Consider the following 144,179-nt stretch of genomic DNA (forward strand, 5'->3'; position numbering starts at 1 on the left):
GAACAATGAGAACGTGTCACATAAGCAAGACATCCTTATCTCTGGGTTATGCTTGGTGTTTCCTCCTGCCTCATCCAGCCAGCTCCACGGCTGATCCATGCCCGATTTAGGTGGTTGCACATCCAAAATGTGTGATTTCAGTAGAAGACCTTAAACAAGTCACCATTCTCATTCACCTAGAATTAAATAGCCTCCAATGTGCTCCCCGAATTTGATAATATCTGTACCCCATCTCTTCTCTATGGAGAAGCCAAGAGGATCCAGTCACTACCCTGCTTCAGGCCCTTCAGGGGTTTCCCAATGTTGCCGCAGAGGCTTTTCAGCTTCAGCCTCTCTCCCAGCAGACTCTCCCTCTCTCATTAAGTTCCTGCCATCCTGCACTGCTTTCTGGATTTTGAAGGCAGATTTATATTCTCCTCTGTCTGCAACCCTTTCACCTTCACTCTAATGTTCAAATGGTAGTGAATTTTCCCTTTAGGCACCGGCACCTCCACAAATAGGACACCCCCTGGCACATCCTTGCTGACCTCCCTGTTAGATTGCTGGTATATTCTTTGTGAGCACTTTGTGCTTTTTTGTTGGTAGCATTTCTAACTTTAAAAAGAAATGTATTCATTTGAATACTTGTCTAATACTTGGCTCCTTCATTATCCTGTAAACTTCATGATGGTGTCTGTTTGGTCCATCACTTCCTGACTGGGGCCTAGCATTGTCTTGTACAAGAAGAGACTCAAACATGTTTGATCAATGAATGAGGAAAAATAGGTAAACATGAAACATAAAGGAAATGTTAGCAATTTACCAATAACATTAACTATTTCTCATTGATAAATTATATACTTAGTGACAATGCTAGATATTGTGTTAAAATGTTAGTCCCAAGTCTATCAATATCTTCTTCATATTTTTTCTTCACAGAAAAAAAAGCAGGAGCGTACAGGGGGTGGGAAGTAGTTTAGCAAAAGGAAACAATTGTAGTTTAGTGAAAGGATTTAATGACAAGTAGTGGGCCGAGTTAAGACGGGATCAGTTCTTAGACATAATTAAAGCTCCTTGAAATATTTAATTGTTCATATAAATGTTTATCTGTGGTTGGAAGGTACAAACATTATTTTTATTCCTTTATACTTGATGGTGAAATAGATATAAAAACATAATTTTTTTTCTAAAATTCATATAGCACGTAGGAAGATAAGTACATTTCTTAACTTTTAGTCCTAAGTTTTGTCTTAACTGCAAAACTGGTGACAAAGCAGGTTCCCACACCCTCCACCCTCACCCTGTTCACCTCACCCTGACTCTCCTGACACCTGTCTTCCTCGTGCAGTTTCTGAAGAATCTATGGGGCTTTGCCTAACGGCACATGAGACCTGTGAAGGCAGCTGCTCTCAGAGAACCATCCAGTGACCCATGTTTCATTTCCTGTGCTTTTACTTTTCCCCTCCTGGAGATTCTTGCCTCTCATCCTGTAAGCAGTGGTTTGGAGACTCCTTGAAGGTGTTGTGTTGGTAAGGTTTGGGACCAAAAATGCAAATTTCTGGGTCTTACCTCAGCAATTTGGATTTGGTCATTCTGAACCAGGGCCTGAACATCTGAATTCTTAAAAAAGCACAACAAGCCCTGCTTATGCTGATGGTGGTCTACAGGAAACACACTGAAAAGTCGTCAGCTACTTTCATTGCTTTTCCTCTGGTCACCTATTGTCTGAAGTTGGCACAAGCATTTTCTGGCCTAAGGTCACTTACTTTTGTCATTGAAGTAGTTGCCTCTGTATAGGGTCAGTCTTATTTAAAAGAAACGACGTTTTCCACAAAGTTACATTCATTAATTTAGTATTACTTCTGGAGAACTTTAACTTCTGGGGAACTATTAACTTCTGGTTAAAATGTTTCCAAAGAATGAAAAGAAAACATGACTTAATAAACTTTACATGAATTTGGCAAGGATTCATTTAAAATCATTAGTCCATGTCCATTAATTTGTTCTTTAAAATTGTTTTAACAGCTCAAGTATACAGATAAAAATTGGTGTTATGTTATAGTTTCATGACCATATTGTGCTGAATTCCCTCCAAGAATCTCCTTTTCAGTCAAAAATGATAATAGAAATGTGGTTTTACATCAGACACTTGACTAAAATATATTTACTCATCAGACTTGTAAGAGTCAAACTGCAGGTGGTCCAAAATTTACTTTAGATGTCTGCTACTTTTCTCCATTTGAAATCTCTTTTAGGCAAAACAACTTAAGGGAATGTCAGGAAGCAATTTGTTGGAGATTATGTCTTTATTTTAATCAACATAATGAATTAACTCAATGACTGTAATACATCATCTAGATTCAGCTACATTCTGTGTGTTTTCTTCTTAGATGGAAGACTGAAATTTTCTCCAGTTCATTAAGTATGGTACAGTTTCTTCTCTTTTTAATTAAATCTGAATCAGAATCAATTATTTTTCACATTAAGTACTATTCTTTACTCCAACTAGAGACATACAGTCTTATGTTCTATCTCATAATCGTTCACTGTCTGGTACAATTTTTAATACTTCTAAAGAAACTTATAAATTCTACTACCTTTATGCTTTATGAAAACAAAATTAAAGCCATCTTTCTTTAATTTAATTATCTATGTCAAAACTGAAGTGATATATATTTATTTACCTCCTTTTAAGATGAGGAAATCAGTATACTTTTGGTGTCACCTTCTAATTTTTAATTGTATAATCTGCATGTTTGAAACAAGTTACTGTAACTTTTAAACATTGTTTATCTTTTCTTTCAGAACATTTAATGTTATTTTCCTTGTTTTATACCAAACTGGAATTATTTTTGCCATTATATGTTTAAATATTTAATGATCACAGACACAGTTGGCCTAATTCTTATTCATTTAAAATAAAATGTTTTTTCTTGATTTTAATAGAAAGAAAATTTCATTGTTTAAAAAAGCAAAAAATTCAACAACAAAATGAAAATCTTCTGTAATCCAAAGAAAAATCTTTGTGTTTGTCTTTTCAGACTTTATATATATATATATATAAATTTTTCTGCAGGTACCTATGGCATTTCACTCTCTTTGTTGTTACATAGCCTGCTTTTCACTTAGTGATGGATCATAGATATCTTTCCATATCATTATATATGAATGTCTTTATGTGTATATACAATATATATAACATTTCACGCTAAAACCTAATATGCAACTATTTAAATGTACCTTTCTATTTACAAGCAATAATTTTATGGACATTTAAATTTCTTGATGATTTTTGCTATTATAAATAATACCTTGATAAATATTCTTGTCTTTACATATTGGTCCAATTAATTCCTGTAGATCTAATTCTGGAAAAAAAAATTGGATCAGGAGTATTCATTTTAAATTTTAGTATATGGTTCTAGAATGTTTGCAAATGGTTGAACAAAAAATGTATAAGAGTGCTTTATCTGCACTATGGGATCATATGATACAAATTTTTTAATCTTTTTCAATCTGAGAACAATTTTAAAATTCAGGGTTTGATATGTATTTTATGGACTATATATGAAGATTCATCAGGACTGGCTACATAATGTGCAGGACCTAGGGCAACATGAAAGTCCAGGGCCTTTGTTCAAGAAATATTAAGAATTTCAAGACTTTGACACAGACTGTTACTAAACATGGGGTCTTTATAAGCTTGGGTCTCTGTATGACTCTAAAAGTTTCACACTCATAAATCTGACCCCAGGCTTAGCTTTTTAAATGCATATTAGCCTTTTTAATTTAATTTCTGGCTACTGTTTATGTGGTTTTCACCCAGTTTTAAAAATTTTAGTTAATCTTTTTTATTAATTTGTAAGCACTTTTTAGATAGACTCATACCCAAATTATTGAAGCGTTGTCTAATTTTTCTTGTATATCTGTGATTTTTAAATTTATGCTTAAATTACATTTAAATATTTAATCTTCTTATACTGTTGTTTACTTCGGTTCAGATCTTTATTTTCTTTTCATCAAACTGGTTGTTCAATTGCGATGTCATTTATCTTGCCATTGATATTTTCCCCAGTAATTAGGCCACATTTTTCATGTGCCAACAGGAATGTAGAAACAAATTTCTAGATTTTCTCTTTGGTTTCATTGCTCTGACTGCTCTTTCCACCAAACCACACTATTTTAATTACTGTAACTCTATGATTCTTTTCATTCTTCTTCCTTCAAAAATTTTCTGTTATTTTCTTACTAGTTAATTTTCTAACCTGTTTTTTTTTTTTAATTGTTTTATCAAGTTGGGAGATGGAACCCTTGGGGTTTTGATGGCAAAACAATGAATATGGTGATCCAACTGAAGAAATCATTGTGTTTTAACATTCATGAAGACAAGATATGACCCTGCATTTATCCAAGACTTTATTCATGTACCTCAGTAAAATAATCTCTCTCTTCTTATAGGCCCTGCACATTTTTAAGTTTATTCTGCATTTAGATTTAATCTTTTTAAAGGAAAACAAAAAGCTGATTATCTGGTATAATAATTTTGTTAGTGGCCACCATGGTGTTTGCTCCTGGAGGTCTGTTTTTCACCTTTCCCCCACACTGTGCTGAAGGGGAAAGTCCACTGTGGACTGAATCAATCAGGTTCCCTTGTATTCAGCCGAGTTTGTAAGGAAAGGATAGCTTTAAGAACTTTGTCAGCCCAGAGAGAATGTCATTTACATTTGCAGCTAAGTGGCTTCTCTGCTACAAGAATTTGGTTGAATTCTCCTTAAGTCTTATTCTATTTAGTGGGCCCTGTTTGATCATTGACTTAGAACTTAAGTTTAAGGAATTGGTGGAGTGCAAGGTTTTATTACCTGTTCAATCATTTAACTGCCTGAAGAGAGGGGAGTGAGAATTACCCTTTCAGATCACCAGTGCCTAGGAATTTTATTTTAAAAATTATTTCACCTGTACTGTATCCACCACCTATCGCAGAAACGTGTAATACAGGTTGCTCTTCCGTTATGTTGTGAACTTGCCACATTGGTAAGAATTTTGGAAAGATTTTTTTTAAAAAAGCAGCCTCTGTGCTGGCTTTGCATAGATGCGTGTTTTCTCTGCACTGGAACCTTTTTAACCAATAGGCGTCCAGTTACGGACTCTGGTCTAAGCACTTGGGTGTACTCTTGCACCCAGGCTTTACAAGCCCTCTTCTAATGACGCGCCTTGCTACTGGCCAACTGCCAGGTCAGAGAAGCATGACAAAGTGTCCCTCTGGGTACTTGCCTGTGTAGCTCCTCTTAACTGTCTACAGTCAGTGCTCTCTTACTGTTGACCTGTGGCAGGGGGTGAGGCCTCAGTTCTCATACACGTCTGCGTTGCAAATGATTGAAACTAAGAGATAGCAAATAAAGGATTACAGGATTGGAAGTTAGTAGACTATCATTTTGTTTTATATTTTTCTGCTTCAGGAGTCCATCTGAGTTGTTTTGACAGCATAAGACAGACACTTTATTATTTTTTTAATCTCATTTGACCAATTAGTTGGGCATACTATTTTAATTAATTCTCTAATATCAAACTATTATTCCACTGTGAAGATGAGTCTAAATGTGTTGTGGTATATTATTTTTTAATGTATCACTGGGTTCTAGTCATGAATGTATTTATATTTATTTATCTGTTTATGTAGCTATTTATTTTACTGAGGTAAAGTGACGTATTATATCAGTTCCAGCTGCATAACATCATGATTTGCTGCTTGTATATATTGCAAAGTGATCACCACAGTCAGTCCAGTTAACATCTGTCACCAGCTAAAAATATCAAACAGAATTTCTTCTTCTTGTGGTGAGAACGTCCAAGATCCTCTCTCCTCGCTACTTTCAAATATGCAATACAGTATTATTAACTATAGTCACCATGTTGTGTATTACATCCCCTTCATTCATTCATTTTATAACTGGAAGTTTGTACCGTTTGACCTCCTTCCTTACTTTTGCCCACCTCATCCTCTTCCTCAGGCAACCACCAGTCTATGTCTCAAGAGCTCAGGGGGTTTTCTGGGTTTTTTTGTGTGTGTTTTTGCGTTCCACATATAAGCCAGATCCTATGGTATTTATCTTTTTCTGAGAGAGACACTTTTAAGACAATTTTTGTTTCTCAGGGAAGCTTTCTTTCAAGAACAACCTTTAGAGAGTTGTGTTCTATTCCTTTTATTAGAGCAAACTATTCCTTGTTTTAGTCTTTGCTTTGTTTCCTCATTCTTGAATGTGGAAAGGTCATGTATGACCTGGTATTTGTCCAAGAAGCACATGGGAGGGTACATTTTTGATGTCTTAATTATACACCTGAATGTATTTTTTGTAATATTTCTTTAATGATTTAAACTAAAAAGTCAGTTAGCATAAATTTAGTAATTCAGCATTCAAAAAAGTAGAAGGAGACTAAGGTAGGGGCAGGCCTGGTGGGATGATTTAATCTGTGCATAATTTCTTCTCTAATTTAGGAGGCTTCTATTCCAGCTCTGTGTGTCTCATTTTCCATTTGGTCATCTTCAGTCGATAGGTACCATGCATGCTGCCTCTCCTGTGTTACTGTCCAAACCACTGAGAAAAATTTTAGCGGATCAGGGAGAAAACATGACCTGCTGGCATCCTCCTTGAGCAGCTTACGTTCTTATATGTCTCCCAGGGCTGATAGTTCAGAATGCTGCTGATCAGAGCAAGGAGAGGAAAAAGGAATTCAAGAGAGGTGCCTCCGGCTTATCCCATGCCATGACACTGCCTGTATCTCTCTCTCTGCTGAAAATTTTGAAGTGCCAGAATCTCCTAGATTTCTTTTCTGTAATGTCACGCTACAATCTCAGTAAGAAGCAATGAGTCTTTCCTTGATTTGTTCCCAAGTAAATTAACTCAGTTTGAAATATACTGATTAGTAATGATACCTAATACTATGTAGGCTTTCACCATTTTGTGTTCTTTGGGCATTTTGTTATTAATTACTAGCTGATTGAGAATGTTGGGTTGGCACAGGAGCTAGGTATACCAGTACTTGAGTCATTTACTTATTGGAAGTTATCATCAATAGCTTCTCATTCACAAACATAAACTCTCATCAATTTTTATATGTCTGAAGTCCTTAATGGAGTTTTTACTCACCTGATTTCAGGTGCACCATGCTTCCCCCTAAAAGAGATACAGGTATTCCCTACTGTTGTATTTTCCATTCTCCTCTCTTTTTCTTTATATTTTCTACATACAATTTCATCCAGTTTTCTGGCTTCAATCATCTCTACTTTGTGGATAACTCCCAGAACTTACTACCTCCTTTTGCATTTCCCATAGACTCTGGTTCAAGCATTCAGATGAGTGTTTGCTCCTGCCTTGGATATTTTGAGGATGCCTTTAATTCAGAGCAACATGTCCCACACTGAAGCTCATAATCTTCTGCCTTCCCAGATCTATTTCTCTACTCATTTATCCATCTGTTTATTTATATATTCATTTATCATTGTATTTATTGAATACTTTATACCAGGTCTTGTTGCTGGGTGTATATTAGTGAAAATAGTGGACAAGGTCACTCCTTTGAAAGGGTTTGCACAGAATTTGAGAAATGCATATACACAAGTTAGCAGGCAAGTGTGTGATGGCATAATAAGTGCCAAGTAGTGATGAGTTTGGATGAAAGAACAAAGAGGGCATGGAATCCTGACTTGGGTGAAGGAAAAACTTCTTAAAGGAAGTAACCTCTAAGTTGTGTGTGAAGACTTGTGTAGTAGTTTTTCCATGTAAAGGGGAGAAGGAGAGCTTGTTCCAGGCAGACAGTAAACAAGGACGTAAGAAAGATCATGGCACACCAGCAAATCTAGGAACAGAAAATAGTTCATTGTAGCTAGAGAGAAGGAGGTGTGAAGTAGTGAGCTTTCACACTGGAGAGGTAGTTAACAGCCAAACCCTTAAGAGCTTTTTAAGTTGTTTTAAAGAATCTGTACTTTATCCCGAGGGACAGAAAATATTGGAGGATTATAAGGAATGGAATGACATGTTCAAATTTGAATTCAGACATATCATTTCAACTGTAGGATGAAAGTTATATTGAGAGGCCAAAGGCAGGGGGAAGAACAATTGGAATCAAATGAGAGGTGATGAAATCTTTGATTGAAGTATGACATTAGAGACGGAGAAAAGCTAAGAATCTTAAAATTTATTTTGAAAGACTTGGTAACTTCTTTGAGGCCTTAGCAAATAAAAAACAAAGACTTCTGGCTCGAGTAATGTGATGTATAGGGATATCTTGATGTGTGTCTTTCTTTTAACACCAACCAACTCTGACACCACTGAATGTCCTACAATTCAGCTAAGTTCTGACTCTAACTAGCCTCAAGTTAACATCAGACTCCACCGGTTTAATGGCTCAGTCCACAAGACTGCCCTCACTTCAGATGCCAGTTGTAAGAACTGAGTCACCAGGTTATCTGCAATTCTGTCCCACTAAGCTAGAATATTGGGAGTTCCCACAACACTCCCCTCCCCCCATTTTCCAGGCTCAATAATTGGCTAGAATGACTCATATGGATGAGAAAACACTTTACATACTATGACTGCTTTATTTTTTTAATTTTTTATTGATTTATAATCATTTTACAATGTTGTGTCAAATTCCAGTGTTAAGCACAATTTTTCAGTCATACATGAACATATATATATTCATTGTCACATTTTTTTCTCTGTGAGCTACCATAAGATCTTGTGTATATTTCCCTGTGCTATGCAGTATAATCTTGCTTATCTATTCTACAATTTTGAAATCCCGTCTATCCCTTCCCACCCTCCACCCCCTTGGCAACCACAAGTTTGTATTCTATGTCTATGAGTCTATTTCTGTTTTGTATTTACGCTTTGTTGTTTTTTTGTTTTGGGGGTTTTGCTTTTGTTTTTGTTTTTTAGATTCCACATATGAGCGATCTCATACGGTATTTTTCTTTCTCTTTCTGGCTTACTTCACTTAGAATGACATTCTCCAGGAGCATCCATGTTGCTGCAAATGGCATTACGTTGTCAGTTTTTATGGCTGAATAGTATTCCATTGTATAAATATACCATGTCATCTTTATCCAGTCATCTGTTGATGGACATTTAGGCTGTCTCTATGTCTTGGCTATTGTAAATAATGCTGCTATGAACATTGGGGTGCAGGTGTCATCAAATTAGTGATGTTGAGCATTTTTTCATGTGCCTATTGATCATTTGTATGTCTTCCTTGGAGAATTGCTTGTTTAGGTATCTTGCCCATTTTTGGATTGGGTTGTTTGGTTGTTTCTTATTAAGTTGTATGAGCTGCTTATATATTCTGGAGATCAAGCCTTTGTTGGTTTCATTTGCAAAAATTTTCTCCCATTCCGTAGGTTGTCTTTTTGTTTTACTTATGGTTTCCTTTGCTGTGCAGAAGCTTGTAAGTTTCATTAGGTCCCATTTGTTGATTCTTGCTTTTATTTGTATTGCTTAAGTGGACTGTTCTAGGAGAACATTTTTGAGATGTATGTCAGATAATGTTTTGCCTGTATTTTCTTCTAGGAGGTTTATTTTGTCTTATGTTTAAATCTTTTATCCATTTTGAGTTTATTTTTGTATATGGTGTAAGGGAGTGTTCTAGCTTCATTGTTTTACATGCTGCTGTCCAGTTTTCCCAGCACCATTTGCTGAAGAGACTGTCTTTATTCCATTGTATTTTCTTGCCTCCTTTGTCGAAGATTAGTTGACCAAAAGTTTGTGAGTTCATTTCTGGGCTCTCTATTCTGTTCCATTGATCCATATGTCTGTTTTTTTTTACCAATACCATGCTGTCTTGATGACTGTAGCTCTATAGTATTGTCTGAAGTCTGGGAGAGTTATTCCTCCAGCCTCTTTCTCTTCAGTAATGCTTTGGCAATTCTAGGTCTTTGATGGTTCCATATAAATTTTATTATGATTTTATGACTGCTTTATTATAAAGGATACAACTCAGGAACAGCCAATGGAAGAAATGCAAAAGGCAAGGAATAGGGAGAGGGACACAGAACTTCCATGCCACCCTCCAGCACCTCAACATGTTCACCATCCCAGTAGCTCTCCAAATCCTGTTGTTGAGGGGTTTTATGGAGGTTTCATCAGCATCACTTCATTAGAATAAAAATGCTCATATAACTCTTATCCTTCAAGAAATTTCAAGGATTTTAGGGGCTGTATGTCACAAATGGGGAACAAAGACCAAACATTTATTTTTAGTTATACTACAGCCTTCTACTGAGAAATGGAATAGAAGAAGAGGAGTAGGTTAGGGAGAAAACTTGGAGTTCAATCTTGGACATGTTGCATTTGAGTTGCCTAAAGTATTTATAAGCATAAATAATAAGTAGAAAGTTATGGGTCTGGAGTTTAAGAGAAAAATCTGAACTGGAAATTTTACCTTATTGATCCTTAAAACACTAATGGTTATTGAAACCATAATGCCGAATGGAGTCTGCCAACAGTGAGCACATTGCACGAGAGGTGAGAGGACCCAGATGTCTATTTAAGGGTCCAACCAAGAAAGAGAAGACTACAAAGGAGTTATCAGAAAAGTAATTGGAAGAATCACAGCACTAAGCTAATATATTGTGGGCATGTGTGTGTACTGAGCATTGAGTGTAGTATGCACTTTGAGTGGATTGGTTTATGTAAAACCAAAGAGTGTGGAATCAAAAAAGTTGAAGGACAAAAGTGTTCAAGACAGATGGAACCAACTATAGAGCTGAATGCAGCCAAGATGTTAAATATGGTAGAGACTGAAATGTGTTTATTGTATTTAGTGTAAGGAAGCCACTGGAAAACTTGAGAAAAGCAATTTCTGAGGGGTATGGGAAATGATAGCCATCCTACAGTAGGTCTAGGAAGTAATGGAAGGCAGGGAAATGTTTCTCGTGACTTTTGCTAGGCATTCCACTATTCCATGTATCCAGAAGTGAAAACTTGGAGTCGTCTTTGATTTGTTTCTTTCATTTGTCTTCTGATGTTAATTCTGATTGCAAAATGACTCTTTCTTCTCTCTGGCTTCTTCTTATCATTGCCTCGAAGGGGCCACTCTTGTTTGATCCTGGGATCATACTTCCATACTTCTACTCCAGTTCCTAGTTAGGGAAAACCATGATATACCTGTTACTTAATGCCCAGTTCCAGTGTGGCTTATTTTATAAAGTCTCTCAATAATTTCATACTCAAGCAATCTACTTTTCTCTAAACTCTTATAACACTTTATTGGTACCCTTTTTATACTCTTTATAATTATAACTTTCTGCCTTGAGTATGACCACCCATATTCAAGTCTCATCTCCCTTTCTACACTGTTAACTTCATTAGAGCAGAACTCATATTTGTTTTTATATTGTAAATAGTTCCTAAAACAGAACATGGGAGTATTTATTTTGTTGCTGTATGATTTTGAACTCTTAGACCTTGGGCAACTCCTATCTAGTTATTCTAAATGTTACTCCTTCCAAAAAGTGATGATAATATTATCTGTTCTGCCTACTTAATATTATAGAATGGTTTTCTGAATTTTAAAAAAGGAGTGTTTTTGAAATGCTTTGAAAATGGTAGCATATACTAAGATAGAAAACAATTTATTATTTACACTGTTATTACCATCACAGTGTAATAATGTTATTCATGTTATTATTATAGTAGTGATACTAATGTGATTATTCGATGCTAAAAATTGCTAGTCTGTTTAGATATGCAGCAATTCAGTCAGTTATTAGTTTAAAGGTTAATTTCTTCAATTCAGAGTGTATAACACCTGTGATTAAATGTCTGCCAATTTATTTTGATGAATAATTCAAGAAACATATATTTCACTCAGAGATCATTTCTTTCCTTAGGTGTTTATATTGAGACCTAACCGGTGATTTAGATCAAGTATCTTGAGCCTCATTCATCAATTTATTGTTCTTTTACTTTCTTAAGTGCAAAATTAATGTGTGCTTATTGTACAAATACAAACCATTCTTAACTATATATGTAAAAACTGAAACCCCAATTCCTAGAAATAACCACTGTTTAAAGTGTTTGGAATGTTTATTTCTAAACATTTGTTCTCATGCACACATATTTGTTTTGTATTATTGTCAATGCTTTTCTCCATCTCTCTCTTTCCTCACCCCTGTGGTTGTGTCTATATGTCTATATGTGCATATATATACACACTACATATGTGTATGTATATGTATGTATGTACATTAAATGTACATATATTTATTGTGGTTGGTAGAATAGTGCGTCCCCAGTGATGTCCACACCATATTTTCCAGAACCTGTGACTATGATACCTTACATGACATAAGGAACTTTGCACATGCAATTAAGTTGAAGGATCTTGAGATGGGAGATTATCCTCAATTATTTCCTTGGGCCTAATACAATCTCATGAGTCTTTAAAAGTGGAAGAGGAAAGCAGAAAAGTGGGCCTTGTAGAATCTAAAAAATAATAAAAAGTGAATTTATTTACAAAACAGAAACAGACTCACAGATGTAGAAAACAAACTTTTGGTTACCAAAGGGGAAAGAAGGGAGGGATAAATTAGAAGTATGGGAATAGCAGATACACACACTACTATATATAAAATAGATGAACAACAAGGACTTATCATATAGCACAGGGAACTATATTAAATATCTTGTAATAAACTATATGGAAAAAATCTCAAAAAATGTAACTGAATCACTTTGCTGAACATCTGAAACTAACACCATATTATAAATCAACTATACTTCAATTTTTTTAGAAAGTGGGTTAGATAAATGTGACATGAGAAGGACTTGACATGTCATACTGGCTTCAGCAACAAAGGAGGGGGCCATGAGTCAATGATGCCATGGGCTCTAGAAATTGGAGCCTGCGCTCAGGTTACATCCAGCAGGAAAATGCAGATCTCAGTCATGCAATTGTGAGGCCCTGAATTCTGCCAACAAACTGAGTAAGCAGGGAAACGGAATACCTCCCCACCCAACCCAGAGCCTCCCGTAAGGAAGGCAGCTCTGCTGACACCTTAACTCTAATCTATGGAGACCCGAGAATGCCTCCTACAGAACTGTCAGATAATAGATTTGTGTTGCTTAAGACAATAGATTTGTGATAATTTGACAGGATAATTTAATAGAGGACATACAGATATAAGTATATTTTTATAGTTATCTACATGGTTTTGCTACTTAATTTTTCCTTTTTAAAGCACTTTTATTATGGTATGGTGCCTGTACAATGAACTACACATATTTCAGATGTACACTTTAGTGAGTTTAGATAGATGTATATACACCAGTGAAACCACTACCACAATCAAGATAGCTAACATTTACATCATTCCTCAAGAGGTGCAATTTTCAAATTCCCAATTTATCTCTTCCCACTCCCTTTAACCCCTGGTAACCAAAAGTTTGTTCTCTGTGCCTGTTATTCTGTTTCTGTTTTGCAGATAAGTTTGTGTCCTTTTTTTAAGATTCCAATATAAGCGATATCATATGGCATTTTTTTTCTCTTTCTGGCTAACTTCACTTAGAATGATGATCTCCAGGTCCATCCATGTTGCTTCAAATGGCATCATTTGGCATTATTTTATTCTTGTTAATGGCTGAGTAGCATTCCATTATGTGCATGTGTGGATATATATATATACCACATCTTCTTTATCCAGTCATTTGTATGTATGTATGTGTGTGTGTATGTGTGTGTGTATGTATGTGTATATACACATACATACACACATGTATATACCACGTCTTCTTTATCCAGTCATCTGTTAAAGACATTTGAGTTGTTTTCATGTCTTGGCTATTGTAAACTGTGCTGCTGTGAACATTGGGATATGTGTGTCTTTTTTTTTTCTCTTTATATTTCCAAATATAATATATGTATTAAAAATAATATATATACATTAAAATATAAATGGACACCTTTTCATGTCATTTACAAAGAGGGCTCATCTATGTGCACAGCTTTGCACATTATGGGTGTAATTCTGCAGAAGAAATTGCTAAACATAGAGTAGTTCACACAAAGCATAGGTATATCACTTTATCAGATGTAGCCAATTTGCCCTTCAGAAAGCTTCTTTCAACTAGTATTTCCACAAATAATACATGAGAGTGTCCATAATCCACATCCTAGCCCAAACTGGATGTGCTCAGTCATTTGAATGCCATGGCATTTACCTCTTCCAGGAATCAAAATTGCTTTTATGACTACACAGTGCCATTGTTCCTTCTTTGTTGGAATCTCACATGTCTAGTGTGACACATTAGAGGGCTACACGTGATTTTATGAGAATATCCTCTTCACCTAGTAGATTTTCTTAGTGTCTGTGATGAATTAGCAGGATAACATTAGTTATTAACTCAGAAAATATTGAAGGATAATTTTGAATAAAAGGTCCATATTCTGAGTCCCACAGCTTTGTGCTTGGACTCAACTGATGGGACAGCTGACTGTCCACACTCTGTTGGCTACGTCGTGTACCACAGTTGATGATGTCATCTACACTTACCCTGATTCCTCTGCCACTCTCCAGTCTCTTCCTACTATAGCTACCCATCCCACCCCAAGTTCCAAAAGAATTAGTTCTTAAGTAACCTAAATAAAAACATAAGAGTGGTCTTGGGGTATTTTATGAACACATAACAGCTAATATTGCAGTGAATTAAGGGGAGTCCTCAATCAGTAGGGGACTCATACAAAAACAGAATAGTTTACACAAAGAAGAGATAAACTATCAAAGAAGACTTTATTTAAAATTATACTTGCTTACCAAGTGTCCCCAAATTTCTCCTAGATTCTTAGTTTTTTTAAACCAGGAAATATTTTGAAATCTACTTTAAATTTTACTTTTGAAATATTCTTGAAAAATAGGAAATACATATACCCACAGTCCACTTAAAATGTAGTCAAATGTGCTGGAGAATTTTTTTCTTGTTTATGTGAATATTTTTTAGTACCGCTTCTAAAACTGCCTGCACTTAACAGGTTGTTACTATTATTATTTATATTGTTGCCTTTGTGGTTTAGCTTTAAATTATCTGGTTTTGACACTTAAAAGTTCTTTCTTTCTTCCAACTCTGCACATATTAAAACCAAACTGTCTGCAAGTACATTTTATTCAGCATTTTTAGGTGGGTGGGAAGAGGGGCTATCCACATCAGTTAGTTCACCCCGTGTTGCATTCACTAGAAGTTTTCACTTGAAATTTAAAGTAAGGCTGATGTGAAGAACTGGTGCTTTTCCTTTCCTCCTGATACTGGCATGTCAGGCTGCATTGACAGAAGAACGCTTTCCAAAACAGAGTGTATTCTGCACTGGCAACTCAGTCCTTTATTCTGGCTGCAAAGTCACACAGAGACTTTTTAAATAGGTCAAAATACTCCTTTCTAAACACTTGGAAAGAAAATTAGAAACGTATTCCTTTACTTTTAGGGCTTTCTTGCAGGAGAGGGATTATAGTGCTTTCTGTAGCTCCACGAACTGCTGGGACCAGTGTGTGGAGGGGGTAGAGAAACTCATCTGGTGCCGCTTGAGGAAAATCTTGCAGCAGTTTGTCCTGACGTGTCAGCTCCATTTGCCTGCTCTTGGATGTTTCAGAGGGAAGTATGGCAACAACCTGTTTGGAAGAAGTGTTGTTCTGCTAAGAAAAATGACCAGCTGAACACCTTAAATCCTGTGAGTGGCCATAACTCCCACAAAGCCCCAGCAGATGCAAGCCTGATGCAATCAAGGGGGAGTTAATGCGCCTAAGCCAGGTACCTCCAGTCAGGTGCGTGTAGGTAGGAGCTATCACTGAGCTGACGACAGTAAGAGCTGGAGGGAAAAGAAATCTCAGGTCTGGGGGAGACGATAACCACAGAGAGAGCTATGAAGACAAAAATTGTGTGGGGCCTTTGAATATATGTAAGCAGAAATCAAAATCAAAAGGAACTTTGTAGAAAAGTTTGGGAGAAGCCAAAATCTTCTATTCCTTGGCAAACTCAATCTAAAGTTTCCTCGTCTTGCTTTTTTAATGGAATAATATCATTGGTACTCACCTGAAAAATAATTTTGAAGTCATTGTTTTCTTATTTGGATGTCATATTTTTCTAGTGATTTATAAAATATTGAAAGAGTGATTTACAGAATATATATGTATTTCTTTTCTCTGCTGTGAAATCAGAAATGGTAATTTGGTAAGTTCTGCCTTTACTATTGTACTTTCTTTATTTGAAAAGACGATTAAAATCATACTGAGAGAATTTATTCTGAAAGAAGCAGTAATAGAAGTATGTTACCACAAAGGCATCACACACATGAATAAACACACACACAGACACACACAGTGTTTTGTTTCTTATTCAGTCAATAAAGTATGAATTTTTGGCCAATAGATATATTTAATTAATTAAACATATTTGAGGACTTGGTACATGAAATGTATTAAGCTAGTTGATATAAAAGTACACAAGTGAGTGGGAAAAAAAGCCTGCCTTTATAGGAGCACAAACTCTTGAAGATATAGACCATAAAATACTATTGAAGTAACCCAGTGGTAGGTAGATAATTAACATAATCATTTACAGTGTATATCTCTGTATCCCTTGGTAGATGGCAAGCTCCTAGAAGGCAGAGATTTCTTACTGAACTGAAGTATTTTGACAGTAGGCAACCTTGCCTTCAAATTGTAAATAAATGCATAATCAAATAAAACCAATTATCATAAAACTAACATACTGAACAATCTCAACAAACCAAAACCAACTAAAACAACCAGAACAAGATTTGGTAAATAAATGAGGGGAGGATATAGCTCAGTGGTAGAGTGCATCCTTCACATGTATGGGGTCCTGGGTTCAATCCCCAGTACCTCCATTAAAATTATAATAAATCAAATTACCCGCTCCAAATAAAAATAAAAATAAATTTAAAAAAGGTTGAATAAATAAAAACCCCAGGTTAAGTCAATGTAATTAGTTTTAACACCATGGATATATTGGAAGGATGGTGTTTCTCTCACACCCCAAGAAACTTTTCAGGTCTATTAAAAAAGAAAACCATACAGTACATCTACTGTCTCTTCACATGCAATTTTTAGACAAACCTGGCATCTTGTAATTAATGTTGCCATTACTGAACCCCTACTGTTCATTGCTTCATTCAGCTAACACATTTATTAAACATTACATTAGTTTCCTATGGCTGCTGGAACAAATTACAAACGTGGTAGCTTAAAAAACATACCTTTATTTTCTTGCAGGTCTGGAACTTAGAAGTCTGAAGTCAATTTCACTGGGCTGAAATCAAGGTGCTGGCATGGTCACTGCCTTCGGAGGCTTAGGGGAGAATCTGTTTTCTTGCCTTTTCCAGTGTCCAGAGCAGCATTCCTTGCATTTCTTTAATTGTGGCCCCTTCCCCAATCTTCAAAGTCATCAGTATAGCATTTTGATTCAGTGATCAGACTGCCTTTTGCTCTATCAAATTTCTCTCTGTCTGCCTTTTGTAAGGACAGTTGTGATGACAGGACTCACCCGGCTAATCCTTCATCACATCTGCAAAGTCTCCTTTGCCTTGTAAAGCAACATTTCACAGGTTCAGAGGATTAGGACTTAGATATCTTTGGGGGCCATTATCGAGCCTACCACAAGCACCTACTATGTGCTGGATATAGGAGATGCAGCTGCGAATCAGACTTCTCTGTATCTGTGCTCATGGAGCTTAAAATTATGGAAGGTAGAAAAGATGTACAAGGCACAGACCTCCTTTTTGATTGGGTTCTCTAACAGAAGAAATGTTGTCTCAAAGAATAAATGCATGTTTTCCTTTTTCTCTTTTAGTGAGAAATTACCAGTTACTTTTTAGAACAAGCCAGCACAGAAAATCACTTTGTAGCCAATACTGTTGAGAAGAATTACTTGTATATAAATAGAGAATGAGTGGGCTCACCTAGCTTAGGAAGTAGCAAGCCTTTTTTTCTTTTAGTGACTTTGCAAACTATTCCTTTTTTATGTCAGGAGAAGGTGGTTTATGGCAGAAGAAAGATTAGGTCAATTTGGTAAAGGAACCTAAGGCATCCTGGAAAGGAAGAAACCCAGACCCTAATGCCTTTGGAAATGATTCTGTCAAACCTGAACTTTAAGTGAGGTAACATTTGGGGCACGGCTGATTAGGGTATGAAACTAATGTACTGTCACAATACATGAAAATTCCTTCCCTCAAATCACCAAGAGGCTCTGAATCAACCTGTGGAGTAGTTTCCTCACTCAGGAAGTGTTGCATCTCCTTGTTGGTCCAGCTTTCAACTAAAGGCATGCGTCTGTCTCAGCTACCACCATGCCTGTGAACAGAACAGGGTCTCCCTCAGGAGAGATGGCCCACACTCAGTCATTGGCGCATTCACATCTCACAGCACTAACCAACCAGAGGTGAACTTCCTGCCACCTCTGTAAGGGAAGCTAGTGACGCTGAAACTCTCTCCCATCTCCATCACTCAAGAGTGCTATGACCTGGGCAAGTTTTTGAATCAGAGAATGAAAGAGCTTTTGTCAAGGGATTTGGCCCCTTTAGTTGGTATCTTAATTTGTTCAGGGGTGCTATAACCATATAGCATAGGCTAGATGGCTTATAAATTTCATTTATTTCTCAGTTCTGGAGGCTGAAAGTCCAAGATTAGAGTTCCAGTATGGTCTGGTGTGAGCCCTTTTCTGGGTCATAGACCTTGTTTCATCCTCACATAGCAGAAAGGGAAACAAGGGATCTATCAGAACCCTCTTTTATAAGGGCATTAATTCCATTCATAAGGGCTCTGGTCGCATTACCTAATAACTTCCCAAAGGCCCACCTTCTAATGCTAACACCTAGAGTGGTGGGTGGAGGGGTTATTTCTTCATATGACTTTTAGAAGGATACAAACGTTGAGAGCATAGCAATTGAGAATTACCAACACTGAGTTTAATTCTGGGCTGTGAGTTAATCCGGAAGAGCCTCTACTAGTGGTTAAAGAATGCACTCTAGTCCCTGAGCCACTGCAAGGCCAGGGAATTTACACAGCTTGGTTTGATACGTGATCTGCCAAGGCCAGCTTCTTCTTTGACCTGTGTCACAATTCATGAGTTTATGTTAGATTGGATTCTTTGCTGTCACAACGCTGGTAGGTATTCGGGGTCTCTGGGTACTTAAATGGTGAAAGGATTAGAACATTAGGGAAACAGGTAAGAGTTTGTATCTCAATTGTCTGCCAGCAGCTGGTGGAAGCTTTGGTGTTCTACGCAGGGCACTTGGAGTTACATTCTCTGCATCTCAAAAATGTGTCAAGAGGTATACCAGTTAAACTCCTTAAAGCCAGATACAATATTGTGAATGGAATGACAATTTACTTAATGAAGAAATTATTGCTGCATTTTATATTACTGCCTATAAATGTACTAGGGATCCAAAGACTGGAGCAATCAGGATGTAATACAATAGCCATAAAGAATGTAGACTTGACATGGGACATTCAAGCATAGTGTAGTGGGTAATTGAACTTTTGTTCCTGAATTTATTTTATTTGTTTGTTTCTTTTAGCTATTTAGAATCTGAAAACCCTTCTGGTTTTGGAGGAACACCATAGTGAGTGTCTTGTGCCCCACTTCCCATTAAGAAAGCCAAAGGGACTGATTTCCACTTCAAGGAAGCTAAGAAGATAGAAACATATAACCTAGGCATAGCTAAGCAGATTACTTCAGCCCAAAATTTGAATCTTGAAGAAATGAGGCAAACAATGCAAACAGAATTGAGAAATTCTGGTGGTATCAACAACTTTGAGAGTTCAGTACATCCCGGAAAGGAACAGTACCCTAATCTGGAATGTTGTATGAGGCTATGTTCCCAATGCCCAGCCCTTCTGGGTTCCTGTCCATTGTCATTTCCTAAAGGACTAGCCTTCACCTTTGTGCTTTTCTCTATACCTTTTCACAGAAAGTCTATCTGTGTTTTAGTTTGCCATATTCAGTTTCTATTTCTGTAAAAAAAAAAAAATAACTGACTAGTGGGAGTGAAGAGGATGTGGACAGGAACTGAGAAGAGACCTCAGGTGAGTGGAGATACAATGGCATGATTTATCTAGAAGACTCTAATAAAATGTCCAGGACTGCAGGGGGAAAAAAAGACTTGAAATACAGCTTGTCCTCTGTATCTGCAGGTTCCACATGGGCAAATTCAACCAACCTCGGTGGAAAATATTTTTTAAAAACAATTAAAATTCTAGAAAGTTCTAGAAAGCAAAACTTGAATTTGCCACACTCTGGCAACTATTTTCATAGCACTTACATTGTATTTACAACTATTTATACAACATTTACATTGAATTAAGTATAAGTAATCCAGACATGATTTAAAGTGTAAGGGATGGTGTTCGTGAGTTATTTGCAAATGATACTATGGCATTTTATATAAAGGACTTGATCATCCATGGATTTTGGTGAGGGGTGGGGGGCTGGAACCAATCTCCTGCAGATACCCAGGGACAAATGTATTCAGGAGACAGACAGTAAGGACAGTTCTAGGACTAGAACAAACTACGTTTCAGGAAGTAGGGTTAAATAACAATGACTAAGTAACCTCCTAGTTTTTTATTGTTTTATCATTCCCAACAATTGCTTGACTCAGCTACCCCTAGGCAAGTATCAACTTGTAGTCTCAGAAAACCCTTCTTCCTGGAATACACAGGCCTGGGTTAAAATTCTGTCTCTCATGACCAAAAGGACAGTGATGTCTCCACCTTTTTCCAAATCTCCCATTACTGCAAGAGAAGAAAAGAACTAGAAAGACATGCACTAGGCTATAAAACAAAATTACAAGACGCAGAGCTGGGTGAGAACACCAGTGCATGGAAGACTCACAAGGGCTTATTTATATAGACCACTGATGAGATTGTCCAAACCTAGTCCTCAACTCATAGGTGGATGTCACAGATGTGCAGTTTCCCAATCTATCCACAAGCCATAGTGGCATATGCTGTGGTCTTCAATCACCTCCCAGGATAACTGCTGGAAACCCAGTTTCCTGAAGACCCTTTATATAATAGTGTGTTGTGGTGAAGTGAAATCAATTAGCTAGGGAAGAGCTTTTCATCCAGGGTGCCACTAATGTGCTACAGGTATGCCAAGCTATCAGTCTCCTTAATCCTAGGATTTACCATGTAGGGTCTGGGATATTCAGAGGCACAGATCCATCATGTTCACTGCAAGTAGGATGTTTGCTTCAATGTTTTATGAAAATATTATTGTTTGACAAAATGTGAACAAGGATGGGAAGCACTGGGCAGAACCAACCCTCACTAGCCCCTCTAAACTAAGAACTCTGGGAGAATCTGGTGACACATTCCAGTCAGTATCTACATAGGCCTCAGCAGACCTCTGTCAATTCCATTCCAATTAAATCCAAATAGGTTTTTTTTTTTTTAATGGATCTTAGCTGGCTCATCTTAAAGTTTACATGAAAAAGCAAAGAGCCAAGAATAGCTAAGGCAATTTTAGAGAAGAATCATCATGAAAAAGGGCTTGCACAATGTTTGGATACATAGAGTTGAGTGCATGGGTGTTCATTATGTTATTATGTTATTATCTGTACTTTTCTGCATCTAAAACACGTCAAAATTAAACTTTAAAACTTTTAGAAGAAAATAAAAGAGAATAGCTTATAGTCTCTGGTTGGGAAGACTTATAAATAAGAAAGAAAAAAGCACAAATTTATAATCTAAAAAATATATTAAATTCAACTAATGGTACTTTAAAATATATAGCTTTTGGTCATCAAAAGACAGTATAAAATGTAAAAAGACAACTGACAAACTAAGAGAAGTCATTTATAACCCATATGAATGACAAGAGAAAAGTATTTGAACTCTAAAAATATATAAAGATTTAAAAAATAAAATTCTAAAAAACATAAAAAAATAAAATTCTAAATATATATATAGACAAGATTATCTACAAATTAATTTTCAGGAATGATCAAGCCAATAAAAAATAAGCCAAAACTAAGAACAGACATCCCACAGAAACCTTAATAGCCACTAAGCATATAAATATGCATAACTCTATTAGCGAGGTAGGGAGGGGATGCAAACTGAAACAGCAATCAGATGCTACCACCAAGCAAACATTTAAAAATCTAACGAGTGTTATAATGATGTGCCAGCCTAATCCATATGAAATAGATTTGTGTATAGAGGAATCTCAAAATGTGAATGTGTAGTGAAAAAAGAAGTTAAGAGGAAAAAATTCAGTATAACTCATTATATAAAATACAATAACAGGATAACTATGTTTTAGAGAATTATACATATATATAACTATTTTCAAAAAAGCAAGGAAATGAGTAATATAAAATTTAGCATTATGATTATTTGTGACTGCGAGGGAAACATTTTAAAAGAGGTCTTCTTAGAAGGCTTCAATAATGCTATTTTTCGGTGTCTTCAGCTTTGTAGTGGGTACTTGGTATTCTTTTTACCATTATCCTTTAAAATGTGCACATCTGGGATACATTCATATATGTATATTTTACAATTAAAATTTGTTTAAGAAACCCAGTGAGATTTTTAAGGAGAGCCCATCACTCTTGTTCACAAAAGCAACTTCTAGGCTGTGAGTCAGGATTTCCTTGTTACTATGTAACCAAACAAAATACAGAATTCTCTTGGCCCTGAGGCTGATGTAAGGTGAAAGTCTTCAGCTGTAACCTCTATCTCAAAAGTTCTTGTTCTTCACAGCTGCCTCATTGTTCTCAATTATTTCTATAAGTACTTCAACAGGAATGTGATTTTATAAATTTGCAAATTTAAAATGTCATCTTTGTCTACTTTTAGCTTCCAAGTTGCATTTTTTTTAAAAATAGGCAAACAGTTCCTTAATTTTAAAAGTTTGAAAACTGCCAGTGTACTCGAGTTAAAAGCAACTTTTGAACGCTTCACATCAAAAACAGCTGTCCTCTATGAGTGAAAGCTTCCCATCCCAGCGGATCTTAAAGACCAGTTTCTAAGAGAGGAAGGGTCCTCCCCAGTTGGGGAAAGAGGATGGGAATCCAGCGCAATTCTACTTCGCCCCTTTGCTCCTCTCTTAACTGGACGCCCAGAAAAAAGAAAAAAAGCTGCCCCGTCTTTCACCCACACCCCTCCCGTCCCTCACCGGCAAGGAGGAGGCTGCCACTGGGAGGCCATAGCCCCGCCCACTCGCGACCTTCGCTCCGCCCAGGCCCCGCCCCCGGGGCTCCCGAGACGCTTTGCGCGCGCCCTTTGGGAGGCGGGGCTGTTTGAGCTCGAAGTGTTGCAGCCGTGGGCGCACTCTCCTCACGGCGTCAACATCTCCGGCGGCCGAGTCTGTGCTGTTGGTGGCCGGATTCCCAGACTCTGGTGAGTAGCTGGAGGATTCAGGGCCCTCCAGACGCGGTTGCGGCCGGCTCGGGGCGCATCCTCAGCGCCTGCGCGCTCACCCGCCAGTCAATCTGCTCGCCTGCCGGAGGGCCTTTGGCCCTGCGCCCCGGCGGCCGGTGGCGTCGAGCTGCTAGCCTTGGGGCCTCGGGACGCCCCACGCTGACACTCTTTCCCCTTATTTTGCCCTGGTTAGCTTTGCTGCGCTCTGTCCTGCTGTATCCCCTCCCTGCTGGCCTTGTCTCCGCCGCTTCTTTGGAGCAGAACTCCCGGTCGCGTCAGTTTTCCTTTCCCCAGCAAGTTGGGAATTTCGGGGAGTGACGGAAGCCTTTCAGCGCCCTGCACTTTTGTCCTCAAACTCGGCCTTGAGCCTTCGGGGCGAGTGGGAAGGTGGTGGCCTTCCGGGCTGGGGCTGCAGCAGGAAGGTAGCGGTCGCCGGTCTGCGGACTCTCGGGCGTCGGGAGAGGAGAGCGAGGATGGCGAGGCCTCGCAGAGAAATTACTTTCACCTGTTTTCACGTTCACCTGTTAACACTTTTGGCTCCATCATTCTGGACTGTTAGCCTTTGCTAAGTCTCAGGATGCAACCAGGCTGCAATAGTATCTTTCCCCATTACCAAAGGAGCAAAGTGAAATTTAGGCAGTTAGGATAGTTTGTTTTCATTTCATTATTGCAAGACCCTATGGGTAAGAGTTAAGGGAAAACGTGGAAGTGCTTAAAAAGGTAAAACAAGGGAGGATCCTGTTAATTATATGACTTTAAAAAAAAAAAGGTAAATAGTACTGGAATGGGTTGTTTATGGTACAGTATTTAGACAACCGTTTGAAGAAAAATATAAACAAATAAAATCTAGGTATTGGTAATATTAAGTTATTCTTTGCACAGCTTTTCATAACAGTGTTACTTCATTCAATATTGAGCTGTATGTAAACCTTGAAAAAATAGTTATTCAGTGAATCTTGTGGATTTTCAGACTCTGCGTGAAACATCACCAGAGTTGTTGCTGTTACTCATGAGTAGTAAGCGTATGGTAAGAAAGTAAGTTTCTTAAGATTAAATTTGGACTACAGTTTATGGGTAGGTAGTAGATAGTCATTGTTTCTAAATTCTTAGTCTTTAAATGAAAACATGACCATATGTCAGCAATTTTCATGTGTCACAAAATTTGTGATCTTCTGTTCTGTGAACTTGGTTTGTCTTAAAATGTTGCGAAAGGTGGAGTAACGTGAGGGCAAGCGCTTGACCTCTGCTCTGCTCCTGGCTCGTTGCTTAACCTCAGACAGGTTACTTAGCCATTTATTAGCCCAGAGACTTGGAAAAAGTTACCAACTGCTCTGTGCCTTAGTTCCATCATCTGTAAAATGATGTTAAAGAGAATTTCTACTTCATAGGTTGATGCAAAGATTGAAAATGGAATGATGAGAATTAATTGAATTTCTGTTAATGAAAGGGTACAGGTGTTTACATTAATGCTGACTTGGGCAAGGAACCCTTGGAACAGAAACTGATTTTGAAAGTTCCAGGTGTGTCTTCTAGTATTAGTTATGTTTATCTTCAGTGGCTTCTTAGAAAATACTGGGAAAAGAGCTAGAAGAAGAAAAAAGCACCAGAAATCTATAGAATATAATAATAAATAATTAAAAAGGGAGATCTTTCTGGCTTTTCTGAGTAACAGGATCTCAGCAAATACTTTCTGAAATAATAATTGATATCGTACTGATCTAGAGCTCTTGTACCTCACTAGATCTTCATGTCAAAAACAAACATTTCAAAGATTAGAAGACCTTCAAGTCATAAAACACAAAACTAGTTTCAAAAGAACCTACTGTGTATTACTTCTGTGTATTATTATCCCATTCAAACTGCACTTTAAAGATACCAGATTGTTTTTTTGGAATTTTTTTCTCTCAGGTGACTTCTGAAACTTCATTTTGTTGAAACTGAATAAGTATACTCTACTCCTTTCCTGAACATCATTAGACCTGTTAGGATTCTCAAGTTTCATTGTTTTGCTAAGTTGGACACGATAAATTTTATTTAAATAGATTTTTTAAATTATTGAATTATCTATTTATGATTCTTCGTATATAATGTGTTCAGTATAAACTACAGACATGGCAAATGTATGTATAGTGAGTAGAATCTATACACATACTGCCCAATCAGATACCAATGTCAAAAAAAGGGCCTGAAATTAAAATTTTTTAAGCTGAACATTTAATGTTCCTTGACTAAATATAAGATTTGTTGGGTTCTACTGGAATATAAAGGTAAGGACTCCATTTCTGGACCTTATGAGCAATCTAGTAGAGGATATAATACATGTAAATAAATAGCATGATGTAATGCATAAAGAAATGTCAGTTTAAAAAAGTAGGTAATGCTATAACAATGGACTGTATGGGAAAGTGAGCACTTTGCACTCTGGAATCATTCATTAGAGGTGTGACGAAAGGGAGCATTTCAGCTTTGTCCTGAAAGATGAGAGTAGTATTTCAAAAGTTAGCTGTATGGGGAATAGATATGTAGAGAGAGAACACTGTGTGTTGGTTATTGATTGCTTGCCAGACATCCATCTTTACTAATAATCATCATCAGAATAAGTAATTGTTCACATTTATTCAGTGTTACACTAAGTCCAAAATGATTCTGTGAGTTTTATAATATTAACTTATTTCATTCTCACAAAAATCCTGTGAGTGAGGTAATAATAACTCATTGTAAATATGAGAAAAAGAAGTAGGGAAAGATCATGTCACCTGCGTAGGTGAACTAGCTAAAAAATGTCCCAGCTAGAATTTGATCTCAAGCATTTGAGCTGCAGAACCCATACTTCTAATCACAATGGTCTACTGCCTTTATTTAGGTTGAGATGACTTATTGTTCATTGAGATCAGGAGGTTGGGATAGAGCCAGTGGATCACCTATAATTAGGTGATAAACATTTTAAGTGAATGAATTGAGTAAGTAATGTAAAAGGAAAAGAGAGACCAACTTAAGAAAGTAGATTTACAGGCAAGAGGGCGAACAAAGGGCAGCTTTCATAAATACTGTGTATTTTGTGTTCATCTATAGCTCTGAGGAATGAATTTAACAAATATAAAAAGTCTCCACTCTTTGCTTCATGTATTTCTTCATTTTTCTTTTTTTAAAATCCAATTAGTATTTACATTTGATTAAAACATTGCTTTTACATTTTATTTCGTATACGTATCTTGCATGATTTACAGATCAACTTTGTCCAAAAATAGAAGTTAATTTTTTTAAGGTGATGTTAAAACTCAGTGTCACACAAGTAGGTCAGAATAGCTGGTTTGAACTTAGATCTTCCAATTCCAAGATCAGTATTGTTGCTATTATATATATCGACTCCTCCATGCATTTCACGCCATTCAGCTGATCAACATTTCAAAAATCAGTGTCTTACAAATTTCTAAATCCAGTAGTTGTTTCTTCCATTCTTTGTGATTTGTCAATATTCAGTACCATTGATTATAAAATACCTACCCCAAACAAACTTTTCTTCCTTGTGAAATACTCTGTTCTAATTTTAGAAGGCAGCATAAGAATATATCACTAAGTAAATGATTGCCCAGAGGAAATCATTATACATGTTTCAGTACTCTTCCTTCTTCTGTATATATCTTTAATATAGTTGAGATTATATTACGTCCATAGGTTTTTTTTTTTTCCCCTACTTCATGGCTTGTCAAAATTCTCACTTTCTTTAGGGAAAGGGAAGGATTTATTTTTATCTTGACAACTTGAAAATTTTGGGACAATAAATCATAGAGGCAGGCTGAAATGGTTATATCATCCCTTTACTCCTGTGCACAGGACTGTCATATTCCATACACAGGAATATCAGTCCCTGGAGCCCTGCAGTGCAGAGTTTAAAGACTGTATGAGTTGGCTCTTCCTGGCAATAAACTTCTCAGAAGACAGTTCATATCTTCCAGTTTGCTGGTGATAGTCTTTTTTTAATTTTTTCTTTCAATTTTCAAATAATTTTAGACTTAAAAGTTTCAAAAATAATACAGACAACTTAACAACTCCCTGTATATTTTTCCTACAGATTCACGAAATGGTAATATTTTGCCACATTTGCTTTATCATTACACACACACACACACTGTCTTATATGTAACACTGTGTATGATTTTACATACATGTTGTAATATGTGTATATATGTACGTATATATGTATCTTAATATATTGTCTGATGTTTCCTCATGATTAGATCCAGATTAATTTTGACAGAAATGCCATAGCAGTGATTCTGTTTTCTTCTTAGGGCATCCTCTCTGTAGACACATGATATCTACTTACTCAAAATTAACTGACAAAGTAATTTTGGTTACCTGTTAAAGGTGATGTCTGTTAGGTTCTGCACTGTTACTTGTCTCCCTTTGTAGTTAATTAGTTATCTTTTGGCAAGATACTTTGTCAATATGTAGATATCCTGTTTCTCATAAACTTTTAATCCCTAATTTAATATCCATTAATGATTCTTGCTTGACATAGTTACTATGATGGTAACAAAATTGTGATCATCTAATTCCATCATTCCATCTACACTTATTAGTTGGCATTCTGAGTTATCTTTATTCCATTTATTTTTACATTAAAAAAATCAATATAGATTTATGAATTTTTATTTTAATGTCTGTCATTTATTCTTATTTGTTATTTTGATGACAAAATTATCCCAGATTTAGTCAGTTGTTGCCCCCTCAAGCTGGCTCCTGTGTCTTATGAACATGTCTACATTTTTTGAGTCCTTCCTGATTTCAGGCAAGATGTCCCAGGCTTATCTTGTACTTTCCCAGACACATTTTTGGAATCAGCATTTCTCCAAGGAATCTGGTAGAGAAGGGTGCATAAAAATAAAAATCTTTGCATCAGATGTGTTTCTTTGGTTCTAGAATCTCAGTGGATAGAGCTAGGAAATAATTGGAATATATTTATATATACATATACCCACTCCCCCAACACACCTGTTTATTGATCTTTTAAAAGCCATACATCCATACTGATTCTGCCAATTATAACCTGACAACCCAAGTTTCATTTTAGCTTCCCACTTTCTACATTTGTAACTCGCTCTTTTTTGGGTCAGTGAAAAACCTGGGCCTTATTTCCCAGCATATATTGCTTGTTTTTACAGTATACATTTAATTTTAAAAATTGCTAACCTGTATCATTGCAAAAAATAATTACTTATTAACTGAAATTTAGCTATTTTTTAACTATGTGAAATATAACATGGCTCCAAAAGACAAAACTACATAAGAAGGTATACTCAGTTGCTTCCCTATCCTTCTATCCCATTTTCATCTCCCCATGTTTTCCACCCAATTTCTCTTTACCCCCGTAGATAATGAACCCTATTAGATTCTTGTTTTCTGTGTTTCTTTTACTCACTTGAGAAAATGTATTTTTTCTTATTTGTATTTTGCTTTTTTCACTTAGCAGAGTATGTAAAAAATCACTTTGTCATCTCAAAGAGCTCTTCCTTATTTTTCAACAGGATACTCAACATTTTACAATTATAAACAATGCTATATGTAAATTTATGTACTTACTATTGGTTGTGTATTTTCAAGGTAAATTTCATGAAGTAGGATTTCTGAGTCAAAAGGTAAATGGATGTATAATTTTGTTAGATACTGCCAAATTCTCAAAAAAGTTGTACAGATTTGCATTCACTAGTGTATGGTAGTGCTTGTTTTTTCACTGTCTTGCCAACAGGATGTATTTTCATACTTTTTATTTTTGCCTGTCTCATAGGTAAGAAATGATATCTTTGTGTGGTTTTAATTTACATTTTTCTAATTTTGAGTGACAGAAAATCCTCCAAGTATTTTCATTCAGTTTTTCAGTTGTCCTTTTACTTTATCGTATAGTGTTTTGTGATATATATATTTTTCTAAATTAGTCTTTATTTACTGCTTCTGAATTTTGAGTCATAGGTATTAGAAAGCCTTTTGCTACATTAAGAGTATAAGGCAATTCAGGTGGGATTATATAAGTATTGGAATGATTCTGAGCCCTACAATTAACATTATTCTATAAGAGATTAGGGTAGGTAATAGGGGAGTTATTTAAAACCCCTGACTCAAAAGTAGCAGCAGAGAAGCCGAGAATGTAAGTAGAAAGTAGTAGGGAAGAAAATAAACAGCTTTTTGTAGTTTCATGGCTCCATGTGGACCAAAATTCAGGGCCCTTCCAAGGCCTATCCTAGAGGAGGGAACTTGATAAATAACTGTAGCTTTGATTTTAGAACTCATGGGTAAAAAGGAGTAAAGATGAATCAGAAATAGGCCAAGTATTCACAAGGACTTAAACCCATTTTTAAAGATTTCAATCTGTGATTATATTAAGGTAGTCTTCATAAAGCAAAAATAAGCCTTCTCTGAAAGAAAATAGTATATAGAGCCTCACATTGTCTCTGCAAATTTTCATACACGATTTCTGGCACTCAGTAAAAGAACAGAAAAACTAATGTACGAAAAAAATAGTGATTGTCCAGATATTAAAAGGCAAAAACCAAACAGGCAATAGAAACAGAATTCCTAAGATCCAAATTCAGGTTATTAGAGGTGGACTTTAAACAAATGGGAATAAAAAATACAGGTAATTAGAAGATGGAAAATTTTATCAGATAACTGATATCTTTGAGAAGAATCAAATGGACATTCTAAGACTGAAATTATAACTGAAATTAATAAGTCACAGCTGAAGAGAATTAGAAATTTGAAAGATAGTTCAGAAGTCTGTCTTCAGATAAGCATGGAGAGACAAAAGGAAGGAAATTTTTTAAATGTTTAAGCAACACATGGGACACAAAATTATGACATGTGTAATGTATTCTGTGATGAGAGAGCAGTAATTGAGCAGAAGCGATATTTGAAGAGATAATCAAGAATTTTTAATAAAGCTAAGGAAAGATACCAACCCACAGATTGAAGAGGCACTTTGAACCTAAAGCAGGATAAATATTAAGAGAACCATACTCCTATATATTTCATAGGAAAACATCTGAAAACCAAAGAAGCGAAAAATATTAAAAGTAGCCAGAGAAAAAGTACATTATTTTTAGAATCATTAAGGAATCAAGTAAAAAAAAATAGTTGAATTTTCATCATAAATAATCAAAGGCAGAAGATAATGGGTGATATGCTGAAAGAAAATAATTACCAATATAGAAGTATATACATATAAGTCAAAGTGAAGGCAAAATAAATGTATTTTCAAACAAACGAATATGAGAAGAGTATTGTCAGCAGACCAGCACTAAAGGCCCTATCAAATGCAATTATTTCTTCGCCCTAAGGGAGATTATTTTGAAAGAAAATAACGGAGATGGAGGAAGAAGTGAAGGGCAAAGGAAAGTGTAAATATAATGAACATTGACTGTACAAAACAATATAGTGTCTGGAGGGGTTTAAGATAATAAAAAATAAAATATACCAAACCAGAAGCTCAAAAGTTGGGGTAGGGTTAAAGGAATCAAAGTATTCTAAGTGTACTTTCACTATTTAATAAATGGTAAAGTTCTAGTTCATACTAGATTTTGACAAGTGCATCCTGTAATCACTAAGATAACTAACTAAATTAATAGCAAAGAGCATGTATGATTAATAATGAAATCGGGAAGAATGAAACAAAAAGAGAGAAAATGGAGCCTGTAAGAAGGAAACCTAAAGGAAAGCAAGTAGAAGGATAAGGGTAGATTTAACAGTAAGAGTAAGAAGTAGATTTAAAGCTATAATACCTGTGTTTGTAGAATTGTAAATGTGCACAATACCATAATTATTGGACAAAGACTATCAGCTTAGATTAAAACCAATAATAACAATAAAGCAATGTCATATTTCAAAAAAAACTAGCCATTTAGGGTGACAATGAAGTGATAAAAATTATGTCCTATGTCAACATGAACCAAACAAAATCTGTTACAGCTTTATTAATATTAATTAGAGTGGAGTTTAAGTCAAAGCCCATTAGTAGAGAAGGAAAGGAACATTTCATTATAAGGAAAGGAACATTTCATTATAAAACAAGATTCAATACTTAGGAAAATACAACATTCCTAAATCTGTCTCCACATACTAACTCAGTGAAAATTATGTAATATAAGCAGTTATAGACATGCCATAATGATAGGGATTTTTAACACAAGTAGAAGAAAGATAAGTGAGGATATTTTAAGATATAGCCAACTTGCTAAACATATTTGGTTTGATAGGCATATGTAGAACTCAGTAATGACAAACTGCATATATTCAGTTCAAGTGCATATGGGATACTTAACAGAATTGTTTGTAGGCTGAGCCTTAAAGCAAGTCTCAACATATTTCAAAGGATTGAAATCACACAGGGGATATTTTCAGTTGATTTACACTGGAAATCAATAACAAAAAGATAACGAGAAAATCTCCCAATTTATGAGAGATTTCCCCATATTTTCCCATTTATTTTTATAAATTTAATTATAAAATAATTCATTGAAGGAGAAATCATAATGAAAATTAGAACATTTTGAACTAACTGGTCATGAAAATACAGAAGTGAAAACTCATGGGATACTGCTAAAGATGTATTTAGAGGTAAAGTTATAATATTAACTACATTTTTAGGAAGGCATAAAGAAATTCAGGGATCACAACAGCATTAGTATAGTGTTTAAATCTTCCTGAAATCACAAAAAGAAATCATTTAAAGAATAAAACCAAAACAAAGATATGCAAGAAAACTGAAGTGACATTTATCCCCACAGACCCCAAAAGACAAGTTGATGGGACAGCTCACTAATAAGATCAAGACTATAAGTATGACACTTGATTGGTGAAGTGGGGTGGAAGAACAGAAAGAAGTGAGGCAGTCAAAGAATGAGTTTGTTGAAAATCATTTAATGACTAGGCTTTTAATATACTCAAGTATTTCCTTATTAAACATGAAGGTTTAATTTTATATTTAGAAAATTTTAGTCTCCGTGTATGGAATATTCTCTTTCTGTATTCAGTATATGCAAAATGTCCAAATTATGAAAAGTATATTCGTTTTCTTAAAGAAAATTCCTAAAATCTTTATCTGACAAAATGTAGTTGTGATATTTCCAAAAAAATACTGATGTTCAATCTAGCCATATGTAGATTCTTTTGTAGATATTTGTATTTGGTTATATAATAAATATATAGAATGTACTTTTAAATTTTTCAATGTAACAAACTGGATTTTACTTTTCATTTTGAATACACTGGAAAATATTGTTAATGCCACTTACTAATTACTATTTTTCAATAAATTGCAGCTAAACATTTACCATTTTGGAGTTTAAAGTATGACATCATGGCAAAGTTTCGAAGAAGGACTTGCATCATTTTGTCACTTTTTATTCTATTTATTTTCTCTCTGATGATGGGTTTAAAAATGCTGAGACCAAATAAAGCTACTTTTAGAGTTCCTTTTGGACTTGACCTTCTCCCAGAAATTCGTCAAGAAACTCCTCATTTGGTGAAAACTTTTGATTCCCAAAAGAGTGACACAATCAACAGTGAAACAAACTTCAAGAATTTAAAAAGTGATGAAATCACTGTGAAACCTTCCAAAGCCTCTGAACCTAACACGGAAGAAAAGCCACCTCTGAATTATTTTTTACATGTATTTTATTATAGTTGGTATGGAAATCCACAATTTGATGGTAAATACATACATTGGAACCATCCAATCCTGAAGCACTGGGACCTTAGATTAACCAAGAATTACTCCCAAGGGAAACACAACCCCCCAGATGACATTGGCTCTAGCTTTTACCCTGAATTGGGAAGTTACAGCTCTCGGGATCCTTCTGTCATTGAAACTCACATGAAACAAATGTACTCAGCTTCAATTGGTAACTATTTTATATGTGTGTTTAGATATGTGTGTGCATGTATGCGAGTGTGTATGTATATGTGTGTGAGTAGATGTATAAATAATTTTTTGTAGAACATTAGTTACTATTTAGTCTTCATTGTTTTAATTATAATTTTAAACTTGTTAAGCATCTTTTAACACTAATGTTAATTTTTTCTTTTATTATTTGTGCTTTTGGTGTCATATGCAAAATACTATTTCCAAGACCAGTGTCAAAGATCTGCCTTCCTATGTATACTTCAGGGAGTTTTTATGCCAAGTCTTACGTTTAAGTCTTTGATCCCTCTCAAGATTTCAAGGTGATTTTTGTGAGTAGGGTAGGATAGGTCCAACTGTCTTTTTCCACATACGGTTATTCAGTTTTCCCAGCGCCATTTGTTGAAGAGACTGTCCTTTCCCCGTAGGTGGTTCTTGGTTCCCTTGTCATGTATCAGTTGACTGTATATGGGGGTGGGGGTTATTTCTGGGCCCTCTATTCTGTTCCATTGATCTAAGTGCCTGTTTTTATGACATTCCCACTCCGTTTTAATTACTGTGGCTTCATAATAAGGCTTGAAATCAGGCAGTACGCTGCCTCCAGTTTTTTCTTTCCCATCATTGCATTGGCTGTTACGGGTCTTTTGTGCTTCCATACAGATTTGAGGATTGATTTTCTATTAATGTGAAGATGTATTGGAATTCTGATAGGGGTTGCATTGAATCTATAGATGGTTATGGGTAATATGGACATATTAACAATATTAACTCTTCTAATCCATATCATGGGATGTCATTGCATTTGTGTCTTTTCATTTCTTTCAGCAAAGTTTTGTAGTTTTCATTTTAAAGATCATTTCAGTTTCGTGGTTAAATTTATTCCTACGTATTTTATCATTTTTGATGCTCTTATGAATGAATAGGTTTTCTAAAATTTCTTTTCAGATGTTTCATTGTTATTGTATAGAAATGCAACTGATTTCTATGTATTGATTTTATATCCTGCAGCTTTACTGAACTCATTGATTAAACCCAACTGTTTTAGTTGAGTCTTTGTGATTTTCAACATATAAGGTTATATTATCTACGAATAGTGATGGTTTTACTTCTTCCATTTCTACTTGGTTGCCTTTTTTTGGTATTGATTGTTCTAGCTAGGACTTCCAGTATTATGTTGATTAAATAAGAGTGGTGACAGCACTCTTGTTCCTTGTCTTAAAGGAAAAACATTCCATTTTTCTCCATTGAGTATGATTTTGGCTATGGGTTTGTCATATATTGCCTTTATTATGTTGAGGTATGTTCTCTCTGTGAACAGTCCATTGAGAAATTTTATCATCAAAGAATGTTGTATTTTTTCAAATGCTTTTTCTGCATCTATGGAGATGAACATGTGGTTTTTATCTTTCATTCTGTTAATGTAATGTGTCACACTTACTGATTTGCCATTAATGTTGAACCATCCTTGAATCCCAGGGATAAATCTCACTTAGTCATGGTCTATAATCCCTTTAATGAGTTATTGAATTTAGTTTGCTAATATTTTGTTGAGAATTTTTACATCCGTATTCATGCTCTATAGTGTTCTATTCTTGTGGGGTCCTTATCTGGTTTTGATATCACGGTAATACCTCAAAGAATGAAGTAGGAAGTGTTCCCTCCTGTCCAACTTTCTGGAAAATTTTGAGAAAGATTGGCATTAATTCTTCTTTAAATGTATAGTAAAATTCAGCAGTGAAGCCATCTGATCCTGAGGTTTTCTGGATTGGGAGGTTTTTGTTTACTAGTTCATTGTCTTGGCTTGTTATTGATCTGTTCAGACTTTCTATTTCTTCCTGGTTCATTCTTACAAGGTTATATGATTCTAGGAAAGTATCTCTTCTAGGATATCTATTTTGTTGGCATTAATTTGTTTATAGTAGTCTCATGATTCTCTTTATTTCTATGTAATTTCTTTCATTTCTTATTTATTGAGTCATCTCTTGTTTTCTTAGTAGTCTTGTTAAAGATTTGTCAGTTTTATTTATCTTTCTGAAAACGAGCTCTTAGTTTTGTTGATTTTTCTGTTGCTTTTCTGGCCTCTATTTTACTTATTTCTGCTCTAACCTTTATTCCTTCCTTCCTTTCACTAACTTTGGGTTAAGTTTGTTGTTGTTCTAGTTCCTTGGGGAATAAAGTTAGGTTATTTGCAGTTTTTTCCCATTTTCTAATATACACATTTATCACTATAAACTTCCTTCTCAAAACTGCTTTTGCAGCATTCCAAAGGTTTTGGTGTGATTTGTTTTTATTTTCATTTGTTTAAAGATAATCTTTGATTCCCATTTTGATGTCTTCTTTGACCCGTTGTTCAGGAGTTTGTTTAGTTTCGATGTATTTGTAGATATCCCAGGTATTTTGATTGTTTTAAGCATAGCTATTCCAGCTTCCTTTTGGTTTCCACTTGCATGGAATATCCTTTAATCCCTTCACTTTGAGTGGATATACATCCTTAAAGCTTTCTTGTTGGCACCATACTGTTGGGTCTTACTTTTTTGTCCATCCAACCATTTATATGCCTTTTGATTGGTGAATTCAATCCATTTATATTTAGAGTTTTTGTTACTATGCAAGGATTTAAAGACTTACTAATGCCAACTTATTAATTGTATTCTGATTTTGTATTTCCATTATTTCCTCTTCTCTTTCCTTCTGCCTACATTTATAAATTATTTTCCATGGTGGTATGTTCTATTTCCCCCTTTTTGTCTTTTGTGGATCTGCTCCAGATTTTTGTTTTGTGGTTACCGAGGGGAGTTACATAAAACATCTTACAAATAAAATAGTCCAATTTAGGTTGATAGCAACTTATTTTTAACTTCCTCAAGTGTCTACCATTTTGTTCCTCCCGTTGTATTACTGATGTAACAATTTACCTCTAGTTGTATATTCATTAACAACTTAACAGTAGCTAGAATTATTTTTCCTACTTTCATTTAACCTTTGTACTATAATTGAATAGTTAACACATCCTACTACAGAGTTATAGTTTTCTAAGTCTGACTGTAAACTTCTTATCTTTATCAGCATATTTTGTATTTTTGTATATTTTCATGCAGCTGATTAGCCTGTTTTCATTGCAGCTTGAAGTCCTTTCAGCATTTCTTGCAAGGCAGGTATAATGGTGGTGAACTCCCTCAAATTTTGTCTGTCTGGGAAAGCCTTTACTGCTCCTTCATATCTATAGTATAATTTTGCTAGATAAAGTATTCTTGGCTGGCCATTTTTTATCTTTCAGCTCTTCAAATATGTCTTTCTACTGTCTCCTGGCCTGAAAAGTTTTTACAAAAAAATCTACTGATAGCCTAATAAGTGGTCCCTTGTAGCTTCCATTTTTTTTTTAAAACCCCGTGCCTACCTATAATGTCTTTTTGCATTGAGATAATAGGATGTTCTATTAACTTTGTAGACTTGTATTCCCTCTTTTCTTCTATTATTTCAAAATTCCTATCCTCCAAGTTACTTTTTTTTTTTCTTCCACATTGTCTACCCTGCTACATGGTCTCTATTGCATATTTCTGGTCATTCATTGAATTTTCAGCTCCAGTTTTTGTTTAGTTCTTTTAAAAATAATTTCCTTCTCTTTACTAAAGAATGATTTTGCTCATATATTTTATTCCTGATTTCATTGAATTGCTTTTTTGAGTTTTCTTGTAACTTGTTGAGTTCCTTCAGAACAGCTAGTCTGAATTCTTTATTAGTTACATTGTATATTCTGTACCTTCTAACTTGATTGTTGAAAAGTACTATTTTCTTTTTGGGATGCAGTATTTCCTTGATTTTTTATAGTTTTTGTGAATATATGTTGGTGCTGTCATATTTGAAGTAGTAGATACCTCCTTAACTCTGCTCATATCTTCAGCATACAACATATCTTTATATTGTTATTTGAGTTTTTTTCCCTGTGAATGTGTGCCTGCTCCAATGTACTTCTTACCTCTTATGGGCAAACTTTTAGGCTTTTATGTCTCCTTGGCTTTTTATATTTCACCAGGCTGACTGTTGGAAACCTCTTTTGTTTTCCAGAAAGTGGCTACTATAGCTCAAGTTTGTGGATTCTCACCTACCCACTGACTATAGTGGCTCATTTTCTTAGTGGGCTCCTAGTTTACCAGAGCACATTTTCAGAGGGTCACTCAGGAGTGAGCATGAGGATCCAGCAGCAAAGTCGGGGGAGATGTGGGCTTTATCATTGAGGTGCCTTGAGGGTACCCACAGACCTGGTTGAGAGATCTCCATGGGTGGTGTTCCAGTAGGCTGATAGGTGGACTTCCTGCTCAGCACTGTCCCTTTAATGCTATTTGAAATTCTGTTCTGCCTTTTTGCATCGTCCTCGCTGCCCTTAGTTGTAGAGCTCCCACCTTAGTAGTCTAGGAGCTGATGAAGAGAAATGGGTTTCTCCAGCCATATCCTGCCAGGATGGGGTAGCCTATTACACAGTGCTTCTTTTCCTCATGAGCGAGTGGTTGCCTGGATCCACTGGATAAATCAGCCTTTTCCAGTGTTTCCTCAGAGGAGGGGCAGCACCATTAGTTTCCCCTCTTTTTTTTTTTTTTTCTCGAAGTTTTTTGGGTTTTGTATGTTTGTTTGTTTGGCAGAGGGGAGGTAATTAGGTTTATTTGTTTATTTTTAGTTTAAGTACTGGGGATTGAACCCAGGACCTTGTGTATCCTAAGCATGCAAGCTACCACTTGAGCTATACCCTCCCTACCCCCCACTCCCTGCAAGTTTCCCTTACTTCCTTCTGTGTGACCAAATTCAGATCTTTCTTTTTTTAGTTTTTTTTCCCTCTAGTAGTGTTCAGGGAGGATCCTTTTGTGAAGGCTGGACTTACGCAAGTTTTCTTTTATTCATGAGTACCTGCCAGGGATAGTGTTCATTGGATTTCTTCCTGATAGTGGTGAGTGGGGTCTAGGCAGATATGCTGGCTCTGCTGGTGCTGCAGCTCTTAGGGAGCTGAATCTGTTTCTTACTTGCTGCATTGTTGGGGGAGATTATTCACAGGTCCCTTGAAGTAAGGTGTTAGGTCTCAAAATACCCACAAAGGTGACTGACTTATGTAAGGATATCTAATTCACTGATTAAAAAGGGGGATATGAAGGAGGAGCATCTTATGCCATCATGTTGCTGATGTCACTTGCTGTTATACTTATCATTATTAGGTAAATAATTTTTGTAAAAATACTGAATACAAAACATTATTTTGGTCCATGGAAATGTCGTGCTGATTCTGGCATCTTTTGAATTGAAGAAGACAGTAAATGAAGACTATTTAAATTGCTGTATGTTTGAATGTGCTTTGATTTAACATCCATATTTTTCCTGTGATATAAATGGCTTTGTTTTTTATTTTTAATTGAATTGCTGTGTGAAATAATTGCACTTTTATATCACAGAGTACAAATTGGTTAACTATTTGCTTTACAATTAAAGTATTATGTGTATAAATCCTAATGATCTAACCTTTGTTTCTCCTAGAAAGAATGTTGAAATTAAAATGAAGTTATTAATGTTATTTTTAAACTCCAGCTATTATAATAATCTATCAGGTAGCAGATAGAAGCCACTGATAGATATGTATCCTTTTCAAATCTTTAAAGTATCACATATTATACATATTTCATCCTTTGTATTGGTATCTTACAATTATAAAGGATCTAGATTAGAACTTTTCTTTTTTAAATAAAAATTTCAGAAAACTTAGTGGGGTATTCATAATAATGACCCCAAAGATGTACACATTCTAATCCTCAGAATCTCTGAATATGTTGTCTTACAAGGCAAAAGGAATTAATATTGCAGATACAATTAAGGTTGCTAATCAGTTGACCTTGAGATGGCATTATCCTGGGTTATTTGAGTGGGGCTAATCTAATCATTTCCAGTTCCTAAAAGTAGAGGAGGGAAAAGAGAGAGTCAGAGATAAGGGCTCTTAAAAGGATTCATCTTGCTATGCCTGCCTTTGAAAATGGGGCTAGCAGTTCATGAGCCGAAGAATGCATTGTCTTCCAAAAGCTCAAAACAGCAAGGAAACAACTTACTCCTTTGCACCTCTAGAAAGGAATATATGTAGTTCAGTACAATTCCTTGATATTACTTTAGTGAGACCCATGTCAAATTCTGACCTGTAAAGCTGTAAGATAATGAATTTACATTGTTTAAGCCACTAAATTTGTGTTAATTTGTTATGGCAGCAATAGAAAACTAGTACACCTAGCAAAACATAATTCACTCTGTGTCTTTAAAATGATCTTCCTTTTCCTTTCAGCACTAACTATTTACTGTTTCTACCGTGTCCCAACTTTGTGCTAGATTCTAGGGACAAGAAAATGAATAAATCACATCTATTGGATTTTCCCTTGTTTTCTTCATTGGTACTTCAGAAGTGCTAGGTGGAAACTAACATTAGAATATTTTTTGGAGGTCGAAATTATCTGTTTTTGAAAGACCACAATTTTTATTTCTGTATCTCCTGCCTTTAAAATTTGTACATAAAATTATAAGAAATAGAATTTAGAATAAGATGAATTAGACTTTTGAAGTTTAAATGAACCTATTAACACCTATACAATGTCATAAATTTTCCTTTTAGAATAATTAGGGTTTGTGTTAAGTTTAAAATGTATATCTATAAATGTAGATTGGTGATAGTTTTATATTGCTGTAAATACCAGAATTTAGTTCTACTCATTGCTTTTTCTTTTGGGATTGTGTTGGGGTTTTTTTCCTTTTTTTTTTTTTTTTGTATGTATTGTGATTTTTTTCTTGAAAACATGTTATCTTTTGTAGACCCATAGAGACTGTGGCAAGTAATCTTCATCTCTGGAAAATGGGTGCACCTCTCTGCTAAGCCTGTAATACGGGCATTTCTCACTTAATGTATTAAGAAGACCATACTGTCTCCATTGACATATTCTACTATATTTGTTTGGGTTTATTTCAGGACTCTATCCTGATCTGTTGATTTATGTCTGTCCTTTCATCAGTACCACCTTGTCTTTATTGCTCTAGCTTCCCGAAGTCAGGTATTATCATTCCTCTTTGTTCTCTATCAAAATTGCTTTGGCTATTTAATTCCTTTTCCTATCCGTATCAGCTAGTCTGTGTCTTCAAAATACCCTGGTGGAACTTAGAATGGGATTGCCCTGAATGTATATGTCAATTTGGGGAAAGTTGACATTTTAAAAATATTAAATTAAGTTTCCAGTATTGAACAATAACAAATTGAATATTCTATTCCATAAACAGGGCTTACATTTTTAAAAATTTCCTTAGATTTTTATAATTTTCAGTGTACAGATCCTGTACATTTTTTTACATCTATTTCTAAGTATTTTGGGGGGTGCTATTGCAAATAATACTATTTCTTAAATTTATATTTTTTGCCCATCAAAAGTAGATCAGTCAATCCATCCATCCATCATGTATCTTGTGATTTTGATAAGCTCAATTTATTCACTCTAGGAGCATTTTTGTGGATTCTTTGTCTTTATAAACAATCAAATGCAAATAAAGACATGTTTATGTCTTCCTTTCTTGTCTTTATACTTTTTTTTACCCCCTTATTGCAGTGGTTTGGACTTCCAATGTTAATGCGGATATAAGTGGTGAGAGGATAGCCTTGACTTGTTTTTGATCTTAGCGGAAAAGAGGTCTTTATTCATTAAGTATTAAGTATGAGCTGTAGGGTTTTTGTAAATGTAATCTATCAAGTCAAAGAAGTACACTTCTATTAATAGTCCTGAGAGTTTTCTCATGCTAAGCTTTTTCAAATGCTTTTTTTTCTGTATCGCTCGACAATCTTTTGCTTGTTTTTTTTCTTTTCAGATTTTTATTATGGTAAAATACATATAAAATTTATTATTTTAACCATATTGAAGTATATAGTTCAATGATATTAAATACATAACATTGTGTAATCATTACCTCCATCATCTTCATAATCCATCTTCATAACTGAAATTTTACCCATTAAACACTCTGTCCCCCTCTACCCCACCTTTGGCAGCCACTGTTATACTTTCTGTCTCTGATTTTATATCTAAGCACCCCATATATGTAGAATTGTACACTGTATCTTTTTGTGACTGGTTTATGTCACTTAGCATAATATGGGTTCACCCATATTGTAGCATATTGCATAATTTCATTCTTTTTAAAGATTGAATAATACTCCACTGTGTGTAGACACCACATTTTGCTTATGTAGTCATCTATTGATGAACACTTGAGTTACTTTCACATTTTACGTATGTGAATAATGCTGCTATGAACATGAGTGTACAAATATCTCTTCAAAAACCTGCCTTCTATTTTTTTAGTTATATACTCAGAACTAGAATTGCTAGATTATGTGGTAATTGTATTTTTAATATTTTGAGGAACTGCCATACTGTTTTCCATGGCAACTGTACCATTTTGCATACCTACCAACAGTGCACAAGGATTCCAATCTTTCCACATCCTTGCCAACAATTGCTTTCTGGATTTTTTTGATAAGAGCTACTAGCCTTATGGGTGTAAAGTAGTATTTCATTATAGTTTAGATTTGCATTTCCCTAGTGATTAGTAATGTTGAACATCTTTTCACGTGCACATTGGCCATTGTATGTTTTCTTTGGAGAAATTTCTATTTAAGTCCTTTGCTCATTTTTTAGTCTAGTGTGTTTATTTTGCTGTTGTTCAGTTTTAAAAGTTCTCTGTATACTCTGGATTTATTAATCCCGTGTCTGATATGATTTGTAAATATTTTCTACCAATCTGTGGGTTGCATTTTCACTCTTTTGATAGTGTCTTTTGATGCACAAAGTTTTTATTAAGTCCAATTGTTTGTTTTGTTACCTGTGCCTTTGGTGTCATATCTAAATCATCGTCACCAAATCTGATGTCATCAAGCTTTTACCCTAAATGCTTTTCTTCCAAGCGTTTTTATTGCCTTAGGTCTTACATTTAGATCTATGGTCCAATTCAAGTTAACTTTTGTATATGGTGTTATGTAAGGACCCAGCTTAATTCTTTTGCATGTGACCATCCAGTTTTCCCAACACCATTTGTTAAAAAGACTGTCCTTGCTCCATTGAATAGTCTTGGCATCTTTGTCTAAAAAGATTTGAACATACATGTGTGGGTGTTATTTCTGGTCTTCATTATATTCCGTTAGTCTATATGTCTGTCTTTATGTCAGTACCACACTGTGTTGATTACTGTTGCTTTGTAATAAGTTTTGAAATCAAGAAGTATAAACCCTACAGTTTTGTTCTTTTTCAAGATTATTTTGGCTCTTCAGGATTACATGAAATTCCATATGAGTTTCAGGATGGATGGGTTTTCCTGTTTATGCAAAACACATTATTGGAATTTTGACAGGGATTAGATTGACTCTAGATCACATAATTGAATAATTTTTGACATTTTAATAAAATTAATCATTTCAGTCCATGAACATGGGATATATTTGCTTTTTTCATGTTGTCTTTAATTTCTTTTAGTAATGTTTTGTAGATTTCATTGTACAAATTGGTTAAGTTACTTAAGTATTTTATTCTTTTTGATGCTATTATGAATTGTTTTTGTAACTTCCTTTTCAGATTGCTTGTTATTGTATAGAAATGCAACTGATTTTTGTGTGTTGACTTTGTATTTTGCAATTTTGATGAATTCACTTATTAGTTCTAAAATTTATTTTGTGTGTGTGGCCTATTTAGAGTTTTGTTCATAAGATCATGTCATTTGCAAACAGATAATTTTGCTTCTTTCCAATTTGGATGCCTTTTATTTCTTTTTCTTTCTTAATTGCCATCTAGAACTTCTGGTACTATGTTAAATGGAACTGGTGAAAGTAGACATCTTTGCCTTGTTCTTGATCTTAGAGGAAAAGCTTTTAGCCTTTAACAATTGAATATGCTGCTCTCTGTGGCTATTTCATATAAAGCTTGTGTTATGTTGTGGTTTTTTTTTTTTAATTCCTAGGTTTTTTTTTAGTGTTATTCCCTTCATTCTGTTAATGTGATGTATTACATTGATTGGTTGTACCATCCTGGCATTCTGGGAATAAACCCTACCTAATCATGTTGTATAACTCTTTTAATATGCTGCTGAATTCAATTTGCCAATATTTTGTTGAGGATTTTTGCATCAGTGTTCATAATGGATAGTGGTTTGTGGTTTTCCTGTGTCCTTGTCTGGCTTTGCCTGGTAATACAGACCTCATAGAAAGCACTAAGAAATGTTCTCCCCTCTTCAGTTTTTGAACAATTTGACAAGGATTGTTTCAGTTCTTTAAATATTTGGTAGAATTCACCTGGTGAAGCCATCTGGTACAGGGCTTCTTTGTCAGGAGATTTTTGTTACTGATTCAGTTTCCTTAATAGTTACAGGTCTATTCAGATTATTTGTTTCTTCATGATTCAGTCTGGGTAAGTTTTGTGTTTCTATGAATTTGTCCATTTCATTGAGGCTGTCTAATTTGCTGGTATAAAATTGTTCATAGTACTCTTTAATATTCATTTTGTTTCTGTAGAATCAGTAGCAATGCCATCACTTTCATCTTTGATTTTAGTAATCTGTGTCTTCTCTCTTCTTCTCTTAGTTAATCCAGCTAAAGTTTTGTTAATTTTGTGATCCTTTCCAAGAACCAAATTTTGGTTTTTGATTTTCTGGTTTTCTATTTCTCTATTTTTCTATTATCTATTTACCTCTGATCTAATCTTTTATTATCTCCTTTCTTCTACTAGCTTTAGAATTAGTTTGTTTTTGTTCTGGTTCCTTAAGTTGTAAAATTAAGTTGTTTGAGATTTTCCTTGTATTTTAAATATAAGCAATTAGAGCTATTAGTTTACCCCTTAGCATCACATTGGCCACGTCCCCATAAGTTTTGGTATGTCTTGTTTTTGTTTTATTCATCTCTTAAGTATTTACCACTTTCTGTTGTGATTTTTTTTTTTTGGTCAATTGATTGTTTTATCTTTAATATAGTTACTTATATGGATTGCTTTTTCAAATGTTGAATCTAATCCTTTATTCCTGCAGTCAGCCCAGTTTGGTGATGATTTAGTGTCCTGTTTATTTATTGTTAAATCTTATTTGCTAATCTTTTTAAAGGATTTGTTTGAGTCCTTTTATATAAGATACTGGTCTGGTTTTTATATTTTTGATGCCTTTGTCTTTTGTTATTAGATTAGATATGACCTTATAAAATTAAGTCTTCTCTCTTTCATATCTGGATGAGATTGAGTAGAGTTGTTTTTTGTTTTTTGCTTTTGTTTTTCTTATCTATTTGATAAAATTCACCAATGAAATTTTCTTGTCTTGGTGATTTTATTGGTTTTTAATGACAAAATAAATTTCATTAACAGATATAAGGTAATTCATGTTATCTATTCTAGAGTGAGTTTTGGTACTTTATCTTTTAAGAAACTAGTCCATTTAATCTAATTGGTCGTTTTTTTTTGGAGAAAGATATGTGTATTTTTTTATGCTTTTTTCCTGTTTACATAAATGTAGTTTTTATTTTTATTTTATGTATATATATTTGTTAAAGTATAGTCAGTTTACAGTGTTTTGTCAGTTTCCAGTGTACAGCATAATGCTTCAGTCATACATGAACATACATACATTGGTTTTCATATTCTTTTTCACCATGAGTTATTACAAGATATTGAATATAGTTCCCTGTGCTACTTGAGCTGTTTATATATTTTGGAAATTAAGCCCTTGTCAGTCTCATCTTTTGTAAATATTTTCTCCCATTCTGTAGGTTGTCGTTTTGTTTTGCTTATGGCTTCCTTTCCTGTGCAAAAGCTTATAAGTTTAATTAGGTCCCATTTGTTTATTTTTGCTTTTATTTCTGTTGCCTGGGTAGACGGCCCTAGGAGAACACTGCTGAAATTTATAATGAATAATGTTTTGCCTATGTTTTCTTCTAAGAGGTTTATAATGTTTTAGACTTTTAAAGTTGTGGAGTCTGTATAGATGTTGCCTCTTTTCATTTCTGCTTTTGATAATGTTTTTTTTTTTCTTGATGAGTACTTCTAGAGTTTGATTATTATTGTTGAGTCTTTCAGTGAACCAACTTTTGGTTTCATTTATTGTCTGGAAGAATTCTGCTGCTTTTGAATAGAGTATCTTAAAACTGTCAGTTAGTTCAAGTTCTTGATAGGATTGTTCAGGTTGTCTTTATCCTTGCCAATTTTCTTCTTGTTTTATCAATTACTAATAAAGCAATTTTGAAGTCTCCCAGTAAAAACATGGATTCATCTATTTCTCCTTTCAGGTTTGTCAGTTTTTGCTTCATATATTTTGAAGGTCTTTTTAAAGTACATAAACATTTAAGAATACTATATCTTTGGGGGTAATCGAATCCTTTATTATGAAATAGTCTCTCTTTATTGCTGGTAATATTCTTTGTTCTGAAGTCACTTTGCCTCATATTAATATAACAACTCCAGCTCAATCTTTGGTTAATGTTTGCCTCGTATATCTTTTTTATTCTTTTACTTTTAACTCATCTTTGTATGCTTAAAATGGTTTTCTTACATACAGCATATAGTTTGATCTTGCTTTTTAAAAATCTAATCTGAAAATTCTGTCTTTAAATCAGTGTAATTAGACTATTTGCACCTAATGTGACTTACTTATATAGTTGAATTGATTGAAATCTACTATCTTGTGCATCTCTTCCTATTTCTTCCATTTATTATTTGTCTTTTTCATATTTTTTCCTGTATTTTGGGGGGACTAGTTGAAGAGTAGTTTATAAATGATTACCTTTAGTGTCTACTATTGCTTAGTATTTGTTTCCTTTTTTAGTTGATAACCTAAGGTTTACCAAATATACCTTTATGTAATGAGTCTACTTGCAAATAATATATACTTCATATGTAGCGTAAGGACCTCACGACAGTATAATCCCGATTTTTCCTTCCCATACTGTTTGCTAACGTTATTAATTCTTACATTTGAAAAGGCTCTATATATTACTACTATTATACACCAGAAGTTTGCAAGCATTTTCTGTGAATGACCAGGTAATAATAAATATTTTTAGTTTTATGTGCTACACTCTCTTAGCAACCATTCACCTCTGCCATAGTAGTGTAAAGGTAGCCATAAACAAGATGTAAACAAGAGTGTAGAAGACTTATCTTGTGGAGGTCAAGAGCTGGTTCATGAGCAATATGTTGCTGACCACAGCTTTATATAGTAGGTCCATCTTATAAAAAAATTATTTTTTTTAAAGAGTATTAATTTTACATTCATTTATTGTATTTCCAATGTTTCCCATTTTTTTAGAGTAAATCCAGTTGGATTTCTGTTATCACATTCATTCAGCCTCAGAAATTTACTTTAACATATCTTGTAGTACTGATCTGCTTGCAATGAAGTTTTTACATTTTGTTTGTATCTTTTATTTTGAATGATGTTTCATCTGCTATGGAATACTCATTGAGCAGATTTTCGGGGTTTGTTTTGTTTTCTTTTGGAACTTTAAAAATGTTATTCCATTATCTTCTGTCTTTCATGATTTCTGATAAGAAATATGCTGTAATTTTTAAAAATCTTTTTTGTATCTCGATTTTCCTGTATCTGTCTTTTTCCTCTAACTTTCTATGCAGTTTTTTTTTCTTGGTTTTTTATTTTTAGCAGTTTAAATATGATATGTTTAGTTGTTTTTTGGTATTTATCCTTTTCTGTGTTCTCCAAGCTTCTTGAATTAATTTCTTTGTATCTCTCATTAACTTTGCAAAATTTTTAGCTATTATTTCTCTACATGTACCTTTTACTTCTGATTTTCCAATTACATGTATGTTAGAACTTTGATATTTATCCCAGAGCTATTGGATGTGTTGTTTTCTTCTTTTCTTATTATGTTTATTTTACAGTAATTTCTTGTACTTGCTAATTACCTGACTCTTTGCTCAGCTCTGCTGAGTTTGTTCATGAGTCTGTTGAAGGCATTCTTCATGTCTTTTAATGTTTTTTCCATTTCTAGCATTTCTATTTATTTTAGTTTTCATCTTTCTGCTAGTATTTCCTGCATGTTAACTATATTTCTCATTAGATCTTTTAACATTTAATCTTAGTAATTTTAAAATTCCTTGTTCAATGATTCAGTGTCTGTTTCAGATCTGAGTGTGGGTCTGTTGATTGCTTTGGCAGTGCATTATTTTTCTTGCCTTTTTCATGCTTTGTAATTTTTTCAAATTGTGTCATCCTGTGTAGTATTTATGCCTGGAAATGGGCTTGCCTTCTTTTTATTAAGTCTTAGTTTGAAAGAATATTTGAGATGTTAGAAAGAAGCACTAAGTAAGTTCCCCATATATATGGGAACCTATCACAAGCTCTGTGGAGGCAAACATATGCAAATGTACTTATTTACTGTCTTCTTGTTATTATATGTTTTTTATAATCACTTTTGTGGGGAGGTTTTACTCTGCATAATGCATTCCCTCCTGTGTGCTTTTTAGGACAGACTTTTAGGTTATGAACTGAATTTATTCTCATTTTACAAGTGAAAATTTAAGTACAAATAACTTACCTAAAGATAAACATGTATCAGTGACAGAATTGGGACTGGATTCTCCAAGCCTGTCTGATTTCATACCTCGTGCCTTAACCATTACCTTATTTAGAAGCATTACTTAACAGAAAATTATTGAGTATTAGTTATATTGAAAGTCCTGTGATAAGCACTGTGGAGGAATGACATCGTTATGAAATGATCTATATTTAATATGCTAATACTCTAAGAATGAACTTTAAAGTGTATCCCTTTTCACTAAGCAATTAGAATGGTAGAAATACACAATAGTAGATTTTATGTATAAATGATACTTGGTTGACATATTTTAGAAAGACCTTTCTGGTTACTGTGAAGGATTTATTAACATTTTAAATGCACCGAGCCTCCTCAGGAGTAAGAGCATCCTTAGCCTGGTTCCCAGGCCGTTACTAATTCAGAACTCATGAGTGACACAGTCCAAAAGATGTTATACAAAGATAAATTGGATTGTGGATCACAATATGGGGATATATTTCAACATGTATAAATGATAATTGATACAATAAAGCAACGGAAACACAATGATAGGATAAGGAAGAATAATGAATATTCTCCCCAATCTATTATTTCTTCAGCAAGGATAGGAAGGAAAATCACTGGACAAGAACAAGTTCGTTGGTAAGGTGCTTGATGAATTAGAATACTCTAGCAAGGCTGTCCAATAGAACTTTCTGTGATAATGAAAATATTCTATATCTGCACTTAGCAGTACAGTAGAAAATACTAGCCACTTGAAATTCGCTTTAAAGCTAAAGGACTTTCCAAGCATTGTCCACCTGGGATTTAATGCACTGATTTTGAGGGGTTATGCTTAGGGCAAACTGACTTCGTTGTTCAGCTCTGCCTTCACATTTTCATTTCATTTTAGATAGGTAATTCTTTGCTCTTTTTCGTTCTTTGGCTTTTGGAAATTTTTTGTTCCCATATTTTATAATTTGTTTTCACTAAGAATTTTGGTCTGAGTAACCTAATCTCCTGTTAGAAACAGTAATCTTGTTTTGTTTTTCATTTTATGGACCCTTGCTCTGCTCTTAATTTTCCTGAGCTCTATGGCATAATCTTTTGTATGTTTCTCCTTTATAATTTTTTTCTCACGTTCTTTTTCTCTTTTTTTTTTCAGGATTTTTTCATAGGTCCCATGTTGAGAAAATTTTTATTGTCACTCTTCATTGGTGTTCTTCCAATAAACTGGGAAAGTAGGCAGCTTGAATGTTTAATCAGTTGTCTGCAAACACTTAACTCATCAGTGATCTTTTTTCCTATATATGACTGGTCTCTTGGCTAGCCAAAAGCTTCCCTGAAGCCCTATGTATTATAGCTTCTTTTTTCTACTTCTTTGTGTTCTTGTTACTATTTTTATTTTCAGAGTGTATAGGGGACAGACTTTTTTTTCTGTTACCTTACTTAGAAATTGTTTTATTTCTCTAGATGGGACTGCTCTATGCATGGCATGGTGACGACAAAGTTTGCCTTACAGTGTAGTTCTCTGCCAGTTTCTAACCTTGCGTTTTCTATATTTCCACATGCTTGTCTTTTGGTAAAACTGTGTTTTTCTCCCTGTCTTAAAGAGTCTGTTCTTTGATTTAGAAATTAGGACCATACTTTCAGTGGCCTTCTGCTTCTTTGTGTATGTAATGAGGCTTTGAATTAGTTGATTTCAAAGATTCCCTCTCCAGTTAGTAATTTTTTTTTGCAGGCTTATGTTTCTAAAACTTTATTTTTGTAGTTTGTCAGTTCAAAAGTAAGTAGGTAGTACAGGGATAAACTAATTTTAAAAACTTTCTTGAATCTTCTGTTGTATTGATTCTCACAAAAATCTGCACATGACTGTTTATAAGAGTTTTCTTTATAATTGACAAAAATTATAAGAAACCAAGATGTCTTCAGTAGATAAATGGACAAATAAACTGTGGTACATCAATATAATGGAACATTATTCAGCATAAAAAGAATGAGCCGTCAAGCCATAAAAAGACATGAATGAAACTTAAATGCGTATTTCTGAGTGTAAGAAGCCATTCTGAAAATGTTACTTTATTATTCCGCCTACATAATATTCTGAAAAAGCCAAAATAGAGACAGTAGAAAGATCAGTTACTTTCTAGGGGACTGAGGAGGAGTGGGTGGAGGAGGGATTAGTAAGTGGAGTACAAAGGATTTTGAGGACAGTAAAACTAATCTGTATGATACTGTAATGGTGGGGTCATGTTACATGACATGGTACATTTGCCAAAAGCCATAGAACTGTACAGTACAAATAGTGAACCCTAATGTAAACTGTGGTCTTTAGTTAATGATGTATCTACATTGGGTCATCAATTCTAATTTACCATGCTAATGCAAGATGTTAATATTAACAAACTGTGTGTCATGGGAGGATGGTGAAAAGGAGAGGAATAAATAGGAACTGTACTTTCTGTACAATTTTTCTGTAAATCTAAAACTTACTCTAGGAAGTAAAATATATTCATTAATTAAAAGATACTGATGCCCAATAAAAAGTTTTGAAGTATTGAATATTCAAAGTAATCAAATAACCATAAGTGGTATGTAAGTAAAGTAACAAAACAACATTGAGAATGTATTTATTTTTGTTGTTAACAGTTTAGTCCGTATTCTTCCTTTTTTAAAAAAACAATACCTGTAGTCATTTCTGTTCCTGCACTTACTGTTCCCTTCTTTTTGGTCATTGCTTTAGGTGTACTAGCCCTATCTTGGTACCCACCCAATTCAAATGATGAGAATGGACAACCTACTGATGACTTAGTACCAACTATTTTGGATAAAGCTCATAAATATAATCTAAAGGTATTTTATTTAACTTATTTTTATTAAGATGTAATTGACATATAATATTAGATTGATTTAAGGTGTTCAACATAATGATTTGATATATGTATATATTGTGAAATGATTATCACAGTTAGTCTAGCTAACTTCCATCACCACACATGGTTACAGTTTTTTTTTTCTTGTAATGACAATTTTTAAGTTCTATTCTTTTAGCAACTTTTAAATATACAATGCAGTATTATTAACTATAATTACCAAGTTGTACTTCACATCCTAGAGGCTTTGGTGTCAAATCCAAAAAAAAAATCATTGCCAATATCAATTTCAGGGAGCCTACTGCCTTTGTTTTCTTCTAAGAGTTTTATGGGTTCAGGTAGTATGCTTAAAGCTTTAATCCATTTTTAGTTAATTTCTTATTATGGTGAAAGATGGTGGTTCAGTTTCATTCTTTAGCATGTGGCTGCTCAGTTTTTCCAACATTTATTGAAGAGACTATCCTTTCCTCATTGTATATTCTTAGCTACTTTGTTGTAAATTAATTGTAGGTACTTGGTTTATTTCTGGGCCCTCTATTCTGTTACATTGATCTGTATGTCTTTTTATGACAGTGCCAAAGTATTTGACTACTATAGCTTTGTAATATAGTTTGAAGTCAGGGAATGTGATGCCTCCAGCTGTGTTCTTCTCAAAATTGCTTTGGCTATTTAGGCTCTTTTGTGGTTTCATACAAATTTTAGGATTGTTTCTTTTATTTCTGTGAAAAAATGCCTTTGCAATTGCATTGAATCTATAGATTGCTTTGGGTAGTATGGACATTTTAATAATATTAATTTTTCCAGTCTTGAATATGGGATATCTTAACATTTACTTCTGTTTCCTAAATGCCTTTCATTAACATCTTTATTTCAGTGTACAGATCTTTCACCTCCTTGGTTAAGTTTATTTCTAGGTATTTTAATCTTTTTGATGAAGTTGTCAATGGGATTGTTTCCTTAATTTGCCCATGTGAGTTCATTATTAGTGAATAGAAATGCAAGTGATTCTTGTATGTTGATTTTGTATCTTGCAAGTTTACTGAATTTGCTTATTCTAACAGTTTTTTGATGAAGTCTTTAGGGTTTTCTGTGTGTCACATAATGTCATCATCAAACATAGACAGTTTTACTCTTTCTTTCTGACTTGGATGCCTTTCATTTGTTGTTGCATTACTGTTCTGGCTAGAAGTTCCATATCATACTGAATAAAAGTGGTGAGAGTAGATTAGATATCCTTGAGTTGTTGCTGATCATGAAGGAAAACATTCAGCTGTTCTCCTTTAGGTATGACTTTAGCTGGGGGCTTGTGATATATGGCCATTATTTTCTTGAAGTACTTTTTCTCTACACTCAACTTCGTTGAGAGTTTGTATCATGAGAGGGTGTTGAATTTTGTTGAATGCATTTTTTGCATTTTTTAGATGACATTGTGACTTAAATCCTTTATTTTGTGAATGTTGTGTATCATATTGATTGGTTTTCAGGTATTAAACCATCCTTGCACCCCTGGAATAAATCCCACTTGATTATGGTGTATGATCCTGTTGTTGTATTGTTGAATTCAGCTTATTAACATTTTGTTGAGGATTTTTGCATCTCTGTTCTTCAGTGTATTGGCCTGTAATTATCTTTTATTGTGATACCCTGTCTGGTTTTGGTATCAGGATAGTGCTTGTCCCATAAAATGAGTTTGGAAGTGTTCCCACCTCTTCTAATTTTTGGAAGAATTTGAGACGATTGATATTCTTCTTTGACTGTTTGGTAGAATTTACCAGTGAAGTTGTCTGATCCAGGATTTTGTTTGTTGGAGGTTTTTTATTGCTGGTTATCTCCTTTCTATTAATTGGTCTGTTCAGATTTTCTTCATGATTTAGTTTGTATTTTTCTAGGAATATATCCATTTGCAATGTCAGTGGAGTATTAAAGTCCCCTATTATAATTGTATTGCTATTTCACCCTTTAGGTCTGTTAATATTTGCTTTTATATTAGGTGCTTCTATGTTGGGTGCATAAATATTTTAAAATGTTATATATCCTCTTATTATATTGATCTCTTTATCATTATGTAATAACCTTCTTTGTCCTTTATCTCTTATTATAATGTTTGTTTTATGTTCTGCTTTGTTTTATGTAAGTATTGCCATCCCAGCTTTCTTTTGGTTTCTATGAACATGAAACATCTTTTTCCATCCCTTTGTTTTCAGACTGTGTGTCTTTGTATATATAAGGAAGACTCTTGTAGGTAAGATATAGATGGCTTTTTTTTTTTAAATCCATTTAGCCACTGTCTGGTTTTTCTTTTTTTATTTTTCCAGAATTTTTATACTTTTTATTGATTTACACTTAATTATTGATGGGTATGGAGTTACTGCCATTTTATTTATTATTTTATAGCTGTTTTATAATTTTTTTTTCCTTTCTACTTCTCTTGCTCTCTTACTTTGTGATTTGATGATTTTCTATAGTGATAGTGTAAGATTCCTTTCTCTTTATCTTTTGCATACCGACTCTAGGTTTTTGGTCTATAGTTACCATAATTCTTATGTAAAACAATTTATATTTGTAATAATCTAAGTTGATAACAGTCAAAAGCTCTACATTTTTACTTTCCCCTATTGATATTTTTGAAGTCACCATTGACATCATCTTAATCTTGCATGTTCATTAACAAATTATTATAGTTATAGTTATTTTTACTATTTGTTTTTTAACCTTCATACTAGCACTTCATATAAGTAATTAATCTATCATCTTTACAACATTATGTTTTTCTAAATTTTACTATATGTTTATTTTTACCAGTGAGATTTATACTTCTAATTTTTTTCCTGTTACTAATAGCACACTTTTGTTTCAGCTTAAAAAGTCCCTTTAACATTCTTGTAGGGTTGGCCTGTTGGTCATTACTCTTATGTTTTACTTTTCTGGAAAGCTGTATCTCTTTCAGTTCTGAAGGATAACTTTGCCATGTAGAGTAATTGGCTGTTTAATTATTTCTGTTACTTTAAATTTATCATGCCACTCTCTTCTACAACTTGTCTGCTGGAAAATATGCTGACAGTCTTATGGGGGTTCCCTTATATGAAAGAAGGTGTCTTTCTCTTGCTTCTTTAAAGTTTCCCTTCTTGTCTTTAATTTTTGACAAGTTATTTATAATATATATTGGTGTGGGTCTTTTAGGATTCATCTTATTTAGAACTTTCTGAGCTTTCTGGATCTGGATGTCTGTTTCCTTCCCCAGATGAGGAAAGTATTCAGCCATTATTTCTTCACATAAATTTTCTGCCCTCTCTTCTCTCTCTTCTCATTCTGGGGCCCTTCAATGTGAATAATGGTCCTCTTTATGTTTTCCCATAAAGTCCTTAAACTATCTTCACTCATTTAAATTTTTTTTTCTTTTTGCTGTTCTAGTTGGATGAGTTCAGCTGCCCTGTCTTCGAGTTCATTGATCTTTTCTTCTGCTTCTTCTAATCTGCTTTTGCACTCCTCTATTATATTTGTCAGTACAGCTGTTGTATTCTTCAAAGCTATCATTTCTGTGGGATACTTTTCTATACTTTCTATTTGTTGAAATTCTCGGCTGACCTTGCTGAGCATCTTTATTAGTTATTTTGAACTTTTTGTCATGTAAATCGTTTCTCTTTTTCATTAAGTATTTTCCTGAAGTTTTTGTTAAATTCTTTTGTTTAGAACATATTCCTTTGTTTCTTTAGTTTCCCTGACACACTTTGTTGGTTTCTATGCATTAGATAAAACAACCAGTATCCTCTTCTCCCAGTTTTGAAAGTGTTGCCTTGTGTAGGACGTGAACCTTAATGTTCGACTGTGTCCTAGTTCTTGGTTGTCTCTCAAACCCTTGTGATTGTCCAAGCAGCCCACTTGGTTCTTAGTGGCTCCCAGCAATTGAGAGTTTGCCAAGACATGTCAGTGTCGTAAAGGGGAGGATCTCAATGCCTAAATTCAGGCTGATTGGAAGCCAGACTTCTGGGAGCGGCTTTTAAGTTGTACATATATACTTCTTTCCATGGAAGCCTGTGAGACAGACGTTTCTATTTGCTCCTATTGTGCTGAGCCCTGCATGATAGTTAAGAACTCTTTTTTTCCTTTGTGCCCTCCTGTTAAATCTGTGAACACAAGACTTGCTAACAACCAGAGCCAGGCTACCAAGGGATATTTCTTCTGGGCAGCAACCACAAAAGTACACCAAATGTGGGCAGAAGCTCTTTTCACAGAGATGCCAGCTACCTGGGGCTGGGCAGAGGGTATTTGCAAAGGTGGTGCCCACTGGTTTCCCTGATCTCTGCACAGGATTGTAGTTGGACCCTAGATGTGTGTTTAATTCGACGTCTTTCCCTTAGGCCAAAGCTAGGAAAATAGGACAATAGTTCTCTTTCCCAGAAAGATTGAGCACTTGTCTGTTGCCTCTGTGCTTTGTCCTGTGAGTTGTTGCTGGTTATGAATTCTTTCTCCATTTGTTTCAGTTCTGTGGGACCCACAAATGTCAACCACCCTGGCCACTAGAGCCAGTTAATCAGAGTGTCCCCTTAGTAGCAGCCGTAAAACTGGGCCACCAGATGTGTGCACAAGCTTCTTTCCGGGAAATACTGGTGACATGGGGTGAGGCAGAGGGAGAATACCGGGGTGGCTCTTGCCAGCCTCCTTGGTTTTTGGAGAGTATTCAGTAAGCCTGTAGGTATGCCTTAAATTAGATGTCTGCCCCTTAGGCTGAAGCTTTAAGATAAACATACAGGTATCTTTTACAGAAAGATTAGGCATTTTATTTGGCTGCCATTGTACTAGGCCCTGGGAGGTAGACACAGTAAGTCCTCATGAGCCCTTTAAGTAATGTTTCTCCATTCACTATAGCCTAGTGGGTCTCATGGACATAAGCCCCGTTAACTTTCAAAGCTAAATGTTTTCGGTGCTAGTGTCTCAGGTGCAGGTCTTAGAAGTTGGGGTGCCAGATGTGGAGTTAAAATTCTGTGCACCTCAGGAAGGAGCTCTGAGTTGTGGGTTCCCTCCTGATTGTGAAACTCTATGCCAGGAGTGGACTTTGTGGTTAGATTGTGTCTCAGCTTCTCCTTCCTGTTTCAGCATGGGTGTTTTTTTGTTCAGCCAGTATGTAGGAATTGCTTAGCTAAGATTTGAATTTCTTTCAGAGAAAATTGTTCTTTATACAGTTGTAGATTTGTTGTGTCCCTGGGAGAAGGTAAGTTAAAGATCTTCCTACATTGTTGCCATCTTGAACTAAATCTCTAAAGGTATTTTATTTTATTACCAAGCTACTCATGAATGATTCTTTGGGACATGAGAATAATAATAACAATTTTTGGAGTAGTCATTTTAATTAAAATCTTGATGTGAAAATAATGACTTAGAATCATTTTTAATACATTTTTTCATTAAAAAATTTCTGAGTCCCTAGATTACAGTCCCTCTGAGTCATCTAGATTACAACCTAAAATTCCTTACTATTTTTCTATGTATGTTTTATATTCATATACTTATTGTTTATTTTAGCAGAAAAGAAAGAGGATTGCAGTGTTCTTTTATGAAGATAATACAGTAATTAGTGAGATTTACATGTCTAAGTATCTTGAATGTCAAAGATGTACTAAAAGCAAGTTTTGTTAACCATGTGAATTTATTTTTAAAGTAGTTAGAAAACAAACTGCTGCTCAAAAATCTGTCAAAATGTGATTTTCATTTAAACCTCATACAACACACACACCCCCATGTACATAAAAAATGCAGATGAATGTCTCAAGACAGCATTAGGCAAGGCCAAGTACATTCTACCCAGATAGTAAGGTATGTTAACAAATGAGAAAAATATCTCAGTCTAAAATTGTATTTCTTTCAGAAATTAATGAATCATGGAAACAAATAGAAGTAGTGATTAAAAGAATTTTGAATAGGACTACAAAGGAAAATTTTATAACGAATAGCAAAAGAATAAGAATTGTTTTTAAAACCCTGGGATGTTTTTCAAAAATCAGTTATGTAGTAGTTGGCAACATTAATCTTAAAAATTCATAAAAATATAACCATACAGTCTGCATTCTCTGATAATATTCAGTACCACTGAACATTTAAAAATAAGACCAAAAGAAACATTTAAGAAGTACAAAGTTATCTACAATTTTAATTATAACATTATAACTAAAAATAACACTTCTTTTAAAACTAAAGATCAAAAGTGAAAATTTAGGATGATTTACAAATAAATAGCACTGAAATTATCAATACTAGTAGGACATAGATAATGAAATAAACTAAAAGTAGAAGGAGGGATTAATAAGAATGAAGTGAGCGATTAAATAAAATGCAAAACCTCCAAAATCAGTAGCTGGGATAAATTATTTTTCCACTTTGGGTAAGAAAACAATAGACAAACCACTGGTGAGATTAAAAAAGAAAAGAGAAAACAGTATATCTAAAAATTGAAAGGAAATATATCTATAGGGACAGAAGAGACTAAGATTTTTTAGCACCATATTTGTAATATATAAAAAATGGGCTGTATTCTTGGAAAATACAAAAAAAGATTTTTTTGTGTGCAGAGAGAAGTTTAAAAAATTTAAACTGACTTGTGTCCTAGAAAAAATTCTACAAGTTTATTAACTATGTCTTCCTCCGAGCAGCACATCTTACCTGTCAGTTCTATTCAGCCTTCAATAACCAGTTGATTCTTGTGACAGCTAAATACAGTGGAGAATTTGCTCATTATCTATTGCTACCCCAAAACTTGGCAGTTTAAAACAACAAACATTTGATAGCTCACACAATTTCTAAAGGTCGGCAATCTGGAAGTGGCTTAGCCTGGTGGGTCTGTTTCAGGACCTCTCAGAAGGTTACTGTCAAGCTGTTGGCTGGTGCTATAGTCATCTGAAGCCTAGAGGATCCACTGCCAAGCCTTATGTGGTGGTTGACAGTCCTTAGTTTCTTTGAGCTATTGGAATGGGACTTAGTTCTTTTGTGTGTGTTGTGTATATTGCAACCCAGATACTGACTTTTTAAAAAAAAAAATATATATATATATAAAATCAGTTCACAATGTTGTGTCAATTTCTGGTATACAGCATAATGCTTCAGTCATACATAAGCATTATGTATGTTTGTTTTCGTATTATTTTTCACCGTAAGTTACTACAAGATATTGAGTATAGTTCCCTGTGCTATATAGTATGAACTTGTTTACCTATTATATGTATATCAGTATCTGTAAATCTCAGACTCCCAGTTTATCCCTTCGCACCCCCTTCCACCCTGCTGCCTTGTAAACATAAGTTTGTTTTTTATGTCTGTGAGTCTATTTCTGTTTTGTAAATAAGTTTGTCTTTTCTTTTTCCACATATAAGTGATATCATATGGTATTTTTTTCTCTTTCTGGCTTACTTCACTTAGAATTACAGTCTCCAGGTCTATCCATGTTGCTGCAAATGGCATTTTTATGACTGAGTAGTATTCCATTGTATAAATATACCACCGCTTCTTTATCCAGTCATCTGTTGATGGACATTTAGGTTGTTTCCACGTCTTGGCTATTGTAAATAGTGCTGCTATGAACATTGGGGTGCATGTATCTTTTTGAATTAAGGTTCCCTCTGGATATATGCCCAGGAGTGGGATTGCTAGATCACATGGTAAGTCTGTTTTTAGTCTTTTGAGGAATCTCCATACTGCTTTCCATAACAGCTGCACCAGACTACATTCCCACCAGCAGTGTAGGAGGGTTCTCTTTTCTCCACACCCTCTCCAGCATTTATTGTTCATGGACTTCTGAATGATGGCCATTCTGACTAGTGTGAGGGGATACCTCATTGTAGCTTTGCTCTGCATTTCTCTGATAATTAGCGATGTTGAACATTTTTTCATGTGCCTGTTGATCATTTGCATGTCTTCATTGGAGAATTTCTTGTTAAAGTCTTCTGCCCATTTTTGGATTGGGTTGTTTTTGTGTTAAGTCATATGAGCTGTTTATGTATTCTGGAGATCAAGCCTTTGTCATCTTTTGCAAATATTTTCTCCCATTCTGTAGGTTGTCATTTTGTTTTGCTTATGGTTTCCTTTCCTGTGCAAAAGCTTGTAAGTTTAATTAGGTCCCATTTGTTTATTTTTGCTTTTATTTCTATTGCCTGGGTAGACGGCCCTAGGAGAACATTGCTGAGATGTATGTCAGATAATGTTTTGCCTATGCTTTCTTCTAAGAAGTTTATAGTGTCTTGTCTTATGTTTAAGTCTTTAAGCCATTTTGAGTTTATCTTTGTTTATGGTGTGAGGGAGTGTTCTAACTTCACTGATTTACATGCAGCTGTCCAGTTTTTCCCAACACCATTTTCTGAACAGACTGTCTTTATTCCGTTGTACGTTCTTACCTCCTTTGTCAAAGATTAATTGACAGAAAGTTTCTGGGTTTATTCCTGGGCTCTCTGTTCTGTTCCTTTGATCTATATGTCTGTTCTTATAGCAATACCATGCTATGTTGATTACGGTAGCTGTGTAGTATTGTCTGAGGTCTGGGAGGGTTAGTCCTCTAGCTTCATTCTTTTTCTTCAGTATTGCTTTGGAAATTCTGGGTCTTTTGTGATTTCATATAAATTTTAGGATTATTTGTTCTAGCTATGTCTGTTTTAACTGAAGTACAGTTGATTTATGTTTCAGTGTGTACAGGACTTAGTTCTCGGTTAGCCTCTCCACAGAACTACCTGAGTCTCCTTAATACACGGCAGCTGGCTTCCCCATAATGAATGATTAGAGTTCAGTATAGAAGCTACAATCTTTTTTTGACCTAATATAGGAAGTGACTATCACTTATGCCCAATTTTATTGGTTTATTGATAAACCACCCCTGGTATAATGTGGGCGGCAACTGCACAGGTTATGAATATTAGGAGATGGGGGGCATTGGTGGCCATCTTGGAGACTGGCTACCAGGGAAGATTGGCAAGTTTACTTACTCATTATATTACTTATAATGATAGCACAATTCTGATTCAAAAACTGAACAAGGATAATACAAGAAAGAGATTTATAGACTGATCTCATTAGTGAAAATATATGCAAAATTCCTGAAGAAAACTTACATTAGAAGTGTTTATTAGCAAGAATTTAAGAGTGGGTTCAAGAGTATAAAATCTGAATCCAAATCTGCTACATTCAGTCCTGGATCAACCACTTACTAGGTACATATTTAACTCTTATGCCTCAGTTTCTTCATTTCTCAATGGAAAAAGTAACAAAATATACTTTACAAAATGGTTATACAGATTGTATGAGGTAATACATGTAAAACACTTAGTGTCGGCACATAGTAAACACTGTTAAGAGTTAAGTAAATAAAACTTCATTGATTATTTAAAAGAGAGAAAACATGATCTCTTGATACTAAACTTTTGAGGAAATAAAACTAATTACTAATAAAACTTAACAGAAGTTAACTTGATAAAGGGTATCTTTTAGTAAACTGTATCAAATACCATGCTTAATTGAAAAATAGTAGTATGCTTATTAAACCAAGATCCGTCAAGAATGCCCTCTATAGTCAGTATTGTTGAATACTATTATAGAGATTCTGAACAAAGTGGTTTAATTTAAAAAATACAAAAGTAAAACATATTCTAAGTAAAATTGTCATTTTTTGCAAGTGGAAAATATCTACAAAACCCATGAAAATCATCTAAAAACTGTTAATGAGTCCAGTAAGGTGACTAGAACCAAAAAAATTCACAAGCCAATAGGATTCCTGTATTAAAGGGGAAAATATGGGCAAAACTACATTGAATATAACATAGCAATGATATACAGTTATCTCTGGCCTTTTGAAGGATATGAATGACTTGCATAAATGGAGAAACGTGAATTTTTTGGGAAGATTCAGAATCGCAAAAGTGGCCATTCTAATTGTATTTTTTTAAATATAATTTGTAAATTTACTATAATCTCAGTTAAAAGTTTCAATGAGATATTAAATGAAGAATTTGACAGGCTAATCCTAAAGTTTATAAATGTGTTAGGAAAAACATAAGACTTCTTTAGAATGGTTACTAATGAGGGAAAACTTGTGTTCCCAGATACCAAAATGTATTTTAAAATGGCAGAAATTAAGAGTGTGGCATTAGCATCAGTATACACAGATCAGTGAAATGTAATACAGAGTCTAGAAACAAGGCACTTAATATAGGAATCTGATAGTAATTCAAGAATCATTTAGAGTCAAGTGTAAAAGAATTGTTTATTAATGATCTTACCTTCATGATACTGGTTTAGTTTTTTGCATTATCCCCCCTGCTGTTCTGAGTCCTTGGGCAATAATTTTCTTGTCTAATAATTCTGCTTCTTCTCAGATTATTCAATTTTCTTCAAGTTTATTCTTTTTCAATGCAGTGTGTTTGAAAATTGTATTGAAAACATGAATTAGAGTATCTTTTAACTAGAGACTATTTACCCTGAGTTCTCAGGTGGCTATCACTCTTAAAAATTGCTGAAGATTTTCATTTGCTCTGAGTCTTCTTGCAGTTTATATAGCCTAATGGAACACAGGCTGATTTGTCCAGTATACCTAATTGAATAAGCTCTTTAAGAGATAATATGGATCACAGTTGAAATATTTATTTCCACATAAAAATGTGAAAAATTCGTTTGTCTTAATATTCCTTTTGCAGCTTAAAGATTCAGTAGTTACTGGGGGAATAGAAATGGGACTCTAGGGAAAGAGAATAGCTAAATAGGCAAGATTTTTTTTTTTTTAAATTCTGGTCGATGAAGCCTTCTCTTTCTACTTTACAATCCTGAAGCTAAGGTAGCATCTCTTAAATTAGCTGACTGGCAAGAGCTGTCATCTGCCATGTCCCTCAGTTCCATTCAGTGAGCTCTTATTGGTACTTGAAATCTGCAGGTAGACAGACCTGCCGGTTCTGGCGTCAGGTCTGAGATTGGATAAATATGATTTATTTTCCACAAAACAGGTCCAAAAGCCACTCTTCTGTCCCCAGGCCCTACTCTAATCCTGGGAGATGGGAAGTAAGAGGCCTTCACAACTCAAGAGAGCTGGCAATTTTAGTACTTTGAGGAGGTTTCTAAAAGGTAAAGTGAAATGTTCTGATGCATGAAGACAGTTTGGTTTTTCTCCTGTATAGGCTTCTGTGTAGGAGAATGTGTCAGAAAGGTCTAATTGCCAACATGCTTGAACTCTGTTCTTCAAATTGCATATGTCATGATCAGAAAAATTACCCTGTCTGATTCCAAATATTTTCCAAAATTTTTAGAACAATTTTTTGACCTTGTATCTTGGAATGAACTCTATACAGTGCTAAAAAAAAAAAAAAAAAAAAAAAAAGAAGAAAAGAAAAAAAAAAATAGACCAGGAACCATGAGTCTGGAGTTTTGTCTCAGTTGAGTAATTCTGGAATCTTAACATTAGTTGCTTCATCTTTTTGGCTTACCTGCCTCATTTGTAGAATGACAGAATGAAGCCATAAGATGGTTTTATTTATTGGATTTTTGTGTGATTTCTGTTGTGTTGATTTTGGGCATCAACATTTTTTATAATTAGATGAAGTGTAGTAAATTGTTTTTGTAAATAATGGAAAACTTTCCTTTGCTTCCTAATACAAGTAAAACTTAATGTTTAATTAATGATAACAATTTACTATAATTATTGATACTTCTAAGGCACTGTGATACAAATAGATGAATAATAATGTTGTGAGTTCTATGCTGATAATCTGGGGTCTACAATACACATAACTGACCAGACCTGAAACTTTAAATATAAAATAAGTAGGCCCAATAATAACACCTTTTTGCTTGCTAATCTTCAAAGCAAGGAAATAATCTGCTCTTTTCCCCAATTTGATCAGTATAGATTTGCTTAGTCTGTTTCCCAAAAAAAAGCCCTTCAATTTTTTTATTTTCTTTTAAATAAGTACTCTAATGATTTTAATATATTAATTCTACTTCAATCTTGATTAATGTGTTTTTCATTCTTGAGTTTGTTTTTACTCTTGTATTTTTTGAGCTGAAAATGTTTGTCTTTATTTTCTTTGTTGTTCAGGAATAGAGTTTTTAAGGAATTAATTTGTTGCAGCTAAGCTTTTGTCATAGCTCATTAGTTTAGATTACATAATGTTTTAACTAATATTAGTCACTAAATGTGTTTTAATTGCAGTTTTGATTTATTAACTTCAACTAAAAGTCATTTAGGTGAGTGCTTTTTAAGTCTTAAACAAATAAGTATAACAAAATTGACTCTTTGGTTACTTGTTTTACATTATCTTTAGCAACTGTAGACTATTTTTTAGAAGAGTAATTGAGTACAACTAAAATGTAAATCATGATTTTTCAAAGAGATTTAGATATCTGCTCTTTTATATACTTGTCTGCATATTCACTGGAGCAAGCACTGTAGCACTTTTACCTGTCATTGAGTAGGTTAGTTTTGTAGAGAATATAAAAATCAGAGCTGGATATTTACCACTTTATCTTCCCCATTTTACACGATTAAGAACACCACAGTGAAATAATCTCGTGTATGAAACATGATAGAGATGTTTTGGTAGATTGTATTATTTTTAGCCAGTATTCCTGTTTTCCTTTCTCTCTATGGAACAAGCAAGTTCACCTCCTGCCTCACTGATGCTGGGCTTGGCCTGATGGCTTGCTTTGGCTAATGAGATGTAAGAAAACTTCATTACATGTCTGAGCAGAAGCATTATATGTGCTTCCATGGTTGTGTTCCTCTTCTCTGAGAACAGCATGCCCCAGGTGCTCCTTCTGCCTAGGACCCAGAATGACAGACCTAAGGAGCAGAACTGAACTTGATCCACAGTCTGGAGCAGAGTCATCATAGCCAATCCATAGACCTATGTGAAATAAACAAATGTTCCCCTTTGAAAGCCACTCAGTTTTGCATTATTATAAAATATCATCCCATCAAACCCGACAGAATAAAACCATCCATCTAGATAAAAAAGTCAGGCAGATACAGTGATTCTTTCTCTTTGCTCAGGATTGTAGGGGAAAGAACTAACTCAGCCACTGGTGGTATTCTTGCATTTTAATAAATTTTGTATCATATTGTAAAAGAGCATATTTTTTTCTACTTTATATATAGATCACATTTACCATACTACTGATTTATCAGCATCCATTTTTTTATTTGGCCTATTGCTCTAGAGTTACCATTGTATCTGCTTCTTTGGCTTCTGCAGATTTTTGACCATGTGAAACCTGCATGTGGTAAAGATCCAAATGATTTTTCAGCTCCATTGAAAAACATCTTATTGTCTATGACCTCTCTTTTTCCCTTTTTGCCTTGTTCTTAAATTAACGATACAAATTTATGGTTAAAACTTGGTGAAACTTACCTAAATGAGGAATATAAATGGCAGACCTAGAGATTGACTGTTATCTATTGCATGGAAATCATTCATTCACTCATGCATGTATTCCTTCATTCAGGGCCTTCTATGTGGTAGGTACTATTGGAGATGCTGATAGTACTAAGAAGGATAAGATACTATCTTTGTACTTGAAACCTTGCGATCTACTGGAGGTCAGAGACAAACACAAGTAATTTCAGGAAGAGTATGATGGCACCACGTAGGAGTAGGAAGATCTGCCTCATTCTAATTGTAGGGGAGGATGGAGGGTATGCAGGAGAGAGAGGGAGTGGAGAAGTTTGAAAAGAAAAGCATGAGCAGATTTTCACTTAATTTTTTATTTTATTGAGGTATCATTGACATATAAAATTGTGTAAGTTTAAGGTATATAGCATTGATTTGATACATTTATATTGCAATATCATTGCCATTGATAGCAAATACTTTTTATCATGTCACCCAATTACCGTTTCTTCTAGTGATGGGAACAGTTAAGATCTAGTCTCTTAGCAAGTTGAATGTAATACAGTTTTGTTGTATATCATCACTGTATTGTGTGTTGGACCTCAATTGTTTATCTGCTAGTTGCAAGTATATATCCTTAACATCTTTTTCATCCTCCCACCCCCAGCTTCTAGTAACCATCAGTCCTGTCTGTTTTCAACTTAATTTTACTGGGATTTCACTATAAAAGATCTGCAATATTTGTCTTTCATTGTCTAATCTATCTCACTTGGCATAGTGACCTTAAAGGTGCGATGTGTTTTCAATAAAAGGCAGCATATCCTTTTTCCTCATGACTGAATAGCTTTTCATGGTATATATGTGCCACATCTTCTTTATCCATTTACCAATTGATGACTCTTAACATTGTTTCTACATGTTGTCTATTGTAAATAATGCTGCAGAGAACAGAGTTCAGGTGATTTTCTTCAAAGAAATTCCCAAGACAAGAAAAAGGGTTCCCTTTTCTCCATATCCTCACCCAGCACTTGTTTCTTACCTTTTTGATGATAGCACTTCACATTTGTTACTGTGGCTGTCTCAGTTTGGTTTTGATTGGCATTTCCTTGGTGATTAGTGATATTGAACACATTATCATGTATCAATTGACCATTGTGGTGTCTTCATTGGAAAAAATATTTCTAAATGTCCTCTGCCCACATTTTAATCAGATTTTTAAAAATTGAGTTGTATGAGTTCTTTATAAATTTTGGATATTATTCCCTTACCCAACACACAGTATAAAATAGTCTTTAATACATTTCGAGGCAAATTTTGTGAGTGATGTTAGATAGGGGTCCAATTTTCTTTTTCTGCATGTGGATATCCAGTTTTCTCAATACCATTTATTGAAGAGACTGTCATTTACTCATTGTATATTGTTGGTTCCTTAGTCATAGAATAATTGACAGTCTATGTGTGAGTTTGTTTCTGGGCTTTCTATTCTGTTCCATTGATCTATGTTTCTGTTTTTAATGCCGATATCTTACTGTTTTGATTACTATAGTTTTGCAATGTAGTTTGAAAACAGGGAATGTGATGACTCTAGCTTTGTTTTTCTTAGGATTACTCTGGCTGTGCAGAGTCTTTTGTGTTTCCATACAAATTTGATGATCTTTTTTTTCTGTTTCTGTGGAAAATGCCATTGGATCTTGATAGTGATTATGCTGAATCTATAATTGGCTTTGGGCAGTAGTGACATTTTAACAATATTAACTCTTCTAATCCATGAACATGGCATTTTTTTCCATTGTATTGTGTCTTCTTTGATTTCTTTCAGCAAAGTCTTACAGTTCTCATACAGGTATTTCACTCCCTTGGTTAAATTTATTCCTGGGTATTTTATTGTTTTTGAAGTTACTGTGAATGGGATTTTTTTTTGTTTGTTTTTCACTTTTTCAGATGTTTCACTGTTAGTGTAATATAAATGCAACTGATTTCTCTGTACTGATTTTATGACCTGCAACTTTACTAAATTCAACTACTAGTATAGTTATGTCTTTGGGATTTTCAATATATAATATCATGTCATCTGCAAATAGTGACAGTTTTACTTCTTCCTTTCCTATTTGGCTGCCTTTTATTTCCTTGTCTGGCCTGAATAAGAGTGGTAAAAAGCACCCTTGTCTTGTTCCTGATCTTGGAGGAAAAGCTTTCTTTTTCTTCACTGAGTATAGTAGTTGCATTCAGTATCATTAGGTGTGACCCTTCTATACACAATCTGTTTTCATGAAAGAATGCTGTACTTTCTCAGATGATGTTTCTGTACTTATTGAGATGATCATATGATTTTAATCTTTCATTATGTTAATATGGTATGTCACATTTATTGATTTGCATATGTCCAACCATCCTTGAATTGCAGGAATAAATTCAATTTGGTATATAAGCCTTTTAATGAATTCTTGAATTTGATTTGCTAGAATTGAGCATTTTTGCACCTGTGTTCTTAGGGATATGGTCTATAGTTTTCTATTTTTGTAGGGTTCTTTTCTAGCTTTGGTAGCAGGGTAATGCTGTCCACATAGAATAAGTTTGGAAATGTTCCCCCCTATCCAGTTTTTTAGAAGAGTGAAAAAGACTGGCATTAATTCTTCCTGAAATGTTTGGTAGAATTCATCAGTGAAGCCATCTGGTCCTGGGGTTTTCAGGTTTTGGTTACTGATTCAGTCTCCTTAAATGTTGTTGATCTGTTCATACTTTCCATTTCCTGGTTCACTCTTGCAGGGTTAAATGATTCTAAGAAGTTATCCACTTCCAGGTTATCTAATTTTTTGGCTAATAATTATTTATAGTAGTCTCTTTTCATCATAGATGTATTTCTGTACTGTCAGTTGTATTTTCTCCAGTTTCATTTTTGACTTTATTTCAGTCTTCTGTCTTATTTTCTTAGTTATGCTTGAGATGTGCCTTTTTTTTTTTTTTGCTTTCTGAAAAAAACATGTCTTTATTGATCTTTTCTATGTTTCTAGTCTCTGTTTCATTTATTTCTGCTAGAATCTTATTTTCTTTCTTCTGCTAACTTTGGGCTTAATTTGTTTTCTAGTCCCTTCAGGTGTAAAGTTAGGTTATTTATTTGCAATCTTTCTTTTTTTTCTAACATTGTTTTATTGATTTATAATCATTTTATAATATTGTGTCAAATTCCAGTGTAGTGCACAATTTTTCAATTATACATGAACATATATATATTCATTGTCACATTTTTTTCTCTGTGAGCTACCATAAGATCTTGTATTTATTTCCCTGTGCTATACAGTATAATCTTGTCTATTTTACAATTTTGAAATCCCAGTCTATCCCTTCCCACCCTCCACCCCCTTGGCAACCACAAGTTTATATTCTATGTCTGTGAATCTATTTCTGTTTTGTATTTATGCTTTGTCTGTTTGTTTGTTTTTAGATTCCACATATGAATGATTTCATATGGTATTTTTCTTTCTCTTTCTGGGTTACTTCACTTAGAATGACATTCTTCAGGAGCATCCATGTTGCCTCAAAGGGCGTTATGTTGTCAGTTTTTATGGCTGAGTAGTATTCCATTGTATAAATATACCATTTCTTTATCCAGTCATCTGTTGATGGATATTTAGGCTGTTTTCATGTCTTGGCTATTGTAAATAATGCTGCTATGAACACTGGGGTGCAGGTGTCATCCTGAAGTAGGGTTCCTTCTGGATATATGCCCAGGAGCGGGATTCCTGGGTCATACGATAAGTCTATTCCTAGTCTTTTGAGGAATCTCCATACTGTTTTCCACAGTGGCTGCACCAAACTGCATTCCCACCAGCAGTGAAGGAGGGTTCCCTTTTCTCCACAGCCTCTCCAGCATTTGTCATTTGTGGATTTTTGAATGATGGCCATTCTGACTGGTGTGAGGTGATACCTCATTGTAGTTTTGATTTGCATTTCTCTGATAATTAGTGATATTGAGCTACTTTTCATGTGCCTATTGATCATTTGTATGTCTTCTTTGGAGAATTGCTTGTTTAGGTCTTCTGCCCATTTTTGGATTGGGTTGTTTATTTTTTTCTTATTGAGTCGTATGAGCTGCATACATATTCTGGAGATCAAGCCTTTGTCAGTTTCATTTGCAAAAATTTTCTCCCATTCCATAGGTTGTCTTTTTGTTTTACTTATGGTTTCCTTTGCTGTGTAGAAGCTTGTAAGTTTCATTAGGTCCCATTTGTTTATTCTTGCTTTTATTTCTTCTAGGAGAAAATTTTTGAGATGTATGTCAGATAATGTTTTGCTTATATTTTCCTCCAGGAGGTTTATTGTATCTTGTCTTATGTTTGTGTTTTTGATCCATCTTGAGTTTATTTTTGTGTATGATGTAAGGGAGTGTTCTAGCTTCATTGTTTTACATGCTGCTGTCCAGTTTTCCCAACACCATTTGCTGAAGAGACTGTCTTTGTTCTATTGTATATTCTTGCCTCCTTTGTCGAAGATTAGTTGACCAAAAGTTTGTGGGTTCATTTCTGGGCTCTCTATTCTGTTCCATTGGTCTATATGTCTGTTTTTGTACCAATACCATGCTGTCTTGATGACTGTAGCTCTATAGTATTGCCTGAAGTCTGGGAGAGTAATTATTTCCAGCCTCTTTCTTTCTCTTCAGTAATGCTTTGGCAATTCTAGGTCTTTGATGGTTCCATATAAATTTTATTGTGATTTGTTCTAGTTCTGTGAAGTATGTCCTGGGTAATTTGATGGGGATTGCATTAAATCTGTAGATTGCCTTGGGCAGTGTGACCATTTTAACAATATTGATTCTTCCAATCCAAGAGCATGGGATATCTTTCCAGTTTTTAAAGTCTTCTTTAATTTCCTTCATCAGTGGTTTATAGTTTTCTGTGTATAATTCTTTCACCTCCTTGGTTAGATTTATTCCTAGGTATTTTATTACTTTGGGTGCTATTTTAAAGGGTATTGTTTCTTTACTTTCTTTTTCTGTTGATTCATCATTAGTGTAAAGAAATGCCACTGGTTTTTGAACGTTTATCTTGTAACCTGCTACCTTGCAGAATTCCTCAATCAGCTCTAGTAGTTTTTGTGTGGACCTTTTAGGGTTTTCTATGTATAGTAACATGTTGTCGACATATAGTGACACCTTTACCTCTTCTTTTCCAATTTGGATTCCTTTTATTTCTCTCTCTTGCCTGGTTGCTGTGGCTAGGATCTCCAAGACTATGTTGAATAGGAGTGGTGATAGTGGGCATCCTTGTCTTGTCCCAGATTTTAGTGGGAAGCTTTTGAGCTTTTCACCATTGAGTACTATGCTGGCTGTAGGAGTGTCATATATAGCTTTTATTATGTTGAGATGTGTTCCCTTTATACACACTTTGGTGAGAGTTTTTATCATAAATGGGTGTTGAATTTTATCAAATGCTTTTTCTGCATCAATTGAGATGATCATGTGGTTTTTGTCCTTTCTCTTGTTGACGTGATGTATTACATTGATTGATTTGCGTATGTTGAACCACCCTTGTGTCCCTGGGAGAAGCCCCACTCAGTCATGATGTAGAATCTTTATGTGCTGTTGGATTCTATTTGCTAATATTTTGGTGAGGATTTTGGCATCTATGTTCATCAGTGATATTGGCCTATAATTCTCTTTTTTGGTAGTGTCTTTGCCTGGTTTTGGTATCAGGGTGATGGTGGCTTCATAGAATGAGTTTGGGAGTATTCCCTCCTTTTCAAATTTCTGGAAGAATTTGAGAAGGACTGGTATGAGTTCTTTGTATGATTGGTAGAATTCCCCGGTGAAGCCGTCTGGTCCTGGACTTTTATTTGTAGGGAGGTTTTTTATTGCTAATTCGATTTCATTTCTAGTGATCAGTTTGTTCAAGTGGTCAGTTTCTTCTTGATTCAGTCTTGGTGGACGTATTGGCAATCTTTCTTATTTCTTAATATATGCATTTTATTCTCTCAGTACTGCTTTTGCAATATCCCATGATTGTGTATGTTATGTTTCCATTTTTCACTTGAGATATTCTTTGATTTTATACTTTGTAAGTATAATTGACACCTAATATATTAGTTTCAGGTGTATAAGGTAAAGATTTGACATTTAGGTATACTGTGAAATGACCAACATGATAAATCTTAACACCCATCACCATACATAGTTTCAGAATTTTTTTTCTTGTGATAAGAACTTTTAAGATCTGTTCTCTCAAGTATTTGCAAATATGCTAATACAGTATTATGAACTACACCACCATGGATATTGTACCTCCATGATATATTTATTTTACAACTGAAAATTTGTATGTTTTGAACACCTTTGGCCACTTCCCACCCCCAGCTTCTGGCAACCACCAGTTTGTTGTGTATTTCTAAGAGCTTGTTTTTTTATTGTTGTCTTTTCCAGATATAAGTGAGATGGTATTGTATTTGTCTTTTTTCTGTCTGACTTATTTCAGTTAGCATAATGCCCTCAGGTCCATTCATGCTGTTGCGAATGGCAAGATTTCATTATTTTTTATGGTGGAATATACTGTATAGATACTCACATACAATGCATTTTTTAAATCCATTCATGTGCTGATGGACATTGGGTTGTTTCCATATATTGGCTGTGTAAATAGTGCTGTACTGACCATTAGAATGTTTGTATTTTCTTGAAGTACTGTTTTTGTCTTCTTCAAGTAGATAGACAGTAGTGGAATTGCCTGATTGTATGATAGTCCTCCCTGTTGTTTTACATAGTGGCCATACCAGTTAACATTGCCACCAACAATGCAAAAGTGTTTCCTTTTCTCTACATGTATAGCAACACTTCTTATTCTTTATCTTTTTGATAATAGTCATTCTGATATACATGAAATGATAGTTCATTGTGGTTTTAATTTGCATTTCCCTGATGAGTAGTGATTTTGAGCAACTTTTCATGTGTCTGTTGGCCTTTTTTTGTATTCTTTGGAAAAAATGTCTATTCAGAGACTGCCCAGATCCTCTGCCCACTTTTAGTAGGATTTTTTTTTTTCCTTTTTGCTACTGAATTGGAGGAGTTCTTTATATACTTGGGATATTAGCCCCTTATCAGATATATGATATGCAAATGTTTTCTTCCATTGCCTTTTTATTTGTTGATGGTTTGCTCTGCTGTACAGAGCTTTTCAGTTTGATATAGTCCCACTTGTTTATTTTTGCTTTTGTTGCCTTTGGTTTTGGTGTCAAATCCAAAAATATCATTGCCAAGACCCGTGTCATTGAACTTACCACCTATGTTTTCGTCTAGAAGTTATATGGTTTCCAGTCTTACATTCAAGTCTTTGATCAATTTTTAGTATTTTTTTTAATTACAGTGTAAAATAGTGATCCAGTTTCATTATTTTGCATCTTGGCTGTCCATTTTTCCTAACACCATTTATTGAAGAGGCTGTCCTTTACCCATTGTACCTATTTTGGCTCCTTTGTCATAATTATTTGACTATGTTTGGGTTCTTATGTTTAATTGTGACATTTTAATCATAATGTGTCTTGGTGTGGGTCTCTTTGGGTTAATTTTATTTGGAACTCTCTGGGCTTCCTTAATCTAAATGTATTTTCTTCCCCAGGATAGGGAATTTTTTAGTCAGTACGTCTCCCATTAAGGTTTCTGCTCTTTCTTTGCTCCTTAGAGGACAACATCAGGCTAACTAGCATTCACATTATAAGTGTTCCAGAAGTCCCTTAACCTGTCTTCACTGTTTTTCAATTTTTGCTTCTCTGATTGGGTGAGTGCCTCTTGCCCTGTCTTCAAGTTCAGTGATCCTTTCTTCTGCTTCTAGTATGCTTTGAACCCTCCTAGTGCATTTTTTAGTAGTTATTGTATTACTTAGCTCTGTGACCTCCTTCTTGTATTTTCTATCTTTGTTGACATTCTGTGTTCAACCATTCTTTTCTTGAATTTGGTTAGCATTTTTATTACCATTACTTTCAGCTCTATCAGGTTAGTTTTCTCTGTTTTGTTAAGTTTTTTTTTTTCCTGAGATATCTTGTTCTTTCATTTGGAACATATTCCTCTGTTTTTTCATTTTGTTTGACTCTGTTTTGGTTTCTTTGCATTTGATGAAACACGTCTGTCTCGAAGCACTGGCCTTCTGCGTAAGATGAACCTTGTCATTCAACCCTGCACTAGCTCTTGGTTGTCTCAAACCTCTGTGTTTGTTCAAACAGCCTAATGTTTTTTTTGTTTTTTTTTTTTTTTTACTAGCTTATAGTAGTTGAAGGTATGCCAAGACCAGTCAGTGTTTTTAAGGGGAGGATCTCAGGTAGCACCTCTATTCAGGCTGATATGAAGTCAGACCCTGAGGCAGCAGATTTTAGCAAGTGCAAATGTATTCCGTCCTGTAGGATTACAGTATAAGCCCTGCTGGCCACCAGAGCCAGGCGATCTGGAGGTGTTTGCTGGGTGGCAGTGGTGAAAACTGGGGGCTCCAGTTGAGTGTAAGTTCTTTTCTGGTAGATACCAGTGAGCTGTAGTGAGGTAGAGGGGGAGCACAAAGATGGCATTCTCTGACCTATGTGCCCTGAGCACCTCTGTAGACTCTAGAATTGTTAAACCTGAAGCCCCCCTGGCCACAAGTGCCAAGTGATAAAGAGGTATCTGCTGGCAAGCTGAAAAAAGCAGAGCACCAGCTAAGGATCTAAGGCTATGTTTCCTTTGTCTACTTTCCTGAAGATAACTGACCTGAACCTGGAGTGAGGCAGAGAGAGTGCAGATTGTGCTCACTGCCTCCATTCCCCACAGGGACCTCTATAGGCTCCTATAAGTCTGCAAACCCAGAAGTCTGCCCCTCAGGCCAGAGCACCAATAGGCGTCTTTCTCAGAAAGAGTGTGGGTATGTTCCAGTTGGATGTCTGTACAGTGCCACGGGAGTGGCAATCTGCCATGAACCGTCTCTCTGATTGTTACAGTCCCATGGGACCCAGGAACACAAGCTCCCTTGGCCTCCCCTTTGTGGCAGCCACAAAATCTAGGTCACCAGACATGTAAAAGCTCCTCTTTGGGAAATACTGGTGCTCTTGAGCGTGACAGAGGGAGTGCTAGAAGGGCTGATGGGGTGCAAAGATGGCACCTGCTTAAAAAAAAGATAAAGTTAAAAAATGACACCTGCAAGCAGAGGGTGAATGAGTAAATAGAGCCCTCCAGTCTCCTTCCCCATGGAATATCCCAGCACGTCCTTGCCTCTCAACCACTACTTTAAAATTAGCAAGTGACTTTTACATAAAATTTGGGTACTTTTGAAAGGACTGCTTCTGCACTGGTTCCTGGGATGGATGAGTCTGCATGCAAGCCAGGTGTGGTGGGGACTCATTTTTCAGGTGCTGGTTTTAGAAGTTGGTATGCCAAATGTGGGATACAAACCCTTTATTCTTCAGGGGGAAAACTCTGGGTTCTGAGCTCCCTCCTGATCATGTGTCACTGCTAGGGATGGGGTTTATAGCAAGATTGTCTCTCGGCCTTTTTTCATTTTGATGTGGTTTCCCTCTTGTTTGCCAGACATGATGGGGTCATTCCACCAGTTTCTTTTCAGAGGAAATTGTTCCATTTATGGCTGTAGATTTGGTTGTCTAGGGAAGGAGGTAAGTTCAAGATCTTCCTACATCACCCATCACCCTCTTGAACCAGAGCCATTTTATTTTTCCTAATAGAAGAGAGAGATTTATTTTAACAAAATTATAAAGTAAAACTACAGAGAAATAAAGATATTGGACAATCACTTAGACAATAAGAAAATTAACAGTAATCAGCATAAGTACAATGATTATAAAGATCTGTTGATATGGAAGAAAATAACCAGAAGAAACACAAAAAATTTTAAAATACAGCATCACTGCTATACACATGGAAACATTTCCATAAAAAAATTAACTTCTCATTTAATCTGAAATTTATGTTCTATTGAAGTTTCCATCTGTATGTAATATCTTTCCCATCCTTTCTCCTTGAGTATATGTGCATTCTTAAAGCTTCACTGAATCTCTTGATAGCACCATTTTGTTTGTTTGGTCCTGTTTTTTTCCACCCATCCAGCCATGTGCCTTTGACTGGTGAATTCAGGCCATTTACATTCAGAGTAATCATTAATATGTAATCTTATTAACTGTATTCTGGTTTTGTATTTCCATGATTTCTTTTTCCCTCTTTTTGTCTTTTGTAGATCTGCTCCAGGTTTCTGCTTTGTGGTTACCAAAGAGGGCTACATAAAACATCTTACAGATTAAACAATCCATTTTAGGCTGATAGAAACTTACCTTTAATCCTAAAGTCTCCACCATTTTGCTCTTCCCTTTCATATATTGATGTCACAGTTTACCTCTTTTTTATTGCATATTAACAAATTTTAGTAGCCAGGTATTTTTCCTACTCATTCATTTAACCTTTATACTATAATTAAATAGTTAAACCACCATCCTACTACAGAGTTATAGTTTCCTGACTGCATATTTCTCATCTTTACCAGCATATTGTTTAATTTTGTATGTATTCATGTGATTTATTAGCCTGTTTTCATTTCAGCTTGAACTACTTTCAGCATTTCTTGCAAGACAGATAGATCTAGTCATGATTAACTCCTTCAGATTTTGTTTGGGAAAGCTCCTTCGTAACTGAAGGATAACTTTGCTAGATAAAGTATTCTTGGCTGGCCATTTCTATCTTTCAACTCTTTATGTTGTCATTCTACTGTCCCCTGGCCTGAATCTGTAGAGAAGTCTGCTGATAGCCTAATGGTGGTCCTTTGTAGATTCCTTTTTTTTTTTTCCCTGTGTCTGCCTTAATGTCTTAGAGAATGTCTTTTTGCATTGAGATAAAAGGATGATCTATTAACTTTATAGACTTGTATGTCCAAGTCGTTCCTCAGGTTTTGAAAGTTCTCAGCTATTATTTGTTTAAATTATCTCCTTGCCCCTCCCTCCTCTCTCTTCTCGTCTGGAACCCTGATTATTCTGATATTTGTCGTTTGATAGATATCCATAGATCACATAGGCTCTCTTTGCTCTTTTTTTAAGTTCCCCCTCCTCTTTTGTGTTACTTAAAAATTTCTAGCCTCCAAGTCAGTTATTCTTACGTCATATGCTCTGCTACATATTCTCTCTATTGCATGCTCTCCAGCTCCACAATTTTTATTTGGTTCTTTTTTATAATTTCTTTCTCGTTAATAGAGAATCATTTTGTTCCTATATTTTAGTCCTGACTTTATTGAATTGTCTGAGTTTTCTTGTAACCTGTTGAGTTGCTTCATAACATCTCTTTTAAATTCTTTATCAGATAAACTGCAGTATTCTGTGCCTTTGCACTTGATTACTAGAAATATGTAATTTTTATGTGATGCCATGTCTCCATGATATGATTTTTCATATTCCTTTTAGATGTGCATTGTTTTTGAGATAAGTAGATACCTTAACTCTTGTTGTCTTCAGTAGATGGTATGTTATATTCCATAATACTGATGTTATCTGATTTTTCCCTGTTTTTGTGAATTTGTACCTGCTGCAGCTTCTTGCTCCCTCTGTTGGGTGAATTTTGAACCTTTTATGTCCTCTCTGCTTCTTACAGTGGAGCAGGCTGGCTATTAGAAACCGCAAACTTCAGCTGTAGTAACCTTTGGGAAGACAAAAGAGAGGTTTCTGAGTATGGTGTCAGTCTACTAGAGCTTTATTTTGCAACAGCAGCTGGGAGCCCACATAGAGTGGGGGAAAGTTTGGGTTTAACACTGGGTGTGTTGGGGCGCCCACAGATCCAGTAGGGTGATCCCAGTGGCTCCTTGGTGGTCATCTGCAAAAAACAATCCCTTTACCACCAGTCGAGGTTCTTACCTGCATGTTTCGTAATATTCTTCTTACCCCCACCCCAGCTTTAAAACTCCCATCTTAGTACTCCAAGTGCTAGTGGAGAGAACAGATATCTCCAGCCCCTTCCTCCAGCTGGGAGAGCTGGGCAGTCACTGCTTTCCTTTTCCCCTGCAGGACAGGTCTCCTCCACCAGGTAAATCCTCCCTTTTAAGTGTTGACTTGGGCAGAGGCATGGTGCCAGGAAAGTTTCCCTACTGCCCCTGCCTCCACCAAACTTGATGTTTTTCTTTTTCTGTCTTCACTTATGTGCTGGAGTCTCTCTTTGGGAAGACTAGATTTCTGCAAGTTCTCTGTCTTTTGTGTGAGTGCCTGCCTGGGTGTTCATTCACCCAGTTTTTGCCTGGCCCTTTTGGTACCCCAGCTAGAACAGGTTTATTTGTCTCTTACCAGCTTCATGGTGGATAAGACAACTCCCGGGTTCCTTGGAGTAAGATACGAGGTCCCAAAACACCGCAGAAGTACTTTTGTTCATGGATGAGTGTCTAATTCATTGATTGAAAAAGGAATTTTTTGGCCATCATGTTGCTGATACCTCTCTCCAGTATCATCAGGTTTTCACTTCAGAAAGTTCACTTTAGGTGCAGGTTAAAGAAGAGACGGTCATGGTCAAAATTAGAAGCATGAAATGAGGGAACATTTATATAACTCTCCTCCATCTAAAGATAATGCAAACATTTGATTTTATATATAGTATTCTATAATTTTTAAAGTCATAGTATTGGTCTAATAGATTTTTCCAAATGGAATAGTGAAATGGTGACTACATCCTATTAATTAAGCCTACAAAGTAATATTACAATTAAGAAGTTAGGAATATATGAGGGAAATTTTTAAATGTTATGTATTTTAAATGTTACTTATTTATCAATAATGGCTTTTTGAATTATTATAAATATATTGCACTGCACTTTACAAAAGAAGGGTGCCATTTATACTCTGCAACTTTAAAAGTTAATTTATTTCAACATAGGATATTTGCTTAAATATGGTGTCCTTTATATATAAAATGGAAACGTACTTAGAAAATATAATGTTGCATCTAAAAGATTACCCAAGATTATGTAAGAGTATGAAAATACCTATACCCTTGCAAATTTTCTTTCAATTAGAGTTAAAAAGCAAATGCTAGAGCTACTGCAAAATCTAACTGCCCTAGCAGTACGTACAATATACTGCAGAAATGGAATTGACCTTTGTTATTAATAAAGACTTTTCATGCATAGTATTACTGAAACCTCATTTTATTAAAAGTAGGGAATGATAGTCTCACTAAATGCTGTCTGACTTTAAAATTAATTCTGTGAAGCCTAGTAGCACTGATTAATGTAAAATATATTTCACTTTAACTGGGTAGTTGAAAACAAAGGCATTTTATATTGCAGTAGCATAGAAGTCTCTAATTCCATACATGCTTCATAGAAACCAAACTCTAAAATTAAAATAATATCAGTAAGTTTATTAGATTGCCATAAAGATTTTTAATGGTTTCTTGTATCTGTGTATTTGCAGATCTTAGTGTATATGATACTTCCCTTAAACGACAATGTACCCCACTAGTTAGAAATGACAAAATGGTTTTGCTAGCCAAACCTAACAAGCAGTCTAAAAATGATTAAAATGATTGTTACAGTACTAGATTTTTTAAGTAATTTGGTTATAAATTGTTTGAATAATAGTATATAGTAAATGCAGATTATTTTGTAAAGTGCTATTTTAATGGTACAGGGGAATTTGTCACTTCGTGATATTTACTATTGATTCCATCTAAATGTAAACTTAATGTTCACAGCTGAAAAAAGAATCCAGGTTTTTCTAGACCATGTTTCGTTTTGCCTTAAAGAAGGTTATGTCTAAATTTATTCTTTAAAAAGAATAAGCACATAGGAAGAAGTATTACTGCACACGGGTTGAACATTTGAGCTTTGAATTCAGATTGCTCATATTGCCTCCAACTGGCTAGGTGACAGGTCACGAACATACCTTAACTGTTATTGCTTCATATAGAAAATGAAGATTCTAATAGTAACTACCTTACAGAGTTGAGAAAATTAACTGAAGTTAAAAAGTATAAAATATTTAGGATATTATTTAACAGAGAAAGCTTTCTTATTACTATTAGAATTCTTTGGCAACTTCTATGTTCAGTACGTATTCATCTTAAAGTTATTAAATTGGTCAGTTTATTAAAAATATGTAAAAATGAAAGGATATCCCATAATTTTTTCTCTAATCAGTGTTTTTTTGTTTTAGGTCACTTTTCACATTGAACCATATAAGAATCGAGATGAGCAAAACATGTACACAAATGTCAAATACATTATAGATAAGTGAGTTCCTTTTATGCTATAATTACTATTACAAGTATATTTAGATTTGAATGACTGACATTTAAACTAATTTTATAGTGAACATTGCAATCATTTTAAGGAACGTTTCTGAATTTCCTTATAATACAGTTAAAGGTTGCTCTTTTTATTGTTTTATTAGACTATGATTCTGTTATCTGACATTTTAAATTGATATTCTGTAATCTTATGAATATCTAGTTATCTTTTTAAAAGGACAGAGTATGAAATGTGAACTGCTTTTATAGTGGTGCACCCACATCTAATGTTTTCATTTATATTTAGTATGATCACAAGGAAAGAATTTATTACTACAGTTTCACTTTAAGGGTTTCACTAATAGTCTGTGACAGGTGCCATACTCTTACAAACATGTCATCAACAGTGGGACATTTATCACTTACACAAAAAAAGTGGTATTTTTATGTAGAAAGTGGGCTTTTTATTGTTAATCATTTCTAAACCATAATATAATTAATTCCTTGTTTGGTAATGTCTTAATGTATCCAGTATCTCATTTCCCAATGTGTAAAATTAAAAATGCATTTTTAATTTTACAATTAGAGCCAGTTCATCAAAGAAGGTGAACAAAGTGCTTAAACTGCACTGATTACCTTCATTTTCAATACTAAAACAATTATTGTCTATGGCAAATGAGTTATGTATATTCACTTTGCTTTTTACCTGTTTGTATTCTAGATATGGAAATCACCCAGCCTTTTATAGGTATAAGACTGAGACTGGCAAAGCTCTTCCAATGTTTTACGTCTATGATTCCTATATCACAACTCCTGAAAAATGGGCCAATTTGTTAACCAGCTCAGGGTCTCGGAGCATTCGCAATTCTCCTTATGATGCATTATTTATTGCGCTTCTAGTGGACAGCAAACATAGATATGAAATTCTTCGAGGTGGTTTTAATGGAATTTACACATATTTTGCCACAAATGGCTTTACTTATGGCTCATCATATGAGAACTGGGCTAAGCTAAAATATTTTTGTGATCAGTACAACCTGATATTTATCCCAAGTGTGGGCCCAGGATACATAGATACCAGCATCCGTCCGTGGAACACTCAGAATACTCGCAACCGAATCAATGGGAAATACTACGAGACCGCTCTGAGTGCTGCACTCCACGCCCAACCCAGTATAATTTCCATCACCTCCTTTAATGAGTGGCATGAAGGAACTCAGATTGAAAAGGCTGTTCCCAAAAGAACTAGTAATACTGTATACCTGGATTACCGGCCTCATAAACCAAGCCTTTATCTAGAGCTAACTCGTAAATGGTCTGAAAAATACAGGAAGGAAAGAGCAGCTTATGCATTAGATCCCCAGCTACCTCTTTTTTAATGCACTGATAAAAGTTTAATAAGTATAGAAATCACCTAATTTCAAGACATTCCTTTTGTTTTGAGTTACAGAAAGCAAACTGTCAATATGCTACTATCACCTCTAAAAAATGTGCGGGTTATTTTTATTAGAGATAGTAATATTATGATTGCCACCTTACACAGTGTTGCACTGAGAAAATACCTGAGAGAAAAGTTGTGCAAATAACATTCCTTGTAGCATAACTTGCTGAATTTCTGACTGAAATTGAAATCCTGCTTTGATAGCTCTTTTTATTCCACATTAGATAATTGCTTGTGTTCCATAAAGTAGCACACAGTTAAATCCTACTGTGTTCTGGGCCCAAAGAAATAGGATCGTGTGTATATTTGGTGTCTGTTGAAGAAAAAAACAAGACCTGAAAGATAATGTACATGTTCTTTTTTTTTTTTTTTCCAAATGATCCAGTCAACTATGTTAAATTTGTTAGTGTTCAGACTTTGGATAACTCTCCAATGATAGTTCTTAAGAAAAGTAAAATCATATATGCCTTTTGCCTTACTGTGAACCATATTACATGAAGAAGACCTGCTTTCTATACCTAATCATTTGCACATTTTTGGTGAGCTATATATAGCATGCTGTTTTGCATGTCTAATATTTACAGCTACTTCTCAATTATTAAATAAAAAATAGCTGTTTCACAGTTATTATGAAAATATAATGCCCCAAATGTTGTCTTTAAAGTCAATCTTTAACTTGTTATTATGCATGTTTTTAAATTTAATGTTAATTAGAGACCAACTGTTAGATGAGAAAAAGTTGATACTATCATTAGATTGCCTTTTAAGATTTTAAGCTATTTTTTACTAACATTAATGGAGAAAATTTGCTAAGCATTTTCAATTTTAAAGACATGGAAATGAAAATTCCTTTGCATCTTAAATTCATTCCTGAAGTTTGACTAAGTGGGTTTAAATACCTAATGATGGAAATAATACCTTAATTTAATTTAAAGTACTGTCTTTGAAATATATACAATAATATCCCCATCTAAAAATGGTCATGTTACCTGTCAGGGTAAAGATATGTGATCAGTCGTCATAATGTGATGAAGTAATCATCTGAATGCTAAAATGAATGTTTAATTTCTAAAGAATAAAAAACACTGTATCATATAGTTAATATTTGTAATTAGAACTATAGTAAAAAGTCTAATATGCTATTACATGAATATTATTTAGATATTTAATTCACTAAAGATAAACAATAGGGAAATACTAAACAATATATATATAAATGTTCAGAGTACAAAGACACTCATCAGACAGTTTATTTCAAAAGCACTGTTTAAAAATAGATTTCACTATCATGGCTTTGTAAACAGGCATGATTAATGTTAAACTTATCTGTAACTTAAGAATTTGCCATTACTCAGAATGCTCATGCCATGGGAAATTAGTACAATAGCAATTAATAATTTACTTTCTGAGGAAATTATAAGAATAAATCACTATAATGTTATAACCAAGCATTTTCATAGGAACACTCATACATTTATAACCTGTGGATTTTTTTTTCCTTACATCCAGTGAGCCACTATATATTATCTTAGGGATAAATTCTAAATATGTCATACCTAATAATTGTTTATAACATACCATATTTTATTAAAATTAGAGAAATATCTACCACACAGGAATTTTTGGCATTGCATATGTCATATGTTTGAGCCCAGCATGATGTAAATTGTATTCACTTTCTCTGAATCTCAGAACGATTTCATAAAAACAAGATAAGCAAATCCTCAATATGGACACCACTGTCTCTCCAGCTCCCACTGCAGACACAGATCATCTGTGACAGCAAACTTTGCCTCTGAGCTTTGTTGGAGTTCCCAACACATTACCCCAAACAGCCAGATTTCTAAGAAAGATAAGATAGGTTCTCATTTCGGAAAGTTATTCTCAAGGGAAGAATGTTTGGAGTCACATCTCATGATAATTAACTGATTTATAGTTATTTGACTATCATATTTCTTTTCTGTTTAAAAAAGTTATTAGAAGGAATAGGGAGGAATGCTTTCACAATCTTCCTCAGGTATGTATTACAGCTGCCTTATACCATTTGACTCATAAAAAGTTTAGATTCTATGATCACAAGTAAATAAAGAATTGATTTCTTTAAAAAAACTATAGGTTTCAATTCAATAAACTAAAGTGACTGTTACAAGTAGTATAATATATGCAATGCATGAATTATAATGCATTATTTTACAGTTTAATCGGTTTGTTTTGACTATAGAAACCAAATTTCTTTTACTGCTCCCTTTAAGGACTGATGTTGTCAAAAACTGCTGTTACTGATCTCAGTTGTATATTAACTTTTTTGTTTTAAGAGTGTGAAATTTTAAAATAGCTATTTTTGTTATATGAAGTAGTTAACTTTTATCTAATAAAAGCATATATGAAATATATTGTATCCTAGATATAAAAATCTATATGAAATGTTTTATTTCTGATTAACAGTTCAAAAGTAGTATTCAGTCAGGACACTATGTATTTTCCATTTGAAATATGCAGCGTTTAAAAAAGGTAAACATCTTTATCCTTTTTTAAATCTGTGAATTTGTTATACACACAAAAAGTTTTTTTTTTTTTAATTTGGGAGATGTTTTCTTATGATTATGCCCAAAGAATATATATTAGCTCCAACATTCTTTAGGAAATTTATCTTCCCCTAAAACAAAAGTAATAAGCCACCAGAGAACCTACCAAGTTCATAACTAAACACTTTTTGAAACTGATCAGTTATTCAGTTTAAACACAGTGACTGCTCCTTATATAGTGCCTACAGAAACAGTCCTTAAAAGTCTTAATTTGAGATTTAAATAAAGGTTGAACAGTCTCATGTCCCACTGTGTAGAAGCAATACTTTATAAAAATAACTGAAATTTAACTGGTCATAAACATTTACAATTTCAAAATGAAACACCAAGCCAAAAAGTTTTTTGGCTCAGATGGATACTTTTTTTTTTTAAATATACTTTAAATTTTATACTGACTTTGTTATATATCCACATAAAGGCTAAATGTTATTGTATGCTGAATGTATGATTATTATCCGTAAGAATTCAGGTATACTACGTTGATTTACATACAGAGACTCATTCATCCTAAGTCAAATCAAAGAACGTAGTCGCAGTGCTGTTATATTCCAGGTATCAATGAAGGGGGGAACACTTTTCAATGTGATTAGCTTTTGTTATCATAAAATTACTATTTATAATATCAAAAGATAAATAATTTAAGATTAATTAGTAAATTTTAGATCTATGATTATTTGCCTAAAGTTGAAACATACTGGCACTTTTTATATGTTCTAGGCTTCATTTAAAGCATCTTATGTATTGTACTTCAAATTTCTCTATGTTTATGGTTAATTTTTTATATAAATTTAAAAAGCCTTTGAGTCTATTCCACTGAAATACATATTTCATGATACAGAATGATATACCATGGTAGCTATAATTCTGTGAACAAGTCAGCTTATGGTATATGATTATATCATCATGCTTTTGTGTTTTTATTTGACTTTTTAAAAGAATAGGTTAAAAATCTAAACAATCATTTTAAACACCACAAAATAAAGGGGCAGAGTTCAGCTACTCAGTGGCATCTAAAATAAATACATTATGTCTGCGCACAAAAGTATTTTTGAGTCAGTTTTACAAAAGCCATTTTCAAAATACTGTATAGCACCACGTTAATTTGATTATAGTGGCTAACAATGTAACCTTTATCCTTACCTTGAAAATATCAAATGAAAAAAATATTTAGAAGAAATTCAATTGTAGTACATGTAGTACATTTTAGAAATGTACATGTCTGAACACAGTCACTTATGAGTAGCAGCCACTTTTTTGTTTATATGTACTAAATTTACATTTATTGAGTACTGCCATTCTATATATCATTTTTTAATTACCTAAACATTCATGTGGCAGACTAAGCCATTATTAAAATGAAGCAGTCTAATCTGACTCCCTGTAAAGTCAACAGCAAATCTGATTGCTAAATTCTTACTTGAAAATTTGCTGTTATATTTATTTAATGTGCATTCTTGAAAATTATGCTCTTGACTTTTTAGGCGTTTTTATAAGCAAAATATTTGGTGACAATCATATAAACAGTAGTTGAGTTCAAATTCTATTTTATTTTTCCTTATATGAGTATTATGAGTTTGTAGCTGAAGTCTTAATTTAATCCTCAAATAAAATATTTCCTTAGTGCACATGTTTCTCATGTCATTTTTTTTACTTGAGTAATTTTTAGGTAATGTTTCCTCTTAGAATATGTGTACTCTGACTCTGCAAAAAAGATTTGACATATTTTTATAAGAAATAATTAACAACGAATATATAAATAAGAACGGAATTTAACAAAGGATGTACATATACGGTACTAGCATGTATTGCTGATGACTGCACTGGCACTGAACTGAAACACAAGGTGTTATATGGCTCTTGTCAGAAAATTCACCTTGTCGATACATTTTAAAATACATATCTTAAACAGGCACTATACCTAAGGTCAAAACTGTCAGGCAACATAAATAAATACATTAGGTTTAAACCCTGTGGAGTCCTATGGACTGTGGACGACTGTCACCTAATAGGAGTAGTTGCTAACAGCTCTTGTCAGTGTTGTCCCCTTTGCAGCTATGGGTCCCTAAAATGAGGAAGTATGTATTTCTGCGTGTGTGTAAATTTTTCTAATTAAAATTTGTTGGCAAATGTTGCAAGAGTTTTTAAATATTTGCTGGTTGGATCCAGCTCATTGGTCACTAGTTTTTGACCTCTGATGTTAAGAATGTAAAACTGTATTACGAAAAATGTCCTCAACATTTTATAACACTCACAGGGATTTCATATGACTAGTTATTGTGATGATTATTAGATATATTCCAAGTATATAACAGTAAAAGTCAAGTCAGTAAAAGTGAATCCATGTGGCTCTGATTATGTGATAGCTTTCCCCAGGTCTTGTCTGATCAGAAATTAAACCACCAGAAAAGTGAGTTAGGTGCATATCTCTTAGCCAGTCTTCTCTATTATTCCTCCTGAATTTACTTTTGAGTAGCTGAGTTGAGTTCATTTATATTTATTGAGAAGGACCTGGAATGCTTTTATTCTGTTACTTTTTAGATATGGATCCATTGTTGAAGCCTAGCAAGTAGGTAGGAAAAAACCATAGGTAATTGCATTTAATTCTGGTGTCCACTTCTGCAACCTATTTTTTGTCCTTTTGCCTCCTGCCTGCCTCTGCCCACCTGCCTGCTGCTCAGCCTTCCTGTCTGTCTGAGCCTCAACTCACCTGGCCTCTTACCAGCTTTATTTCAAAAAGGATAGTAATGATTTGTTAGGATACATAATATGTGACAATACAGTCTCAAAAGGAGAGCAGGAATAAAAATACACTTATTGAGCCCAGCACTAAATGAAAACTGATTAATGTGGTAAATATACTGCTATACTTGTGGCCACAAATTTAAGCTTTTGAGTAGCCAGTGTGAAAAAGGACATCTAATCATGTACACATTGTGCAGTGCCCATAGTGTAAGGCAGAAGTAAATTTCTCAAGAAAAAAGACAGCTGCTTTGCTGTTAAGAGGAATTTCTTCTGAGGATTCTCATAAAGGGGATACTATACTACAATAAACAGTATCTTTATCAGCACCTTCCCTATAATGCATCGAGATCAAAGTTCATAAGACTTTTTAATAAATACCTTTATAGTATATGATTACAGACTCATACCAAAGCACCATTTACTAAAAGCAGTCATACATCTATCCATCCATCTGTCCGTCCATCTATATGCAGGATGGCCCTCAAGCAGTCTCCCTTGATTTCTTTTTGAGTATTCATTAATTAAATATTTCTTGACTTTCTTCCAGATAATGTAGTGGTGAAGGGGATATACACTTAAATAAGTTGCTTTCTTCTTTCAAGATGCTTAGTTTTTAACTGATAAAGCATTAGGTTTTAGGTAATGCAGTTTATACTTCTTGATTCCTTATGTCTAATGAGCTATACCCATGACAGAGCCTTTCTCATAAGTAATCAAAATGAAAGGCACTTGAGTTAATTAAATATATATTAGTTCCAGGAAGAAAAATGAAATTAGTAATATAGCTTAGAATTTTATATAAAGATTTCTATTTGCTGAATTGGTAATAACCATAACTCACTATTAACAAAAAATAAACCAAAATGTTTACTAAAAACTGATCTGCCCACTTTCCATATCTAAAATGAGGGGATTGGGTTGGATGATAGCTAAGACTGGTAATCAGCACTGTTTATCTGTTAATGTTATCAACAGCATCAAAAAAAGAGAAAGAAACATCTGCATTTCTGTAATTAAGATGTAAAATCTGCCTAGGGGCGGGGAAGAATTCTATAAAACCATACCAACCTTAAAACTAACATTTGTCATCTACTCAAATGTTTTGTAACTCAAGTCTTTTCCTTTCATGTAACACTGTTGTGGATATTAAATATATTAATACAAAGCAAGTGCCTACAACAGTCCTAGAAGATGGTAATGTTTAACAAACGTTGGCCATTACTGTCACTTTATACTCAAAATGGGAACAACCCGAATGTCCTGCAGTGGGTAAAAGGATAAATGAACTCTGGTACATTCATACAATAGAATATTGCTTGGCAACGGTAAGTAACTAAACACTGCTACATATAACCACATGGATGAATCTCAAATGCATTATGTTATGTAACAGAAGTCAGCCTCCAAGGATTTTGTATTTTATGATTCTATTTATACTACATTCTGGAAAAGACAAAACTCCAGCCAGAATAGATTAGCAATCATCACGGTTTAGGAGTTGGAGGCACGGAGGTTGACTACGAAGGAGCAGCACAAGGTAATTTGGAAGATGAGGGAACTATTCTGTGCCCTGACTAAGGTAGTGATTACCTGAGTCTGCTCATCTGCCAAAACTGACAAGAGCCAACAACTCCCCCGCCAACATGCACACACAAAGAACAGATGAATTTTCTATATATTTTTTAAAAACCCACAATCGGTACTACTACACAGTCACACAAATGGCTAAAATTACAATGACCGACAATACTAAAACTCTCATACTTTTCTAGGGGTATTATAAAATATTTCACTGGCAGTTTTTTATAAAGTTAATCATACCTTCACCATATGACTGACAAATGTACTTTCACTAGTAGAATTTCTCAGCTTCTCTCATCATTCTCTCAGAACATGACGCTGTCATTCAGGCCATGCAACCAGAAAGCTGGGGTTATTCTTTGCCTTATCACACCTTCTCATGTCCTAAATCCCATCAACATTAAGTACTACTTCCTTTTTCCCCTATATATTTCCTAAATACTTTTGCTCTTCTCTGTGTGTACTATTTCTGATCATAGCCAGGACATAATCATTTTTCACTTGGCCTATATAGCTTCTCAGCTGCTTTATATACCTACAGTACTGTCTATTTCAAATCAGTCTCTAGACTCAGAGTCTAGGTCATTCTCTTGCTTCAGATCCTTTAAGTGACTCCCAATTGCCTACCTACAGAATGAACTTCTTCGCAAAGTATATAAGTTGTCCTAAACCTACAGTGAGTCTTATCTCCTGGTTCTTTTCTTCTCAAAATTTCTGCCACAATAATATTATACTTTAGATTATACTTCAGAGGGGTCACTGAACAAAACTTGTTATTATACAACCTCATGAGGATTTGGGGGCTTTTTTTTTTTTTTTCAAGTGGTGTCTTTCCCATTGTTTCTCACTTAGTTTACTCCTGCTGGATGGAGCATGAGAATGGGTCATAAAAACAAAAGAAGAAAGGAAATAAATATTTCTAACAAGTAACTAATGTGTATCAAACACAGTGATAAGTGTTGTACATGCTGTTTCCTGTAATACTCATCCAACACTCTAAGGTAACTTTTACTTATTTTATAGTCAAAAAAACTATACGTACGGAAGTTGCCAACATCCCCACAGTTGAGTAGGGACAGAGCTGAATAAACTGTCATTCTACTGTAGTGTCAACTTATCTGATAATATTTCCCTACACAAAGCATTTTCCCTGTACTTACCAGGTTCGGCACTCAGAGTACACTTGTAGCACCTACTGCTTTGTACTGAGAGAAGTTTCACACGTGAGTATCTTTCTTTCTACTATAAGTACCTTGAGGGTAGGGAATATCTTTGATTTCATTTAATAATATGATATACACACAGAAAAAAAGAAATAATAATATAGAAGTTTTTTAAAAATACATAGATCCAACACTAAATTTAATGAAATGCACCATTCCCTGTAGCTTTGAAGTCTGGCCCTAATTAGTGAGCGTGTCTTTTCTGCCTTTATACTCCCAGTGCCTGGCACAGAGTAGGTGTGAATTAAAGGTCTGTTGAACTTAAGATAGATTCATATGAAGCTTTGCATATACAAAATGATGTGTTACACAGAGGTTTCTGTTCCTCTTGGGCTACTCGCAAGAAGACTGTAGATGTGTTCCATGACCTGATGGTTGTAGCCAAGTAATACTAGCATACATAATTTCACTGTATGTTCATTAAGGCATTAAAAATAAAACTAGCTCTATTTCATAAGTTATTCTTTTTTAATAAGACTTTTACACAAAGTCAATTTAGGGAAGTTCTGTAAAGTAAACAGAACAATAAACAAAAAAGCTCCATTGCTTACATAAAAGTAAGGCTGTTGTGCCAATTTAACATCATGGCAGAAGTGTACCAGTTAAACAGACTTTTAATTAGTCATTTACTCTAACAGTATAATGTTTGAGGTAGTCATAGCTTCTGAGTTATTTGCATAATCCCTGTGCTCGTTCCACTAAATTTTTGCTAAATATAACACAGCTATTAGAGCATACACCACAAATTTTTAAAAAGTAAATACTGACATGCCTTTCAATCAATATTAAGATTTAGAAGACCATGTGTTGACCATTAACCTTACTTCTCCATTAATCATAATTCCTCATAGGTCAATAAATCTTAAGGACAGTAGAATTAATTCTTACTATTTATGACAAAGGCCCATAAATATCATTCAGAATAATTAGTAAGGATTGGGTTGGATCAGCAGTTATCCTAGGAAACCACGTGCTGGAGAAGCCCTGTAAATCCTGAAGAGATTATTTAGAGCCAAAAGGTACACCCATTCTTAGATACATTTCATCCTCTTCCCCATTTCCTCAAACCCCTGCTACCTTCTCTGTCCTAACAATTTTTGGTTTTGCTTCCTCCTTAGAAAGTAGAAACCACTGAAGATGAAGCCCAGTGAGCCATGCCCTTGTGAAAATCCCCTTCCCTTGTGAGTGGGCAAAACCCATAATCTACCTCTAACAGAATTTACCTCTAACAGAAAAAGGCAAAGTTAGTGGGTTATCATTTCTGAAGTTATTAAATGGCAACAGTGATGGGATTTTGAGGATATAATTGAGAACCCTAATCATTTGGCTTTGAGTTAATCAAAAGGCAGCTAATCGTCATTGGGCTGACCTAATCAGGTGACTTCTTTTAAGAAGTCCAGATGTTGGAGACAGAGGACAGTAGACTCTCTTGCTGGCCTAAAAAAGCAAACCACCACGAGCTTGCACCTTCAAGGAAATGAATTTACCCAGTGACCACATAAGCTGGGAAGAGGACTCTGAACTTGACATGTCTTCCGCACCAGCTGACACCGTAATTACAGCCCCGTGAGACCCTGAACAGAGAGGCAGGTTAAGCCATGCCAGATAGCCTGACTTAGGGGAACTGTGAGGTAATAAAATATATGTTGTCTTATGTTGCTAAATTTGTGATAATTTACTACACAGCAATAGAAAACTAATACACAATCAAAACAAACCCAGCCTTCCACCACCACACACCCTTGCATGTTTCATCTGTGCTCTGTCGGCCCTTCTTTTAACTATAGGTAAACTGTGCTTGTTTTCATCGAAGGCTAATCTCTCCCTCTGAGATCTGAACCTGATTTCCTCTTGTTTGCTCAGAGGCATTATTCTGACAATGGTCCTCTTTCACTCCTACATCCTTTCACTCTTTCACTACTACATCCTTATTTTTATTTCATTTATTTACCCAAATGACATAGAAACAAACTGCAAATGGTATCTGGGACTGGAACCTAGAACAGTAAAAGGACATTAAGGGACATCAGTTTCTTAGCTTTGACATATACAATGGTGGTTCCCCGCGGTCTTCAAGTCTTTGCTCAAATACCATCTTCCCAGTGAGGCCTCCTTGGACTACTCTGTTTTATTTTAGATTGCGGCCCCTATTTCCATTTAACAAACATACAGTGTGATTACTTTTAGATGATGAGGCAATAAAATGAATGCAGTGTGTCTATGCCCAAGAAGTTCATTAGGTTAAAAGCAAAAGAATCATTTCTTCAGCAAGTATCTGTTGTTTCTGATTGCCCAGTGTCCCTTAATTCTTGCTGGTAAAAATCTGTCCTTTATATTTAAGGAACCACCCTTCCTTTCTCTCTCTGGTCCTGGTGGAGTTATTAATCTCTGCATTTGGGGTCTGGACATATGGTGTAGACTGAGAAATGAATTTTCTCCCTCTGCTACAGTGATTGCCCAGGGCTGGGCATGTGAACGAAGCTCAGTTGAGCTCTAATAGTTTAGGCTTGGAGCATCCCATAGATGTATTTTGTCTGACATGGAAAGCTTCTGAGAAAAAAGTCAACATACAGAAGGAAACAGAAGCAAGAGACTAAGAAGCAGACCCCTAATGAGATATTCTGAACCCTCAGTTTCTACCCTGAATCACGCTTACCTTCTACCTTTTGTCTCCATTCCATTAGCCAGTAAAACTTTTCGATTAATTTTGGTTAGATTTCTTTCATGGAACTGAGAGAGTCCTGATTAATACAGCTGCAAATAGTGTTGTAAGTCTCAAAATAGAGGTAGATGTGGAGAAGGCATTAAGAAGAGGAAAGTCAATCCTCTCTGAAGGGCTATGGAAACATTCACAGAGGAGTCACTCTAAGTTTTGAGGTCTATGAATTCAACATATGGACAAACAAGAGAAATGGCTTACAGAACTTCTGCGTTCTTACTATGTGCCAACCACTATCTTAAGTACATTACATGCATTATGAAATAGATTTTATTATTGTCACTCAATTCCTAATTGAAAAAGAAAGCATTAACTTGCCCAAGAAGTTTACATCTGACAATTGAGTCCTCATCAGCTGAATTCCACAGTATGCTTTTTTTTTTTTTTTAGGAAAATAAGTTTTGATATGCAGGTTTTGAAATGTTTGCCATGTATTCTGAGAACTCAAACTAATACACAATTTATTTGTTGTGGATTATATTTCCTTATAAAGGAGTATGATTTGAGGCCTGAAACCATCTAACTTTGACAATCTAAGATAATTTACTAAAGACCAAAAGAATATGAAAATGCATATGTGTGTTCAAGTATGACTGAAGCATTATGCTGTACAACAGAAACTGACACATTATAAACTGTACTTCAATAAAAATATATAAATATACAAAAAAACAGGATGTTCTCAATACTATTCAGAAATACTCTAAAAAAAAAAAAGGCCAATGAGTGAAACAGAAATGTGGCTTAAGAAGAGAAAACTAAGCTCATTTTTACAAAGTATTTGTTATAAGACTAAGTCTACTACCTGTGGGCTGCTAGCTCCTGAGTGGAGCAGTTACTGCTGAGTGTGTACAATCACGTGCAACATGTGGGAATCAATATTTCCCCTGAAGTGGCTGAAACACTGGGTCAGTACTGGTGACAACTGCGTGGATGGGTTAGTGGGTGTTCACTCTATGAATGCAACTTAGTCAAGCAAAGAAAAAAAATTTTGAGGCACATTAATGTGCTGCTTTTCAAATGCTTTATTTCTGAGTAGTAGTATGGTAGTTTTACTAACAGAAAAAAGTTAATTTCTATGAGAAAAAGTGGTAAATATTTTTGAGGATGCATGAATAGTCCTGTAAGAGCTGACAGTTTTGAGAGAACTTCAGATTTATTTGCTCACAAAATCTTGTAACATCTGACACCAACTGATATAGAATGTTTCTATATGCTACAGCTTCTTAAACTTTTCATCTCACAAATCACCCTCTTAAAGAATAAATCATTCATCTTATTCAAATAATATCTGCTTTTCTGCAGACATGATTATAGTGCCATGTAGACTGATCTCAGTCATCTCTTTATCATTAATGAAAACTCTTCCTTAAATAAGATTTCTCTCACTGACTGACACTGTTCTTTGTTGTTCATTGTGCCATCATAGATTAAGATAGCTGAGAAAATACTGATTTTCTTTAAGGATGCCCTGAAACCTTTCTGTCTTTTTGAATGTTTAACTTTTGTAGGCATAAATCCAAATATTCATATGCTGAAATATTTCTTCTTTATTGTGCACGGATTTCCAAGAAGTCTAGAAAATGTGTTTTTATTCACCATTTAGAAGCATCATGCCTTCTTAATGGGAATTACTGTGCTCTAGGAAATAAAATATTTTCAACTATGAATGTGAGAAACCTATTTTACCTACCTAACTAGCTTCAAGTGAGCTCACAATTCATTAGTGGAACTTTCACTAAAAAAATTGGTAAGAACTTTGGAAATAAGCTAAAATGTATTTTCAAACTTTTAAAAGTCTGTTTTTAATCTTTTACTTTCTTTCTCTTCATTCCTTCCTTGCTTTGTTTTTTTCCTTTCTTTCTCATTTCTGCCTTCCTAGTTTCCTTTCTTTCTTAAAAGCAAAAACAAAAAAAAAAAAGCTTAGTATTACAAATGACATTTCTTCAGATCAGATTTTTTTTATAGGCAGAACTACAGAAATAACAGGATCCAAAGTAGGAGGCCATATCTTTTAAGATTCTGTTTCCAATTCTTAAATCTAAACACCAAAATAATTTTTACATTTTCTAATCAGCCTTGAACTTTATGGGCTCTGGGTGATCTATGCCAAATTTTCATAAACAACTCTAAGATAACAGTTGAAATTGCATCACTCCCTGCATATATTTTGATTAGAGCATGTTAATTCATCACAGATGAGGATGACATTTCTGGCTAATATTTTCTGAGTATCTACTGACTTTGCTTTAACTTTGTTGTCTCATTAACCTTCAAAACACCCTTGTAGGGTAAAGGTAAGCTATCTTTGGCTCCATTTTCAGTTTTCTCATCCATAAAATGCAAATAGTAGCACTTACCTTCTGGAGTTATGTGTTATTAGTTGAGGTAAGTGGTGCAGAGTAACCCACCTAGGGGTACAAAGCTAACTAGTGACAGGACCAGGATTTAAGCCCAGACCCGTGTAACTCTAGAGCTTGTGTGCTTAGTTGTGCTATGACATACTGAAAGCTAACTGCTGCTGAAAGAACACCTTGCCCTAGCTCCTGCACTGCTCTCAGCTGGATTGTGGGGAGGATGACAGAGCTCGATTTACTTTCAATATGACCGTGACTTCCCGTGCTCCGATCATCGTACATTACCTTGAACCAGATCCAAGAAGGGGCTACATTTCAGCTTAATCATCCATCTCTCCATAAGATACCATCAGTCATATAACATTGTGTCCTATATTCCTGCTTATCTTAGTCCCCTTGACAGAAAGTGCAAACCCCATATCCTTTCTCAATTTAGCTCCATATGGCACTGAACTTTTCTTACTCAAGCTCACAGTCTTTTCCAACAGACTCTTAAGACACATTCAATTATTCTAACCTCCTGGTACTCAAGTTCTTGTGTAATCTGTTCCTCTTGAGTGTGAATGGGGCTTGTGACTTGATTCTAACCAATAAAATACCATGTAAGTGACTGCACTTAGACATCACCCCTGTGATTATGATATACAATGCTGGACTGTCTGTTATGCTAGAAGACTCTCCCTTGCTGTTTTGATGAAGCAAACTGCCTCATTTGGAAGGTCTATGTGGCAAAGAACTGAGGATGACCTCTAGCCAACAGCCAGCAGGAAATCATCTGTAAGTCCAAATTCTGCCAACAACCACTTGAGTTTGGAAGGAAATCCTTCTCCAGTCAAGTCTTAAGAGCACAGCTTTGGGTGGTAAACTGGCCTTTCAGAGGCCAGGTAAACCATGCTTAGGACACTCCTGACCCATAGAAACTGAGAGATGATAAATCTTCATTGTTTTAAGCTGCTAAATGTGTGATATCACCCAGCAATATGCAACTAATACACCCCTGAATCCCCAGAGCACTCTGTGCCCTCTGGAACTCACTGAAGAAACAGAGGCCTCAGAATTTCTACATCTATCAGCAAGTATTCCAATCTACCCACATGTTTTTTTTTTCCTGATTATTCAACTGTCTCTCGGTATAATGGATGAACTTTCCATGCTCCTAACACCATCTTCTGAACTGTGCATTTGATTCAGTTCCCTCTCTCCATCTCAGATTTTGCTCCTGTGATTTTTTTCTCCCTTTACCATCATCATTTTTTCCTTTCTATTGAATAGGTCTTATTTGGACAGAAGCATATGTACTATCTCCATCATAAAATGACAACAAAAACTGGGCTTCATCAGTTACAGATCCCTTGTTCCCTGATACAGCAAGTATTTCAGAGGAGTTGTTTATACCCTCTTATCTACTTCTACTATTCTGTTTTGAATCCAATTAGCCTTTCTTTCTTACCACTCCACTAAAAGTGCTCTTATTGGGGTCCCTAATAACCTCCAAATTGATCAATTTAAGAGGTAGTTCCTAGTCTCCATCTTATTCAAACTCTCAGCAGTGCTACTGTTGGTTATTTCTCCTCCTTGAAGCACTTTCTCCTCCTAGTTTTAGTAACAACCTCCACTTCCGATTTTCCTTCCAATACCGACTGCTCCTTTTCAGTCTACTCTGCTGTATCCTCCTGCCTTTCTTAACCTGCATTGTAACCACTAAAGATTACAGTGCTCTGGGCTTTGTCCTTGTACATCGCTTCTCTATCCATGTTCCCCTTCTAGGCAATCTTGTCTAGTTCCATGGCTTTAAGGCTCAATGATATGCATATCACCTCCAAAACTATAGCACTGACTTTTCATCCAAACTCTAGGTTCATATATCTAATCTGCACTTTGGTTTCTAACAGATAACTCAAATTTAACTTTATAAAGATTGAACTCTTCATTTCCTGCCTCCCACAAACATTTGCTTTCCCAGGAAGTGGCATAAGCATACTTTCTGTTGCTCATGCCCAAATCCTTGGGATCAATCTTGATTCCTCTCTCTATTTCACATCCCACATCCATTCCTTTGCTGAGACTCTGCCAGTTCTATCTTCAAAATATGTTCTAAATATGAACCTTTCTCATTCTATTCACTGAGACCACTTTGGTTCCAGCCACCACCTTTTCTTCCCCAGCTGCAGCTCCTCATCTTGCTTTTGTTTTTGGAAACTTACAGTTTATCCACTCCTTTGTAGCTGACTGAGTGATCCTTTATAATATGCGAAGTTACGTCACGATATTATTTCTTAAAACTATCCAGTGACTCCCTTCAACACTAGGAATAAAATCCTAAGTATTTACAGGAGGTATCCAAACCTGCATGATCTAACCCTTGCTTCCACCCTGACCATCCTTGCTTCATTCTTCCCTCATTCACTCCACCCCAGCCACACAGACCTCTTGCTGTCTCTGGAACACTATGCAGGTGCGTTCCACAGAGTCCTCCTTCCATGGTCTTTGCCATTTCCCCTTCTCAGAATGATATTCCCCAAGATATCTGCAAGCTTCACTGCTACCCTCATTTTATTAATGCCTCTGGCAAAAAGTTTCAAAATTCCTCCCCTGAGTATATTATCTAAACTAGTAGCCATTTCACTGGGGAATTCTATCAAACATACAAGGAAGAACTCATACCAAACCTTCTCAAACTCTTTGAAAAGACTGAAGAGGAGGGAATACTCCCAAACGAACTCTATGAAGCCACCATCACCCTGATACCAAAGCCAGAAAAGACACTACCAAAAAAGAAAGCTATAGGCCAATACTGTTGATGAACATAGAAGCAAAAATCCTCAACAAAATAGTAGCAAACAGAATCCAACAACATATAAAAAAGATCATATACCATGATCAAGTTGGATTCATCCCAGGGACACAAGGGTGGTTCAACATACACAAATCAATCAATATGATACACCACATCAACGAGAGAAAGGGCAAAAATCACATGATCATCTCAATAGATGCAGAAAAAGCATTTGATAAAAATTCAACATCCATTTATGATTAAAAAACTCTTACCAAAGTGGGTATAAAGGGAACATATCTCAAAATAATAAAAGCTATTTATGACAAACCTACAGCCAGCATAATACTCAACAGTGAAAAGCTGAAAACATTGCTACTAAAATCTGGAACAAGACAAGGATGCCCACTCTCATCACTTCTATTTAATATAGTAATGGAAGTCCTAGCCATAGCAATTAGACTAGAAATAGAAATAAAAGGGATCCAAATTTTAAGAGAAGAGGTAAAATTGTCATTGTATACAGATATGATACTATATATAGAAAACCCTAAAGGCTCCACACAAAAACTACTAGGGCTAATAAAATAATTTGGCAAGGTAGCAGGATACAAGATTAACATACAGAAATCAGTGGCATTTCTTTACACTAACAATGAATATCAGAAAAGGAAAGTAAAGAAACAATCCCTTTTAAAACTGCATCCAAAACAATAAAATACTTAGGAATAAATCTGACTAAGGAAGTGAAAGACTTATATGTGGAGAACTACAAAACATTCACTAAGGAAATTAAAGATGACTTAAAGAAATGGAAAGATACCCCATGTTCTTGGATTGGAAGAATTAATATTGTTAAAATGGCCATACTACCCAAAGCAATCTACAGATTTAATGCAATTCCTCTCAAATTACCCAGGACATTATTCACAGAATTAGAGCAATAATCCCAAAATTTATATGGAGTTACAGAGGACCCAAAATTGCCAAAGCATTACTGAAGAAAAAGAATCAAGCTGGAGGAATAACCTTCCCAGACTTCACACAACACTACTGTAGCTCTGTAGCATGGTATTGGTACAAAAACAGACATATGGATCAATGGAACAGAACAGAGAGTCCAGAAATAAACCTACAGGCTTATGGTCAATTAATCTTTGACAAAGGAGGCAAGGACATACAATGGAATAAAGACAGTCTCTTCAGCAAATGGTGTTGGGAAAACTGGACAGCTGCATGTAAATCAGTGAAGTTAGAACACTCCCTTACACCATACACAGAAAGAAATTCAAAATGGCTTAAAGACTTAAACGTAAGACCAGACACTATAAACTTCTTAGAAGAAAACACGGGCAAAACATTACCCTACATAAATCTTAGCCATGTTCTCCTAGGGCCGTCTACCCAAGCAATAGAAATAAAAGCAAAAATAAACAAATGGGACCTAATTAAACTTATAAGCTTTTGCACAGAAAAGGAAACCATAAGCAAAACAAAAAGACAACCTACGGAATGGGAGAAAATATTTACAAAAGATGAGGCTGACAAGGCCTTAATCTCCAGAATATATAAACAACTCATACAATTTTATAAGAAAAAAACAAACAAACAAATCCAAAAATGGGCCAAAGACCTAAACAAGCAATCCTCCAGTGAAGACATACAAATGACCAATAGGCACATAAAAAAAGGCTAAATATCGCTAATTATCAGAGAAGTGCAAATCCAAACTACAATGAGGTATCACCTCACAAAAGTCAGAACAGCCATCACTCAAAAGTACACAAATGACAAATGCTGGAGAGGGTGTGCAGAAAAGGGGATCCTCCTACACTGCTGGTGGGAATGTAGTTTGGTGCAGCTGTTATGGAAAACAGTATGGAGATTCCTCAAAAAACTAAAAACAGACTTACCATGCGATCTGGCAATCCCACTCCTGGGCATATATCCAGAGGGAACCTTAATTCTAAAAGACCCATGCACTCCAATGTTCATAGAAGCACTATTTACAATAGTCAAGACATGGAAGCAACCTAAGTGCCCATCAACAGATGACTGGATGAAGATGCAGTAGCATATTTATACAATGGAATACTACTCAGCCGTAAAGAAAGAATAAAATAATGCTGTTTGCAGCAACATGGAGGAACCTGGAGAAGGTCATTCTAAGTGAAGTAAGCAAGGAAGAGAAAGAAATATATCATATGATATCACTTATATGTGGAATCTAGAAAAATAAAAAGACAAATGAACTTATTTACAAAATAGAAACAGACTCACAGACATAGAAAACAAACTTACGGTTACTGGTGGGCAAAGAGGTGGGAAGGAATAAATTGGGATTTATCAAGATTTATAGACACTAACTATTATATATAAAATAGATAAACAAGTTTACACTGTATAGCACAAGGAACCATATTCAATATCTTGCAGTAACTTTGGTGAAAAGGATATAAAAATGAATATATGTATGATCCTATATGACTGAAGTATTGTGCTGTACACAAGAAATTGACACATTGTAAACTGACTATACTTCAGTAAAAATATATTAAAAACATAAAATAAAAATAAATAAACTAGTAGCCATGATTCTCTATTCCTTTGTGCTACTTCATTTTTCTTCAAGGCTCTTTTACCAAAGTCAATATTCTATAGCTGTTTTTCGAGTCTGACATCCTTTCTGGAATGTAAGTTCCATGTCCTGGTGGGTCCTTTGTTTACTCTCTGCTGTGTCACAGTGCAGACGAGTTCTTGGGGGTAGGTGAGGCATGAGTAAAGCAGCAAACCATGAAAATGAGAATACCAAAATACCACCATTTGTGGAGTTATAGAAAAGACATTTTCCATTAAAATGTTTGTGTCTTGATGAAGAATTTGCTGTTATGCAATAGATCTGTCACCTGTATGCTACAGTTTATTTGTAGCTATTTACGTAGAGATGGTCTTATCACATTTCTAATTGGTTCCTTTTATCTTCTGGGAAATAGGGAGTTTTCTCTCCATTCTCCCTGTCCATGATTTATTTAAAATAAGCTTTCATTTAACTTTCATAGAGGTATTTATCCAGGCTTTTAAGAATTCTCATCAATTGATCCTTTTCTGCTCCAAGACTTTCACTGAGGAAAGATAATTGGTTAGAATATTTTGTAAGATTCATTACCTAACCATTAATCCTCTAGTTAGCTTTGATCTTTCCCAGACGGCAAAAACATCAAAAAGATTTTTCAAAACTTTTTAAAGACCTTTTCTGTGTCCTGACTGGCAATATTTCTTCCATCCAACTTACTCTTTGCAGGTGCCAAAGGACCTGTAAATGTTTTTGAAATTGTCACAGAGCCCGCCCCCCATTTCTTTCTCATTGTAAGTATTACAAAAGAACTCTACTCAGTTATTCTCTGTCTGTATTTGTTTAATGACACTTCTCACACACCTGCCCCTCCTCGTAGTAATTTTTAACACACAACCAACCTGTCGTTTAGTGCCTACAAACAGTGTAATGTTTCTGCAGAGATGGGTCCAGGCCCACCTCTCACAACCCCATTGTGCATAATCACAAAAATGCACAGAAGAGTACTTCAGAGTACTCTTGCTTTTAAATGGCTTTCTCAAATCCCCCCTAAAAATGAAGAGAGTCTCTTACTTAAAGCACTTCAAATTCAATGTGCCGGGACTGCTGACGAAATCAAACTTGGACACACTACTAGGAAACTATATTCATATAACAAATATGACTTTAGGAAAAAGTTGTAAATTTGCAGAAAACAATCGCTCTGTGCCTTCAAATTGGCACTTCTTCCCTTTCTTCATTCCTCTTCTCCACTTAGAATGTGTGTAGTTCTGTGCTTCCTGCATTTGAGATTGAAACCTGGCTCTCAGAATTTTTCTTAAAACTGCAAGTTGTTTCCATGGAAACCCAGCATGGCTTCTCAAATGTCAGCTTTCTCACACTAGCACTTTCGGCTTATGAAGGAGCTGCCATTGAAGTGTGACAATCTCTTCCACCCCGGCGAAGTAAGTAGGGAATACTGGCACAAGAAGAGAGATCAAGGATGACTGTATAATTATATAGTATTTCCACACCCAAAAATGTGAGGTAAAATCCAGTCAGTTAAACAGCAATGTTTTAAGAAAGAACAATCACCTTCCTGCATAGTAATCAAACCACAGAGGCAGAGAAGCGTATTGATTTACTTTCCTACAAAACAGAACCAGCTCTGTCCCACCTCTTCTGCTGGCTCTCACATCTGCCTCCCAAAGCAGAGGGGCTGCTTCACACAGCACAGTCTCCCCCCTCCCCTCCCCACCCAGCTGGGGGCCCTGAACCTGGCCCGGCACTGGGTTAAATGTGGAACCCGGGCACTGACAAAGCAGAGAGAAAAGTGGGCAGTTGGGCCTGTGACTTGCACACATAGAGCAGGGCCATGTTATAAGAAGGACAGGAAGTGGTGAGCTGAGGCTGGGCTCCTGGTGTCTCCTGGATCAAACAAATGGGTCCACGTACACGGAAATTTCCTTTCATGAGCACAGCCAGATGCCCCCTGCTGGGGTCCCAGTCCATGGAGTGAGTCTTTTCTCTCCATCCAGTCACTGTCCTGTTGTCTCAGGCAGATCTGCCATAATCCTCGCTGCTTCACTCACTCTCTGGATAGAGGAAGAGCCATTGACTGGCTGCAAGAGTGGGAAGGTATATGGGGTCTACAGTACCTCAGAGATTTTCAGTCAGCCTTTTATACCCCTATTTCCACCCCATTTTGAGAGTTAACTATTAAAGTAAATTCTGGAGCCTTTTGAAGTTTCCACAGAATAAATACAGTTGTTCCTCTGCTTTTCCACTGTTGGCCTTAAGTTTCATTTCCTTGGGTGTACCAAGTCAGTCGCTTCTTGTGCCTCTGTTTTCCAGCTTCCAAATTTTGTTGCTCTTGTGTCTTCTCCCATTCTCATTGTTTTTGTCATTTTGTCCATTATAAACATGATTTTGGTGTCATTTAACAGGATTTTAGGACGGAGTAGAACATAATACATATATTCAACATGCCATCACTTGTGGTTTTATTCTTTATCTTTCTGCTACTATATATGAATCAAGTAATCTATAATCCTTAATTGTTATACCTGGAAAGGCCTGTGGAGATCAGATACTCTCTCTTGTTTCACAGATGAAAAACCTAACCCCAGAGAGGTTCATGACCAATTGATAGTTTGTCAGAGTAGATTTGGGATTTGGACACAGGCATTTGACACTGAAATTTCAGCTCTCAGAAGCTGAGGATTTTTAAATAAGCCCCTATAAGTGGTCGTATCAAAACCCTTATATTATGAACTAAACACCAGAAGAGCTGAGAGACTTATACTTGGTCAGACTGCCAGACAGAACTCGAGTCTCTTGACAATCAATCCATATTTTCACAATGGCTCTTTAGAACAGTTTCTTCAAAGTTAGTGAAGATGGATTTAGAAGAGAAAAGAGACATGGTTTATGTTTTGGATAATAAATGGTATCTGTGCTTTGGAGTTCCTGGGTCTCTAAACTCAGTAAAACTAGGTGAGTCAATACTAGTGCCAGCCCTTAGCAAAGTTCTGGTAAGGCCCATCTTCACTTCAGGAAGACTGCTCAGAAGTAGCTGGATTATTCAGAACTCACAGTAGTAATTTTCGTGGCATCTTTGTCTTTTGAAGAGGGCGATGTTCTGTCTGAGTTCCGCAGGTGCTCTGGTTGCCTGGGTGGGTCCATGGATGTGAATCGAGGTGTATTTGTGGGAGAGGGTGAGCTACGAGCGTCCTTCTACTCCACCATCTTGGCCCCTCCTCTCACACAACTCGTAAGATAGTAGAGGTGATTTAACATGAAAGGTACTGATACAGAAAATGTTGCTTTGGATAAATGTAACCCAAACTACTTGCAGCAATGTAAAACAACTGTTAATGACAATGTCAATCATGATAAAACTGGAGTAAATGTCAACCTGAGGCTAAGAAATGCGAACAAAACCAAAATACAAAGCTTTCTGAACTTTTTACCATTCCCAAGCTTAGGAAAAATACAAACACACACACACAGAAATATACACATGTATATCTCAATATATAAAAAGGAAATGCAAATAATTGAGTAGGTTAGTATTAGCTTCAGGGAATATTTACTGTCATGCTATAAAACTTAAAAAGTAGGATTCTATAATGAAGTGCTAACTTTAATTATAGCAAAGAAATTAGCAGTATAGTAATTAACATGTAAAGTATATGCAAATAGACTATTATGTAAAAATCAAGCAAAGGGTCAGTGCTAAAAATCTGCAGGTTTAGTGAAAACAAAAAATTATGATTAAATCACTGTAGCCTCAGAGTAGCTTCAGAAAATATCCTCGAATTTCAAAGAAATGGAAGGAAAAGGAGTGGGCTTGATGACCTGTTTTAATTAAGGTATAACTCTAGCTTCTGGATACAACATGTAAAACTGACCCAAGTATGGCTTACGAAATAGACAATGACTTCTCAAATTGATGAAATCTTAAATTGCGATCCATATCTTAACTACATTATTTTTCTGGTTAATAAACATTAGCTAATAGTGTGTGAGAGTTTGGGGCCAATGTATTAAATTTGTTTACCCCAAGTGACTTGGAAATCATTTCTGCTGAACAGAAACAAAAATACGTTGAAGGTCGCCCAGCCTGGGTTCTGTGGTAGCCCTTGTCGTGGCCACATCTGGAGCACTGAGGTTCGGGAGAGACCAACGCCCAGAGTCCAGACTGATGCAAGAGGGATGTGTGTTACCTGTCTTGCTGTTCATTAAACAACTTTGCCTTGGCACTTGCCAAAATACATGTGTGTTCCTCATCAGGACTGATTTTGTTTTTTCTGTATCTGAAATCAAGGTGCTGTTCTTACGTGTGAAATACAAGCCAATCAAAGGAAGCATTCAGAAAAAAATTTGATTTCTTTCCTTTGTCCCTTGGTTCATTCTTTCTTTGGCTCTCTATTATTGGTTGCTATTTCCAGTGGTCAGGATGGTTTTCCTTCTTATTTTTCTCTTGTCCCTCCAGTCAGAAATTCTTATTTGTAATCCTTTTCAAACTCCAAATTAGGGAAACTTTCTGGGTTATTTCTTTGGTCTGAATGTTGGTGTCCCACGCCAAATTCATATGATGAAAACCTAATGCCCAAAGATGATGGTATTAGGAGGTGGAGCCTCTGGGAGGTGCTTAGGTCATGCAGATGGAGCCCTTCTGAAGGGGACAGTGTTCTCGTAAGAGTCCTCAGAGAGCTCCCTGGCCTTTTCTGCCACATGAGGACACATCAGAAGTCTGTGACCCAGAAGAGGGCCCTCACCCAACCATGCTGGCACCCTGATCTCCAACTTTCAGCTTCCAGAACCCTAGAAATAAATTTCTCTTTTTTATAAGTGACCTAATTTGTGGTATTTGGTTCTAGAACCTTGAAATAAGATACTCCTCCTAATAGTGGTGACTATAATTAGATAAGAACATAAGTCTGTTACTCCCCTCTTACTAGCGCCAGGCGCTGGGCTTAGGGTATTATCTGTATGGTGGAATTATATCCGGAAGTATTAACTCATCTAGTTAATGTCTCTAATTCCCTGTCCCTTGTTTCTCACACTTACATCCCATGGGCTAGTTTCCCAGTATCTATCTTACACTAAAGAAAAAGAAAAGTTGAAGGAAACAGCCAAACTAAGAAGGAAAAATGATTTTCTTTTCAGAGACAGGCTTTTCTTAAATTAAAAAAAAAAAAGGCCTGTGGAAATGAGATGAAAAAATATGACGTCTAAAACCTCAAAGAGAGACAGGGTGGTTTGGAGAGATCTCCAAGATGGAACCTTGGGAAATCATGAATTCCCCATGAACCTGCTCTTCCACGGTTTGGATGTTTATAAGCCCACCTTTAAAGAGACAGTAGGAAATTTGAACATCCTGACAGAAATAGGGCTGAAGACAGACCCTCACTCCTGGCCAAAGCAGCACTAAGTTAAATCAATGAGGTATTTCCTTGTGAGCGTAGTTAACATTGGACCCACTATGGCTATGTATGTGTCAGGAAACTACGACTAAGTAACTCAGGCAAGATCACTGTCCAGTCAGTTCTGGAGCTGGAATACAAGCCTCTGTGCTGGGGCACCAGAGCTTTCTTTTATCGTGGTATTTTACTGCTTCCAAATGTCTACTGCAAAATAATCTATAGTAAGGACTTATCAATACAGTGACATTTCATTGCCTCTAAAATGTACCCATACTCTCAGAGAACAATGCTGGGCTTCATTTTTTTACCCTACTAGGTACTGACTTTCCTCATAGAGAGATCTGGATCAAGGGCATTTCTGGCAATGAAAAATGACGGCCAGGTCCTGTGCAGCCTGGGCTTTAGGACGTCTCTATCACTTGGAGGTGTTCACACTTCTGATGTGAGGGAAACCTAATACCATTTAGATAAATGGGATTTTAATTAACAAAAAACTGAATTCCAACCCAAGGGAGAGTACTTCAACCTTAGAATTAACTATATAATGAATCTAGTTTTTAAAATGTCAGTCATGCCCGCCCCCCACCTGCATTTCTGATAATGCTGCTATGGTTTCCAAGGAGCGGTCTGTCAATCTGGCTTTCTGGTGTCAATTGCTGAAGTTCAATTTGCACAAGAACAAAGCAACTTGAGTTTATATAATCAAGTCACTTTGTCTTTTTTTAGCATAAAACCCATGTTGCAGGATTGAGCCTCAAACAATATGGCACCTAAGGATTCCAGCGTGTTCCATGTACAACCTACCCCCACCTTCTGCCCCTGCTCTCCATTATGCAGTCTCAAAAAAAAAAAAAAAACAACTTATGAAAGAAAAAATTGGTAAGTTGGTCTTTCATGAAATTTAAAACTTTTCTGCAAAAGATACTATTAAGAAAATGAAAGACAAGTCACAGACCTGGAGAAAATATTTGCAAAACACATATATGGTAAAGGACATATCACAAGTATACAGAGAGATGGTGAAATACAAAAATAAGCTAAGCCAGTAAATAATGGGCATAAGAGCTGAACAAATACCTTATCTAAGAAGATACGGTGATAGCCAATAAGCATAAGAAAAGATGCTCAACATCTTATGTCATTAGAAAAATGCAAACTAAGACTATAATGAGATATCACTATACACATATTAGAATCGCTAAAATCTGAACAATGACATTTCCAAATGCTGGTGAGGATATAAAGCAACAAGTACGCTTATTCATCACTGGAGGAATTGCAAAATGATACAGCTATTTTGGAGAACAGTTGGCAGTTTCTTACAAAGCTGAGTATAATCTCAACATGTGATTTAGTAATCAAGTTCTTAGATATTTACCCAAATGACTTAAAAACATATGTTGCACAAACACCCACATGCAAACTTTTATAGCAGCTTCACTCATAACTATCAAAAACTGGGAAGTAACCAAGATGTCTCTCAACAGGTAAATGGATAAACACACTGTTTTACACTCATGTAATGAAATATCATTCAGCAATAGAAAGGAGTGAAGGATCGAGGCACACAAACATATGGGTGCAACTTACATGCATATTGCTAAAGGAAAGAAGCTAGTCTGAAAAGTCTACATACATATGGGTCCAGTTGTATGACATTCCTGTAGCAGTAATCATAGCACCCGACCTTGGTTTTAACGATTGTCCCATGAAAAGAATCAGCTGCTCCTTAACAACATGTCTGATTCTAGTCCAGGGCAGTAAATAAAGGGGTAAGATGAGCCTCGAGTATTTTCTAGTGCCAGAAAGGAAGGAAACACCAAAACAAACAAGCAAATGAACAAATGCAACAAAAACACCACCACAAAAAGACACAGTGTGAGAGTGTGTCAAAAAGGCACATAAACCAACTAAAATGGCTCCCAGTGGCTGAAACTGGAACAATCTGAGCAACATGAGACATAAAGTAAGACAGGATCTAAATCAAAGTGTAATATATTTATGAGTTCACACTGGTATAACTACATGATAGAATATGCAGAGGAAAGCAGACAGATCTCCCATGCAGAAGAATTCCAAATAATTTATGTAGTAGGCATTTCAACCTCAAATGTGTAGTGCGTAACTTCCCACTCATGAAGTGGGGGGCTGCACACAGTGACCTCCTTTCCTAGAGCACAATATGGAAACGGAGGGAAACCAGAGTAACTTTACAGAAGAGAAATCCAACGGTAACTGTCTTAGGCAGGTGATGAAGGTTAACATCAGTGACAAGTCACGGTGACAGTGTGTGCTCTTGGTATGATGCGATGATGACACTTCCTCTCAAAAATCCATGACCCCAGTCTAATCAGGAGAAAAATATCAGACCAATCCTAACTGATGCACATTATCCCCAACACCTGACCGGTATTCTTTAAAACTGTCAAGGTCATCAAAACTAAGAGAACTCTGAGGAATGGTCACAGCTAAGGAGACACAACATCTAAATGCAGTGTGGACTCCTGGGTGGAATCCTGGAACAGATAAAGGGCACTAGGTAAAAGCAAAGGAAATCTGAACCAATTGTGGCAAATGTAAGATGTTAATAACAGGGGAAACTGGGTGGGAAGTATGTGGGAGATCTCTGTATGATCTTTACAATCTTTCTGTAAATCTAAAACTGTTCTAAAATTGTAAAAAATTATTTTAAAAAGTACATGTCCTAAGTGTTTAAACTTTTGTATATCCAGCTCCCAGATCATAAAGTAGAACATTATCAGTATCACCAAAGCCCCTTCATCCTCTATAGACACCCATCCTCAGGTACTGTCACCCCTCCCCGAAGGGCAGCTACAACCCTGAGCTCTAACATGTAGATTAGCTTTGCTTGTCACTGAACTTAACGTTAGATGAAATCACAGTGAGAAGACCATTTTTTTTTCTAATGTCAAATTGGCTCAAGTCACTTGAGGCTCCTGTAAGAATGTATTTCCCTTGATGATGTGCATTTATAGGTGTAAAATTAAGGTGCTTCTCAGCAGTTGGTACAGGCTGGTGTTTGACTTCAGATACAATTTAAGCTATTTGGAAATGAATTAATTAGGGAGAATGGAAGAATAAAATATTTAAAATTCTGTCTTCTTTTCTTTGTAAGATTTCTTTTCCCTAACCTCTTTAATTATACAGAGCTTACATTCTGTAAAATATTTCAGCTTTTTCTGGCTAACAGTTAATAGGATAAACGTTGCTTCTTAGGTTTTCAGATCATAACTAATGGCATTCGTATTTTCATTGATTTATTCCCTTGTTTCCATACAGTCTAAAATTCAGGCATCTTACCCTCCTGTGGAGTGGACCTGTGGAAGTTCCCTCTTGATTTATCAAAACTACAAGTTTGACAAACCTTTAGGACATAGAGTTAGTCCTCATACAGCTTGGCATATAATTAATCATCTAACAATATTTTAAAATGCAGATTTCTAGGCCCACCCAACCCTACTGAACCAGACTCTTTGGCATTAAAGACTGAATATCTGTAACTGTATAGTATCACCATGTGATTATTTCACCCACTCAAGTTGAGGGCCTCTTCCTTGGTGTCAGACATGGCATAACTTGGTCGCTTTTCTTCAAAGCACTTTTAAAAAACGCTATTCAAAATCACTTTTAATGAGTGAGTATGTGTGTGTCTGGAATTCCAAACTATATACATTATAACTCAGATTTATTGAATCTGTAATCTTATTTTCTAGAACTGATTTCATCTCACTGTCCAATTTCAAAAGACTGGAAAAAACAAAGAAACTTTAAACTTAAATTTAATTTATCCATTGCTTCTGGCTTAATATTGTGTTATTCATCTGTTCAAAGCCTCTAATGGAAAACTACCCAATATTTTCATGTTAATTTTAGGAAATTCTGCCATTTATCCACCTAGCCCTCTTTTTCTGAGAACCTTTCATGTCACTGTGTATTTTATGAAGATCAGTCACCACGTCCCAGACATCTCTCTTAGCCATTTGTAAGACACCATATGGTCATGGCCAGTTTTTTCAGGGGCCAAGCTGAAGAAGAAGTTGCAACCTTTCCCTTCCTACATAAGGGAGCAAAGAATATCCACCACAACTCTCCTGCCCTCCCCTCCAAATACTTGGATCCCTAACTTTAAAAATGAGTGGTAGAGATACAGGCAGCTCTCATCTCTTTAAATAAGACTATGTTGCTCTTTTCTTCTTTCTTCTTTTTTTTAATCATTCTGCCTGATAATAACTAATGCTTACAGAGTGCTTATTATGCTGGGTTGTGTTCTAAGCATTTCATCTTTACAACAGTGTTGTAAGATTGGCCCTTTTGTCATCTGCATTTTACTGAGGACAGTCAGGTCAAGTAAGGTGCCCATGGTAGATAGCTGGTGGGCAGTGGGGCAGATATTCAAAATTAGTCAGTCTGACTCTAAAGCGCATTCTTTTCCTACCATGCCATATTGTTTCTCATTCATTCATTCAACAGATTTATCAAATACCATCTGCTATGGACAGATCACTGGGGATATAGCAATGCAGGCAAAAGACAAGGCCCCTGCTCTCATGGACTTGGTGGGGGCAGAGAGAGAAAAGGAAAGCTGATAATAAACGAATGTATAAAGTCAGAATGTAAAAGGTGCTATGAAAAAAAATGATTAAGTATGGTTTCTTTAGATATGGTTGTCAAGGAAGAATTTGCTTAAGGAAGTAACACTGAGCTGAAACTGAAGGGTGATAAGGACTCAGACATGCAAAAAGGTAGAAGAGCACCCCAGATTAGAGGGAAGTAGGGTAGAGACCACCCATGAGAAAGAGGTGGACTATTAGAGAATGCAGGGCTTGTGATCAGCACAGTGACCAAGGCTGAGTGTGGTATGAAAGCGGGATAGACAAGCCAGCATCAGATCACGCAGTTGTGTCGTTCACGGTAAGGGGGTGGATTTGTTCTAATGTCCCCTGTTTTAAGGAGAGTGATGACACGATCTGATGTACATTTTAAAAATATTTTGGTTGCTCTGTGTGGGGAATTAATTTTAAAAAAGTCAAATAAGAACAGGGAGATCAGTTATATCTTACAATTCTTTAAAAGAAAAACTGTTCACTGTGTGGAGATTTGGGAAACTGGTCAACCAATAGATAAACAGGATGTTTTACAAGGAAGTCTCCCTCGTTACTGCAGAATGTTGAGAGGGAAAGGGAAATGATGGTGCTGGATTCTGTCTTAACACTTTTCATTTTTATATTATTCTGATTATCTTCGAAGTTATTGTTTTCCTGATGTCACAGAGACACAGCCTCGGGTGACCCCCCAAGATGCCTGGGCTCCAGAGGTCTGTAAATCCCCTGAAAGGCCCCGTAAATCTGTGGCTATAACTTTCCAGAAGAGACGCCATCAATAACTCAGATTGGCAGAGTTTGCATCTCCTTTGAGAATTTAATTTTAAGTAATCTGAATTTGATTTGTATCACTGACCAAATGTTCAGAAGCACACTGCACATTAAGGAAGGTACTTAATCTGGTTTTGCAGGCAGCATGCATATGTATGCTACTATGTCATCTAATTTTAAGGAATTTATGTCTTCATTCAAGAAATGTTTGAAAACTGATGATATGGAAAACCTAGGGGTGGGCATCACGGCTATGAAGATGAATCGCACATAGTTTCCACTTTAAAGAATCTTACAGACAAGTACAAGGAGGCATAAGAGCAGTATCGAAGACCTGCTGTGATAGAGAAGAAGGAAGTGGCAGTTTCCCGTTGATTGTCAGGGAGAATGTGGCACTTGAGGTGTCCACCTGGAAACAGAGGCCGAGACTGTTGCAAGTAGGTAGGTAGTTTACCTTCAGAAATAATCCCAGGGAAGAAGAGTGGCAAATGAGGCAGAGCGAAATAATTAAGGAGGAAAACACCAACTCCAGAGCACATTCTTGAGCTGGTCACCAGCGGTGAAAACTTGGTTTGATTCTGCCTGGACCATCTGTAGAGCCATGAGCTGTCCCAGAACTGCCAGTCTGAGAGACAAAGATCAGGACTTAATGAAAGCTATTCTCTCTCCACTGATCAACAGTTGCCCTTCAGGACATTAACTCCCTAATACTTCCAGGTTACACATGAGTAAGTGTCCATATTGGTTCCCATGGGTGTCCTGGGTCAGGGAAGCTTGGGATAGAAAGTAAAAGATAACAGCTAAGGGAAGGTGCTGTCAGGTGGTACCTGTGTGAAGCTGGTTGCCAAGGCAACAGCTGAATAAAGGGTAGGCTAAGAGAATGTAAGAGGATAGAAAACAGGGGCAAGACATTCTTAAAACATAACACTTTAATGTGAGGTAGCATTTCAGCTACAACTCAAGATGTATCAGGATTTTTATACACGAAGATTAAGAAGATGTAGTAAGGTGGGAAAATTATTTACAAATGTATTCCAGGCAGAGAAAATCTGGTGAACAAATGGTATACAGATTCGGGAGCACACACAGAGTATCCGTAAAGGGATTATGACAGATAAGAGTGGATATATCTCATGGGTTTAAGAGTGAAAGATCTTCAGCAGTAGACTCGGGAATGGGTGGACCATCACTGTCCAGTGGATGAGAGTCATTGGCTTGGTCTGAACACATGCTAACTCCTGGGTCCAGAACTGCACTATGAAAGTCAGACACAGTATTATGGCAGAAGGCAAAGGAAGGTGTAGGAAGGTGTTGTGGTTTTAAAATAAATCCACAAATTATCTGATACTCCTCCCTTCAAGAGGTAGAGTTTAGTCCTCCTCCACACTAAGTGTGGGCTGGACTTGACTTGTGTCTGACAAGTAAAATATGGTAAAAGTGACAGAGGTATTGATAACTAATACAGAAATGATACTAAACAGACTGAAAGAATGTCTGCCCAGCATAGGTTATAAGGGGCAAATTTAGAGTGAAGGGGATGGACAAAGACAGTAAAGATATTCGAAAGACTAATGGAGACCAGATTTCTGTAAGAACAGTATTAAAGGAATTAATAGATGGACATTAATAGGATCCCACCACACATCAAAAAACCAAGTGTTCAAATTTTGCTTTTTCATTGTCTAGTTAGCAGGTCACCCCAGAGTCACATGTTCTCGAGAATAACTCATGCTACGTAGGGACACAATGCCAGATTTGATCTGAGGAATGCACAGAAAATAGGGAAGTGATAAGATGTGAGCCCTGTTTGCTTGGTTTTCTTAATTCAGAAGAAGTTAGTGCAAAGTCCAGAAGAAACTGGTAGATAATAGATCCTAAATTCAAATCAATTCCACTCTAATTCTACAATTTCCTTTTTCAGTGCAACAAATCCAATATTTGGAAATATATTCGGGCACTTTTTTCTTTTTATCTAATAGGTTCATGATTATCTCACTTGCCTTTCAGAAGCGAGGCATCACTTTCAGTTTACATGTGGAGACAAACAGTTGGTGCAGCAGAAATGCAAAGGGAATGAAAGAGTCAATGCTGTATTCAGTTTATGTTTAAAATAGTATTTTGATGAAAAACAATTATCTAGATTTCTAAGCTTCTTTAGAGAGACATGAATTTTCTAAATTCTTTTAGTATAAGAAGAAATAAACCTGAGAGACTCCAGCCAAAGACTTTCTTTCATAGTGCAGAGAAGACATTCCATCTGCCTGTGATGATTAGCTCGTAAGTTTTACTCTCCTAAGGGACGTATGAAAAAGTAGTTTCAAAGCCCCTTTCTTCTGTATTTGATACTCAGTACCAAAACTTTAAGCTGAAGTTTTTGAGAAACATCCATACCTGAAGGTTAGAGTTGGGAAATATTGTGGCAATAGGCATAAGTCCATGGGAATTGTGTGATGAGGCTGCAAACCCCTGGGAAAATGCTCTGGACCCAATGAGGTATAAACATGGCTCAGAAGTGATGGCCAGAGGCAGGTAGATTGATAGACCTGAAGAGATACCCATGTTCCTGAAGGCTTCTTCTTGTACTGAGGCTCTGGGAGTTCCCACATACCCTGTGAGGGGAGGCAGATGTCCTAAGAGAAACAGTAGGTGGCCTGTAAAATCTGTAGTTTCATGATGGAGCTATTGCAGATAGGAACTTTACGACCTAGGACAAATACCTGTAGCCACGGTCTCCAGCAGTGGCTGCCAGCCCACAACACACATGGATCGAAACACGGTCAGTCACACCTCCCTAGACCAGGGGCCTGACCAGTCCAAGGCCCCCCAAAGCCAAGATCCTGGAGGACACATGGGACACCGTGTGAGTCCCAGCCTGAGACTCCTTTGCAAACACAAGACTGCATCAGTCATTGCCTTCTCTCAAAAGGGGAGAGAGAGAAATCTGGAAGAAAATATTTTTTATTCCAAAGAAATGGAATTAACTTAAAGAGCAGTTTAACATTATTAACTCAAACGAAGATTACTGGATTAGGTAAATTTAGTTTCAGCTGCCCAGTGGGAGCAGAGGTCTCTGAGGAACCACAGATCAGAGAGAGAACACAGCATCTCCACACGCTCTGTATGTCTGAACTGCAGTGGAAGTGAATGCGTGTCCCTGTTGAGTTTCTCTCCTTGTGAGTGTGATTATGTATCAAGCGTTTCTGATTCCAGGAAACCACAGATAAAATCTGTTTATCTGTTTTAGTTACGTTATTTTATAATAGAACGAGAATAGGCAACACGGGCTCAGTGAAAGTTTTGACCCGAGATCCTACTACTATCATTATGCAGACGTGACCGTGTCAGTTTTCAGACTTGCTGACTGTGCTGTGATTTTATACCATTTAGTGTGTCTATATTACTCTCTCTCTTAATGGGAGATGTCTATTATTTTTTTCCAGTGTAAATGTATGCTTACGAGTGAATAGCATTATTTAGCCATCTCTGAATACATGTCCACTAAGATAACTTATTTTTACGACAACAATTTCCATGCACTGAGGCATTTTGTATTTTCAGTTAGCTTGCATTTTCTGAGACTTAGATAAATCAACTTTAATCTTTTTTTCTTAGGTCTGTTTTTTCTTGGTTTCTGTAATAGCTATTAAAGGATTCCTTAGAAACAAATTAACTTTCTTAAGGCTATGTAGGTTCAGCCTATTAAAATTGACATCAAAAATTTATAATGAAAACCACGCAGATCATTCCACGATGAGGCATTGTTACAGAATTAAAAGAACCCTTTAGCTCCTAATACGGTTTATGATGTGAGCCAGGGCACTAAGAGACAGAAAAAAAAATAGGTGATTGCTTCTGTTAATGTCAGTTGCCTGATACGAGTACCTCTCCCACTCATTCTTCAGTAAAATTAAACTACTCTTCTTTATTTACCAAATCTTTAAAATCCGTAATGTTACTAGCATTATTTCTTCCAAAGCACAAGAACATTCTATCCCTATTATTTCTCCACATTCCACCAAACACTGCTCTGAATATGATTTTCCTGTTTTCAAACTCCCATTCATTCCTTCCTATTAAAACCTCCACATCATCAATACTTTAACTTCTTTTCTATTCCCTCATCACTTCTCTTCTCACTCATTTGCTTTACCAGTAAGCTAGAGCTGTACTACTTTTTAATTTAATTTAATCTTACCTTATTTTTTGTGGTAAGAACACTCAACACCAGGTCTACCCTCTTAACAAGCGCTGAAGCAGAGTAACAGGGTGTGGTAACTGCAGCTAGCGTGCTGCGCAGCAGACCTCTAGGACGTGATCATCTCACAAAACTGAAACTTTATACCCACTGAACAGCACTGCCAGTTCCCCTCTCCCCAAGCCCCTGACAACACCATTCTATTCTCTCCCACATGTCTGACCATTTTTGACACCTCCTTTAAGTTGTTAAGTGAGACAAGCCAGTCACAGTAGGGCAAACTTTTCATTGTTTTGAAGATGGCCTAGCAACCTACTTTATTAAAAGTGTTGAGATCAACTGGCATGAACTCGTTCAATTTCTCCCTCTTACAGCTTAAGAAAAATAAAAGCGTTAAATCCTGCACACTAAGTCTCCCTATCCCATTTTCTTCCCAAGCCTTTTCCTTAAAACGTCCTTCCCAGATTTTTCCACTGGCCGTATCTATTCTGTCTGTGCATTATCAGCTTCTCCCACTCGACTTAGAACACTCAGACCTTTCTATTCAGAAAGAAAGAAAAAAAAGTCCTTTCAGTCTTGCTGCACTCTCAAAGGACTACACACGTGCCAGCATCTCCCGTCAACCACTCCATCCTAAACTCTTCACGTCCCGCCTGCTACCCCGTCACCCTAATAAACCATTTTAAGAATTCCACAGCTTATGTTGTTAAATCCATTTCTCCTTGACCTCTCTAAAATTAACTGTAGATATTTTTCATTATACTTTTCTTTAAATGCTTTTCTTTCTTCCCTACTATTATGGGTCAAATTGTGTCTTCTCAAAAGTCTATGTTGAGCCCTACCCTCCAGTACCTCACAATGTGACTGTAATAGGAGATAGGTACCTTGAAAGAGGTGATTAAGTGATGCTCTTAGGGTGGTCCTAATCCAATCAGACTGGTGTCCTTTTAAGAGGATATGAGGACATACAAAGAGACCCCAGGGACCCTCGTGCATGGAGAAAAGACTGAGTGACACAGTGAAAAGGCAGCTACCTGGAAACCAAGGAGAGAGGCCTCAGAAGAACTCAAACCTGCTGACATCTCGATCTTAGACTTCCAGCCTCCACAATGGTGAGAAAACAAGTTTATGTTGTTAAAACCACTCAGTCTGTGTATTTTGTTACGGCAACCTAAGGGTTCTGCACCCATTGCAATTGGAGGGGAGGTGTTTCCTCACATCACCAGTTCTCTGACACCAGCAGGGCATCCTACTCAACTCAGTTCTGATACTGCCTTCCCAGAGATAGCACAGTATTCCACCGTATTCCTACAAGACTGCCTCCCACCTCACTCCAGATGCCAGTCACAAGCCCAGGTTGTTACTTCTGATATACCTACAAGTTGGAGATTTCCAGGATCTCCTGAGGTTCGATTAATTTGCTACAGTAGCCCACAGAACTCGGAAGAAAATTTTACTTATTAGATCATCAGTCTATGATGAAAGGATAATCACCAACAGCCAGATGGGAGAGATGCACAGGGCAAGGTAAGAGAGAAGGGCAGGAAGCGTCATACCTTCTGAGGGCTCCACCCTCTCAGTTTCCACGTGCTCACCAACCTGGAAGCTCTCCAAGACCTCTCCTTTTGGATCTTTATGGAGGCTTCATTTCATAAGCAAGACTGATTAGATCCTTGTCCTCTGATATTTGAGCTCAATATCCAGCAGCAAACCATACACCCTCCCACCCCAAGTCGGGGGTGGGACTAAAAGTTCCAACCTTCTTACCACTTGGTTGGTTCTCCTGGCAACCAACCCACACCCTTAGGTGTTGTCTAAAAGTCACCTCCTCATTAACATAACAAAAGACACCTTGATCTCTATCACCGCTTAGGAAATTCCCAGGGGTTTTGCAGCTCCGTTCTAGGAATGGATCAAGGACTAAATGTCTATTTCTTATTAAAATCACAGTATCACACAGCCCTAGCAAATCAATGTACCCACTGCACCCTGGAAATCTCATTTCTCTCTCATCACTCTTCTGCTTTTACTGGCTCTTCACCCATTTCACTCATCTGAATGTCAGATTTGCCTCCACATTTTATCCTAAACTTTTTGATTTCCTTTAATGTTAACCTATTCACTAATTACTGCCTAAGGTGTCTACAGTCACCCCCAAACAGATCACTTTAAAATCTCTATTTTTAATTCCAATGGCTCACATAAAACATGTCTCTTTTTTGTTATCAGCCACACAGCTCCACCTCACTGGTACACCAGCAATCTCAATTCACCAAATCCAAAATTAGGCCCATCTCCACATGTTCAAATTATTGCACGCTTTTTGCATCCCTATTATGTCCATGTTCCATGTCCTACTAAAGATGCCACCATTTTCTTTCTTCTTAATCCTTGAAACTCCAGCCTTAACTTTATTCCTCGGCAGCAACTCTCACTACATTTCCTTCTTTTTCCATGTTGCCATCACTGGTGTTCAGGCCATGATTATTAACAGAAAACTTTGATCTTGAGCTGAATTCAAGTCCTCTGTATTCTACCCCCAAGGAAAAGAAGCACTGATGGGGGTCACAGTTGAGAACATTAATAGACCATGGTGCTGAGGGGTAGGAGCTTCTGCAGTAAATAAGAAAGTGATTCAGAGCTCTTGCTTTTATCAAATTTGTTCCTTTCCTTTTGGGTGTGGGTGTGTGTGTGCGCAAAGGGTGTATCCTCTTTTTATCTTCTGTCTCTCTCTACTCAGTCTTTTGCCGCATGCAGGAAGACTTCCCTTTTAGAAAAGTTAATCCGCATCCCCACTTCCAACTTTAGAAAACAAAATAGGAGCAAGAAGGGATCTGTGAGAAGGGAGGGAAATGGACCAGACTGCTCAAGGGTTACTATGTAGTAAATTCCTTTAATGTTAACCTATTCATATGTTCAGTAAGATAGCTCTACTCTGGTTGGTCAGAACTCAGCAGATTTCATCCCTCTAAAAATTTCATCCAGTAATTTTTCAGCTAATAGTATCTGGAAGGTGCCTGGTCCCTGTACTTGTCTTTGCATAACCTCATGGAGTCTTATCACATGTGACAGTTTCATGATTACAAACTCAACAGAGTTCCCTATGTACATTCTGGTGCTCATTTTTTTTGTGCGTGTTGCTCCCTCTCCTACAGTTCTGGCTCTGAAAATCCCAGCCCCCTCAGCTTCTGTGATGTCCGCTTGCAAATTTCTCGGCTGACACAAGTGCCATCCTTACAGATTCCCTCTCCCTGCTCCATCATCTGGAATATGCATTTAGGCAGAAAGCTGAAACAACTGTAGGGCTCAACATGGTTTCTCCCTTTAAGGGCAAACCATCCCGCTTTGGCTGTTGCCTCGTATCTGAAAACAGTTGTCTCATACAGGTTGCTCATACTTATTTATCTAGTTCTTTACACAGGCAGGAAAATCTAGTATCAGTTACTCCATCATGACCAGAAGTAGAATTGCTCAGATAAAATTTGCATTCCCACTTTACAGATGAAAAACCTGAGACGCAGATAATTAAAATAAATTGCCCCAAATTACATAGATGTTGAATGGAGAGCCAGACTTCAGGTATTGATCTCTGTGGCACAAGGCCTATTATCAATCCTCCCTTCATGGACAAAAGGAATTTTCAGATTCCTTCAGGCTCTATAAAATCCAAATATTAACTGTGATGGTGGTAGTAGTAGCAACACTAAAAATAAGAACGGCAATATTTTATATGTGAATAGTAATCTGTAATTTACAAAGCAATTTCATGTTCATTTCTCATTGATCCTCACAAGGCTTCCAAATTTCCTCACTTTCATTATCACCTCCATGGCTCTACCTGTGCTGGGGGAAAAGCTGTAACTTTTACTATGTTTCCAAGAGAAGGTGTGCACGCTCTCGCCAACATGAGACTTAATTCAGTCACGGCAGGCGAGATGGGGAGAGGATGATCTAACTTTGAAATGGGAGTTTTAAAAACGACTCACTGGCAGAAAAGTAGCTCTGTATCTCTGCGGGTAGAAATCAATTAGATCAAAATCTTCTGGTCCCAGTTTATTTGATAGCTTCTCAAATTTGGTCATTGGCATGGCGAATTTTAGAGACTCACAGAATTCTATGTTTTGAAAATTTGCCCATTGTGCTTTTTCCCAATTGTTTTAATAATCATATTGATGAATTCAAACAAAAGCTAAAAATCAAATAAAGTGGGAAAGTATCTAACGCTTTGGATCTGATTATGCACACAGAATCAGACATGTTGAGCTTCCTAGATTCAGAAATCTAGATTAAACTGTTCTAACAGGAGGATGTAACTGAGATGAAAATCACAGTGATACTATGTGTCATAAATTATGGTTTTAAAAATTTTCTCAATCCACGTACATTGTATTGTCTAAATGCATCCATGTTTAAATCATTCTTTTGAGGTTACAGTTACTAAAGGAGAAATAGAAAAATAAATATTAAAATGTCAGTAACACAAGTAGAAAAGTAAAATTTTACCATGCGAACCGAACAGGAGATGATTACTTTAAAATGCAGGTCTTTGAAGGGAGGAAGTGTACAAACAATCCGTTCTAATCACAAAAGAGCACAATGATTGCTCCTGTTATTCTGTTGTTGCTGATCTTGAGTTTATAATACTATTTAGTCCCTTAAAATCAACCTTATTTATCTTTCACTTCCTTTTTGAACACAACACTATTAAAAAAAAAAATCCTTGGATTCCAGAAGAGAAGAGAAATAAAGCCTCTGTTTTGATTTCTCATGAGAAAGTCTCATTCTGGGTTTTGTTTTTTTTTTTATTTTTTGGTTTTCTTTGTAATTGTGTGTTTGTTTTTTAATTCTGTTTTTTACTTAAGTGTAGTTGATTTACAATGTTAGCTTCAGATGTACAGCAAAGCAATTCAGTCACACATATACACATGTTTTTCAGATTCTTTTCCATTATATGTTATTATAAGAAATTGAATACAGTTCCCTGTGCTATAAGTAGGTCCTTGCTATCTATCTATTATATATATATGAATGTGTATCTGTTAATCCCAAACTCCTAATCAACCCCTCCCTCCCTTTACCCTCTGGTATAGACTCAGGGACAGAGAAAGTCTCATTCTGAATCAAATGCTCATCTTTAAAAGATGGGGGCAGTGAATCCCCTGCACTGTATGGCATATTTTCATAAATCAAAAGCACATGGATTATTCTAGTAAGAGCAGTTTTATCACTTACTTAAAGGTGTCCATGTCCTCAAAAGAAGGTTAAGCACTTGATTCTAACAGGAAAACACCAGAAGACAGGAAGGGTGCAAGTTTGAGAGTCACAGCTGCAGATGCAAATTCTGGCTTCATCACTTTACTAGTTTCATGGTCTGACCTCAGCGTCTTTACTTACTAAAATTATGTTCAAGTCTAGGGCATAGGACTGCAGAAGGGTAAATAACCATTTAGTACAAGGCCAGTTTTCATCGCTTATGCTTCTGTAATTAGGGCCGTAATTCATGAATCAGATAGACTTGCATTCTTAGACCATAAGCTGACACATCAGCTGAACTGAGCTCACCACAGGGCAAATACACTTGTCACAGAGAGAGAGAGGCACCATCTTCAGTATGTAAAAGAGACAGAAAAAGCATTATGGCTACTGTGTGGCCAATTATTTATTTTCTTCCAACATAGCTCCCTTCATGGTCATAAACCTTTGGAGGGTTTATACAACTAGCATACCTCCCAGGGTGCACTGTGGGAGGGAAATGCCCTCACCATGTCCACACCCCACCTGCCCGTAGGACAACTTGCTTCATTTGTATCTAGGGAGAACACAACTGTTATCTCATTCACTGTATGCCCTCCCTTGTCCCTAAATTAATATTTCCTCCAATTTTTGACTAATTTAAAGTTAAAGTTATCAATACAAGACAAGCCAGAGGTCATTATTTGCAGTGCTGAAGAGCTATCTTTGCTCCTGTGAAGACAAAAAAATCCACAGACCCTCTTCCTGGAACTAATCCTTACACTGGCTTAAAGAGATTAAGAATATAAAATGATGTGGAAAACATTACGGACTGAGTATGACAGATAAATGTGTGGAGGAACGGGAAAGATAATAAGAAAATGACCCTAAATTTATTTTTAGACTTTGAGAAATTGTCTAGTTAGTACACCATTTTTTTACCTTTTTTTTTCTTTTTTTTCCTTTTTACTTCTGCTCATTTCAGCATTATACAGCCTCATCCATCCTGTCTTTCCCTTATCCTATTCTTTTCTTCTTCTAGGTCCACTTCCTCCTCTTTCCAGGATGCTCCTGAGTTCATCTTTCTTTTAAAGCAGCCCTGTCCAAGTTGAGGCATTTTGTATAACCAATTGGCATGGGCTTTGTGCATCACTTTACGCAATGGAGGAATGTGGACATAAATCTCTCCCTCGGTGTGTAAAAAACCTCGACATATAAATCTATGCAAGGGGACACCACTGTGAATACCTGGGCAAGTTAGGCTGCCAATCACTGGAGTACATCTTTTCACACACTATCAAAGGACAACACTGAAAGAACATTTGAGAGAGGAAACACTGCCCATTTCCCCCTAGATTATTCCAAAAGACACCACCAACTGTGGGGCATGGACATTTCCATTGAATGATGCTGATTTTTCTCTCCTGCATTCATTTCAGTTTAACTTGCCTCGACTGCTTCTTTGGAAAACAACAGCAACTCATACCCTTTCCAGAGCATGAAAATGACTGTACTTGTGAGTGCATCACTTTAGAGAAAAGAATATGCTGTATAAAATGACATTTTGAAACAAAGAAAACTGTCCTTCTATGATGAATCAGTTTAATATCTCTTAAAAACATGATTGATCCTAGATCTAATTCTATCGGAGAATGTAATGCCTTTGCTTAATACTTGGCCCAGTTTAATATAATTTCTGATGTTCCTGTTACTGATATGTATTTCAAACCACATATGGAAGAGTAATACTTAAATATAAAAGCTGAATTATTGTTATTTTGTACCATGTCAAGGTTGTGAGTCCAGCAGCAATACCTCTACCCAGGCTAATCCTAGTGATAACCTGAGGAAGCTACTCCAGTGTTCCTGGTTGTAGCTGCATTAGCTGATCTACTCTAAGGTTTTGAGGATTTATATTCCATTTTGCAACAAAATTCTGATGAAAACAGCCACAATCAAAGAGCACATTTATGTTTGTTCTCTGTATATAATTAGGTCTTCATATATTCTGTTTGTCTTATCGAATATCTACTCTGTAAGTCTATCTGAATAGGAGGAATTACTTATTACAGTGCCATAAGTAACAAGCATTTATCTTCTCCTTGAAAACTTAATAAATAATTAGGTTTCATGATCGTGAAGAGCTGTAATCGGTGTTGGAAGAAATTCTAATACTGTTGTTACTTTTGGAAGAAATTAAACCTGCTCTTTGCTAACAAAAGGCATGTATATTTAAATGGTTGTAGAAATGTCAGACATACAAATAATAATTTAAAAATCAGTACATAAAGCTTTACCCATCCTCTTATATATATGTGTGTATATGAGTTCCTGTGTATGAAATGTCAGAAGTTTTCTCTATAATTAATTTAGCGGAATGAGGTGACCTAGAACATAAATTTCAAGTGATACTACCCCAAATGTTCTTAATTCTTCCTGCTTGCTTCCTACTTACAGACCTGTAATGAGAAGTGCATTCAATTCCCCAGAACTCATAAGTGGCTATAAAAATACATGATTTTGATAGTTTTAGAGTAGGAAAGCAACACTTTTTTTTAAAAGGGAGAAGGGAGATTAAGCTTATATCTTTTTTCCTTATTTATGTGGAAGTTGAAAGAGCACATAGTAATTACATGGTAAATATTACATAAATTGTAAGTTAATTAAGTCATTAATTTGCTCAATAAATACATTTTGAGACATCTCTATGTACTGTGCATGGCTCTGAAGCTGTAGTCCCCCCTCCCCTCAAGCAGCCTGCATGTTAGTGCTAGGGGAAGTCAAATACAAAGAGCATTACAACACAGAGTACTCAGTGCTATGAGAGAACTAAGAAAATAGTCATCCAGAAACACACGGTGGGGTCCTGCGGATGGTCATAAAAGGGCGGGAGGTGGCTGTCAAATGGAGTCATAAAATCATGAACACTTCATAAAAGTCATAAATAGTTAAAAACAAATATGATAGTTTCTAATAGTGATTACTTTGGATAAGAAATAAAACAGTATTAAAGGATAAATAGTGTTGGAGAGTGGAGTTGGGAGCTATTTGAGGCCAGAGACTTCTCCGTGAGCTCACCCTTTGATGTTAGATCTGAATGAGAAGAAACCATAATATCTGTAGGAAAGACCTTTCATACAGAGGTAACAGCTGGTGCAGATGTCCTAGGGTAGGAGAAAGCTTGAGATAATCAGAAGCAAAGAGAAGGGCTGTAGAACAGTGTGCCTGCAGCAGGGTGAGCTCAGAGGATCTTGTGCAACTTAAGCTCCTTGACAGAGGCAGAGACTCAGGTCCCATTTTGGACCTGTAGGCAATGTAACAGTTCTCTTCTCATTATAGTGAAGAATTTTAAGCTGCAAAATGAATGTTATTAATGAATGTTATTTCAGGTATTCACTTCCATACCATTGTACCAAGAAGCAGGCCAGCCACAAAGCAGCTGCTCAGTAAACATTTACTGAGCGAATAGATGATTCTTACAGCAACATATGAAGAAAGACAATTGAAGTATCATGAAAATGGAACCCAGATTCATGACCTGTATTCTCTATGTGGCAAGCTGTCATTATGACACGATGAAAAAGAAATGACACTTCAAAAAGAAAGTACATGATTGTCAAGTTGGTCAAAATAATCCAATGTTTCTCTACAATCACAGTTTAGTAGCTCATGGTTTCTATTTTTCACATGAAAATACTAATGCTATTCCTGGGATGGCTCTAAAGGAGTATCTTCTTAAAACGATGATACATCTGAAAAACTTCAGATTCTTGGAATGGGTGAGACTGTGAATATAATGGATGGTTATTAAACTTTCATTTCTGAAGAAATTGAAAGAGCACAAGGATAAGGCGGTTCGTCATATTAATGCTCGGCTAATCTTAACGAGAGCACAGCTAACAACAAAAAGCGTTCAGAACACCCAAATCTTCTGAAACTTTCTAATCCCTGCACGCAGTGCTCTTCAAAATTGGATTTCTTTGGACTTGTTCCATTGTATTTATGTCAAAACAGGTAATATTTTTCTGGTCCACTAAACTAAACCTTATTTCAACTCTGATGGGTATAAAATAGCTCCCTTTTATCTGGGAAGGATACAGCACATCATGCTTATGATTCACCCTCAGAGCAGCTTATTTTGTTCATATTGTGGAACCAGTACATCGACTCTGCAAGGTTTCGGCCTGAAAATCTCATGTAGACTCTCTTGTTACCTATACTAAATGCGACTATTGAATGAAATATTAATAAGTGCAATTGCCTGCACTGACAACAATGAACAAGGAGAAGCAAGAGCGAGAAAAGGCATAGAAGCAATTAGTATTTACTCAGGAGGATCCTTGAAGAGTGCTTTTAAGGCTATTTTTTAGAGCTGTTTTAGGTTCACACCAAAATATATGCTTTTTAGAAAAGAATATATACAAAAGATGTAAGGGGCTATATGGCCAAGAATAATATACCCAAAGAAGTGGCAAAATGTGTAAGAATATGCCAATAATAATAGTAAACATTTACTGGTCTCTGCTCTGTTTCAGATACTATTCTAAATACTTTATATACATTGTTTAATTTAACTTGCACAGAAGCCCTATGGTAGCTACTGTTATTTTTCTCATTTTACAGATGAGGGAGACAACTCAGAGAGGTTAATAAGGACTTTCCTCACAACCCAGTTAGTAAGACAGGTTTGAATGAACACAGGCAGTGTCGCTCCACAACCCTATCATGGCAACCTGAGAGATACTGATTGGATCCTCCTTCAAGAAAAAGTTTGCTATCTGGCTGCAAGAAGTGCAGGTGGCTGACAGTGTGTAACTAAATGTCTGATTTTTTTTTTTTTAACAAACACTACACTCTTCCTGGGCTCTCTGCCAATTCCTGCCTAATGAGTGTGGCAGAGATACCAGGGTTTGGCTTTTCTGCCCATTGTTAAGTCTCCTCTAGTGGTAATTTTGCTCCAAAGCCCTTTTGGCCAGGGAAGATTTTGACAGATCTCTATCTCAGTTTGAGATTCTCTTTTCTTGTCATAAAAGACAGATCTGTATTGGAGTCTGAAGCCTTTTCCTGCTCTCCTCCCCAGTAAAAATCTTACACTCCTAACTCCAGTTCAGAGTCTGCCTCCCAGAGACACAACTTACACACAATCACTCAATCACTCTGTGATAATTACCATCTGAAAACACAGTATAGGTTAAACTTTCAACTTAATGAAATTAAGAATTTGTTTATACATATATATATATGCCAAACACTCTACTAAATATTTTATATTTACACCTCATGTCCTTTAAGTGCTTATGACAAATCTTGTGAGATATATTCATTTATTCAGAATTGGGAATAAAGAAAAGAAAGCTTCTAGAATTTAAGAAACTTGCTCAAATCAATGAATGAAATAAAATTAGAATTTACATTCATGTCTGCTTTACTCCACTTAAAGTGTCATATTTCAGTAGAAGTTATTTGTAAAGAGACAAGAAGAAAATAACAGACATACTGCTTACTTAAAATGGCATTTTTACAAATGAAAGAAGGAAGAATAACCAAATATTCCTCAGATTCCATCTTTTCTGGGAAAGATGACCTTCGAACTAAAAAAAGCTGGAACAGTATTAAAAAAAAAGTTACTGCTTGAGATAGTACATAAATGGTCTGAGGCAGTCCCTAGTTAAATTAATCCAAGTCTCAAGACTCTGAAGATTTATATTCTAGGAAGCTGTAGAAATGTACAAATGCGATCTGAGCATCACTGCCAGAAGTACTTTAATTATGTAGGGAGGGGGAGGTGTGGGACACCCAGAAAAGAACGAATGTCTCCAATGTCAAAAAAAATAAATGTATGGCTGCATTAAATATTGATTTCTGGATTAAAAAATCTGGAATGGCTATCAATTAGACTGAATTTGTACTTTTAAAAAATTTTTATAAAGTCCAAATAAAAGATGAAGAAAAACATATGAAGTCTATAAAGTGTACAGACTAGAAATGCATTATTAACATATGTATACATCTATATAGACAGATACATTAAGAGAGAAATTCATTTATCCTCGCCAGTGATTTTTATAATTTTTCAAAATCCGCAGAGTGAATGGTAGCTTAGAGTCACTACAGTCGGGGTGTCACCCAGGTGGGATCTCTTGCTATTGTTTTCTATTACTTCCTTGGGTCCTTGGTGACAAGCCAGGAGGTAAGGTATTGTCTTAGTCTGTTTAGCTGCTGTAACAAGATACCACAGACTATGTGGCTTATAAACAACAGAAATTTATTCCTCACAGTTCCGGAGGCTGGAAATAATGAGATCAAGGAGTGAGCGTGGCCTGGCTTCGGTGAGGGCCCTCCCCCTGGTTCACAGCCAGTGTCTTTCTGCTGTGACTAGGGATCTCTCTTTCCCGAGAACACTAATCCCATTCATGAGGACTCAGCCCCACGCCTTAAGCACCTCCCAAGCCCCACCTCCTAATATAATCATCTTTGGAGGCTTCAGTGTAAGAATTTCAGGGGGCACAAATACTCAGACCAGAGCAGGTATCCTCAGGAGACTGGCAGCAGGGCTTCCATTGTCTCAAGGTCAAAATTTACAGACCCAGTGATCTCCAATCTTATTGAGAGAAAAGAAGCTACATTTTTGATGAATTGACATATTTTCAAAATAATTAGGTGACTCAGATTTTTCTTTTTTGTTGTTGTTAAAAAATAAGAATCTTCAAGAACATAAGGCTCAGAATTTCTAGGCTTAAATTCTAGGCTGTCTAACTAGCATGGTGACAAGTCACCTCATTTTTCTGGGACTACAATTTTCTTCTGTGTAAAATATATTTCTAAGGTTACTCGGAAATGGAAACTTCTCTGCATATGTATGAAGCCTACTGATGAGTATATTACAATTACAGAGAGGAGAGATAGGTATGAGCAGAGGTACATCATTTAGTTCACATCTAATTTTGTATGTTTGTCATCTGTACATGGCAAGAAAGCTTAATAAAATCAGCAGGTTACCAAGGAGGTACTATCACAAAGCACAGTGATGAGGAACAGAGACAGAAGCCATTTTATTACACTGCTTCTCACTGAATTGAATAACTAAATTAATACATAAGAATAAATAAGTTAATATTTTTAAGTATGTCAATAACTCTAGAAAAAACCATTTAAGATGTGAATGTTCATAAAGGGCATCAATTACACATTATATCCTTTTTTAATGTTCTTTCAACTTTAAAAATTGCCTAGAATTTATGAGAAAGGTGATACTATGTTAGAGGGGTAAGATAGACTTCTCAATAGGTGGAGTGGGGGTCAACTGAGTATCTGTAAGAAAGTGTTTGAACACTTATCATACAAAAGTGATCAGTCTAAAAATGCAGCTCTAAAGGTTAAAGGTGATGGAGGAGATCAAGATGGTGGCGTGAGGAGCAAAGCTCACCTTACTCCCATGAGCACATCAAAAATATCTCTACATGTGGAACAATTCTCACTGAAACAGACCAGAGGCTGGCAGGAAGATGTTTATACAACCAAGACCATAAGAAAGACCCACATGGAGTCAGGAAGAAAGTGAATAGAAGGAAGAAGGTTGGGACTCAGGAGGGAGCACAGAAGAGGAGGAGGAATAGGATTACACAGGCTGAGATCCTCCATGGGGAGTGAGCAGTTCAAACCACATAGTGAGTGCCCTAGCCCTGGGGACTGACGCCAGGAGTCCTCTGGTTTAAAACACAGTGGGAACAACAGCAAGGCTGTAATAAACCTATTCTACTAATGAAGAGCACGCACACACTTGCTCACCCCTGAAACGAAGCAGAGGAAGCGTACTGAAACTGCTCGGGACTGTGGCGATTTCCTGAAACCACCCAGGTGCGCTTGCACTGAGCACCTGCTCTGCCCTCTTGCATGTGGTGCCACCTCCACACTGGAGCAAAGGCTGGTGCTGAGGAGAGCCCACAGTTATGGGGGACAGAGCAGCCTGTACCCAGTGCGGCATTCAAATTGTGCAAGGAAAGCCATTACTGGTGTCCATGGGGACAGCAAATAGGGAGCAGCCCAGAAAACTGACTGGTAAGCCAAGACGGCCCCAGCATGTGCCCCTGCCCATACAAGCATGTACCCCTGCCCATAGCAGGCACATGCTCCAGGACCTTTTGCTCCAGTGCTGCTCCTCTCTGGTGAGAAAGCACCAATGCTGGGGGGTGGGGTGGGGGGAGAACACACACTTTAAGAGAATGGAACCAGCTCAGACCTAACCTTCAGGGCTTCTGTTCCTGTTCCAGCAACCAAAAGGGTGGTGTTGGCCACTAAGCAGAAGAGAAGCCCTGTGCCACACCTGACTCTGGCACTAGCTCCTGCATCTCCAGCCCCACCTCCCACCAAGGTGATGGCTGCCAGCACACGCTGGGGGATACATGATGCTCACCTTATATCCAGCTCTCCCACCAAAGCCACTAGTCACACGCAGACTGTGTACGGACAGTCCCACACAAGGACACCCCTTCAAGATGGCTAGGTAATTGTTTCACCTGATTTCATACAGACAAGCAAATGAGAAGACAGAGAAATCTGTTTCAAATGAAAGAACAACAAAACTAATAACAGAAAAAGCTAATAAAATATGGATAAAGAATTCAAAACACCAGCGGTAAGAATGCTAATTAAACTAAGGAAAAAATAGATAAACATAGTGAGAATTTTAACAAGAAAATACTAAATATAAAAAGGAACCAGTTAAAACTGAAGAAACAGTAACTGAAATAAAAAAGTATACTAGATGGAATTAACAACAGACAAGGTGGTAAAGAAGAACAGAAAGTGACTTGAAAGATAAAATAATGGATATCAGCCAATCAGAACAGTAAAAAAAAAATTAAAAAATAGAGGACACTTTAAGGGACCAACATCAAGTATATTCACATCACATTATAAGGGCCCCAGAAGGAAAAGAGAGAGAAAAAGGTTGAAAATATATTTGACAAAATTATGGCTGAAAATTTCTGGAACATGAAGAAGGAACAGGTGTCCATGTACAGTATGCACAGAAAGCCCCCATACAAGATGAAACCAAATAGATACATGTTAAAACATATTATAATTGAAATGGCAAAATTCAAAGAGGGTATTCTAAAGACAGCAAGAGAAAGACAGAGTCACATACAAGGGAACCCCCGTAAGTCTATCGGATGACTTTGCTGTGGGAATGCTGCAGGCCAGAAGGGAGTGGCATGATACGTTTAAAGTGCTGAAAGGGAAAAACCAACGACCCGGGATACTCTGCCCAGCAAGATAATCATTCAGAATTGAAGGAAAAATAACTTCTCAGACGAGCAAAAATTAAGAGTCTATCAATATTAAACACTAAAAAAAAAAAAAAGTTAGAGTCTTTTCTAAGTGAAAAAGAAAAGGATACAAGAAGTAAAAATCTATAAAAGAAAACTCCCACTAGTAAAGGCAAATATATAGTAGACAGTGTATCAACTACTTAAATAAGCTAGAATGAAGATTAAAAGACAAAAAAATTGTAAATTAGAATTGGAAGTTCCGCTACGTCAATCAGAAAACAAGAAGTAAAAGGCATCTAAATTGGAAGGGAAACAGTAAAGTTGTCACTATTTGCAGACGAGTGTTACCATGTACTGAAAACCCTAACGTCTCCACCAAAAAACTACTGGAACTAATAAGTGAATTCAGTAAAGTTGCTGGATTCAAGATTAATACATAGAAATCTGTTGTGTGAATATTTATAGAGAATCAGAAGATAATGCTTATTCCACAAAGACTATTTTAAGCAAAGGATGGGCTTAAAAATAGATTCGTGTAATAAAGACGTGGCCTAGATGATCTACTTTGACATGGATTTGGAGTTGTTCGAACAGTTGCATCTAAGAAATGTTGAAGTAAATTTCTGTGTCATCCTAATGGATTAATGTCCTTGTCTTTGTCCTCCTTAACAATTTTATCACTGTCTCAAAACAAATTACTAGCAGTGTGGCAGATGACACAAAATTGTCGAGTGCGGAATGTACAAAAACAAGCAGTGGCCGGGGCTGTGTGAAAGCAAGGCGCGCATGCCCTTGCTGAATATATTCCAACGCAGTTTTCTTCTATACACTGTGCAGACCAGACCAAACCCGTTTTTAGTCCCCGATGAGGCTACAGAACAGAAGTTCGCGACCATGATGAGGGAATGTTTAAAAATAAAAATTGATGACAAAAAAAACAAACAAACAAACAAAGAGAAATTAATGTCTCTGTTAAAAAAAATATGAGGGAATGTTTAAGCTCATTCAATCAAAAATGGACTGTTCTTTGCATTTCAGATATTAATGCATCTAATCCTTATACTGGGGGGGTCCTAGGCAGGTGGTATGATTATCTCTAGTTTACAGATGAGAAACCTGAGGCACAGAGAGATTAATTAATTTGTCTAAAGTCGCACACTTAGTAAGCGGTGAAGCAGAGACTGGAACCCAGGTGTTCGGCCCCACGGCTGGTACTCTTTGCTATCGTGCTGGTAAACAGTTACTGAGGCCGTGCTTCAAGCCCTGTGCAACATGCTGCTGACGCAAGAGTGCAACAGCCTCTCAGCAAGCGTGTGATCACTGGAATGTGTTCTAGCAGCAGACGAGCCAGAGATACACTTGCAGTGGGAGAGGCTGAAATCAGCTCTGCTCCCTGGAGGCCAGGTTGTCCTGCGTGGTTCCTTCCCCAACAGTGACTCCTCTTCTAGCCACTCAGCCCCTTGTTCCTGTAGACTTTCTTTGGGTTCGCTTCCCAGGGCACAGCATGAATCCCAGCAATAAAAACAGCTCGGGCTCCAGGAGGAGGGTGGGGCAGCAGGGGGCATGTCCTCTTTACTTACAGATGTTTATACCACATTTTCCATTACCAGGTGGTAAATCTGTTAAGGTCGTGCGTGGATACCGTGGGATCCAGTTTTTCAACCTTCTCTACAGTTTTGCATGTAGTTGTCCTTGAAAACCAGTGGGGTGTTGAAGGCTCACCTGGGCCTGAGCTGGAACCCCTCCTTGGTCAGGGACAAGCTGTGTGGTTGTGTCGAAGGCACGTAACCTCTCTAACATGAGGCTTCCCCCTGTGATAAGTGGGAATAATGAAACTACCACAAGGCAAGTGGGTATAAGGAAGAAATGTACTTTTCTCCCACCTTTGAAATAAATTAATGAACTCATATATACACAGTTCAGAGTGAAAGCAAACCTCATAAAAATACAAAAAAGAAATCTTGCAAGTATTCTTTATATGGCAACGAATTAAAGCCCAAGATACATAAAAGATACATAAAAGAAAAATATTATATTAAATTCCATCTTCTTGCCTAAGGGGAGAACCAAATTGTGTTTTATTCTATTCCCAAGACTGAGGAAGCAGCAGTTTCCAACCTAAAATCAAATGAACAGCCTCTGGTTTCTGAGACAAATTACCCCCAAAAGGCACCAGACATTCCTGACCAGGAAACCAGGGGCACTCTTGGGCTTTAAGCAAAATAGAGTTACATCTATACAAATATGTGGTCATTTGTGAGACAGAAGCTCCCAGAAACTCTTTTCCCAGGAGTACTTAGTTCTGGAAACACAGAGCTGTGGGGAGACTGGAGGAGGCCACGGTGCGAGCTAGTTCTAGCAGCCATATTTTACCAAGTTGTTCTAGGCACATAAAACTCCCCAGTATTTCTAAGAGCAGACATCCCCGTACTGGCCTGGCCCACACCCACAGTAATTGCATTCTGTCATCTTTCAGGTCTCCCTGGCACTTTCAATTAGCCACAATTTATATTCTTCCCAGTTTACAACTGAAACTGCCTTGTATTGCAGCGGTGGGGTGACACAGAGGCAGCAGCTAAATTAACAAACAACCGGTAACTTACTGCTGTTCTTCAGTTCTGTCCTGCCTTACATGTCTGTGGAGTGCGAAAGGTCAAGGAAGGTTAGTTTCATTTTATAAGAAAGACCACTGAAGCTCCAAAGTAACCTAATATTTACATCTATGAGGAGCTGGATTACAAATTAAAAAATAAATTCCCATTTGGAATTTGTATAGTTATAAACCTATATCTTATAGATGAAATGAAGGAAGTAACAAATCTTTTCTAAAAGAGACAAAAAACACTTCAATATAAATACGGGTATAACAGGTTTCTTTTCTTTTTTAAAAAATATTTATTAAGTTCCCACTTGTACAAAGAACTGTTTTAGCTGTTGAAATCCAGGGGTGAATAACAGATGCTGTTTCTCAGGTGCTTAAAATGCACCAGTCCCTGTTTAACTCATTTAATATTCACAAGAGCTTGATGAGGTAAATACTAATGTTATCCCTATTTAACAGGTGAGAAACTGACGCAAAGTTAGTTTTAATAACTTTCTAGAGATGGCACAGTTATAACCAAAGTTTCAAACCTTGGCCATTGATGCCAATAACTGTGCTCCCCACCCCTGTGATCATCTCTCTCGTGCACAGAACAGTCCTGGGATTTAACATTACATAGAGGAAGGTGGACAACAAACACATAAAGAAACAAGCAAGAGAGGTCTTTGCAAATGTGACTGCATACAAGTGCTGAGAAGAGAGTTAAAACATGCTGGCTGGCTGCTGGCTGGCTGTAATAATGAGGCAGTTGCTTTAGGGTGGGTGATAGGAAGGCTCTTCTGTCTAAGCTGGGAGATCTGGAACACAGAAAAGGAAGCAGCTAAGCAAAAATGAAGGAAACAGTGTTCAAAATACAAAGAAGATCTGGTGCCAGGACCCTAAGATGGGCACAGACTAGACGAGAGAGGACAGTGTGAATTCTGGTTGGAAACAGACAAGCACAGGATGACGAAGGACTGAAACAGTGTAATGTTTAAGTTTTGGCTTTTGTTTTATGTGTAATGGGGGCCTTTGGAAGGTTTTAAGTGATTACATGGCATATTCTGTTTTAAAAGGTTGTTCTGAAGGGAGGATCTATGTAAGGGGTGGATGAGAGTGGAAGAATGGAGAAACGGTCCAAGGCCCCAGAGAGGAGATGACTGTTACTCGAACTAGGGTGCATCTGGAGAAGAGGGGAAAAGAGGATAGACTTAGAATCTGTTTTTGTTGACTTTGCCAAGGAATACTAGAAGGGAACAAGTGAGGAAAAGAAAATCATTAAGTAAAAAAATCCCAGAATTAATCATTATTTAAATAAATGTAAGTCTATTTCATCAAAGGATTTTGGTGGTTTCTTGGTTTCTTCTGAGAATTCTTAGTTGGACCAAAAAGGTGATTAAATGACATTTAAATTTCACTCCTTTAATTTCATTAACCAAGTCAATAGACCTTTATATTTAACCCTGTGTATTTAAGAAATGACTTAGGTATGTATGAGCACTACTGGCCTTATTTAAACTGTTCAGCAATTTGTGTAAAATGTATTTATGATTTTGCAAAACTGCCTAGAAATCTGTTCATTTCAGAATATTACCTATTATCATCACAGAAAGTGCTATGCAGAGGCGCAACATGTCTTGAACATGTTATTTTGGTGAACAACACACACAGTCAAATACAAATAAAACACCATTTATAACAACTGACTAGGACATCAAATTATCATGCTGAACTCACACCTTAAATGGAAGACATTTTATTTGTTTTTTAAATTAAGGAGTGAGAGGATACATCATGGTCCTTAAATTGTGTCAACTGTATGAATAAAAGATGTCTGAAATAATTTCAAGTTGAATGTATTTGACAAAAAACTGTTTAAATAAGGACTTTGGACAAATTGGAAGTATTTCCTATAAGTCTTACTGGGACCTGACATAATATTAATACATTTGATTACTAAAACTTACATTTTGGAGAGATTATTATGTTTTCTTAATTTTTTTCCAGTATACAATGTGTCCTTATAGGTTTGAGCTGGTGCTTTGACAGCCTTTCTGTCTGGAGGCCCTTTTCCAGCTAAATTTCACAGACTAAAAAATCCGACCTCAGAGAGTTTTGGGGTATTTTGGATGGTGAAGAAACTGGATGGAGGAAGGAGACATGGGTGTACAATGGTAGTGCATTTTTAGTATTAGATATCTACAGATGATCTATGGTAAACCCCACATTTTTTTTTCACTCTTTTGTGGGCTCCAAGATTACTGGAAGAGTGTTTCCACCTGGATATCCTGCAGGCTGACCCAGCCTGGCCAAAATTACAAGTAACTTAGTTCTTGCATTTCCTACTCCAGCTGATAAAATTGTCAGTCACTCAGTTCTCCAAACTCCTATGTTTAGAGTTGTCCTTAGCAATTTTACACCACTCACGCAATCTTTTATTAAGCCCAATGAAGTTTACCTTTCAAATATCTCTCCAGTTTGTCCCCTCCTCGTCTTTACTGTCACAACTGCCTTAAGTGCTTCCTTCCTCCACCTCTTAGCTGGATTATTCTAGTGGTTCAACTCGTCCCTTCTGCCCCTTCCCCACTCCAACCCAGCTCATACCAGTAATCTTTCAAAAACAAATGCAACTACCTTTTTGAAATACTGACCTTTCTCCTTATTGTCCCCAAATGAAAGCTACACACCTTAATGTGGTAAACGAACCTTTACAAGATGGCCTTACCCAATTCGACTACCATGTTCCATCTTTCGATATTTCCTGAAGAATCTTAACTATCTCCCAAAGAGTTCATCTATGCCAAGCCACTTTCACATTCCTGAGCTTTTTAATACCTTGATTCATCTTGCTTGAATAACTTCTGCTCCCTTTTCACTTGTTTTCTCTAAGAGAATCTTCTCCTTAAAGGCCGCAAAGTGTAAGCAAACATTAGAAGGAAAAAACTTAGGTAGGAAGCCAACAACAATCACAGCTCCTCCAGATCTCTGTCTCTCAGGAGATTTTCTGGTTTTGTTTTTGTTTTTCCCTTTCAATTCATGCCTCAGATTTCTCAGATTTCTGGCTGGAGTAGCCACTAGCAGCACTGTGAACACTGATTTCTCCCTATCTTTTATATCAGGTTTAATTTTTGAAGGAATTTTATTAGGGCATTAAGACTGTAATTCCTAATTCAGTAAGTCTGAGTTTAGGGAAATGCACGTGTGTTTTTTCTTTGCTACTAAGGTTGAGAACAAAAGTGTGAAAGCATAAAAATTTAGGCATAGAAACTGGATATCTTGCTTTGCTGTCACTAACCCATAGTCACCAGTGCTTGTAGCTGCCAACAAAGCCTCTTCCCACTCCTTCTCTTTGCCCCAAATTTTGTCTAGGAGATCTCATTCCTAAAGCACATCTCTTCCACCCTCTTTCCTTTTTTATCTTCATTGCCTTTTTACCTTGAGGGTTTTTCACAATCCCAAATCCTTTGTTTCTGTTTGTTTTTTCCCCTCCAGGGACAAGTTTGAACCAGGAATCTTCCAGCCAGGAATGAGTCCTAAATGAACATTCACACTCCCCTACACGAGCACATCAGACACTACAGGCAGCCTGGTATTACCTCCTTCTGCTTGATGAAGGGTAAAGATTATTTTTTAATCTTCTTCAGTGAAATGTTGTTTCCAGAATATATGATAAATGCTAAGGATATTACAATATCTAAATGATAAGACAGATGCAAACAGATGAGAGATTGTTATGCAGTCTAAGGGCCTAAAATATGCAGAGTACAAGCTTTTAATTTTAGTGTAATTAATTGCTCCCATTGTATAATTGCTTGTCATCTCAGTTTTTGTCCTCATATGGATAATTTTTTTTCCTTCTCTGCAGTTTCTCACTTGAAGGAGAACAGAATCCAACAAACATACTGTAAACAGGATGCTAAAATTATGTAGATATGGAATCATGACATACATACATATAAGTCCTTTTGAAAACAATGTGATACTGTTATCATCTAGTCTAGACCTTTTACTTCTGAAGGAATTAAAATCTGGGAAATTAAATGAATTTCTAGAGGTTACACAAAGGCCTCATCTCCTTGTCCCTAGGAATCTTGACTCTGAGTCCAATTCCTTTTCCATTATAACCAATAACTTCAATACTTTTTAAAGTCTTAGTAAAATTGTTCCATGTTTCTATAGATTCTTTCTTCTGCAATTATCTCCCAAAACTCTGTCCTTGAACTTACCTAGAGTACAGAAAACTTCATCTGAGCTGGCATAGTGGGAAAGACCTAGAACAGATTTCACCCCCTAAACCTGATTCCTTTTGTGACTGTCTGTTCTTCTCAAGTTTTGGTGGGTTCTGTTGTACAAAAGATAAGCGAGAAGGGAGATGAGACCTGAGTTGCTAGTAACAATGTAGTGCTGTGGATAAACCAAGATGTTTCCTTTTCATGTTTCCTAAAGAATGTCACGTTCCTAGATGAAGGGTCAGGTCTCTGAAGGGGCTACCAATGCCACCCCAACCAACTTCCTTCCAGATGTGATGACCCCTCTGCATAAGTTTGGGTTTTGAGTGTGCTGACCATGGTTCTGAGAAGCCCGTGTTAAACATGGCCTTGCCATAAATTCTTCTCCCTTCTGGCCAAATTGTCAGTTAGACGAAGCAGCATCTAACTCTGTGTTTCAGAGCTTTGCAGTGGCCTAGAGGCAGCTATGAAAAACCTGCAACCATTTAAAAAATGTAACAGCTCAAAAAGGTAGCTTTGAAAAAATCTTGTTTATGACCACAACTGAAGTTAAAATGAACAATTCATATGACCAGGAAAAATGGATTTAAATTTATTTGTAACTCTTCCACTTTTCCTAAAATAATACTCCTTACAAGCTTTTAAAAATTAAAACAAGAACTTTGGTTGTTATGCCTTCAGTTACATTTTCCTCCAAAAAAACTAAAGCAGTGTTGTGTGATATAGTGTAACTGTCAACCAAAATAATAAAATTATCCAGAGAAAATTAGGTACAATTCACCTGTGGACATAGGAACACTATATGGCATTAAAGGTCAGTTTTAAGCTGGGGTCTATATAAAGCAATCAAGCAAGAGCAATTAGATAAAGAAGGATGAAGTACCTTTCATGGTATGAGTTAATATAAATTCCATGATGTGAATTACTGCATATTTAAAAGACATGCTCCATCTGTAGCCCCTACATGTAAAAATATCTCCTCACTCACTTGCCATACACACTAAAATGCGTATTCATAGGACATAGACTGCTGCACTTAATTACTCCAAATGGCCTTGGCTGCTTTCCTGTCCATTTTTTCTGGGGTGGGTACCCTGTATTCTAACTAGAGGCATTCTCTGTGATGCTTGTAGTATCAGGATTGCCAACTGCACTTGTGCCCCTGCGTACCTCTCATATAGACCCTGATAACAGTTTTATTGGCATTTAAGCCCACCGACCTTGGCCTCTGTTAGTTATGTGCCTTGTTGAGATTTGGCTCTCCATCTCGTTTATTTTATTTACAATTGCTTGTCACCTCCCTCAGGGTAGGAGGTTGTCCTAATATGAACTTCCCAACGGGGAGTTCTAAGATACACCTTAGAGTACTCCAGCCATGCTATTATCATAATCATCATGCCCAGTCCCTTCCTCTGAGTTTCACACTGTAACAGCAAACAACTGTGAGGATGTAGGATCACCAAAGACACTAACAGCTGTAAATGTCACTGCAAGCTAGGTGCTCAAAGGCCCTGCCTAACTGTGCTGCTTGTCAACTACTGAAGTTCTTCTCTGTAAACACTTCTTTCTCCACTTTTCTCCACTTTCTGATGCTTTTGGCACTTCCTAGGAGATGGTTCCATTTTTATAAACTTTCCCTATAGGCACAGTTGATGACATTACTTTTCTCATCATTCTTGTTATTTCTCAACTCACACCATCCCTGTTGCTGGGCATTTTCCTATTATAGTTATAAATATTTTATTAGGCACTAGTGACTTCCTCATTACTAAATCCAAACGACAATGCTTTTTTTTTTTAACTTCCTTTCTTCAGAAAGCATTCTTCCACTTTGGCTCTGTGACAGGACACCACACCATACTATTCCCTTCTTCCACTGCTACACATCAATCCTTGAAGGTGGGTGTTCCTTTGGCATCTGTACTGAGCTTTCTTCTTTTATCATTCTACATTGCCTAAGTGGTTTTGTCTATTCTGAAATCTTCACTTATCCCTCATGTACTAATGACCTACTCCTACCATTTTCCAAAACTCCTATCCCAAATATCCAACTACCTTTTAAATATTTCTGCCTAAGTATCCTGTTGAATCCTCAAATCAACATATTCAAATTGAACCCATCGCCTCACCCTCAACACACACACACTCTTTATTGTCATCTTCATGTTTACTCTCAAAGAATAAAACCAATATCCAGTGCTCATTCTGGCAGCCTGTATACTAAAATTTAAATGATACAAAGAAGATTAGCACAACCTCTGTAAAAGAATGACATGCAAATTTGTAAACATTCCATGTTTTTGTGTGGAGATGCCTTAAAAAACTGAAAACAGACTTACCCTATGATCCATCAATCCCACTCCTGGGCATATATTTGGAGGAAACTCTAATTTGAAAAGACACATACATCCCAATGTTCACAGCAGCTCTATTTACAATAGCCAAGACATGGAGGCAACTTAAATGTCCATCCACAGACTACTGGATAAAGAAGTTGTGAGATATATATATATATATGAATACTACTCTGCCATAAAAAAGAATAAAATAATGCCATTTGCAGGAACATGGATGGACCTGGAGATCATCATACTAAGTGAAGTAAGCAGAGAGAGAAGGAAAAATATCATATGATGTCACTTATATGTGGAATCTTAAAGAAAAAAATACAAATGAACTTACCTATGAAACAGATAGACTCACAGACATAGAAAACAAACTTATGGTTACCAAGGGGAAAAGGTGTGGGAAGGGATAAATTAGGAATTTGGGATTTGCAGATACTAACTACTATATATAAAATAGTTAAACAACAAAGTCCTACTGTGTAACACAGGGAACTATATTCAATACCTTTAATGGCCTAGAATGAAAAAGAGTATGGAAAAAATTATATATATATATATATATATATATATATGTATAACTAAATCACTATGCTGCGTACTAGAAATTATATGAAAAGGAATATATATTTTATATGTATAATTGAATCATTATGCTGTGTACTAGAAATTAACACAACATTGTAAATCAACTAATTTCAATTAAAAAAAAAACCCAATATCCATAGTTATCCACATTAAACTTCTGGCAGCCTTCCTTCACCACATTTCCCCCCAATACTCATATACAGAAACTCACTATTTATTATCCATTCTAGCTTCTAAATAACTACTGGATGTTTTCATTTCTCTTCACCTTCAATCACAAACTCAGGGCAGCCATCAGCAGCTCATAACCTCAATTTCTACAACAGCTTTGCTTTCACTGATGCTCAGCACTGCTTTCCCTCGTATATTCTTCACAAATAAGCCATCATACTTTTAAAGCATATTTTATTATATTGATTCTCTTATTTAAGCCCTTGAATGGCCTGTCATTGCCTAATTTAGGATGAAAACCAAGCCTGCCGGCTCTGGCCCCTGACTACCTCTCCAGCCTTTCTGCTGCCTCTTCCCCACCTCCTTTTGTTCCGTGTTCCAATATTACTGACTTTTTAAAAATTCATTGAATGGGCCATATTCTCTCTGGACTTCTCATCTCCACCGGCTCTTCTTCCCACTCTTCTCTTTGTGGAGCTAATTTGTATTTATCTTTCAGCTTTCAGCGTTAAAGTCATTTTAAGAAACCATTACCGGAGCTCTCTCATTCTCTCTACACAGACTCAGGTGCTTTCGTCTCCCAGCTCCTAATGCATTCCCATCATATCATTCACTTATGATCATGCCTTGCTTTTTCTTTGTCTTCAGTGTCTAGCACAGTGCTTGGCAGATGGGAACTTACTGTCCATTGGAAGAACAAAAGACTGAATGAAAGTACAAAGTGCTTTCTTTTCCACTGAGTTAATATATTTTTTTTCCATCTATAACACAGTACCGCCCTACATGCTGAATGTATACTCATGTATATGCTTAATGTGTCTGTACAAAAGTGGAACAGGGAAGAATTGAAGGTAAGGTTGGAAGAAATAGAAGATGGAGAGTGATTTATGGCCAGATGCAATTCTTCAAGGCTTCAAGGCGATTAAAATTGAGAAAATTCAGTAAGTAGCTTTGGATTTCTCATCATGAAAAAAAAAAAACTGTTTATTTTGAACTTCTGAGTTTTGCCTTTTAGCATATGTGGAATACTTACTTAAGAAGTGTGAAGGAATTAAAAATATTATACCTCAGAAGATTTCATGTGAATTCTTGCTGAAAAAATAAAAATCAAAGAAAATGTTCATGTTTTTTAAATATTTAATCTCAATAGAAATAGGTAAATTGTAAAGGGCACCTTGGGATACTCCAAACACAAAATTATTTCCATCTAGGTTTAGAATCAACAGTATGACCTTTTATAAAGATTATAAAATTTATGTTGCTAATTACGATTGCTTATGTAACAATTAAAGAGACTTGCATTACTTTTACATACACCTGCAAGCAAGGATCTGGACAGCTGGGAAATAAACAAGGGATTAGGGATTTTAACAACAAATCTATCTATAGAATGGATAGTTTGTAAATGATGTAGAATTGTTTATATATGACTTTTATTGCACATGTGTAATAAATATTATGTATAATATATATATTCACATTTTTGTGCACTGGTTAACATGATTAAAATATGAAATACAGTGATAAGTTATTACATGGGCTTTGGTTCTACTAGTTTATAATATTTTTCCTTAGTTGACAATAAGAAGGCAAAATTTTTTTTCCAAGCTGGAACTAACTTATGAATAGGCATTTTAAGAAAGACTTTTATGTCTGCCTGCCTGCATATCTCTGTGTGTGTGTGTGTGTGTGTGTCTGTCTGTGTGTCTGTCTGTGTGTCTGTGTGTGTGTAAAGTCAGTGAGAGTTTAGCTCACATCTGGTTTGGGGATCCTGCACAGAACTAAACAGAGTTAGCTTAGTTTAGGATAGGGATCATGATACCATTTGTCTCCTGGTTTCCCTGCACTGGCTTAATGCCATCCAGAACTCTGCTCCTTCTCAAATCCCATCAAATAAGCTATATTTACGTGCATTTTAAGTTTACTGGAAACTTCACATGAGGTTTTTGGAAGATGGGGAATTTACACAGGGTTTCAGCTTTCCACCATCTTGCTCCCTTTTTTTCCTCTCTCTTCTCCTTTCCCCAAATCCCTGTTGCGCCATCACATAGGGAAGTTCTTTCTACCATTTCTTTCGCTTCTTGCTTTGTGCTGACCTAAGTCCCTCGCCTCCCTAGGCTCCTCTCCTTCTTCCTCCATTTAGTGGCTTATCAAGATGGTTCCCACAACAAAAACTATTCTCTCACTAAAACCATTCTGTTCTTAGCTTGTTAAACGCAGCAAAATCAAAAAAGCTTCACCATGTTACAATAAAACTATCTTTTTTAAACAAAAAAAAAACAGCAAGTCTATTAGTTTATACTTTCTGCCATTTTAAAATAAAGTAGTAAAGTTATGCTGATTTGTAATAATAACAGTTTGTGGGAAAACAGCAGTACTAATGCTCTTTTAATAATAATGGAAAAATATGATTAATCAATCTAAAAGTTCAAAATCTAAAGTACACTGATTAACTTTGCATCTTAGAGTAGGGAACTATACTTTGATATATAGTGGTTAGCATCTTTTTTAACAGAATGTGAGTTACTTAATAAATGAACATTTGGATGGCTGATCAAATTTGTGTGTGACTGGCATGCACATTGTGTGAAAATTATGATCACTTAAAAGCAATTAATACTAAGTAATACTTCACTATTTGAGTGTTTATGCCTAAATATCTAATAGCTTTTCTTTAATTGCTTTAAAAATAAATAGTACTTGACCTTCCTAAAGCAGTAATTCAGAAAGAACGTCACTTTACTAAATAAATGAGATAAGCTTAAGACAAAAGCAATCTACTGAATTTATGCTTTAGAACAACTAGGGAGGAAAACCCAGTACTTCTGACATGAATACAACACAGTAGGTTATGGAAGCAAATTAAGGGCAGAAAACTGAGCTCTGACAGTTGAACTGGGTGAGTACTGATCACAGAATTTGAATTTATTTCAATTCTGCCTTATTTGAAAAGATATTAATATTACATAGGCTCCTTTTTATTTTTAAAGTTCTTCCTTTTTTAACTACCATCTCTTCAATAGTACAAGAAATTAAAGAAAAAACTGAGGAAAATCAAAGTATGTTATATTACATGTTTGGCAGCATAAAATGGTAGCTATTGACCTTTGAAACTCTCCTGTCCTAGTTGTTGAGAGAGTCTCACATAAGAGGGCTAATAAATCACCCTTTCCATGAACACATCTCCTTCTTGGAGGCTGTGTTGTTGCCCAAGAGCTGACAAGCCCAGCCGCCTTCCCTGAGTGGGAAACAAGCTCTGCAGGTCTGCAAGACAATGCTATTCTTTAGGACTTTCTAGAATAAAGCAAAAGATATAAAATTACTACCATTAAATTGAATAAAAAGGTGAAGCTATTATCCCTAGTCATTAAATAATCTTGGAACAATTTGGAGTCAGTTAAACCCTCACATTATTTCTCCTTTGTGCTTTGAGTCCCAGTGTGAGGCTTGTGTTGGCAGAGATGAAAGAATCTCACCTTGTGAGTCACTTAGAACAGCTAGGAAGGACGGCAAATGCTCCAAGAATGATTAGAACTACCAACTTAAAATGCATTAATGAGATTATTTGCATTATTCAATAAATATTTAATGCCAAGATCTTGACCTATATTCTTTAATATGTTTTTTTCAATTTCACAGGCACCACTTTTCTTCATGGAGTTGTAAGAGGTATATCAAAGAACCAAAGATCATAGACCGTCTATTCATAGACTTTTTTCTGGATTCCCATCATTCTGTCTTTTATAGTACAGTGATTACAAAATTAAACACCAACTTTTTTGACATTTAAGGCCAAGAGCAAAAAAAAAAATAAATAAATTGGCAATATCAGAATCACTTCAAATTATCTGATTCAGTAAATATTACATGCATGCAAAACAAGTGCATACACCTTAGGTTCTATGTGTTAAAATATGTATGTGTTTTACATTTCCTACCCAGAAACTAAATCCTTTTTCTTCATTGGAAGACCTAAGTTACAGAGAAATATTAATATAAGAGAAAATCTACTTAAAATATGTGTATTCTATGTGATGAGAATACACAGATCTTTCCCCCTCTTATAACTCATGTCAGTTTTTGCCTTTGAGAGTTCCCTATAAGAGCAACTAAGATTAGTAAGGACTCATGTTAGTTGAGTAGCACAAGCTCTTCTTTTCCTCTGTGCCTGACTATGTTTTATAAGGAAAGGATGACAAAGCAAAAAATGTGGACTGGTCATTCATCTCCTCCCACAGAAATTTTTACTAAAGTAAAACTGGAAAGTTCTGAATTTCTACTTCATCTTTAGAAATACACACACAGAAAAATGGTTTAGCTATTTTTCTCAAAGCTTCTTTCTGCAGTCTGATGACCTTCTAACAATTTGAGTTTTAGAAAGAAACTCACTTGGACAATAAGTGAACCTTCTATAACGTAGAAACAAAGAAAAAAAAATTTTATATGCCCTTTATTTCTCATTGGTTGTTCTGATCTCTTTCATGAGAAACCACCCATTGGTTAGTTTAAAAAAAAAAAAAGCCAAAACTTAACTAAATCTCAGATCCAGTTTTAAACCTGAACTAATCATAGGGTTAAAGCATCTTTCAAATAACCCCTCAGGTGACTACTCTACCCCCTCACCATAACGAGCACCGAAGTGGGGGAGGGGGCTTGCAATGTTGAGGGGACAGGCCTCTGGCTAGTCCTGAGCTGTACACTGACTGGCAGCAGCTGATTGTGAAGTAAATCCTCTGTCTGTTTTGTCTTTGCATGTCCCTGGCCTCTAATGCTTAAGTCCATGTCCATTAACCTTTGTTCAACTCTCAGATCTAGAACAGTCCTAGAGGGAGTCTCTGATGAGCCTGATCTGCCCAAGGATGTGTCTGTGAACTCATCAGAGATCTGAGTGTGACCACCACTGATCTTAGTCAGAGTGGTCCCTCTGTATGCTCCTGCGGGACCACAGAGATTCTAGCAAGCCTTTCTCTTGTTTCTGCTTCTATAATATGGGAGACAAGGGTTACTCTGGGGAAATAAAACGCAATTGCTTCCCCCTGCTAGACAGAGCAGCAACACCAAGGTTACCTTAATGAGTCTGCTTCCAGGACACCCAACTGTAGTCATGTACATACCCTCTGCTTCTAATCCATTCCTTCTCTGACTTCCCCAGGTTCAGTAAAAAAGTGACTTCCCTGTTCGCTTTTTCTTTTTGGGCTTGCACGGTTTAACCCACATATCCTAGCTCTTGATATGCTAAAGAGAGAGAAAGAAATTTGACAATCTTTTCTCATGACAATATCCTCGCTCTCAAGGTTGTTATAAAACTTGCTTCCAAATAATATTTTTAAATGTCAGAAAACGAATCTTTTTCTTGGATTCCTTCTATAACAAGTCCTAATCTTCAGGCAGAAGGACAGAGTTGGGCAAAGAGGATGTGGTATGAAGAAAAGTTTCAAAGGTTAAAAGGAAAACCACATAAATAACCCTAGACTATCATACTTATTACAGACTTTTTTTCTATACATGTTTTTTAAAGTAGACCATGAATCTAAAATTTATATAAAATTCAAAAGACAAACAACATCCATTTAGGAATATGTTCCAGAGTCAGAAAAAAAAATATATATATAGGTTATATAAAGTTTAAAGCATAAAAAATTAAACATTTTTATGACAAAAATTATGGTCAAAAATTAACAGCTTATTGGAGAAAATACCCTTAATACAGTTATAAAAGTATTGATACCCATAATTCTTAAAAGCTTTTACATATAAATAAGGAAAATACAGGTACCCTACTCAAATAAGCAGCTTGCAAAAGTATAAATGCAAATGGCCAATAAACATTAAAATGAGTGTTTAGAGATTTCTGGTTTCTAGTTCTGCATGTCAGAAAGCCTGGAAGTTGCCACTCCATCTTAACAATAGGCAAGTAGCTGAACAGACTAAAAAAATCAACAACCTGTATTGGATCCGTAAAAAAGGGAGGACACAGGGCAAACTGCTGCACTCAAATTTGAGAGACAGACAAATACGGGGAGTCACAGCTTACCAGAGCAGAGACTCATGAGCAGAAACCACTGGGGAAACCAGTGCCCACGAAGGAAACCCTGAACTGTAATTGGCAAATTGCTGAAGGCTCAGCGAGGACAACTCTGAGAGTCGAAAATTCTCGGGAGACTCACTCAGAGTGGAACCACAACAATTTGGTAAGTTTACCTCCAGGAGCCCAACCAGGTTCCCACAAAATACTGGACAAAAATGCCGCATGCTCCAGCAGGGAGAGTGGAAAAGGGACTATTGTGAAACTCACTAGAACACTCTGGTTCTCTTAAGAAGGCCGGTGCTCAGAGGAAACTAGATAGCCAAAGTCTAACCTGCTGGGGTTTTATCAGAGCCTAACTAACCTGAGGGACAGGTAATACCCAATCCCAGCTACCTCTAGCCATTCTGTTCCACCTAAGAGGGGGAGAAAAAACCTGAGAAACACTTGTGAAGTT

General features: G+C 36.0%; 1 protein-coding gene, 1 long non-coding RNA gene and 2 other non-coding genes across 4 annotated transcripts; 3 read left to right on the forward strand and 1 right to left on the reverse strand.

Annotated features, from left to right (window-relative positions):
* Positions 1-16,796: 16,796 nt before the first annotated feature.
* TRNAV-CAC (transfer RNA valine (anticodon CAC)) lies at positions 16,797-16,869 on the forward strand. Its single transcript has one exon. It is a non-coding gene; the product is annotated as a tRNA-Val (tRNA).
* Positions 16,870-23,270: 6,401 nt separating this feature from the next.
* Positions 23,271-83,935, forward strand: MANEA (mannosidase endo-alpha). Its single transcript, XM_006200275.4, has 5 exons — positions 23,271-23,389; positions 32,725-33,306; positions 50,603-50,712; positions 78,212-78,288; positions 79,006-83,935. The coding sequence occupies exons 2-5, from the start codon at positions 32,763-32,765 to the stop codon at positions 79,661-79,663; spliced, it is 1,389 nt and encodes a 462-aa protein (XP_006200337.1). The 5' UTR covers positions 23,271-23,389; positions 32,725-32,762; the 3' UTR covers positions 79,664-83,935.
* Positions 73,461-79,911, reverse strand: LOC140697671 (uncharacterized). Its single transcript, XR_012074863.1, has 4 exons — positions 79,847-79,911; positions 76,349-76,533; positions 75,597-75,711; positions 73,461-73,752 (listed from the first exon to the last, which is right to left on the reverse strand). It is a non-coding gene; the product is annotated as an uncharacterized lncRNA (long non-coding RNA).
* Positions 83,936-136,789: 52,854 nt separating the features above from the next.
* Positions 136,790-136,895, forward strand: LOC116281685 (U6 spliceosomal RNA). Its single transcript, XR_004191143.1, has one exon. It is a non-coding gene; the product is annotated as a U6 spliceosomal RNA (small nuclear RNA).
* Positions 136,896-144,179: the final 7,284 nt, after the last annotated feature.

This window comes from Vicugna pacos, chromosome 8, assembly GCF_048564905.1.
Source record: "Vicugna pacos chromosome 8, VicPac4, whole genome shotgun sequence".
In the NCBI taxonomy this organism is placed as follows: domain Eukaryota; kingdom Metazoa; phylum Chordata; class Mammalia; order Artiodactyla; family Camelidae; genus Vicugna; species Vicugna pacos.

Excerpts from the sequence above, each read along its gene's own strand:
- MANEA (XM_006200275.4), top strand. The coding sequence starts at position 32,763 with ATGGCAAAGTTTCGAAGAAGGACTTGCATCATTTTGTCACTTTTTATT. Across the intron at positions 33,307-50,602 it reads AATGTACTCAGCTTCAATTG|GTGTACTAGCCCTATCTTGG; the intron begins GTAACTATTTTA and ends TCATTGCTTTAG. Across the intron at positions 50,713-78,211 it reads CTCATAAATATAATCTAAAG|GTCACTTTTCACATTGAACC; the intron begins GTATTTTATTTA and ends TTTTTGTTTTAG.